Source organism: Carettochelys insculpta, chromosome 7 (genome assembly GCF_033958435.1).
Source record: "Carettochelys insculpta isolate YL-2023 chromosome 7, ASM3395843v1, whole genome shotgun sequence".
Lineage (NCBI taxonomy): Eukaryota > Metazoa > Chordata > Testudines > Carettochelyidae > Carettochelys > Carettochelys insculpta.
This window is the reverse complement of record NC_134143.1, coordinates 5,537,061-5,675,831: the sequence shown is the minus strand read 5'-3', so window position 1 is coordinate 5,675,831 and position 138,771 is coordinate 5,537,061. Positions and strand designations below refer to the sequence as shown.

Genomic DNA, 138,771 nt, shown 5'->3' with positions numbered 1-138,771 from the left:
ACAAATGGCCAAGAAAAGTGGTGCGGATTCTCTCCCCTGCTCTCAGTGTCTTTAGACCAGCCTGGCTGCTTTTCCTGGAGCGCTGCTTGAATCACACACAAATTAAAGGGCCCATCAGAAAGGTGAGCGGGTGAGATTCTCTGGCCTGTCATATCCCGGAGGTCACTCTAGAGGAACCAATGCTGCTTTAAAATAAATGAAGGGAAAAGCCAGAGTTCCCTCAGACACATTAGGTCCCCACAATCAAAACAATAGAAAAATTGGGTGGGAAAAACCCCTGTTTTAAAGCCCTTTTATCAGGAAAAAGTTTGGGGTTAGAAATACCTGGCAGCTCTGTGAAATGGGCAGCAGGCTTTTAATCCTAGAAAGCAGGTCTCTGTTCCCGCCCCAGCTCCCAAGCACAGAACCAGGCACTCAGGACTCTCCTGGGGATTTCCAACCAAACAGCTGTCCATTCCCATATTCCCTGCTGGTTTCAAGCAGAGACGTACACTGGTGGGGAGGAACTGGTGCCGTTTAGACAGCCTGCTCCAGGGTCACCGCCTGCCTCCCTGCCCACGGGGCCGGTCACAATGGGGTTTGGGACAAGTTGGGAAAAAGCGCATTTCCAGACAACAATCAAACCGCCCTTCGTTGCAGAGCTGATCTGAGCCCCCTCACTGGTGAGAACTGTCTCCCTTTCTGACACCACCATTCCCTTTCTAGGCGCAGAGAACCAAACTGGTTTCCAGGACACACATACACCCAAACAACTCAGAAGAGTTAAGAAAAGCCAGCCTGTGGCGTGGTGTTTGCCCAGTGCAAGCGGGGAGCCATGGGAGACCAGGTTAGGGAATTTCAGAGGGGCTGAAGCAGCAGGTGTACGGACAGGGGGATCAGAGCGCCATGTGAGGGTGGCTGTGCTGTGCTGACGACAGAATGCAACGCAGAGCGAAGGAGAGGGGTGAGGCGGGTGGCCCTGTGTGGCGGGGGAAGCAGTGCCTTGCCACAGGGGACTGAAAGGCTGGTGTGCAGCAGGACAGACAGCTGTCATGGCATGACGTGCACCAGCTGTCCCTGTGCCCATCACGTAAGCTGCATAGCACAGGGGTTCCTGTTGCTGGAAGTCCCCGTCAGGAGTTATTCTGCAGCCAGTGCTGGATGGGAGGGGAGCTGCCACTTCCCCAGGCCCCATCCTGACTAGCTTATCGGAAACCAATGCTTGAAAGAGCCACCAGCAAAGCTCCCTCCCGCCTGACACATCAGGCAACCTGTCCACCTGGCAGCACCAAGCTCCATGATACAATGGGAAAGACACTCCCCTGCGTCACACCCTATGATCAGCGAGATCCCTGGGCTCCAAATGGCAGGGTGCAACCGGCAGCCCTTGGGAGCATCTGAATCGGGCCTCAGCTCCCCGCACCATCACCACCACCAGCATCCGCACACTCCCCCAGAGCCACCGTGCCCCCATCGGTCTCGCCCGGGCCACTATGCACTCGGCCCAGCCATGGCAGCACGTCCGCACAGGCTGCTTGCAACCCCCGGGGCGGCTGTGGTACGGAGGGAGCTGCCCCCAGCCGTCTGACCTGGTACGGTATCGGTGCATGTCACGGGCCATGGAGACCAGCCCTGCTCACGTGAGGGGCTCCCTGGAGTGCAGGGGGCAGATGGACGGTGGTGTGCAGGAGCCCTGCTCAGGAGGAGGCAGAGTCTGCAGAATTGCTCCTTCTCCAGGAGATCCCCTTATAGGGACCGGGGGGGTAGTTACCCAGGCCTCCGGGGGCACCTAGCACACAGCACAGCTAGCCCAGGATCCGGGAGCAGCGTGGCCAGCACCCAGGTGCCCCGGCCGGACAGCAGTGGCAGACAAGAGACGTGCTGAGTGTACGGGAGAGCTGGTGACTGGGGGGAAGTGTCAGACACAGCTGCCTCCTGAGCTCCGGTCCTGTCCCCTGCACTGGGCTCTCTGCTCTCACTCCCACCCGTCTCACTCAGCTGCAGTGGAGTCACTCCGGATTCATACCCAGAGCCACACCAGAGTCGCTGTCTTACTGCCACCCGCAGCCTCCTGCGACAGGCTACCCTGGCCTACAGCGCCCCTCCCGGCTCAGCTCCGCTCAGCGCCCTCTCCCGCCTGGCACTGCCCTTCTGCCCCAGCACCGAGCACCCTGGGGCCGGGAAGCTGATCTGCTCTGGAGAAGGGACGTGCCCAGGGGATCGCCAGCTCTTCCTTGTGGTTAGCTGGGCTGGAGGACAGCAGGAACGTGGCAGCCTGGCGCCACTATCACTGCTGCTGCTGGGCCCAGCCAGCTCCGGAGGCGCCAATGCAGACAGAGAGACAGCAGCTGCAGCCCGGTGCTGAGTGCCAGGTCCTTTGGGAGCTGCGCTGGAGGCAGAGAGGAGACCCCCCCCGAGCGAGCTCCCCCAGACACAGGGAAGGGTGGCCTGCTCAATGCCACCGCCCACAGCCACGCCGAGCGCCCCTCCTTGTGCCGTCTGGGGCAGGAGCTGGCTCACGCAGGGAGCTTTGTGGTTAATCTCATCTCACACACAGCCCCTGCGCCCTGATCCCAGAACCCATCTCTTAGGGGATTTACATACATTACTGGCTATCACCGGGGCGCATGAGGTGCCGGGACTCAGCCGCTGCCAGCGCCAAGAGAGTGACGGGCGGGGAGAGTTCAGCGGGGCGGGAGAGGCTGGGAGCAGGTGCCGCCTGAGGAAGCAGGAGAGAGTAACTCGCACCCACCGTTTGCTTTAAATCTGCTCCTCTTGCTGCATTCCTCAGACACAGAGCCCGTCTTTGGGCCTCCCAGTGCGGCTGGGTCAACAGCCTTCTGCTCTGCCTTCATCCCAGCCTCCCTACCAGAGCATCTCACCCACCACAGTGGACTGGGCCTCACCACCACTGCCCTCCTTAGGCAGGAGCGTGCCCTCTCCCCATTTTACGGAGAGGAGACTGAGGCCAGGGCAGACCAAGCAACCTGCCCAAGTCACAGAGCAACACTGTAGCAGATCTGGGCATTGAACCAACGCAGGTCACCTCCCTCACCCCTAGAAACCCCTTTCCTACCCCCACCGCCTGCCTCTTTTCATCAGCCCTCACCTCCAACCCCTCCCCCCGCTTTTGGGTGACACAGCTGTATGGGGGGGCGATCCTGCCCTCTTGGAGGATGGGCCAAGCTGTTCCTTCTCTAACGCCTCCATGCCTCTGTTCTGGCAGCCTCCTGCAGAGGCACCGGGAGTCCCACCTGTGCCAGGGCAGAGGCCGCTGGCCGGTAGATGGGGGAAGCCAGGCAGAGGTGAATGGCCACCGCCAGCTGGCTCTGGGGCGCACTCTGAAGCGCAGGTTCAGCCCAGCTGCCTCGGGCGCGGTCACGCAGGGAGGCCATCTGCAGCGTCAGCGCTCGCTCTCGCACTCAAGCCCTCTCTAGAGCCCAGGCACCTGGTGTCTAAGCCCCAGGAACGCCTGGGAGGAGAGATCCGGGGCCGCCCAAGAGCCAGGAATGGGTTCTGGCTCCAGCTTGTGCTGACCCCAAAGGGGCAGCCAAACGCTACAGGGAAGTTGCTCCTTGAGCTCTGCTAACGCCCGCGTCTGGGTCTCCTTCCAGATGGGCCCAGGGCTGGAGACTGGGGGGTTTCTCCATCTGCCGATCCAAGAGCGATCCCCAGTCCCAGGAGCTGATGCTCTGCTGTGGAGCCACTAACAGGAAGGGGCTTGATGCTCCCAGCTCCCAGCCTCCCTGGCCGACTGCACTTCTCGTTGCTATTCTGCTGGGGCTGGGACACAGCCATTGCCCCAGAACCGGGCTGTCCCCTTCCCGAGAGCGGCTCCGCAGCACAGCATCGGCTCCGGGGACCAGGGACTGCTCTCGGGTCAGCAAATGGAGACACACACACACCCCCTCCCCGGTCACCAGCCCCTGGTCCATCTGGAAGGAGACCCAGGCGTGGGCCTCAGCAGAGCTCAAGGAGCAACTTTCCCGTAGTGTTTTGCTACCCCTTTGGGGTGGGCGAGGGTATTGCGCCCGACCAAGAGCCTGGTCCACAACTTACAGCAAAGCAACAAGTCACTCACTCGTCCCCCAGGTGCCCAGGGCAGGGCACGGGGGCGAGCGACATAAAAGGAAGCAGAGCCCAGCAGGGCAGCCCGGGTTGAGCAGCAGATCCGCTGTGACTGGTGCTTGGGAGCCTGCCCGGAGCGAGTTTGGTAACTCCCAGTCCAGACCCACGTGGACAGATGTGCACCTTCGACAAACCCGCTCGCCCAGCTGGCCCCGGAAGAGAGGCCAAGAACAGAAGGAGTCAGACACCAGGGAGCATGAGTGGAGTAGCCTGCGCTGCATTCCTTTCTCAGGACCCCCAGGGACCCCTGCTCTGGAGCCAGCAGAGAATAAACTGGCACTGGCAGACACTGAGCTGTGTGGGTCAGGGACCAGCTGTGAACGTACAGCGCCCTGCAGAATGAGACCCAGTGAGCTGCAGCCTTTCACCAGACTCTGAAATCTGCCCCAACTTTCTTCGTACCATTGGGAAGGGTTCAGCCTACTCCGACATCTCCATCGCTAGGAAAGCAGCAGGCGATGCAGAGGCATTGTAGCAATCTGCCAGGGGCAGAGCCATCCAGATGCCGAGTTACTGTACGTGGAAGCCGAGCGAGAAAGGCAGAACTTTTCCTTGGACTTTTCTCTCCAGCTGCACCTGCAGCAACAGCACAAAAGGAGGAGGAGAACAGACCATGGGGCCCATCAGCAGAAGCGCAGGCACAGTGCACGGGTGCAGAGATGTGACTGGCCAGGCAAGCATCTCCAGGGCTGTCCCCATACGTGGGTCCCTGTGTGTTGGCATGCGTTAGTGCCTGGTGTCTGGACTGTGCTGGATTATAGCATAGAGTAACTAAGCTACAATTTAGGACCTCACAGCATGAGGGGCCTCTAAAAAAGAAAAACACGTCCCCCCTTCAAACGGCATCAGAATTGGCTGATGGCAAAAGAATTATGGAAAAAAGATTCTCTGAATACGGACTTTTTCATTCAAATAGGACAGAGACGCACGCTAGCCTCACCCTTCGCTAAGTGTTCATTTGTGACAGGTACGGGAGAAAACACCAACAATCGCAATTGTACAAGTAGTATTTCTCCAAGCAAGGCAGCCTCCTAAGTCTCCTGCCCGCCCTCTCCTAAGGCAGCATTTTGTGGGCCGTCTGCTTCTGGTAAAATTCTGATGGGGCCTTTGTAACTCAAGGAAGGAAGCTCACTGGCAGTAAAGCTGAGGGAAACGTGAGGTTGGAGACGGCGTTGTCGTGAGGGTCCTGCCAAGCTCACGCTTGTGTGGACCCCTCCGATGAGGCCCGTCGGCTGGTGATAGGCAGGAGGCCACCATCTTTCATTTGCAGTCAGCGCACTCAGCTGCATCGCGCCTTCGGTCGTGTTCTTCTTCATTGGCTCAAGTGTTCGTGTGTTTTCTTCTCTCGATCTGTGCTCAGCTCTGGCTCAGGATTAACTCCAGGTTAGTGTTTGGCCTGTGACGTTGAAGCACAGATAGAAGGTGGGCCCCGATATCTCAAGACACATTCCCCCCGGCTCAGCCCCACAGAGTGAAAACCTCACGAGAGCAGCTCCAGAGGCATCTGAAACGCGGGCAGCAGAAACAAGAGGCTCCCTCCGAGGTCGTCATCAGACTTGAAGCTGGAACTCTCGGGCAGGTTGGAGCCAGCTGGACCTCTGCCTGTCCTCTCCCCAAACGTGGGGGAGTCAAGAGTCAGAGTCCCGCCTTTGGCCCATCCCTGTGTTTCTGGGCATAGGGGCAGATGCCAGCCCTGCCCTGCCCTGCTAAACGCTGCATGAAGCCAGGCCAAGCCTGGAGCTCCCTCTCCAAGCATGACAGCTACCGCCCCTGCCCGTCTCAGCCTGACACAGCTCACTCGGCACCGAGCTACCGCCGCACCCTCCAAAGCAGGCCAAGCACCAGGCTGTGAGGCAGGATCCTTGGGCTCCCTGCGGGCCCAGACCAACAGCGCCTGTTGCGCCCGTGTAGAGCAAGGGCGCCACTCTGTGGCGGGATGCGAGAATTTCACTTTCACGCACTTCCCGGCAGCTGGGTGGGGGTGACCAGGTTCCCCACCCCCACCCGTGTCCACCAACGCACATTCCTGCTGGTCCTGCAGTGAGAAGCATCTGCCCCTTGCCACGGGCCGAGTGCCCAGCGAATAAGATCTCCTGACACTCTCCTTCAGCCCTGGCTTGCCAGCGCGTCAGTGACTCCGCCGCACACTGGAAAGCCACTCCAGTTCCTTCACTTGTCGCCTCTTAGCCCCGAGTCCAAACAGCCGCGTGGGGCCCCGCGCCCCGGCACCCAACGGCTGAACTGCCACCGCCTTACCGGGCTGACGCTGCCACCCTCAGCAGAGCCCCTCAAAGCACCCCAACCACTCGACTGACCGACCTCTGCTGCCAGATGTCATTGCTAATGCCTCTTTCGCCGCAGACCCAGGACGCAGCTGGCAGCTGTTAACGGCCATGCTGTGCTCCGCCACCACCAGCTCCACCAAACAGCCACCTCCAGCACCTGGCCTGTGGCCTCTCTACGTGCACAGATGCTGCAGGAGGAGCCAGGAGCGTCTTCTGCACAGTGCTTGGGAGATGGCAGGCCGTACCCTGGCAGCTGTACAACTGCTCCCAGGGCAACATGGTAACCCGGCACGTGCCCCGGGGGGTGAAAGGTTACCTGGAAGCAAGAGACAGCAGCCGCCTAGCTATGCAGCTAAGCAGGACCCAGCTGCTGCTCCGGGAGTGATGAGGAATGCCCTGGCAGTCGAACAGCTCCTGTCAGAGGTGACAGGCAATAACTACCTCACTGTGCAGCCACTTCGGGAGGGACAGGTAATCATCACTGTACAAACACACCAGCACTCCAGAGGAGTCAGGCGATCACTGCACAGCCACTCCCCAGGTGGCAGGTGACAGTCTGACAGCTGCACAGCCACTCCAGGGGTGACAGGTAATCATCACGGAGCTGTACAGCCACTCCAGGAGGGACAGGTAATCATCGCAGTACAAGTACACAGCCACTGCAGAAGTGACAGGCAGGGGTGCGACAGCTTTACAGCTGCCCCTTGTGTGCAGGGCAAAACCAGTAGCTGGAAAGTGACCAACAATGACTGACAGCTGTACAGCCATTCCCAGAAGGACAGGCTTGTTTCAGCCCTAGTGGGACCCCAACGGCCTGTGACGTGCCCAGAGGTAAGAGGCGGGCCTGGCACTCTTAGCACAGCGCACCTACTGTGGTACAGCCTTCCCAGGGTTACAGGCGCAGCTGGGCTCAGGTTATACTGTGAGTCAGCAGCTGCAGCCTCCAGCCCTTGCAGCACAATGGCAGTGGTTTTCTTCCCAGAGATTGCAAAGAAAATCTTGCCAGAGACCTGAGTGTGGATCAACCCAGGGATGGCAGCAGACAGCCTGAATTCAGATCGGAGGGAGGTGTGAATTTCCCCCAGCCACCTCAACAGGATGTTGGCTCTGGGACCTGATGATGGGTGTTTACAATGACAACGATGATGATTTCAATGCTGCTGTTTTAAGCTTATTCCACAGCCCCAGTCTGCACCTGATATCCACTCCAGTTCTACTAACTTCAGCTGCCCTTTGTGAGCCATCAGAACTGCCAGCTGGCCCCCGGACAACATTGGCAGTGCCATCCTTCATCGCCAAGATCAATGCTTCTGGAGTGCTGAAGCCTGGAAATTACCCGTCCCCACAAACCACTTGTCGTGACCCTCAACTCCCATGACCCTCTGCAATCAGTTCCTGATTTCATGGAGGAAATTGCTCCATTTCCTCCATGCTGTGAAGCAGGAGCCCTGGTGAACCCAGGCATCTGGCTGGACAATCCAGCAAGCCGCCTATACAGTAGGCAGAGCCCAGGCAATGGTGTAACAGTGGCCCTGCCCTTCCAAGAAGGGCAGGTGTGGGTCACCCCGAGCCAGCTGTGAATGCTGCTGCTGAGCTGGGGCTAGAGGCCACGATCAAACAGCTGCGCTACCCGTCCTGGTGCAGATCGAGAGAATCAGCCCCTCTGGTGCCCACAAACACGCCCTGCACCCTTGACCAAAGGGAATCCCTCTCACATCTGTGCATGAGGACCCCGTCCAAAACACGCCCCAGGAAAGCCCCCTGCTGATAAGCAGGAACTCCCTGCCCATGAGCCATAAGCATCCTCCTCCTCACCCTGCACAAGCCGCTCCAGGGAGCCCGGCCCTGAGGGACCTGTGTGGCTGGAGGACACCACAGGAATCCCACACAAACACGCAACCCAGGTGTGATCTACACACGTGCCATGGGGCCAAGTCAGGGACAGCTCCCGCCAGCACACATGGATCATGCACATGAGGGTCAGAAGCCATCAAAAGCCAACATTTGCTCATGTGCACAATGGGACTGCCCTGTGCTGACCCCTGCCCCTCTGACGATCGCTCTCCCCCAGCCCGCCAGCCTCCCTCGCACCAGCTATGCGGAAGTTTGAGCGCCTGTTGTCAATTTCACGCCTGAACGCACCACTAAAAATTTACTCTGGTCCTGGATTTTCACGTGAGCCACCCAATCAGGAAGCCAAAACGATGTCACGTGACTCACGGAACTCATCACGCACACAGCTCAGGTTCTGAAGATTCACAAACGAACACTCGCCGAAGGGACCCACCGGCTGGAGTGACTAGGAAGGTCTGTGCGAATTTCACCGTCTTTGCCCAGGCAATCCACACGCACACATCCAGTAAATGATCCAGCAGAGATTGTGGACCCAGCAGGGACCCAGGAGCTGCCCAGGATAAATCTTCGCTGCTGATGTCAAACACCACCACCGAGATTCTAGGAAATTTTTCTGTTCCCCCCTCGCCCCTGCCTCCCACCCCCCAACACACACACTGACAGCAGGCAACGCGGACGCACAGCGCTGATGGCCCCAGCCAATGAGAATGGGCCAGAAATGCTGGCGCAAACACACTCAGAACTAGGGATGCTGGGAGAGAGGTGGCTTTCTAGGGTCCAGGTATAAAATCGTCCCATGGCTTCCACAGCTAGTACCACCCAAGCCCTACACAAGTGACTGGAGGTGTGCGAGAGGCCAGCACAGGTCCCTGGACTCTGGCCAGGCCCTGCACTGCTGCAGACCCAATCTGGCAGTGGGCCGCAATCCTCAGAAGCCAACACTCCTGGTGTTACTCTGCTTGCGCTGAAGCCTGTGGGTGCTTTCCTACTCCACAGAGCCGCAGCCGGCTCAGACCAGCCCCCACTGCTCTCCTAAAAGCCACATCTCGGCACTTGTGCAGCACCACACGAGTGCACGCGTGCTTTCCCGGCCCTGAGGAGCCATGCCGGCCGCACGAGGGGAGGGGGTAAATGGCAGGCAGGGTTAATATTATAAGAGAACCTGTAACCAGCTGATGGCTCTGTTGCCTGAAGGACCCAAGTGATGCTCAATGCTACCCTTGCAATCTCGCCATAGACGCCTGTGATGGAGTCGGGGATACGTGTCTGTGTGGGCTTACAGAGGGTGGGGGGCTCCTGCTGAGGGTAACCTGGCGACCAAGTGACACCTCTGGGCTGCAGACAAAGGGGAGGTGGAGCCTGAGGAGTTTGAATTGGAACTGGGAGTTGGGAAGCAGGGAGTCTGGACTGGGAGGGAGACAGAGACAAAGGAGGGGGCCCCTCGGGGCCTCCTCTCCCCAGCATGGATTGGACTGGCTGTCTCTGCCAGCTGCACTGACTCCTCTGTAAGACGCTGTGTCCTGTCGGCTAATAAACCCGCTGTTCTCCTGCTGAGTGAGAGTCACTCCTGCCCGCAGACGGGGTGCAGAGCCTGGGGACCCCTGAACCCCATCACAACACCCCAGCCAAACTTGGGGCTCCCTTGCATGCAGCACCAGGCTGGCACAGAGTAAGATGCAGTCTGCCCTGGCTGAAGTCTCAGTGGATGTCAGCCCTGTCTGGAGGCCCAGAGTTCCCATGATTCGCCCGGGGTCATACAGGGCCCCCAGATCCCTTAACCACAAGCTCTCCCTTCCCTGGGTGGGCAGGGGGAGAACCACATGTCCCAGCTGAAGCTTCTGCAGGAGCTAGAAATGCCTTGAGCAGCCTGGTGGTGAGCACCAGCCACGTCTGGCTGTGAGACTGCTGCAGAGTCAGGATCCAGCCTTGTCAGAGGGCTACGTGTGCCCTGGACAGGGCTGCGTTCGGGGCTGGCCTCATCAGTCCTAAACACAGCCACTTGGATGGAGGCTGGCCTGTGCCTGTCACAGCAGCAGCCAGGTGTGCACGCCTGTGGGGACCGGGTGCGTACAGCAGTCATCGTGACGGGGGGAGGTACTGACCCTTTTGATCGGACTGCAGAGTGAGGTCTGGCTGCACCTCCTCTCAGGGGCTGGCAGGCACTGCACACTGCAGGCACTAAACCAGCACAGAGGGTACCAGGGGCAGGAGCTCTGGGTTATAGTCCCAACTCGCAGCCTTACCTTCCACGACTCACTTCATTTCCCCTTGCGCTTAGCCTCTTTAAACTGCCGCCTCTCCCTGCCTGGCCTCTCCCCACCCAGTGTTTGCATGGCACCCAGCACCAGCGGCTCCTCGACTGCAATTGAATTAATAATCGAAATCACTGGGATTGCTTTGTACTCCGCTGCAGGGGCTGAGCACGCACGCAGAGCAATGTCCTCACCGCGCCCCCGCTGTGTTACACACACAGCTGAAAGTGGCACACAGGGACAATGGCACGGTCCTGGCCCCACTGGCCAAAGCCCTGGGTCCTGCAAAACGCAGGAGTCATTAGCTATCCCCAGCTTGCCCTGCACAAGCTGCTCTGGGGAGCTCAGAACCATGGAGTCCCTCTGAGCTCAAACTGGTTCAATTGTGGGGCTTGCCAGTTTTTCCCAGAGCACCTAAACGAACAGCTCAGCACTGCCAGCTAAGCCATCAGGAGTCTGGTGAGCAGCACAGAAGCGCTAAGGCTGACTACTCCTTAGCTCGCACGACTCCATGCTACGCCCCAGCTGCAGGCAGCAGGCTCGGGTCCTAGGCAGGGGGATCAGGGGACTCCACACACTGACCCCCACCTCTGCAGCTCCCACTGGCCAGGAACGTGGGCCAATAAGAGCTGAAGGGGTGGTGCCTGCAGGTGAGGACTGTGGACAGAGTTCTCCACCGAGGAGTCAGACCCACTGGCTGCTTCCAGGGCACAGCACGGAGCAAGGACAGGCGGGAGCCTGCCTTGGTTCCATTACTCCACTCACAAGGAGCCGCCAGGGTAAGCCCATGCCCCCACCCCTACCTCTTGTCCTCAGCCCTGAAACCCCCCTGCACCCCAATCCTCTCATCCTTGGCCCAGCCCTGAGCCCACACGTCTTGCTGGACCCCACCCCCATCCCAACCTGCCACCCCCTCCTGCAATCCAAATCCCCCCTCCCAAACCCTGAACCCCTCATTTCTGCCCTCTCTTGCCCCCTGCCCCAGCCAGTGAAAACATGGGGGGAGGGCAGCAAGCCCCCCAGAGAAGGGGAATGGAGTGAGCAGAGGACCATGAGCTGAAGTCTGCAGCAGGGACAGGCCTGCTGAGGGCTGCATGGGAAGAGACCTACCAGCTCCCCAGACCTAACCCTCTGGGACGTTGCCGTCGGGGGCGGGTTTTACAACAGATAAAGAACAGGCTCCTGCCTGGACAAGGGCTCAGCCGCAGGGGGGTTAAGGCTTGAAGCTCCACACCAGGCCATATTTCCCCTGTTCCTGCCTCTCCTTGTCCACAGATGTCCAGTCGCTCACCCCTCACTCAGGGCAGAGGGGCTCTACATGGACCCAGAGACGGAAGAGATCAGCCGCTGTGGCAGCCTGGCTCCTCAGCTGACCCCACGGGCACCCACTCACCTTTGCCCCCTTGTGGCTGCATCCCCCCCTCCACCCCAATCGATCCAGAGGACCCAGGTTCAAGTACTGTGGTGGCCCAGCCAGGTGGTGGTTTTCACTATGGAGTGAGGAGCTTCCCCAGGCAACGAGTGCAGGTAGGGATGAGGCTTTGGGGGATTAGACACTGGAGTGGGACCATCCAAACAGCCATTCACCCACTTTCAACAGGGGCCCCACAAGATCCTGTGGCCTTTCCCAAGAAAGGAATGGGATTGAGTGAGACTCCACCCAGGCCAGGCTCTTTAAGGAGTGGAGGGGTGGGCTTGCAGGCTCCCTCGTCGCTAGCCGCAGACTCTGGCCAGGGGACAGAAACCTCTGGCAGCTGCCTGGCGCTGAAGGACAAGGCTTGTTGAGCATGGGTGAGTGATCCCAGCCGCTCCTGTCATCACAGCTGCATGAATCCTTTTTCTCCCAATGCAAGGCTCACTGCCTTGCTGTATCACCCCATTACATTGCTAATATCTTATTGTGCTTTAAGATTTTCAAACTTGCTGGGAAACGTTCACAGATAATTTTTTTTTTTTGCCTGCAGTCACAGCGCCTAATGCCCAGTCATTGCGTGCCATATGTGTTTATATGCACTGCAATTTTCCACTTGATTACATTTTACCACAAACAGTTTCAGTCACTCTGCAAACACAGCGGCAACGCATCCATAAAGTTCAGAGCTGCCCGAAGAGCACCAGCAGCCCAGACCGACAGAGCTATGACAGGGCCTCACCAGCCACCAAAGCAGTGGCAAGCTGAGCCAGCCGAGAGCCAGACACCTCCAACATCACAACCCAGGACCTCTCCAGCCTCCCTGGCCCCTCAATGGAGCACGCCAACTTACTCAGCATGCCCAGCAGGCCCCAGAAACACCTGGCTGCCTGAAACGCAGCAGGACACCTGGAAGAGGTGGAAAGACCTGAGGCAACTATCCACAAGACAGAGACTCCTGAGTACCAGGACCTGAGTACTCTGTGAGAAGGTTGTAGCAGGGGGATGGATTAGATGACCTCCTGAGGTCCCTCCCAGCCCTATGAGTCTATGATTTTGGATCAGGCCCTCTGTCTCTTCTGCTCTGAAACAATCTGTGTCACCAGCCAGGTAGAGGTGGTGAGTTGGATCATCCAGACTAACAAACTGTCCCCACTCCATGGCCAGAGCACTCTCTAGAGAGACGCCGTGGGAATTTCTCTTTCCTTCTTGCACCCGTTGCCCCTGGAGAGCAGACCATGTAGCAGAGGGTTTCCAGCTACTAGGGAGATCTGCACAGACATTACAGCTGGGGGAGAACTGTAATGAATAACTTATTTGCCAAAGTATGCCGCTTCAACGATCTGAAGCCAGTCACAAATCTGACTTAAGTTGACCAAAAAAATTATTGCAGGCTCTGTTCATGGGGGAGACTTCAGCATCTTTCCCAGCCCAACCAGAGGAGCAGGTGGTGATGCTACCACAGCCAGCCTCATAACCCTTATCCAAGTCACTAGGGCACTCAGCTGGAACTGTGCTTGAACCCAGGTTTCCCCCATCCTAAAAGTTATAGGAGAGGCATCCCCAATACAGAATGGCATCCCCATACAGAATGGGAAAGGACTGCCTAGGAATGACTACAGCAGAAAGGGATCTAGGGGTTATAGTGTACCACAAGCTAAATATGAGTCAACAGTGTGATGCTGTTGCAAAAAAAAGCAAACATGATTCTGGGATGCATTAACAGGTGTGTTGTGAACAAGACACGAGAAGTCATTCTCCCGCTCTACTCTGCACTCGTTAGGCCTCAGCTGGAGTATTGTGTCCAGTTCTGGGCACCGCAGTTCAGGAAGGATGTGGAGAAATTGGAGAGGGTCCAGAGGAGAGCAACGAGAATGATCAAAGGTCTAGAGAACATGACCTATGAAGAAAGGCTGAAAGAATTGGAATTGTTTAGTTTGGAAAAGAGAAGATTGAGGGGGGACATGATAGCAGTTTTCAGGTATCTAAAAGGGTGTCATAAGGCAGAGGGAGGGAACTTGTTCTTCCTGGCCTCCGAGGATAGAACAAGAGGCAGTGGACTTCAATTGCAGCAGGGGAGGTTCAGGTTGGACATTAGGAAAAAGTTCCTAACTGTCAGGGGGATCAAACACTGGAACGAATCGCCAAGGGAGGTGGTAGAATCTCCATCACTGGAGATATTTAAGAAGAGGTTAGATAGATGGCTTTCAGCGATGGTCTAGAAAGTGCTTGGTCCTGCCATGAGGGCAGGGGGCTGGACTCGATGGCCTCTCGAGGTCCCTTCCAGTCCTACTCTTCTATGATTCTATGAATACCTTCTCCAGGAATTTCTCTCTTTAAAAATGCCTGGACACAAAACACTCCGAGTCAAATGCAGCTTTGTGTCTGACCTGAAATGCACATTCTCATTCATCTACAACCCTGAAGGAGTTCGTATTCAATTCAACCCAAAATAACTGACCTTTTTTTTTTTTTTTTTTTAAAAAAAGAACTACTGAAGAATTAAAAAAGTGAGTTACCCTCTGTGAGATACATCATGTACCTTTATAGGTCCTCTTCTCCATACAGTCTAGGTTATATGGGCTCTGTGCTTAGCGAGAGGAAAACCCAAGGGTCCCAAGCCAAGCTCAGGGGAGCTTACATCAGAGCTGAGCTCCTTCCTTCCTGGCTGAGCTCCTTCTAGGTTTCCATTACTAGGTCGGAGCTCTTGGGAGGCAATTGCGAGTGGGGACCCCAGTTTCAAGCAGCGAGATTGAGCTGTGCAGGCAGGTTGCAGGGCTTGTTATTCACCCTGTTGGCAGACCTGGGCATTAGACAGCCCGTAAGAGAGGGCTGTGTGCCCAAGGCTCATTATTCTGAAACTAGAGTGGGGTTTGGCTCCAGCTCAGCTCACCGCAGATCTTTAGGGAGTTTGCCTTGGCCACGCAACCTACAGGGGTCACTTGCCATGACAGGGTGTGGCATCAGACAGGCATACACTCAGTCGGGTTCTGCTCTCACACGGGTGCAAACGAGGAATAACTTCACTAACATCGCTGGAGATTCCTGATGTCAAACCCGCGTAAAGTAGGAACACAGGTGAAAGCCACAGGGGATTTGGCCGTATTTGGACTTCTGCCCCCTCCCCCTGCCCCAGCACGAGGAAGCATTTGCAAATGTGACTAGGGATTTCCAACGTCTCAGTTTCGGTTATTGGGCTCCCAGAATGCTGCAAAACCCCTGCTGAAACACCCCGCCCTTGGAAAGGCCCTCAAGCTGGCCTCCCAGTCACCAGCAACTTTGATCACAGCAGCTCGGCAGCTAATTTTACCATTTCACATTAATGGCTTCCAGCGGGCTCAGTCACCATTTGCATGAGCTGCTGGGAGAGAAAGCAATTCCCTTTTCTAAAAGGATGGGAACAAAACGGGCTTTGCAAACAAGAGCCCAATGAACAGGTGGAGTTAAACTCCTCTGAGGTTGGAGGGAGAGGAGAAATACTGCAAAGAATGTGCAAAGAACCTGTTTGAATGCTTGAAGTGGAAAAGCCGTTGCACAGGGGCAGTTCCACTCTCTTGCCCTCAGAAGCCTGGTTCCAGTGCTACGAAAAGTCGTCACGGCTGGGACCGCCTAGGCTGCAGGGGATGGCTATGCCGTCTTTGGTGCTTTGTCATGCCCTTCGCTCTCCACAGAGCATTGCAGAACCACCTTCCTGGATCTTGCTGTTGATCTCATCCGCCCAGTCTGCTGGGGCCAACGCTGCATGCTGGGACGGGCAATTCCCTATCTCACCGCAGGTTTCAGACCTGCCGGCTGCCCTCACCTAGCTTAGCCCGCCTGTCGAAGCGGTTTATCGGGGTGTGGCTGCTGCATGCTACTACTTCTTGGAGCCACAGGTGAGAGCTGGGTGCCAGGTGGGGACCAAAGGTGCACAAACTGCCCCGAAGAGACACGACAAGTCCCCACACCAGAGGTGCTGCCCCTCCCTGGACACCCCATACACCCCTGCAATGCACTGGTTAACACACACACCACCACTGGCCTCTACTGGCTGCAGTGAGAACGGCTCACCTGTGCACCATCGGCCCTGTACTGCAAGCAGAACACGGGGATCGTCCTTAGGTAGTGGCTTTGCAGAAGGTGGGCAGACTAACCACTGCCAGCGCCACGACATGCTAAATGGCTGCGGAGGTTGGGGGGGGATGGCAGTTTAGAGGAGCCATAAAAATCTATCGTTGTCCAAAGTGTGTTACAACGCCCTGGAGCCAGCCGAGCTGACCCGCCCCCAGGCACTGAGAACATTTTGGAAGCCGGCTTGTCTCAGTATCCGCATCGGTCCCTTCGGCAGGGACCAGCACTGGATAAATGCTGCCAAGGACACTGGACAATTTCACCTCTTCTCCATTTGGCAAGAGTTCCTTACTCTGCTTTCTTGGCTCTGACAGTTCGACCACCCGTGCGCAGCTCAGAGCGCCTCAGGCTTCCCCTAGAGAATGCAGCCCCACTCAACAATGCGCAGGGGGCCCAGCGGAACGGCTCCATGCAGCTAGAGGAACACACCTCAAGCGAGGCAGCTTCAGAGCCGGGAGGAGTGCTCAGGTCTCCCGACCGCTCGGCCTGTCCCGTAGCTACAAGGCCAGCCACCCTCCTCAGCCAGACGGGCAGTAAGGGTATGCGTGCTCTGTGCTCTCACCAGCTGGGCCCTGCCAGGGCAGGGGCATTTGCCTGCCCTCAGCCAAAGGCCAGCCACTGCAGCTCTGCCAAGCGTGTGCAAGCCTCTTTACATTCTGCTGTGCAGGCTCTCAGGCACAAAATCAATACCCTCGTTAAGGGAACAGTGCAAAACAATGGAAGGGCCATCTCCTCTACAGGCTCTTTTGCTGCTGCTGCCTTTGGAGGTCAGGGGCATGCCTGCCACAGGCTGGATGGGAGGTACACCCATCTGTCTACCAACAGGGCTGCCCAGGAGCTCTGCCTTCAGACTCGCCAGCCGGGTCTCACTGCATCCTCAGGAGACGCAATTTGTCTTCCGTGCCAACAGGCGAGGGACATAGGGCGGGGTTCTCAGTCACTGTTCCTAGTAGCTGGCGTGGGGCTGAACCAGCGCTGGTCTGGGGCATCCCCAGGGCACCGCAGAAAGCAAAACGGTGTTCTCCTCTCTGAATCTGTTGTGAGCCATGAGGCTACTGGAGAAGCCACTTTTCAGGTGGCCAAAGATCTTGCACATTTCACAAGACAAGGGCTGTCATCTGCCACGTGAAAATGGGCAATGACGGTGCACCAGCATGAACTCCTCCTGGAGTGCTGTCAGACAGAGGTTCTTTTCTTCAGCCCGGAAGTTTAGCAAAAACAAGGAGTCCCATGGCACCTTAGAGCCTAACCCATTTATTGGGGCCTAACCTTCTACGGGCTGGGCCCAGGCCGGGCTCCCCTAGAAAGCTTAAGCCCAAATAAATTGGTTAGTCGTTAAAGGGCTCCTGTGTTCCTCACTGTTGGATTGAACCATCCCCTCTGACACAGCAGCGTGGTTGAGAGGTGGCTGCATTCCAGTGCTGGGGAGCGTACTCCCTACCTCCGTCTGCTCTCCCACGCCTCTGATCATGCTGGGCTCTCCTGTCACTGCCATCCTCTCTTCTGGGAATTTGCATTCCTACCGCTGCCCGTAGTCTGGGCCTGCTGACCTCCCCAGATGCTACTCTGGGAGGGGGTAAGACAGGATGCTGCTGGGTGGAAGAGGTCCCATCTGAAGCCTTTGCTGAGGCTGACCTAGGGCAAGTGGTCAGGTGAAGAAGTCGCTCTTGGAGCAGAGCAGCCCCAGGGTCATGCTGAGGCACATTACGGAGCGGAGACGGCCCTGCCAGCAGCAGAACACTTCTCAGCCACTGGCTGGGGTGGAGAGACATGGCCTGACCAGCTGAGAAGGGAACGAGCACACTGAGGCTGGCTCAGTCTCTGAAGGCCGTATTTACAGCACTCTCTCTGCAAGGCACTCCTGGCTGTGGGAACAGGTAGGACATGCAGGATAGAGAGGCAGCCTTCCTCCTGTACATGGCACAAGGAAGCCTGGGGGAGTGATTCAGGGACAGCCCAAACCTCTGGCCAGCTGCTGTCCTCACAGGTGCACGAAATAGGCCAGAGGCAGACAGTCTATAGCTAGGTGGTGAGATGCAGGAGAGCTGGAGGCTGGACAGGAGCCATAAGAGGACCAGGTTTTTGAAGCCAGAAAGGACAGATCTGACCACCTATGCTAACCTCCCCAGACACCTCGGCCCTTTCCTCTTGCCCCCGCCTCCTCCCTGGGCTCCATCTTCTCTGCCGTCCAGCCACCTGGTTGGATGCTGCCACTTCCTCCTCCTCCTGTTTCTGCCCATCCAACTCTGCAGTGAAGCTGAGATTCAAGAGATGACGTGTTGAAGGTGCAGAGAAACAGCAGATCCATCATGGCGAACAGTAGCCACCATGATGCCCGGCCTGGCTGGCGTCCCGCTGCCCATTTCCCAGCTGGCAGTGACAAGGGTCCCCAGTTTGCAGCAGTGCCGTTCTGGCAGAACCGGCTGGGCTGATTGGCAAGAGAACAGGAGAGTGTCAGAGAGGTGCTTGCAGACATTTCTTGGCTGCCTCAAGGAAATAAAGGCCATCGCTGAGCCTGTCAAAATGATTAATAGCTTACAAAGCATGGCGGGGCGGCAGGAGGGAAAGAACGGGAGGAAAGCGAGGAAAACAGATGGGCCAGGGAGATGGGAAGAAGAGGAGATTTAAATAAATATAATCATACCTGTGTTCTTGGCAAAAAGATGGAAACAACCAACTCAAGGTGCTTGGAGTCATATGCCCAGAGAGATGGGGAGAGGGGAAAGCCAGAAGATGAGTGGCCAGGAGGTGGGACCCTTCAGCACCAGAATCACAACCACAAGACCCAGGCCTGGGCCCAAGCCTAGGGAACCCTCACAAGCCCTGGGCCTGGAGAGTTACCCCAGGACGCCAGTTCTGCGTACGGCATCATTCGAAGACAGGCTCACCCGTGCCAGGCCCCAGTGGGCTGTGGCTGTGGCCTCGCGAGTGGCAGGCCCTAGGAGAGCCCCACAGTGCCAGTTGTGCGTGAGTAGGCCTAGGAACGCTGACCTCCAAGCACTGCTTCGCAGGCAGAGGCTGTCACATCCCAGGCCCTCAGCTCTGCTCACTATACCAGGTTGAGCATTTGCTCAGCATTTGCACCTGGCAATCCTGCCAGAAAGTTTATGAGAGTTCTGCTAACACACTGCTGCAAGCGACTTCCTGCTGCCCCCACGCAAACATAAGGGAGGCCACAGCCGGTCCAAACACAGGAACAGGTATGTGGGCTGAGCAATTCTCAAGGGGAATGCAGAGAGCCAGTGAGCTCACGGAGGAGGTTTGGGGTTGATTTGTCTCACTTGGAGGTCCTTTGGAGAAGACAGCCATACCTGCAGCGAGCGTAGTCTGCATTTGATGCTAGTTTGGCACTTGGCCTTAAAGTACATAAGCTGATGCTTTTAGCGCTAGAGGTTCCTGGTTCAAGCCCCTGTTGAACAAGATCCCGGTCATTACACAGATGAAAACTCTGGAGTTCATTGAGGCAACTGGCGGTCCCAGCCCAGACTGTTCTACGGACAAGACTGCCGAAAAAGTCAGACAAGATGGGGGGTTGGAGCAGGGGCAGTGATGGGGGAGAAATTCAGACTCTTCTGTACTTTCCAAACACTCCAGAACGGCTCACCAAAGTAACTCAGGCTCCCCCCCACACACACACATTTCCTTAAGCATGAGGCACCTGAAGCAGGAAGGGGAAGTGGGGAAGCAGACAAAAGCGGGTGTCTGCAAGAGAGCGAGTCACCAGACTGAGCACTGGCGATTGCAGCTCACTGCTTTGTTTGGTTGTTCAGCACTTACTGGAAAGCCCACTTGGTGATAAGCTCAGCTGATCACAACCAGCCAACCAACCAAGCCAACGCCAGAAGAGCAGGGTTCCGACTCCTGCAAACCCTGCCTAGAGTCAGGCTCAAGCAACGGACTTTAAGGCTGTTGAGCATGAGAACGCCTTGCTCCCGTGTAAGGAAGGGTGCAATGGATTCCAGCTTTTGGGTGCTGATTTCACGGGAGGCATTTGTGATAGGCGGAACTGCTAAGCCGGTGTATTCCAAGGGTGTCCATTAGGCTGTAGCTGTGCACAGCCAGCCAGCTGGGCTCTAGCATTTTGGGAACACTGGCGCTGCCAGACTGGGTCAGGCCTTTGGTCCCACTAACCCAGAGCAGTCAGATTCCAAGGGACCACCGAGATCACCTCATCTGACTTCCTGCACTAACACCAGCCAAAGAACTTTCCCCACAAGATTTCCTTTTGTGTCTGACAATAGATGCCAACCAGATGCCGGAGAGGAAGGTACAGGAAAGTCTGCAGTAGGTGGTTAAGAGAATAGCCTCCCTCCAAGAAGTTCCTTCCTGACCCTGAGCTGCTTTCTGCCCTGAAGCAGGAGGGTTTATACTAAAGCTGGTTAAGATTATTTTAAGTTTCACCAGCTCAGTGAAAAAAATGGGTTGAAAGTTGGAATCTTCATCGTTCCCTCCGATCGGATTGACTCCTGTTTATCACCCTTCCCGAACTCTTTTCGGTGGGGAGGGCAGGTGCAGAGAGCTCTTGCTGTTTTAGACTTTTGTAAATGGTCATTTCTTATTCTAAATCCACAGTCAGCACGAAAACTGCTGATGGATAGTGCAAGAGGGTAATTAGGGCTTAGTGATTAAATAAGTGATTTCGTGCGTGAATTCATCTGGAGACGAAAGTTGAAGGAAGTGGTATGAAACGAGCCAGTGAAAGAATGTGGTAATGGAAACAGATAATTCTTCTGAAGTAAGGCATAAACATTGTCAAGAGTTGTTAAGTAGCAAGACAGAACAGATTCCTGCTTACCTCAAAGTGAGCAGAAAATCGGTTTCTTCAGCCTCTTTCAAGATCAATTGAGCCACTGAATGAAACTTTGCTTGTTGGAATGGAAGAGCAGAGTATCGTATCCTAGCTGCTGCAGATACCCATCAAAGAACGAAGAAAACATATACATGGCAAAGGAGTTTTAGTCACTTAACTTTTCATTTCGCGCTCTGAGCAAAGTTCTCGGTGCAGCTATCCAACCTGGCTGATGTCCGAGCTCGCCACACGACTCACACCTGGCTGAGAAAGATGTAAACCTAAAGCAACCATAGCACAAGAAGGGCAAGAATGTTTCACAGCCACCACCAACTTTATTATTTGAGTTCCAATTGTGCCTCGGGACCCTAACAGAGATCCCATTGTGCAGACAGCAAGTGAGAGACCACACTTCATGCAGGGGATAAGTCTAAACAGACCGGCCAAGCGGAGGGCTAAGAGATGCAATGCGAGAGTAGAATGGGATGGTCTGCAGACATCAGGGAAGTGCCACGATTTTTGGCAACTTTTTTCCACATCAGTGGGTTGGTTTGCTTTTGTAGGAAGTTAGCTGAAACAGACTTAAGAGACTCTGGACTGACAGGGAGAGAATGGAAGCGTGGAAGGCAGGAGCGGGCAGGGACCGGGAGCAAACACCCGGTCAGTCAGAAGAGGGAGGGAATGTCCTGGATGACCAGCAGTGGCATCAGCAGCCCCTGCCATGCCGTACTCACTCCTTCCTGGCCTGATGGCTAAATTTCTGGGGAACCGTTTCTTCCTTCCCCCAGTGCTCCTGCTTTAGACGAGGGGTGGGGAGGCCTCCAAACAGACTGACTCAATTTGAAAGAGGACAGGTGGTCCAGCGTCCCACTGATGCTTGATGGAACACTCTGGCAGACTAGAAATAGCAGTTTCAGACTTCAAATCAGGGGAAAGTTTCTAACTGCAGTGTAATGAGCCCCCAGAACAACTCTCCCAGGTTTTAAATCCATACGGGATCTCTTTCTAAACCATATTTTCTAGCTCAACCTTAAGATATGGCCCAGTGCAGGAATCATGGGCGAGATCCCATGGTCTATGTCATTCAGGAGGTCAAAAAATAACTAGAACCATCCTTAAATTTCATAGACGTCTGACTTTTGTCACTACCTTTGTACTCAGCTGCCATGCACTGTTTCCAGTGAGCACTTCATTCAAAGCATGACCTATGCTTTCCATGAGGAGCTCTCCGTAAAGAAACTACATTCACAAAAGCAGTCATCGGTGGTTTCAGAAGGTTTCACAGATTATTTCACAGGTTGTTGATATTGCAAATGCTGCAGTCTCTGCAGAAATCTGGTTTCATCTAATTAAAGAAGACGCAAAGTTCAGAAGCCAGAGAGACTACAGAAGCTTTATTAGTCAAGAGGCGAAAGGTCAGAATATCCAGAACCAACAGAAAAGTTGAGAGGTGGTATAGAGAAAGAAATACTGATGTCTTCCCTTTTAGCATCCCCCTGGGGTTTTCTTCTAGACTGACCTGCCACATGCCACCGGTCTTCCCTGAATTAATTTGTCTGAACAAGAGCATCTCTTGGGGGGCGGGGGCAGCGGGATCCAATTTTAAACCTCTCCAGCTACACACAATTGATCACAACAAGAGATCCAACTCTCCACCCCAAATCTTTGTGTAACAGTTCATTGCTCCTAAGTCCAGGGAACATAGGGCAGATGATCTCAGAACTGTTCTTTTTTGCCTTTAAAACCTACACTTCGGTCCTGAGCTAAGTATCAGCATGACCCCTTTTTCAGAATATTCAGATTGACTTAACAATAACGTGTGCTGTATGATCAAACGGGCTATGGCTCGTTCATGTGCCTGTCATGCATCAATCAACCACCTCCTTGTTTTCATATGCTGAAAAACTGTCAGGAAAGGAGTCTGAGCAGCACTTGCTCTGCCCATCCTAATCTTACATTTGTCAATCAAGATCCCTCTGGCCCTTCCCTGCCTTGCAAACCTTTGGCTGTGGGCTACGTGATCCACACCCTTATTGCTGCAGGTTTGCAGCAGAGCCCTAAGAACTTTGCCCAGCTTGCTGATTGGGGCAGGGCGAGAGATCAGTGGCAGGCTATCTCCCATACAGAGCGGTCAGCTCGGAAGCACTGATCAAAGGGAAAGATTTCATACACCACAGTTCCCAGCGCTTTTTGACCATGCAGAATTTGGCCTCTGGTCCTCTTCCGAGCCCCGCAACGCTACTCCTGAGTTGGGCACAGGAGGTGCTGCAGAGCAACACCGGTGCTCTGAGATGCATGCCTGAAGGCTGCTTTGCCATCAGATGCCTGGCATTGTGGTAGCCAAATTGGCGGCTTCCATTGTTTGTGGGATTTTCCTCCCTTCTCACACTCTCCTAACAAAGATTCTGATTAATGATCGCTCATTCCTAATTGTCAGATTTCTTTTCCTTCATCCTGTGTCTAATCACCAGTGACAGAAGCCATTACGCAAATGAGAGCAGACGACTTCCCACAACTGTTCTCGTTGGTAAAAGCCTTGTAATTTAAAGCTCTGATTTGTAGAGGAAAGCTGCGTTTCCCCAAGGCGTGCGGGCATCTGTTCCACTTACACTCCCAGAGCCTCCACTTCCGCTCCCTCCCCCGCCCATTAATCCTCTTCCCGCAACAAATATTTGACTTGCAAGGCAGTAATTAGAACTTACTTCGCATGTGCTCGCCACAACGAGAGCATCTGAGGACTTCTCCTCCTCCTTCCTCAACTTGCTCATCTCAGAGCAGATCAATGAACCATGGAGGCAGAGACCCCTCAACCCCACCGAGGGCATCTGCTCGCTTCCCTTGAACCTCCCCAGACACTGTGGTGGTAGGAGCCAAGATCTCCAAATGGAGGGAGATGAGCTCCTACTGCCACCACGCACCTCCCTAGGAAACGAGGGGAAGGAGGCAGAGACATAGCACTATAAAGATGAAGACTACAGGGCAACCCCATGGAAGGTAAGCAGCATTTCCTGCCTCGTGTGATAGCTTATGAGAGTTATAAATGGCTCAGGGCAACACACAAGCTGCAAAACACAAGGCTGCAGCAATGGGAGCTAGGAAAGCTGCATGATCATGGACTGCACACCCTGTTGCGAAAGTTGTTGCCTGACTTGATGCCTCCTCTTGCAGGCAGCCCCAGGGCAGCTCATCTTACTGCTACTGGCTTCAATCTGACACTTCTTCTAGAGGACAGAGTTCAGCCAGGATAGCACATGCAACCTGGAACCTGCTAGCCAAAAGGAGGCCTCTTCCCCCTGAGGAGAATCTGGCTTCCTAAGATCTCGCGGGGCAGGGTGGGAAAGCAAAGAAAAGGAAAGGGGAGCTAGGCAAGAGAAACAGCACCCAGAGAAGAGATCGGAGGATGTCAATTAAACACACTAGCATCAGAGCTCAGGCACACTCACTGCATGAGTCACTTCACCTTTGTGCCTCAGTTTTCCCATTGGAAAAAATGGACTCATCCCTCCCTCCCGGGTCTGTTGCAAAGTGTGTTTGCAACGTGCTTTGTGATCAGTAGATGTAAGCAGCCACCGAAGGGTGGCTGGACACTTCCCTCCCAAAGGTTTGTTCCTCAGAAGGCGCACACAGCACAGACGCTCGACAGGCTAGGAACAGCCACGAGAGCTGCCTTCTCCCAAGCCCATAAGCTGACCAGACTGCGCTACACCTCCTCACACCACTTACCCACTGCCCATCTCTCTGCCACCCCTCCTCTTCCCCATATGTGCTGTTCGCGCTCAGGGCTCGTGGGACCTCTGAATTAGAGGAGTCGGGCTCCCATCGCCATTCTGCTATTTGTTTTATAGTCAAACACAAAACTCCAATCGGACCTCCAGGTGAGGCTCTTGACACCCAGCCCTTCCTATGCTCACTACACCTGCCCGGTGCTTACCTACAGCTCTTGCTCAGCCATGCGAAGTTCCAAAGAGGGCTGAATTCACCTGACGGTTCATAATGAGCTGCCAGGCTTGTACGTACCTCTTTCCTGGACGAGCCATAGACACCAGGCAACACCCACAGGCTCTGATGCACGCCTGAAGCGCACACAGGCAAATACTAACTGGGCCCTTCAGGGGGAGATCTGCTCTCAGCAAGTCAAGCGACGAACAGGCTGACTGCACAGTGGGGATGAGTTGGGACATGCAGCTTTTCACATCTATGCTGTGCCAGCCTGAGTCACAACTACCTGACAGTGACTGGGCAGCCTCTGTGAAAAGTTCTCACGCTTGACACCAAAGGAAAAGACTCTATAGTGAAGGCCATAAATCAAAGGGGACTAATTAACACTCAACAGGGCTCTCAGAGGTGAAGCACTGAGTCAGCTGGGTGGCTGCTGGGGAGGGGCGGGTGTCAGTGTTCCCAGCATCCACTGCTATAACCCCACCACACCTGCTCTGGGGATTAAGGGTGTCCAAGACTAGGGCTCTCAATGAGGCTCCTTTCACCTGCGGTGAATTCATTCAAACAATTTTATGTGGCAGAGTTGTAGCCTCCATCTGCAACCGGCCTGGGGGGAAAGCTCCATGCTGCTTTCTACAGCAGCCTTGACTGGACGCCTCCCTGGGGACATGCTCCTTTAGGGAGCAGCACCTCCACTCCTACACAATAAAAGCCGCACTCCTCTGTTGTTCAACAATGGTTGTATTTAAGAACTACATTTCAGAAGGTACCATGTGTTTCGCGCTCTCTCTCTCTCTCTCTCTCACACACACACACACACACACACACACACACACACACACTTACACACAGCTTCCCGAGACCATGGCAGGGGCAACGAAAATGCAGGCTAGAAAGGGAGAGAAAAAAACAAAGTCCATCAGTGCATTGTAAACTGAGCTTTCAGGCCAGTCAAGTGCAGCAAAAACAGCTCTGACACTTAGGAAGTTAAACCTTTGGCAAGTAAAGAAAAAGAGATCCCGAGAGAAACCATCCTCTCCCATCACGAGCCCCCTGGATTTCACGGCCTGGGCTTTGGAGCTGGTGGTTCCCAACAAGCTGCTTGCAACACTAGCTGAAACTGCTGTTCTCCCAAGAATGGCAAGCAGGTGGGATTTCAACTGAGTGTCTTCCAGACATGCGCATGGACTGCACATACCAACCACTCTTGGGAAGGCTTCACTTTCAGCCCAAGGCACAAGAGGGTCTTTCTTTCCTACTCCAAGGCTGAACCAGACGTGTATCCACCTGCGGGACCTTCTTTCTGCTCTTGACAGCGCTCATCTCCTGCTGCCCTCTCTGACCGTGGTTGCAAATTGGTACTCAGGGACACAGGGGTGTTTGGTAACAAGACTCCCGCTTTGCCCCATAGCACCCCTCTTGGTATCAGAGCCACAAACAGCAGCAGTCAACAGAGACACTGAAGCGCCATCCAGATACCGTCTCACAACTCAGTTCTGCTGAGTCTTTCTTCTACCGCTGCACAAGAGGAGTTTACAGTGAATGGTACAAAACTCACCCCAGCACAAGATGAGATGTGGCATGCCGTGGATAGAATTCTGTTTCCGAGCCACACCAAACACAACAGCAGAGGGATCACCCTTCCCTGGTCAGCAGAGTACATTAGATGGGATCCAAGCCAGCTTCTCCAATCCTGATGATCGGTTACAACCGTGTTCAGCACCCACAGGAAGAGCAGAGAGGTGCACAGGAAGGCTCAGCAGGGAAAGGACGAGGGCAGCTTGCTCGTTTTTCAGGGTGACTGCCAGGACTCTACAAGGAAGCTCCGCTGCTCCCTTACCCTCGCTTCTCCTTCTGCAAACTGCTGTGCCAAGCATTAGAGCACAGAGGAGTCAAACAAAGAGCACAGATATGAAACAGTCCCCCCACAGGGACTGCGAAAGGAAGGGAGTGGAGCAACACAACAGCTTTCCAACACAGCACACAGAGTTTGTCAGTGAAGGGCACTTTTTGCGTTTTGGCCAGGATGCTGGGATCCCTGGTGGAGAAGGGGGAAGCTGTGTGTGTCTGATTTGAACTGGGCATTTAGCAGTTTCAGGGCCCCAGGAAATCAATATTAACATAGCTTCTTTGTGGGAGACTTAGTGAGTGCCCCGGTATTTCTGCCCCTCTCACCAAGTTCCAGCCACTTCTAGACACGCTGCAGCTTTCGAGAAAAGAGGGAGACCTTCGTGCTGCAAATAGCACTTCCGCGAACAGGAGAGAGGAGGTTCCCTGTGACCCACTGGACAGAAGCCGGACTCAAAGAGCCGCATTCTGTGCATGCCCACGCGCACACACACACATACATGCACACACACAGAGGACTCAACTTGAGCACCCTGCTCGGTACCAAGCTCCCAACACCCTGAGCACAGCATCTTGCTTGGTTGCAAACCATCTCTCCAGTTTCTCCTCCAATAAGTCATCCTCTGCTCATTCCCGCGGTCCTACAGTGCCAGGACCCAGCAAGAACAAGGCCTCTAGCACAACAGGATCACAGAACCTAAGGCTTCCTGCTTGCCAGCCTGAGTGTCCCAGATTTCAGGGGGACTGCATCCACTGCCAGCAACATCAGAGAAACCCAGCCACGGGGCTTGAGCAAACAAGACCACTCTTGGCTCCCTTCCAAACCGTTCTTTCAACACTTGACGTTAAAACCCAAAGAAGAAAAGCAGTCGCGTGCCAGACGTCACACTCCTCGTCTTAGCAGCCAAGGGAAAAAACACACTCATTGGAAGCTGGGTTCTTGCTCACTAAGAGCAGGTTCTTTCTTGGGAGAGTCAGCTGGATGTCAGTGAGGGAAGGGGGAAGGAGGCAGGCTAATGGTTTTTCAGTTCCAGTAGTTCCCTTAATTGTTGTGGAGCAGGACAGGGGTGGGCCAGCAGCCCATCAGTATTAAGTGCTGCGTGCAATACTAGCCTCAGTGTCTTCCATTACTCGGCAACGAAGCAGCTCCACCATGGGTCACGCAGGTGGCCAGGGACTAGTCATACCGACCCTTAATCATCATGTTCAACAGTGGACCCACCTGTTCAAGGCAAAAAACACATTGTTAGCCACAGCAAGGACGTGGCAGCAGGGCAGCACAGCCTGCAGCCTCACCACCTCAGGCTGGTATCGCCTCAGCACGCTCACAAGCTAAACTGGGCCGGGCCAGGCCGCAGGAGAGGATCTCAGAGAAACACAGATCAGGCATAAGTGGAGCAGGTCATTCTGTCCAATTAGTAGCGAACCAATCCCCAGGTCTGGCGCCCATGGATCACGGTACCGCACTTATTGTTACTAGACACGTCTTAGCATCCGCCATAGGAGTTAACCGCAGCATCCTGGCCAGTAATGACAAGTTTCCTACATAAAATCCCACCTGCAGACACAGTTTTGTTCACTTCCTAGTCTGATCTTACCCCACGCTGAACAAGGGCTGCTTTATTTTGGACTGACGAAGGAGCATTTCTGCTGTACCGCCAGTAAAGTACTCTTGGGTCACTTACAATAACAAGCTTTATAGAAAGGGAAGACAACGCTTGTGCCTCAGTCCTAAGCTTTGGCCTGAAATTGTGGCCACTCCCAATTCCTCAACAAGAGAGAGATGGCTTGATCGATACCTGTTCAGTCCACTCCCTCTGGCGCAGCTGCATTGGCTGCTGTCGGCAGACAGGACAGTGGGCTGGATGGACCTTTGGTCTGACCTAGTGTGGCTGGTCTTTTGTTCATGTTCCCTGTGAGCAGCTGGAGAAGAAAGCGCTCAGCATGGGTTAGTAATGAAACGCTTCTCTCCTTGGATCGTCCTCAGAGCAAGCAAATCTGGTGAAGAACGTGCTGACATTCTACAGAGAGTGGAGTGTTCTTGCACTGAAGTCAGTGGTCCAGGACCTGTGCCTGGAAGAGTTTATTGCCATGAAGACGTCTATATTCACCACCACACGGAGACAATAGCTCTTCAGACCAGACTCTGGTTCCCTGTTGAATCCACTGGGTCATGAAATACCAGCTGGCATAAATCCTACCTGAACTCCAATGGGGAGAGAGGGGAGCAAAATGGTATTCAAAACGTGGCGGTTCCAAGGTCAAATCTCTCTCGGCCTAGCAGCAGGAGAAATAACAAATGTGCGTGTCCCACTGGAAAATGGATTACGTAGCATTTGTTTACCACTCTGACTGCTCCTGAAGGATTACAGCTTAATGCTGTTACCAGGCCCTCTGACCGGCATGCATTTCTGCCAGGGCCCACAACCAAAGAGAGCAAGCTATGGACAACAGAGACCATTTCCCAACGTTTGCACTATGCCACATGCTGGACGATGTGATGTCGTTGGGGTACGTATGCACGTGTGCGGCTCACAGAGGGTGTGGGGGCTCCTGCTGAGAGTAACCTAGGTAACCAGGTGACACCTCTGTACTGCAGACAAAGGAAGAGGTGGTGCCTGACGGTTCTGAATTGGAACTGGGAGTTGGAAAGCGGTTAGTGGTGATGGGGGGAGGCAGGCGGGGAGAGAGAGAGAGAGAGAGGAGGGGGCAAGGCCCCAGCTTGGGGGCCCCCCGGGACATCCTCTCCGCAAAAGAGATTAGACTGGCTGTCTCTGATTGCTGTACTGACACCTCCTATGACACTGTGTCCTGTTGGCTAATAAATCTGCTGTTCTCCTGCTGAGTCAGAGTCACTCCTGCCCACAGATGGGGTGCAGAGCTTGGGAACCCCTGAACCCCACTACACTGGTGGCAGAAGTGGGAGGCACTGAACCATCTGGCAGTAAGTGACTGCGGGGCAAGAGGAAGAAGGGGGACCAGTGAGATCCAGGTGCGCTGAAGGGCAGCAAGGTGCAGTTCCCCAATGTGGAGGGGCCTGTGGCGGAACCCAAGAGAGTGTGGCTGTGGTCCTCGAGAGGGGGTGTCACACCTGAACAAGGGTAACTCCTGGGAGTCTGTTGGAATCAGTCCCAGAAGGCGGAGGGGCTTACAGCCTAACCCCCGGCAACGAGTGACCCACGAGGAGGCTGACACACTGAAGGGGTTCTTCCCAAGAGAGTGTGGCTGTGGTCCTCGAGAGGGGGTGTCACACCTGAACAAGGGTAACTCCTGGGAGTCCGCTGGAATTGGTCCCAGCAGGCAGAGGGGCCTACGGCCTAACCCCCGGGAATGAGTGACCCACGAGGGCGCTGACACAGTGAAGGCATTCTTCCAGGAATCATGGGGTGCAGCAGGCATTGGCCCATGAGTCTGTAACTCCACTCAGCAACTCCTCTATGAAGCAGCAGCACCTGGAAACTGAACTGAGATTAAAGGAGCTGGACAAGGCAGCAGGAATGCGCTAGGGCAGAGTTGAGGGCTCAGAAAACTCCTGCAGGGGTGTGCCAAGATGGGGGCAGGGGGCATGGAGCTCTGAACCGAGTGGCCTGCCACAGTTCAAGGAGGGAAGGAGTGATTCCAACCCATCGTCTACTAGTGGCCAGGATAGGCCTGCAAAGAGTTTTCCAGGCCTTGGCCGAGGAAGGTGCCTGTGTGTCTGTGCAGGAAAGCAGCTTGTCCACTGGGAATGGCAAGTTGTCTGCGAGAGAATCTGGCTCACCTTCTGGGCATGTGTCTGAGATCAGCCAGGGGATCTAGAACAGACGGAATGTCTCTGGGATGGGCAGTGGCATCCCTCATAAGGACGCTGCTCCTTGGCGCAAGGAAGGTGCTTCTACTTTTGGAGAAACTAGTTCTTTGCCTGAGCCGAGGGTGGCTCAAAATGGTGGAAAGATCCCAGAGTTGGATCTGAGTGCAGCTGAAGCCCAGAAGGAACTGGTTGTGGCTCAAGGGGGCAAGGCCCCTGTAAAGCCAAATGGAGGTCAACTGTTGTTTGAGGGAACTCCTGAGGAATGGACTCCCCTTGGAAGTTTCCCTGAGCAGTCTGTGGTAACCGCAGGGCATGATGAATGAGAGTGATCAGGAAAGTGCTTGTCTATAGAAGGCAGCAGTTAGTTTGGGGGAGAAGTTTGTCTCAGTTCCTGATGGCCAGGAGCTGGTTGCGTGTGAAACCACTGGCTGTGCTCTGGCAGGGTGTGGAGCAGACAGTGTAAAGGTTTCTCAGGAATTGGAAGTTGGTCCAGGCTACAAGGGAATGTGAGCGGCCCTGTGATAACCAAGTGACTGTGTGTGACCAGCATACTGGGAAGGCAGTCTTATTCCAGGCTGATGATGTCAGTGGACAGAATGGGTCTCAGGTTCAAAGGAAAGATTGTGTGGCTAAATGTGTGGAGCGGAACAGCTGCACAGTCAGTCAATCTCTGTAGGATACAGGAGAGGGACAACAATTCCCCATCTCCAGATGCTGGAAACACTAGTGTTCCTGTAACGGACTCCGCTATTGACTCCATGGGGAGGGCAGAAGCCGGCAGTGGAAGGACAAAGGAGCTGTGGGCCAGTAAGGGGTAAACAGGGATTCCTTCATGTGGATTCTGCATCTGGGATTCACAAAGCAACTTTCAGAAAGCAACAAGAAGTCTTGTGGCACCTTACAGACTAACAGATATTTCGCAGCTTACAAAAGCAGCTTCTCTGCCCTGGGTGTTAATATCTCCCCATTAGACTCTGACAAAGGCTCACATCCCCTGTCTGATCTGACTTGTTTTTATCTCTTTTGATAAGTGCTGTTGATACAGGGCCATTTCCACCTTGCTGAATAGACCTTGTCAGCTCTGGCCCTCCCTCTTACTGGGACCCTGCTCTTTAAATGCCCCTCTGAAACCACCCCACCTTCTGATGAAGCAGGTCTTTGCCACAAAAGCTTATGCTCCAAAACATCTGTTCGTGTATAAGGTGCCACAGGACTCATTGTTGTTCTTGAAGCTACAGCCTAACGTGGCCACCTCTCTCACACTTTTCAGAAAGCAGTTTAGTATGCAAATTTCCAGACTGGCTGGGAGAGGGAAGTCTTCCTGAGGATCAGCAATGGCCCAGCTCTTGTCAGAAGGGAGGGCATAGCCAGAGAGATCAGATTTCCACCCCACGGGGCCAGGGGAAGATTAAAACTTGATGGTGCAAAGAAAGGCCTCAGCCATTTAGCCCCGAAATTCCAGATTCTCAAGGATGTTCCGCAAAGGTTGTGGTCTACGAAAGAGCAACGTAAATGTACAGTTGCAATGGGTTTGTTCTTGTTACTCATGCTGACTGCTGTAACCAATGGGGAGTTGCTACCAAAAGCTGTACAATTGTACCATGTACTGAATGTTTGGAATGAACCATGTGACGTGTTGACACTGACCTATAAGCATGAATTGCGTGTTGAAGGAGTCTGTGATTCTGAAATGTCACCGCTGTTCCCTGTAACTAGTCTTGCAACTGCTCACATGAGAAGAAACGTGCCAAACCTATTTTGTGGTGTGGAAGGGGAAACTGAGGCACACAACCATTTTGGTGGTCTGGCTAAATGCCAAGGGTGGAAAGCGTTTGTACCTTCATTTACTGGACTGTAACTGAATTCCAAACATGTGCTGGAGCAGCTGTATGGACTAGTGGGCAGACGGGGCAGGGCCCAGACCAGAAATGAACTCTTTGATCTGCTGGTGCTGGAGAACGTGGCTGAGGGACCAGAGGCTGAAGCAGGGAGACCAACCAACCCGAAGGAACCAACGGAACTTGCCTGGCTGCACCTCATGAAAGGGGCCAATGCCAAGGTCCTGACGTGGAGCCTCCCGCCAGCAGAATTATGACATGGAGGTGGAACACATCAAGGGGGGCGCCAAGGGTGCAGCCGATGCCCTATCACACCGGGAGGGCCCCAAACTTCCCCAGGTCACTGGCTGAGTGACCCTGCTCAGTTTGGTCTGGCGGGGGAGAGATGTGATGTAGCGGGAGATACGTGTGTATGTGTGGGGCTCACTGAGGGTGTGGTGTGGGGCTCCTGCTGAGAGTAACCTAGGTGACATCTCTGTACTGCAGACAAAGGAGGAGGTGGATCCTGAGGGTTTTGAATTGGAACTGGGAGTTGGAAAGCAGTTAGTCGGGGAGAGGGAGAGAGAGAGACACATAGACAAAGGAGGGGGCAAGGCCCCAGCTTGGGTGCCCCCCTTGAAGCCTCCTCTCACCAGAATGGATCGGACTGGCTGTCTCTAATTGCTGTACTGACTCCTCTGTATGACGCTGTGCCCCCGTTGGCTAATAAACCCGCTGTTCTCCTGCTGAGTGAGCGTCACTCCTGCTTGCGGATGGGGTGCAGAGATTGGGAACCCCTGAACCCCATTACAGACTCATCAGCTCCATCCCACAATTTGAGGTTCTCAACCCTTTATCAGGGTAGAAGAGGAAGAACTGACACAAGTGCTCTGTCACCGATTCCCATTAACGTCGTAGAGAGAGTTTGCTGGGATCCAGAGTTCTGCAGTTCACACCTGGGACATTTCAAGGGTGGCGGCAGCAGCAGCTCACTTATTGACTTTACCTCTTGTGGGTCTCCCAGGGCCTCTCCCAGCATCTTCTCAATGTTCCTCATTATCGCCACTTTCTGATGAGCCTTTAAGGGATACTCAATTCTCTTTGGGGTGGGCGCACCCTGAAAGTAAAGCAAGAACACCTCCTTTTGTCCTTCCTGAAATGCCTCACCCTTACTACACTTAGTAGACAATGCCACTAACACCCGAACAGCCAGGGTGTTCAAGTCCAAGACCCCCATAACCTGGGAAGAAACCAGCTTTTTCTAGTGACAAGTCCTTTGAACAGGTCAGAAGAATACTTGCCAGGGATGAGCCAGTCCAGGCACACTTAATCCTGCCTCTGCACCGGGGTGGACCAGAGAACCCCTTAAGGTTCACTCCAGCTATATATGTCTATGGTTGACATACTAAAGTTCTGGTCCATGCTTGGCAAAGTCTGGCCTCCTGTCTTCATGTGGGGGTGCCACAGTGACTATGGGAATTCTACTGCAGGTGGGACATGTGCTTACCTTGTACCAGAAGTTCACAGTGATGGTAGTTCCCCCATTCAGCAGAGACTCAATGTGATGCCACCTACATGGAAACCATATAAAATGGGAGAGTTACTCTTGAAAGAAAAAGCTACACAGACATAAGTGTTGGATGCAGGCCAGAGTGCAGGACAGGCACCTTGGCAAGTCACTTAAATCACCAGCACAACCCTTGCACAACTCCACCTAGTTATTTAAACATGTATTTCTGCAGCAGATCTTGCGGTAGCCTCTCACACATTTATAGCTTTATCCTCAACATTCAGAGGCGGCAGATATTACCACCACCGTTTCATATATGGGAACTGAAGCATGCAGTGTTCAAGATCTCACTACAAGTCTGTAGCTTAGCCAGAAAGAGAAGCTGAGATGCTCTGAATCCCACAGTAATGCCTCAATTCACAGGTGGGGAACCTTCTTCGGGTCAGGGGCCAGTGACCCATAGACTTCAGGGTCTGGCTCCCCACCCCTGCTTTTACTGAAAGACCATTCCTTCTGTCTAACTCTCTGCATCTGCTGGTCACTCTCCCACCCATTTCTCCCAGGTCACTGGAGCCTCCTTACCAGTACATAGGGATGTAGAGCACATCACCCGGGCCTACCACTGTCTCATAGCCAACCACGTTCTGGAAACTGGGAAACTTCTCATAGTCAGGGTTGTCAAAGTCCACCTAGCAGATCAAGACAGACAAGGATGTAGCACTGACAGCCAGAGACAGGGAATTCAGGCTTTCGCTCTGCTCAGACAGCAGTCTTGCCTGCAGGTTCTCCCAGCACATCCATCCCATGCAGCAGTTACATTCCTACACATTGCCCCAGACCCAGGTGCAAAGTCTGATTCCACACTCGCAGCCCAAGGCGTGTCTGCATTGAGTAGCTCTCCTGGAATGTATGCCTTGATAAATCATCAGGAGAAAGGAGGGAAAGGTACACTCGAGGAAACAACGTCCTGCTCCTTGCCTTCAGGAGGCATTGCTTATGGCTCAAAGACAAACTTGTCTGCTTTGTTCCAAACAAACTCTGCTGGTCCAGAAGAGTTATGTTTTGTGGCTGATGAGTGCACCACTCAAACACCCAAAGAACAAGGAACACTTGATATTCACCTACAGCAACTCAAGGTAGCTGCCAACAGTTAGCTTCATCACACCAGAAGAGGGGGAAACTGAGGCACAGAGACTGATGTGCCCCCCCAGTGTTAAAGCTTGTCAGCACCAGCCACTAAACCATATTGCCTCCCAGTGACACTAAAGAAGTCTAATTCATAGCTCTGATGCACAGTCAAGCCCCATCTTACAAGCCCACATGCTGACACTGAAGGTAACTACCAGTGTGAGTGATCTAATGGCTCAGCATCAGGACAGGCCCTGGTGAGCTGTACTGATACTGGCATATCCCCCAGGGATCTAATTATTTTCATGTACTAGCCTTTTTGGTGTCTAGCAGGAAAAGGGTCCAGTTTACTATCGATCTTATTCTCACCTGGCTCTGCCTGTCACATGGATGGTGCACAGGATAAGGGTAGAGGCATTCAAACTGATCTGGAGGGAACAGGATACACCGCTTGTAACCCTTAATCTGAGCAAAGAAGTTCTGCTGCTCGTCATAGTGAGCTGGAGTCACATTCCCTGTACAAAAAAGAGAGACTGATGTACTCCGATGTGTACCTAAAAGCTGGGGCAAAGAACCAAGTTAATGGTCTCACTGGGGAAACAAACTGCTGCACAGGTCTATAGAACTATATGGAGTGAGGGATCTTAGAACACTTCACAGGCGTTAGGGCAGGGCGAGCAGCTACTAGAGGTAAAGTTGCAGAACAGTTTTCATTTTAACGCCCATTCTCAGTTGCTCCCAACTCTCACTTTTCAGGATGGTTTTTCTCCAGCTTGCTTTAAGAAAACCCAACAACTCACAAAGCTTGATGACTGGAGGAAGTAAGATGAAAACATGGCCTAGAAACAGCCCTCTCTAAAGAGAGCATTGAGAGGTTTACTTTGGGGGAAAAAAATATAGTGATACATTTGCAAGTTTTGCTCACAAGTTTCTTTACACTCCCACGAGATGTCAAGTGACACTTCCTGCATCTTAGGACTTTGTGACATGACTTCACCTCCCCTTTTTCCAACAGTGACAGTTAGCAAGACTGATGCTTTTGGCGAGGTGTCAGAGCTAACAAGCCCTTAATCCAAGTCTGAACACCATTTTAAGCTACTGCTTCCATAAATTCAGGTATCACTGCATTGGTTTACCTTCCAAATGCAAAAGAAAATGTACCTTAGTGACCACAATGGCTAGACAAAAGAAATGAAGTGCAGCTTCTGAACCACAAGATGACAACCTCCAGAAACCTATTCCATTTCACCACCACAAACTGGCCCAGTCTGACCCCTTGGTGACAGACTGTCCTGATGAGAATTGGAACGCATCTAAGATATGACCCTTTGAAAAGGGCCAGTGGAGTACTTTTAAGAAGTTACAGAATTATACAACTATAGAAGGCTACGCTGCGCATGGAGGAATGGCTTACAGCACTGCTCTTGAACAAGCCATCAATTTCTGAGGAATTTAAGACTGTACCCCAGCAAATACCAATGTGATGGTGAGCCGGATTACACTGTATCCAGTGGGTCTCAGAACTTGTACAGATCATCCTCAAAACATTAGGGAAAGGTAGTACCAGCCTTCTACTAAAAAGCTCTGTATAAAAGAAATGATGAGTATACTTTCTCGTACCTAAGTCTACATATCAGTCCCTACGTTAACTTGGGAGTCCGCTTTATGCTAATACTTTAAGGGTTATCTACTTCCCAGTTCCCCGGTGCCGGATGTAATTTTGCCATATCAGATTTCTCTCTCGTACAAGAGACAGCTCCTCCCTGCAACACGCTGCCCTTTTACGTTATACTGGAGCACCTGTTCTGTACTGACACAGGAAAGAGTGTCTCTTAGTGAGTTCTTAGTAAACATCTTGCACTTCATCTGGGCTTTCTTTGGTGGTCTCCCATTCAAGTACTCAAAGCGCCTAACCCTGCTTAGCTTGTAAAAATCTTAACATTTGTTCTTCTTGGTCCTACTGCAGGTCCCTACTTGCAATTAATCTGAAGACATCAGAGTAAGTTAGAACACCTTGTACCGAGTGCCAAACCCAGAGAGCATGAAGTGGTCGAGTAGGACACGGGGACCAGTTTTCTCCCTTACAGATGTACAGAAAGGTCTCAGAGTACGCGAGGGCTCCATTCCACGTGCCCTCACGTAAACCAGGATTTTGCCTAAGTGGGGTCCGGATTTTTCCCTGGCAGAACACAAGTTCTGCAGCCGGGGAAGCAGCAGAAAGTTAAGTCCTGGGGTGGGTGGGTGGCAGTTGGGGAGGGTTAAGCCTAGTGATGGGTTGGGACCATGGAGGGGGGTGGGTTAGGGCTGCAGGGGGGTGATGGGTGGAGTTGAGCTGAAGCTGTGCTCGGGTGGTGAGCTGGGCTGCGGCGGGTTGAACTGGAATCAGAGCCATGGGCAGGTGGTGAGCTGACAGGTGGGTTGAACTAGAGCCACATGGGGGGCAGCCAGGGGTCTTGAACCAGAGCCAGGTATGAGTTGTGAGCCAGCAGGGGGTTGAATTGGAACTGTGCAGGGCGGGTGGCTTAAACCAGAGTCGCACACAGGCAGTTAAAACTGGGGCAGGAGCTGGAGCCATGCGTGAGGGGCAGTAAGCCAGAGCCAGGTGTGGGCGTGTGGGGTGAGCTGGAGCTATGTGTGGGTGGTGAGCCAGTAGGGGGTTTGAACCGGGGCCAGGGAGGTTGAACCAGAGCCATGCCTGAGTGGTGGTGAGCTAGAGCCGGGGGTGGGGGGGTGAACAGGAGCTATGTGCAGGTGGTGGGCAGAGCTGGGGCTGTGTGGAGCTGAGGGGTTTGAGCCAGGGCAGGGGGAGCAAGTTAAGCACAATTGGAAATCGTGGTACAGGGTTTACTTTAGAAATTGGGCTCAGCTGTGTAAGAGCAGGGTTGCATACTCTGACACCTTATAGTATGACGGGGTGGCTGTGGCAGCTCTTTGTTCAAAACACACTCCACAGCTGTTGGCAGTATCAGAATTGGCACTACTGGAAGTACTGAGACATCTCCCACTAACCACACACAGAAGCACACCTGGAGAGAGGGTCAGGAGAGTAATAAATTAAAAAATGCATGTTCCAGGAGTCCCCTAAAAAGTGCTCCCTGCTGCGTCAGAGATATTCTGCAGACAAGCGGTAAATTCACCTGAAAGCGACCCTTCCTCCCAGAGCTGAAATACACCAGAAATGTCCAAATCACCCTTCTGCCCTTCAGAATCACCACTGGTTGCTTACCTTCCATGCCGATCAGCAGCAAGTTTGAAGTCAGCTGCCCCCAGCCACGTTTCCCCTGCTGCTTGTTAATCCAATTCCAGTTAAAGCCCAGGAAATCCACCACAATCTTCCTTCCAACTGTGTCATTCAGAGTCTGCTGCAGATACAACCTGTATTTCCCAGCGGAAAATTGAGTGTTAAGCATCCCTATGGATACACAGGCATCTTCTTATCCACCCTTCGTAGGATGTATTGCCCTGCCTTACTTCTTCATATGCATATACATTTCCCATACTATCTGAGACAGGTAGAGTTCACGTATGTGAAGAAGAGACCCATAGCACAAGTTAATCTCAGGATCTGCCAGGAAAAATACATGTCCCACTCAGCTCTGTTTGCAAAAGAGGAAGACTTAGTTCTTTTAGAAAGTCTACTCTACTATCAACCAGAGTGGCATGAAAAACTACAAGAAAGGTAGGCGGCTGTGAAAAGGAAAAGTTCCAAAAACTCAAGGGGGTCAAACTTCACTTGCAGAATTTTCCACCATAGGAGAAAATTTGGTCTTATTTAGCTCAAACAGTAATCTATGTAATAAGGACCTGGGGCTAAGTGGGGCTTTGGGAAAATCCAAAATGAATTCTGAGAATGCAGAGGATTGGCTGGAAGTAACACCAACCAGCAAGTACAGCAGGCAAGTGGCTTAAACCCAACCTAAAAAACAAATCAACAACTGGACAGTCAAGCAACAACCATTAATATCCTCCAAATTACCTCTTCTGCTTTAAGTCTCTAATCACCAGAAGCCTCTCTGATTCAGAGTTTCTGCTGCTAGAATGTGTGCGAGGCAATACAGCACATTACTCTCTCAGCAGGGCAGGCACCAAGGTGCCTTTGGTTGTAGAGGCCCAAATTATCAGAGCCTGAGTCACTGCAATCTCAGCAGTGCAGGTATTAGACTCCTGGTATCCAAAGCTGCTCAAGTTCTGTGGCAGGTGTTTTCCTTTCAGCTGGTATGTGAGAACCTAAGGAGGAACCGAAAGGCCCTGGGAATTGATAATGGGACAGACAGCCATTGGGAAGCATACAGACTCACGGCCGAGTGGTTAAGGCGTTGGACTAGAAATCCAATAGGGTTTCCCTGCGCAGGTTCAAATCGTGCTCACAGTGAGGCCTGTGTTTCAGCTCAGGTGAGGTGGCTGAGTGGTGAAGGAAATAGACTGCTAATCCATTTTCAGGGGAGGGATAGCTCAGTGCTTTGAGCATTGACCTGCTAAACCCAGACTTCTGAGTTTAATCCCTGAAGAGGCCATTTAGGGATTGGGGCAAATAGATGGCAGGGATGGTGCTTGGTCCTGCCAAGAGGGCAGGGGACTGGACTAGATGACGTCCAGAGGTCCCTTCCAGCTCTAGGAGAGGTGTACCTCCAGTTGTATATCTGCTTCACATGTAGCCAAGGTTAACAGAATCCAGAAATTAACATCAACTGGTTTGTGGCCTGTTGAAAGCAGTTAGCAGATAAAGCTAGTTACTAGTGGATAAGCATCCAGATAAATATTGCCAACTCAACTGCAATTAATTTGCACCATTGCTAGCAGTCTCAGAAGAGAGACCACTCAATGTACAGGAGAGACAGAATGGCATTCCCACCTGCCCAAGTCAGAGCAGGCATACGTTGGTGGGGCAGCATGGGAAAAGTTGGCATGTGACTTTTCTAGAGATCATGGCCTTTAGTCTTCAGTGCTGCCATGCAAAGCACCTGTCACCAGCACTGCCCTCCCACCAAAGAGCAAGAAAAGTCCAATCAGGCAAAACGTTTAAAAAGTTGGTAATATATGTAGTAGACATCTTCGAAACACTGAACATGTGGATGACCAACCCAGGAGACCCAAGGAAAGCAACCTCCCTCCTCAAACAGTGTCCGAGGAGGAGAAATTGTAGTGAAGATGGAAAAAACCCAGGCCCAAGTGCTCTCTGAAATCCTTTAGTGCCTAACTCTCACCCAATCAAACCTGTACAACTGGAGAGCCTTCCCAGCATCACCTACCTCTCACCACTACCTTGCTGCTGAATTTCCTGGAGCCGCTCCACAAACTCACTAAACTTCATCTCTTCCCTGTTTGACTTGGGTTTGAAGTTCTTGAAATTGGCCATTTTCTTCTCATCATAGTACAAAAACTTGTATGTGTTGGCACTATACACTGAGAAGTCCCCACTGCCAATGTTCTCCTGGAGATAGTCCAGGTCCCACTTCAAGGCAGGATACACCAAGTTTGTATCTGTCAGGACCACTGGTTCCTAGGTAGCAAAACAAAGCATATTAGTTTGAGGACTTCTCTCCGAGTTTCTCCAGAAGTAACTATCATGCCACACAGTTTTCCTTCTGAGGAAGTAGCAAGAGGAGGAGAAATCAGGCAGTAGGGTCTGGGAAGGACAAAGGAAGTCCCAGATAAACAGATGTCTAAAACAGAAGAAAAACTGGCAGCTAGTCACCACTTTCTGTGAGAAGCTCACAAAGGAATGCAAAATGCCACTGATCAACTCTATAAACCAGCCACAGAAGTATCTTGGGGAAGGATACAAAAACTACTTTAATTAGTCATATCACCTGATCATTTTAGTGCTCCAGTATTCTTCACTAGACAGCACCTAGTGCTAGTAAAATACACCCACATGGTGTGACAGGGTAGGAATACTCCCCATGCCTTATAGTGGTCTAAGGTTTGATACCCGGACTGGTGGATCTAAAGCAGAGTGCTCTGCCTGAGCACATAGGCAGAAATATTTACATTGATCTTTCCCACGGCTTTGGTAAGTTAAGCAGTGGTGAGATCTCAAAGGAATCAAACTCTGTCTCCTCCTCCAACGGAAGGATCATGCTAATGCAAAAGGGAGAGCAGAGAACATCCTATTTCCTAGAAGACAGACTCAGGTGACTCTGAACCTTCCCTCCAGAGAAATTCCATCTGTCTCCCCTATACTATAAGCTGTTACTTGAAGACACCCCCAGCCTACTCCACATTTCTTTACACACATGCTCCCAAGCTCCCTAAACACCACTATATTTTTTACAGGCTAGTCTACAGCAGATATGCTATACTGGCACAGCTGCTCTGCGGTAGGGCATCTAGTGAAGATGACTTCCTGTTGCCATAACTTCTTCTCTGCAAGAAGCCATACCTATGCTACTGGGATATCCTTTTCACCAACATAGTGCTATCCACACCAGCACACAACAGTACAGATTGGGGGGTTACCTTTCCACACCCTGAGTGACCCAAGTTATTTCAACCTACGCTGAAGCGTAGACATGCTCTGAAACTGGTACGTCTCCTTCCCTTCTTAAGGATGTGCATCCATGAAATCAGAAGTGCCTCACTCATGTCACACTAACTGCCATTTGCTTTGGCCCATGACAGCGAGTAGAAGATCAGTCCCTACAGTTTTGTCTCCAAGTTGGTGACAAAACATAAACTGGACATCAAAGTCGAGAGCAAAGAACGCTCCCTGAAGCTTCCGCAACTGAAGGAGAGCAGCAACTGACAGAAAGGCTCACTGTAAACAAAAGGGGAACCAAACGTCATTAATTTTACACAACCCAAACTGAGAAAAAAGGGAAACAGCCAGTGGGAGGAGTAAATGAAAACTGAATTACTTTTAATATTAATGTTGCTCAGCACAACACAAGAGTGAAAGCACAGTTTACAGGCTATGATCTTCATCTGACAAAGCAGGTCTTTGCCCACGGAAGCTTATGCTCCAAATTATCTGTTAGTTTATAAGGTGCCACAGGACTTCTTGTTGTTTTTGAGGATATGAGCTTGCACACGGCAATGACTCAAGTGGCTTCTCTTGGGAGAGTATCCAATTCTCTCTCCTTCAGAAAGCTTTCCCCATACCTAACCTACACTTCCTTTCTCATATTCTCTCCTTTAGCCCCAGTTCTATAGCATAAGCCACCTTCAGAAATTTCTCTTCTTTACCAGGTGCTCACCGCCTCTGGAGACTTCCTCCTGTGAGCCCTTTAGCCACAGCACATAGGTCCCTGCACTGCTAAACCCATCCAGAGGGAGACAGTGGGTGCTTACACCTGCTTACCAGGAACCCGCAGTATACATGGTCTCCCCCACACAAACACACACTCCTAGTCTGATACATAACAGCCTCCCATCACACCCTAGGGCCTTTTCCCCACACAACCTCAGCACGACCTAGTGCCTTGTCCCCCAGTGACATGATCTGTGGCATTCTGTACCTCAAAGCACATCTGCTGAACGTTCGCATGCTACTGGGTCATATACACTATCATGTACATGAGTTCATGAAGTCGCTGTGTGTGAAACTTGTGAAGTGTCTTGTGAAACTGGGAAGACCCACAACCAGCCTTTCAGATACAGCAGTGGGAATAGCTGATGGCCCACTGAAGGGAATCCACTTGCCCAACAATCATCTCCCAGACTTTCTGGCTGGTGGTGGACTCTGGTGTGGAGCCAGAGATAGGGAGTTGAGGGTGCAGACTGGCCCCGGGAGAGAGGACTCCCCCAAGCCCCCTCTCACCACAGCAACTTTGTCCCAGGTGAGAGGTACCACTCCACAGCTGCTGCAGCTCCAGCAAGCATGACCAAAGGAGGAGCACCTGTCACCCAGCCAGGGCAGGTCCAGTTTAGGCTGTGGTAGCACCGTGCTGGGGCTGGTGAGGAGAGGCAACACTCTGCATGGCCACCCTGAGCAGGAGGGAATTTACTCAAGCACCCCCTTGAACAAATCACACAGTTCACTCCTCTGGCTGGCAGAGAGTCCCCAGCCTGTGTACAACAGCATGTGTCCGGGCAGGACACTGCTTCAATCAGATCCTGTTTAATTTATAGAACTCAGACTGCAAATTTATTTTATTTTTACGTAATCAACACTGATCTTGCTACGTGCTCCTTCTAATCATATAAACCTAACATAAGAGCTAGAAATCACCAAACGAAATCAACAGGCATCAGATCTAAAACAATTAGAAAGGTCAATGTGAAAATCTTTGTGAAGGGATGTTGTGAAGGCCAAGACTATAAAAACTAGATAAAACCCTGGATGACAGGTCCATCTATGGCTATTAGTCAGGTGTGTCTACCATCTGTCAGAAGCTGGTGACAGGGGATGGATCACTTGATGACCCCTATTCTGTTCATTCCCACTGGGGCATCTGGCATTAGCCACTGTTGACAAATATGACACTGGGCTAGATGGACCCTTGGTCTGACCCAGTATAGCCGTTCTTAAGTTAATCTATTTCACAGTCTACCTAAAACAGTGTGTTTTGACTAAAGTACTTGTTAAATCTCAGCTCAGTTTACAAAAAAAGAGCGTGTACCCACTCCATGCTAAAGGAAGGGCAAACTGGGTAACAAACTTACACTTGCCAGGCTTCTGACCAAAGCAACACAGCTCAGTTCTGAGGTGCAAGGCTGAGGAGCTGAGGGAACTGGGTGAAGCCTCTCTGTCACTGCTTCACGAGTGGCTGCGAGAAACATTCCTGTAACTGAGCTAGGTGCGTGCCTGCCTGTAGCTGTCTGTGCAAGTGCAGCATCTGTCACAGGTGTGTACCTTGACACGGCACGAGGGACGTCCCCGACAGGGGGGACAAGGGCTGAGCGGTCCCGAAGTCTAAGCTGATCCTCAGGAACCCATCAACCCTCTCAACTTGCCACCCACTGCCCTTTCCACACCAGTGTACCGTACCGTACCGTACCGTACCGTACCCCGCCCCGCCCCGCCACCCACCTGATCCCAATCATCCGCCAAGCGTCAACGCCGCGTTTTGAGACCTCCCCCCTTCCAGTGCCTCGCCCCTTCCCGCAGCCCCCGCCCCAACAAGAGCCCTGTCCCTTCCCTGAGGTCCCCCAGGGCCCCACCCTTCAGACAGGCACCTATCCCCCCCCCCCCCCCGCCTCCCTCCTCACCCCTTCCCCAAGTTCCCCAGGCCCCGCTCTTTGTCCAACAGCCATCAGTCTCCGCCCAGTGCCCCACCCCTCCCCGAGTCCCCCCCCCCGCCCAGTGCCCCGCCCCTCTCTTCTCCCGTCCCCCCGCCCAGTGCCCCACCCCTCCCCAAGTCCCCCGCGCCCAGTGCCCCGCCCCTCTCTTCTCCCCTGCCCCCCCGTCCAGTGCCCCGCCCCTCCCTTCTCCTGTCCCCCGCGCCCAGTGCCCCGCCCCTCTCTTCTCCCCTGCTCCCCCGCCCAGTGCCCCGCCCCTCCCCGAGTCCCCGCCGCCCAGTGCCCCGCCCCTCCCCGAGTCTGCCCCGCCCCTCCTTTCTCCCCTTCCTCCCCGTCCAGTGCTCCCCCCTCTCCCCTTCCCCCCCGCCCAGTGCCCCGCCCCTCCCCGAGTCCCCCCCCGCCCAGTGCCCCGCCCCTCCCCTCTCCCCCCGCCCAGTGCCCCGCCCCTACCCCCGCCCCTGCACCTCGTTCTCGATGAGCTCCTCGGCGCGGGGGTCGCTGTGGCTCAGGCGGGGGATGGGCCGCGTGCGGAACGTGTAGCGGCGGAACTGCGACTCGCTCCAGCCGGGCCCCGCGGCCTCCTCCGGGGCCCCGCCGGCCTCCGCGGACGACGAGGAGGAGGCCGCCGCCATCGCCGCCTACCCCGGGAACGGCACCCGGAAGCGGAAGCGCCCGCCCGCCCGCGCGACGCTGGAACAAGCGGGAGAGCCATAGAGACGAGCGCGCGAGGGGCGCCAACGAAAAGGCAGCGGGAGGGAGCGGCGCCCCCAGCCGCCCGGGAGGGGGGCATCACCCTGCAGAGAGCCTCCAGCGCCCCCAGCGGTGGCGAATGAGATCGCGGCCGGGAAAGGGCTGGGACCGGCTTGCGCTCCGCGGTGCAGGGCGCCCGGCGCCGGGCAGCTCCCCTGGGTCCCCGCGGGAGCAGAGGCAGGAGATGGGGGCGGCGCCCGCGGGGGGGGCCTGTGTCCTCCTGCTCCCCTCCCGCTGCCCTCCAGTTCAGCACGCACGGGGCTCAGCGCCGGGCCGGCCGGTTCTGGCCCCGGGGTCCGTGGCTCGCAGTCTGGCCAGCTGTGCGCCTCCTTCGGGGGGCAGCCGGCTCAGGGCGGGTCCGCAGGAAGGAGCGGACCAGCAGACGGATTGCAGCATGAGCCCTGGTGCATCGGACGAAGGGTGGAGGGGGGGTGCTGTGCCCGGGAGAGCTGATGCTCCAATGTCTCCGTTGGGCCATCAGGTGCCACCGGACTTCTCGCTGTTTGGTCGGTGTCTGTTTGCTGAGTGAGGTCGGAAGATGCACATTTTGCAAGCAGTGACGTTTGCGGTTAGCTTGGATGTGTTCCAGGCGCAAGTTCTTCTGAGCAAGTTCGGTCTCTGGCACACGCTTTTATAGCTGAGACCGCCTATTGTTTTGTGTGGCACATAGCTTTCTGCCCCGTCCTGGGAAGAGCAATGCATACGCCTAGTGTCACTCTTGTGTGCAATCCTTGTCACAATTCCCTGTATAGTTCAGCAAAGGTACCCATCCTTAGGCTTCTGGCTCTCCCGCCATCTCCCCGCTTGCACGGAAACCTGCATCTCTCACCCTCTCCTGACCAGGATGTGTTGCTGTATAACTGCTTATGATAACTGGTAGTACTGCTGTTGTAGAATTGCAACTAGTTGGTACATAGTGGCTACGTCTACACGTGAAGCCAACATCGAAATAGCTTATTTCGATGAATAACGTCTACACGTCCTCCAGGGCTGGCAACGTCGATGTTCAACTTCGACGTTGCGCGGCACCACATCGAAATAGACGCTGTGAGGGAACGTCTACACGCCAAAGTAGCACACATCGAAATAAGGGTGCCAGGCACAGCTGCAGACAGGGTCACAGGGCGGACTCAACAGCAAGCCGCTCCCTTAAAGGGCCCCTCCCAGACACAGTTGCACTAAACAACACAAGATACACAGAGCCGACAACTGGTTGCAGACCCTGTGCCTGCAGCATGGATCCCCAGCTGCCGCAGCAGCAGCCAGAAGCCCTGGGCTAAGGGCTGCTGCCCACGGTGACCATAGAGCCCCGCAGGGGCTGGAGAGAGAGCATCTCTCAACCCCCCAGCTGATGGCCGCCATGGAGGACCCGGCAATTTCGACGTTGCAGGACGCGGATCGTCTACATGGTCCCTACTTCGACGTTGAACGTCGAAGTAGGGCGCTATTCCAATCCCCTCATGAGGTTAGCGACTTCGACGTCTCGCCGCCTAAGGTCGAAGTTAACTTCGAAATAGCGCCCGACGCATGTAGCCACGACAGGCGCTATTTCGAAGTTAGTGCCGCTACTTTGAAGTAGCGTGCACGTGTAGACACAGCTAGTATGTCACATAAGAGCTCCATGGAAAGATTTAGATTAGCTAAGCAGGGTTATCCTTTATAAAAGCATGTGTCCTCTGTGTCTCTTACAGATATTGGTCAACCCAAACACCCCACCTACCTACCCACCCACCCACACCAATAAGGTGTACATGCGGGTCAGACAGCTCTGTGCTAATGGTCCATTAAGGACATTCAGCTCACAACACATCATGGAATATGTGCACCCCACCCAGCAAGCCTTTCCCCTGGATACTCAGAAAGAATATGGGCATCTGCTGCTCCTGTGAGTCATCAGCGCATGCAAGGGCATGTGATCAGGTCTGCTGACAGGAGGGGGCAAGGAGGTAATTGCCCCCAGACCTGGCATTTCAAAGCATACTGATGGAATAACCACCAGTTTGGGGTGAATCTGCCCCATTTCTCAGCTGTCTGTCTCTAAGTTCCCTCTAAGCTGTGCAGCTGCTGCCTATTAAGCGCTCTGCAGGGGCTCAGAACTGCAGCAGGGTGAGATGCCTCTTCCTCAGCACAGACTTGCCCTGGTCAGGGGAGAGGTGCCTCTCTCTGCCAGCACCAACACAGACTACCACAGCCATTGGAGAGGCACCTCTCCTCACTAGCCCCAGCATGGACCTGCCCAGGCCAACCCGCCCTAACCCTCCCCTGGACCGACCAGCCTCTGGCATGGACTGCTGCAACCCGGAAAGAGGTGCCTTTTACCTGGCTCTGAGCTGCTACAGTGATAGAGGGCTGGTGGGGGAGTCCTGACTCCCCAGAGCAACCTGCACCCCATACCCCTTTTTCCCAGCTGCTCCCTAGAGCCCACACCCCCACCCAGACTCCTCACCCCCACACACACCTTCTGCACGAGCCTTGAACCCCCTCCCACACCCCAAAACCCTCTGCCCCACTCCCGCCACACACCGGTCACGTACAGAATGAATTGTGTCACGTGCACCAATATGGCCATGACGCATCACAACATCAGCCATGTGACAGCCCAGTTATAAATTACCACGCAGGTCTTCCTATACAAGCTTACTTTATTCTTAAGGTAAAAATACTGCAGAAAAAACATGTTAAAAGCAAAACAATAAAAGAACCTGTATGCACGCTTACCAAAGATCTCCCGCAGCCTGACCTGGACTCTGGCATGAGCAGCCTTTTGCTACACTACCCAAGGGGTTTCATACAATCAGAAGACTGGGGTTGGAAGAGACCTCAGACGGCCATCTGGTCCAGGGGTGAGCGAACTTTTTAGGTTGGGTCCCACTTTTCATCCCTGCAATTACCAGCCCCCACCTCCCAGCCAATCTGTCTAATGCAATCCAAACTGACAGGTATTCTGGTTATGTTCATAGGGGAAGAAAAAAAAATCCCTCGGCCTCTCCTCGTAGGTCATGTGCTCCGGCCCCTTAATCATTTTTGTTGCCCTTCGCTGAACCTGCTGCAGTCACATGACAGTCTCTTGAAGAGTCCCTGTTATCCCCAGGGAGCATGGTTGCGTTTCTCCCAAGAATGGCATCCAGCTATTTGTCGTATCGACATGTCTTGGGAGGTGACCCAGATCACCCATTGGCTTCTCTCACTTTGTGATAGTTCTTCCTGAGCTCCTTTATTTTGACCCAGCATTGCTGCGTGTTCCAGACGTAACCATTCTCGATCATGCCCTGCAAAATTGTCTCATAACTGTCCGTATTTTGCTTGCTGATCGCCTGTCTGCTCACCACTGATTCTTCACCTCACACAGAAGTGAGATCCAGGATCTCGTTGTGGCTCTATGCTGGAGCTCTTTTGCGACCGTGAGAAAGCAGATCAGAAGAACCCCAACCCTGCGAAGTCATGATGGCTAGATCGATGCGATGGCTGGATTCAAAAGATAGCTCCTGAGGTGCGCTGTCCACACTGGTCAGAAAGAGAATGAATTCAAATTCCTGGGCTTCCTGTTACCGACTTCCTGTGTACCTGGAGAGCAGCAGAGGTGAAAGCATCCAGAACGGACACCTGTGGGGCATTGTGGGATACCTGTGAGATACCTCAGGAAGGCAATAAAATCAATTTAAAGTAATGCTGTTTGCACACTCGCATGAATTCGACCTTTAAATTTGTACTTGGCGTTACACCCCCTCAGCAGGTTGATGCAAGAAAGCCAACCTTAGCACCCCTTAAAATTGACCCAGTGGTATTTGCCGTGAAGACAGTCACATTGTGCCTTAAATCGACTTTCTGCTGCAGCGTAGACATAGCCTAAGCCAGGCATCCAGCCACCTCTGAGGATCTAAGCCTTAGTGTTTTCAAAAATAGGGCACAGGGTTTGATCCTGCTCACACTAAAGTCAATAGCAAAACTTCAGCTGACTTCACTGATGCAGGATTGAGCCCTAAATTATTAATTGCTCTAAATAATTTAGGTCCAAAATCTAAAGATACAACTCCTAACTTCCAATGAGATACATGGAATCTAGCAGCCTAAATACCCTTCTAGATCTGTGCCAAACTGACTTAGTGACTTTACTGCATGCTTGTTTGCTAACTAGGGAGGACTGTGCAGGGCTCAGGCACCAACACCTAAATAACAGGTCATTTTTAAAAACCCACATAGCTTTAAATTTCAACATCCTGCTTGACCCCAGCCACATACTTGCATTGTATTTCAGATACCTCAACACAGTTTATCACCATCTTCATTAAATTAGTAGGTTTATAATTAATGTTGTTATTAGAACAAATGCATTTAATGACAAATTATCTGTGATAGGTTTTGATCTGCAAAGGTTTATAATGTAGATCATTATAGAGACATTACCATTATGACCAATGTGAATAACTGAAAGAAAATGAGTACAACTACTACGAGTTTACATAATGAAGTAAACTGTAGAATCCATTAATGTTAATATTGATCTTAACTACAATAATAAATAGCCTACATTTCTAAAATAACAGCAGCCAATTAACATACTGTTTCAGCTGTTCATATTTTCCTGGAGCTACTAAGACAATTACATTTCTATATTAACTTTAATAATATTGATACTCATACATAAAAGGCAATTTGCATAATGGAGCCAACTGCAGAACTGATCTTATTTACTATTGATCCTAGTTTTCCATAAGATGCTGGCCTGTATTCGAAAGATGTCAGTAATAAATTCTCATTAACACATTTCAGATGATGACATCCAGAGTTAAATATCATATCTATGTCCTTTTTATGCATTAGCTTTTAAGTCAATATTATAATAACAATAGCTGATTAAATGATATTTTAAATGTGAGGTTTTGCTTTCTGAGAGGTTTTTGCTGGGTAGGCGCTAGCTGAGGCAAGAGTCAGTATGTTGCATCCTTGAATGGGAGAAAGGGCAAATTTCCCCTCAGAAGCAAAAGTGTTGACACATAATTTCTTTCTCTTTGCTATACACATCAAATAAGAAGCTAAGTCAGGTTTATGGTAGACGGTTTCCCAGCATTGCAATGTCAGTTACATGTTTGATTTTTGTTTTTCAATATTGTTATGTAGCCCTAGCCCTTACACAGGCATAAAAGTGCTCTTGCTGGGATAACCTCTTTCAGCGTTTCCCAATTGTATTTGGCCACAGAACCCTTTTAAGCTTGAAATAATTTTATGGAACCCCATTCCCAGGCTCTACCCTGTCGGCCCTCAAACCCATCTCCAGGCTTTACCTATCTCAGCCTCCAAATCTGCCCCCATCCTGCAAACCCCCTCCCCCGCCCATCCTCAGGGTTATCGCCTCTCAGCCCCAAACCTGCTCCCCCATCCCCAGGATTAGCCCACCTCAGCCCCAAACCAGACCCTGGGACTACCCCATGCATGGCGCTGGCTGGGGAGCCTGTGGCAGGCGGACACGTGTGCCCAGTGGAAGGAAGGCTGGCATGGAGGTGTTCCGCTGGTGGGAGTGAGCTGAACCACACCCACCTGAGGGGTGCAGCTGCTTGGGTAGCGGGGCAGGTGAGGGGCTCTCTGTGGCTCCCTGCCCTGCCACTGCTGAAATAATGGAACTAAATTCAGTTGGTTTAACAGCCAGATCCCTCCCACTGCCCTGCCGGCCGTTAAACCAATTACATTGAGTTCTACTGTTTCAGCGGCGGCAGAGCAGGGAGCCGCAGAGTCAGCTACTGTAATGGAACTTTCTCGCAGAACCTTATTTTCACTTTGCGGAACCCAGGAGTTCTGCAGAACACCATTTGGGAAACACTGGCTTATTTCATTCACCTGATCCATATAAGCTGTTCCAGCAAAACTGTAATGCAGACTAGGTCAAAGGCATTTCTATCCATTTGTGAGATTCACTCATAAAGAAAAACAATTTTGGCATAAACTGATAACAGATACAGGCAACTACGAACTTTTGGAAGAGGCTGTGATGGAGTGGGGGGAGTGCAGGTGAGACTCAGGCTGGATGTGTGTGTGACAGGCAGAGCAGCTCACAGTGGCTAAGGATGACCCCCTGGGGCTGTAACCTAAGCTGGCAGGTAACACCTCTGACATGAACAAAGAGCAGAGAGGAGCCAAGATGGGTTCTGAATCGGAGGTGGCAGTTAGAAGCTGGGGGGAGAGAGAGTTGGAAGGCAGCCAGCCTGGCAAGTGGGGAAGCTACACCCCAGAGGGGCACCCCTTGGGCTCCTCTCCCCAGGATGCGTTGGAATGACTGTCTCTGCCGGCTGTACTGACACCTCTGTGCTGAGCTGGGCCTCTGTCACCTAATAAACTTCCTGTTCTACCTGCTGAGTGAGAGTCACTCCTGCCTGCAGATGGGGTGCAGTGCATGGGGACCCCTGAACCCCATCACAGAAGCCTATGAAAAATTTAAAACCATAAGACAGTTTTGCCCTACCAATTTCAATAAAAGGGTCTGATCCTGCAGACAAGTATCAGAGCGGTAGTCATGTTAGTATCTTCAAAAACAACAAGAAGTCCTGTGGCATCATGTAGATTAAAAGATATTTTGGAGCATAAACTTTCGTGGGCAAAGACAAAGTGGGTCTTTGCCCATGAAAGCTCACGCTCCAAAATATCTGTTAGTCTATCAGGTGCCATGGGACTTCTTGTTGTTTTTGATCCGGCAGACTTACACATGTAAGCCATTCAACTGAACCATAGGCCTGGTCTAACCAGCAGCAACATGTGAGCACAATCAATAGGTCTGTACCAATGGACAGCTCACTGCAGACTGAAGCTTAAGCTCTTATCAAAACCACAGGTTCCATGCATTCTCGACAAAGTCCCCTACAGGCAAAGTGAATAGGAACAGAGAGAAAGCAGTGCTAGTCTGTGTGCTATCAAAACAAAAAAGCAGTCAAGACTAACTAATTAAAGACTAACAAAATGAGTGTGGAGTGCCACCTAATGAGACTGGTAACATTACTCTATTTTTTTCAAGGTATTTGGGCTTCCTTTCCCCAACAAGATAAAAGGGGGTGAATGTTTGTTTTTTTTCAATTGGAGCTACACATCTCCTAGAACTGGAAGGGACCTCTGGAGGTCATTGAGTCCAGTCCCCTGCCCTCATGGCAGGGCCAGGCCCCCTCCCTGGCATCTATTTGCCCTCCTTGGGGATTGACCTCATAACCAGGGGTTGAGCAGGCCAGTGCTGAAACCACTGAGCTATCCCTCCCCTCTTGCATACTGCTGGTCTGAACAAAGTGGATGACAGAATAAGAAAGCAGAGAAGGCCTTACAAATAGCCAGTTAAGTGTGAGCTGGAGAGGGTACTAAATGAGGACTGCAAAAACAAGAAACCTCCTGTAATGCTTTAGGGTTGCCAGGTGTCCGATATTCAACCAGACAGTCTGGTATTTGGGTTCTCTGTCCAGTTTAAAACAGCAAAGAACACCAAACACGTAAATGTCTGGTAATTTAATTACAAATTCTCAGCCAATGGAGGGGCTCTCCAGCTGAGCCCTGGTGCACCTCCAGCGCCCAGGTCCAGCAAAGGCCCCACATCCCACGCCCCCAGGAGGCCAGGGACTCTCACCTGTGGCAGACAAGCCTTTCGTGCCATGCCGCTTTTGTTCACCTCAATCTTCACCTTCTGCAGTGCCTGGGCCACGTACAGCAACTTGTTGGCTGGGGGGAAGAGACATGAGTGTGGGGCAGTGACATCACCCATTCCCAGCTCCTGGCACACAGCAGCTGGGACACCACTTCTGCCCAGCCTAGAGTTCTGCAGGGTAACGGTGCACCAGAGGAAGAACATCCATAATTTCTGTTGTTTTTTAAAATAAATTATTTTACACATTTTTCTATTGCAATCTTGTAAAGAATTGGACAGTTTCACAACGCTGAATAGGATGGAATTTTGTGCATGTTATATAATTTTGCCGAATCAAAGTTAAATGCAGATAAAGTTGATTTCTTTTCATTAATACCTAAATGTTTTCAATCTTATTTGTAAATAGGCTGCAATATTATTTTCTGGTTAAAGGCTATTTATCCATATGATTAATTGATTTTATAAAGCATCTAATGAACCGATTTGCTAGAAATGAAGAAAATACATTTTTTACACACACATACACACGGCTGCTGGTGTCCAGTATTTTTGTGGAGGACATCTGGCAACCTTAAGTGCTATGGCGGAGAGCTGGAGGGACATCTTACAATACTGCAGCATGGATATGAGACAGAATGAAAACACAGAAGAGATGTAAGAAAACCTAGCCACTCCGGTTATGATGATTGGACAAAAAGCAATGAGCTTATATTGCAGCAAGGGAGGTTTAGGCTGGACATTAGGAAAAACTTCCTGTCAGGGTATAAGAATCATAGAATCATAGAACACAAGGACTGGAAGGGATCTCGAGAGGCCAGTTAGTCCAGCCCCCTGCCCCAATGGAAGGACGAAGTACTATCTAAACCATCCCTGATAGACGTCTCTCTAACCTGTTCTTAAATATCTTCAGCGATGGAGATTCCACAACCTCCCTTGGCAACTTATTCCAGTGTTTGACCACCCTGACAGTTAGGAACTTTTTCCTAATGTCCAACCTAAACCTCCCTTGCTGCAGTTTAAGCCCATTGCCTCTTGTTCTATCCTCAGAGGCCAAGAAGAACAAGTTTTCTCCTTCCTCCTTATGACACCCTTTTAGATACCTTAAAACCGCTATCATGTCCCCCCTCAATCTTCTCTTTTCCAAACTAAACAAGCCCAGTTCTTTCAGCCTTTTTTCACAGGTCACATTCTCCAGACCTTTAATCATTCTTGTCGCTCTTTTCTGGACCCTCTCTAGTTTCTCCACATATTTTTCGAACTGCGGTGCCCAGAACTGGACACACTACTCCAGCTGAGGCCTAACCAGCGCAGAGTAGAGCGGAAGAATGACTTCTCGTGTCGTGTTCACAACACACCTGTTAATGCATCCTAGAATCATGTTTGCTTTTTTTGCAACAGCATCATGCTGTTGACTCATATTTAGCTTGTGGTCCACTATAACCCCTAGATCCCTTTCTGCTGTAGTCGTTCCTAGACAGTCTCTGCCCATTCTGTGTGTGTGAAACTGATTGTTCCTTCCCAAGTGGAGCACTTTGCGTTTGTCCTTATTAAACTTCATCCTGTTTACCTCAGACCATTTCTCCAATTTATCCAGATCATTTTCAATTATGACCCTACCCTGCAAAGCAGTTGCAACCCCTCCCAGCTCGGTATCATCTGCAAACTTAATAAGCGTACTTTGTATACCAATATCTAAATCATTGATGAAGACACTGAACAGAACCGGTCCTAACATAGACCCCTGTGGAGCCCCACTTGTTATACTTTTCCAGCAGGATTGAGAACCATTAAGAACTGCTCTCTGGGTGCGGTTATCCAGCCAGTTATGCACCCACCTTATAGTAGCCTCATCTAAATTGTATTTGCCTAGTTTTTTGATAAGAATATCATGTGAGACCGTATCAAATGCTTTACTAAAGTCTAGGTATACCACATTTACCACTTCTCCCCTACCCACAAGGCTATCAGATTAGTTTGGCAAGATTTATTCTCTTCAAACCCATGCTGGCTGTTTCTTATTACGTTACCACCTTCCAAGTGCTTGCAGATGATTTCTTTAATTACCTGCTCCATTATCTTTCCTGGCACTGAAGTTAAGCTGACTGGCCCGTAGTTTCCTGGGTTATTCTTATTCCCCTTTTTATAGATGGGCACTATATTTGCCCTTTTCCAGTCTTCTGGAATCTCCCCTGTCTCCCATGATTTTCCAAAGACAATAGATAAAGGCTCAGATACCTCCTCTATCAGCTCCTTGAGCATTCTCGGGTGCATTTCCTCAGGCCCTGGTGACTTGCAGACATCTAATTTTCCTAAGTGATTTTTAACTTGTTCTTTTTTTATTTCAACTTCTAACCCTACCCCTTTCCCACTAGCATTCACTAAGTTGGGCATTCCTTCATCAGACTTCTCAGTGAAGACCGAAACAAAGAAGTCATTAAGTATCTCTGCCATTTCCAAGTTCCCTGTTACTGTTTCTCTCTCCTCACTGAGCAATGACCCTACCCTGTCCCTGGTCTTCCTCTTGTTTCTAATATATTTATAAAAAGCCTTCTTGTTTCCCTTTATACCTGTAGCTGGTTTGAGCTCATTTTGTGCCTTAGCCTTTCTAATCTTTCTCGTGCATTCTTGTGTTGTTTGCCTATATTCATCCTTTGTAGTTTTTCCTTCTTTCCATTTTTTATACAATCCCTTTTTTATTTTGACATCATGCAAATCTCCTGGTTAAGCCAAGGTGGTCTTTTTCCGTATTTTCTATCTTTCCTACACAGCGGGATAGCTTTCTTTTGGGCCCTTAATAATGTCCCTTTGAAAAACTGCCAACTCTCCTCAGCTGTTTTTCCCCTCAGTTTTGCTTCCCATGGGACCTTACCTACCAGCTCCCTGAGTTTACCAAAATCTGCCCTCCTGAAATCCATTATCTCTATTTTGCTGTTTTCTGTTCTACCTTTCCTTAGGATTGTGAACTCTATGATTTCATGATCACTTTCACCCACGCTGCCTTCCACCTTCAAGTTCTCTACCAATTCCTCCCTATTTGTTAAAATCAAATCTAAAACAGCTTCCCCCCGGTAGCTTTTTCAACTTTTTGGAATAAAAAATTGTCTCCAATACAATCCAAGAACTTACTGGATAGTCTGTGCCCCACTGTATTAGTTTCCCAGCATATATCTGGATAGTTGAAGTCTCCCATCACCACCAAATCTGCGGCCCTGCTTGACTTTGTTAGTTGTTTAACAAAAGCCTCATCCACCTCTTCCACCTGGCTAGGCGGCCTGTAGTAGACGCCTAGCAGGACATCACCCTTGTTTTTTACCCCTCTTAGTCTAACCCAGAGACTCTCAACACGTCCATCTCCTACGTCCATCTCCACCTCAGTCCAAGTGTGCACATTTTTAATATATAAGGCAACACCTCCCCCCTTTCTTCCCTGTCTATCCTTCCTAAGCAGCCTGTATCCTTCAATACCAACATTCCAATCATGTGTATTATCCCACCAAGTTTCTGTGATGCCAACGATGTCATAGTTATATTTATTTATTAGCACTTTCAGTTCTTCCTGCTTATTACCCAGACTTCTTGCATTTGTATACAGGCATCTAAGATATTGATTTGATCTTGCCTCCCTGTTTTGCCCTGACCCTCTTTTTACTCTGACATCGTTGCCCTTGCTGCCTCCCATTTCTGACCCATCGCCCAGGTTTCCATGTTCTCCACTTACCTGTGGGCTTTGCTCCCCTGCCCCCGTCAAACCTAGTTTAAAGCCCTCCTCACTAGGTTAGCCAGTCTGTGTCCAAATATGGTCTTTCCCCTCCTTGAAAGGTGAACACCATCCCTGCCCATCAGTCCTTCCTGGAATAGCATCCTGTGGTCAAGGAAGCTAAAGCCTTCCTGGTGACACCATCTTCGAAGCCAGGCATTCACCTCTAGAATAAATGGACATAAATCAGACATCAGGAACGGTAATGTACAGAAGCCTGTGGGGGAACACCTCAATCTCCCTGGACACTCAGTGGCACATTTAAGGGTGACAGTCCTGAAACAAAGAAATTTCAAAAATCAAATGGAGAGAGAAATCTCTGAGCTGCAATTTATTTGCAAATTTGACTCCATTAACCATGCACTAAACAGAGACTGGGAGTGGCTTGCAGCTTACAAAGGCAGTTTCTGTGCCCTGGGTGTTAATATCTCCCCATTAGACTCTGACAAAGGCTCACATCCCCCTGTCTGATCTGACTTATTTTTTCCTCTTTTGATAAGTACTATTGATACAGGGCCATTTCCACCTTGCTGAATAGACCTTGTCAGCTCTGGCCCTCCCTCTTACTGGGACCCCACTCTTTAAATACCCCTCTGAAACCACCCACCCCACTCATGCATCTGATGAAATGGGTCTTTCCCCACGAAAGCTTATGCTCCAAAATATCTGTGAGTCTATAAGGTGCCACAAGACTTCTTGTTGTTCTCGAAGCTACAGACTAACACGGCGACCTCACTGATACCTGTCAGGGTCGTTAAGTACTGGAATAAATTGCCTAGGGAAGTTGGGAAATTTCCATCATGGTAGACTTCAAAGAGCAGGTTAGACTAACACCTCGTGCTTGGTGCTATGGTTCTTGGTCCTGCCGTGAGGGCAGGGGACCGGATTTGACTACCTCCCAGGGGCCCTTCCAGTTCTAGAATTCTATGATTCCGACGCTGCAGGACTGTGCTGTACCAGGAACGTGGGGGACGTTTTTTGTAGCTTGCATTCTGGAAGAGCTATCCCAAAAGTGGCCTTAATCAAGGCAGGCACAGTGATGAGGGCTGGTCTAGTTTTCCGTATGACCTGCCTGTGAATGTGTGTCTCTTACTGGTGTGATTCTTTCTCTGTCCCATAGCGCTGCCCATACGCTAGCCCGTCCCCTACATCACACAGGATTAGGATTGGAGTTGGGGTTCCCTCCAATTTTTTGCATCCAGACATGTGCGGATGCGCACCACCAGTAGAAACACACGCTGCCAGCTGTGGGTGACTGTGAGTGCTTTGCTAATCAACTGCACAGCACGTGAATCTCTCCTGGACAGCCATCCAAGCTGTCGGCTCAAAGGGACCACTGGTTGTCGTGTGGCATTTGGGAGAGCAGAGGGACATCAGGGTGCCCCAGCTCCTGGAGAGAGACAGGCATCACTGCCAGGCTAAGAGGACAAGGCTGCGAGATGCTTGTCAGCCAGGCATGGCCCAGAAGCACACGAGAGAGCTGCAGTGCAGTGCATCCAACGAGAGCTGGCAGGTCACCCACACCTAACTTCCTCTTCTCCTTGGCCTCTGAGGACAGGACAAGGAGCAAGGGGCTTAAACTGCAGCAAGGGAGGTTTAGGCTGGAGATGAGGAAAAACCTCCTAACTGTCAGGGTGGTTAAAGCCTTTGGTGGGGAAAGAACAGGTTAGGAGCTATCTAAAAAGCCTAAATGTACATAAATCGATGGGCCCGGACCTGATTCATCCTAGGGTTCCGAGGGAGTTGGCATATGTTGTTGACGAGCCCTTGGCCGTTATATTTGAAAAGTCGTGGAGATTGGGAGAGATCCCGGATGACTGGAAAAAGGCAAATGTAGTGCCCATTTTAAAAAAGGGAAGAAAGATGATCCGGGGAACTATAGGCCAGTCAGTCTTACATCAGTCCCTGGAAAAATCATGGAGGGATTCCTCAAGGAAGTCATTTTGAGGCACTTGGAAGAGGGGAGAGTGATCAGGAATATAGCCATAGGCATCCTTCAGTCTGCATAGACTATGGATCGTGCCCTTTATAGTTTCAATTGAGGACTTCATTTACAGCGTCTATTGTGACTATGAAGACCCACACGAGAGTGACAGTCCTTGCTGCATCTCTTGCAGATGTGGTGGGTGTCTGGCAAGTCCTTATTGTGCTTTCTGTGCGCTCGCTTCTCCTCTGCTAGCTGTCTGATCTTCATCTCGCCCTTCTGCAGGCCCTTGTGTAACCCCTGCCTCCATCTGCTGCGGTCGTCTGCTAGTTCTTCCCAGTTGTCCAGCTCGATGTCTACCTCTCTGAGGTCTCTCTTGCAGACATCGTTGTAGCACAACTGGGGGCGACCGGGAGGTCTTTTGCCAGAGGCTAGCTCACCATACAGGATGTCTTTTGGAATCCTTCCGTCATTCATCCTGTGGACGTGGCCAAGCCAGCGGAGCCAACGCTGCCTGAGGAGGGTGTGCATGGCTGGGATTCCATCTTGCTCGAGGACGGCGGTGTTGGTCACTCTGTCCTTCCATGATATTCCAAGGATGCGCCTGAGGCAACGCAAGTGGAAGACGTTCAGCCTCTTTTCCTGGCGGGCATAGAGGGTTCAAGTCTCGCTGCCATAAAGGAGGGTGCTGAGGATGCACGCTCTGTAGACTTGCATTTTGGTGTGAGTGTACAGCTTGTTGTTATTCCACACTCTCTTGCTGAGTCTGGACAGAGTTGTGGCCACTTTTCCGATCCTCCTATTTAGCTCAGTGTCCAACGACAGGGTGTCAGTGATGGTGGACCCAAGGTAAACGAACTCGTGGACGACCTCTAACATATAGTTGTCAATGCTGATTGATGGGGATTCAGCAACATCCTGACCGAGTACGTTTGTCTTCTTTAGGCTGATGGTAAGCCCAAAGTCCTTGCACGCTTTGGAGAACTGATCTAGCCGTTTTTGAAGCTGGTCTTCTGTGTGAGACACTACAGCAGCATCGTCTGCGAACAGCATGTCTCTGATGAGGACTTCCCGCACCTTAGCTTTCAGCCTTGCAAGATTAAACAGTTTCCCATCAGATCTTGTGTGCAGCAAGATGCCCTCTGTTGAAGATCCAAAGGCATGCTTCAGGAGGAGTGCGAAGAAGATCCTGAACAATGTCGGAGCAAGCACACATCCTTGTTTGACGCCGCTCCTGATTCTGAAAGCATCCGATAATGCACCGTCGTATTGGATGGTTCCTCTCATGTCTTCGTGGAATGACTGCATCATCTTGAGTAACTGTGGAGGACAGCCTATCTTGTGGAGCAGTTTCAACAGACCATCCCTGCTGACCAAGTCAAAGGCCTTGGTCAGGTCAATGAAGGCTATGTAGAGTGGCTTCCTCTGCTCCCTGCACTTCTCCTGCAGCTGCCTTAGAGAGAAGACAATGTCAACGGTAGACCTCTCTGCACGGAATCCGCACTGTGATTCGGGGTACACCCTCTCAGCAATCTTCTGGAGTCTGCCAAGGATGACGCGAGCGAACAGTTTACCAGTGACGCTTAGGAGGGAGATTCCATAGTAGTTGTTGCAGTCGCTTCTGTCTCCTTTGTTCTTATACAACGTTACAATGTTAGAATAGTCAGCATGGATTCATGAAGGGCAAGTCATGCCTGACCAATCTGATTAGTTTCTACAATAAGATAACTGGCTCTGTGGATAGGGGAAAATCAGTGGATGTGATTTATCTGGACTTTAGCAAAGCTTTTGATACGGTCTCCCACAATATTCTTGTCAGGAAGTTAAAGGAATGTGGACTGGATAAATGGACAGCAAGATGGATAGAAAGCTGGCTAGAAGGTCGGGCCCAGAGGGTAGTGATCAACGGCTCGATGTTGGGATGGTGGTCACTTTCAAGGTTCGGTTCTGGGTCCTGTTCTGTTCAACATATTTATGAATGACCTGGATGAGGGATTGGATTGCACCCTCAGCAAGTTTGCGGATGACACTAACCTAGGGGGAGAGGTAGATATGCTGGAGGGTAGGGACAGGGTCCAGGGTGACTTAGACAAATTGGAAGACTGGGCTGCAAGAAATCTGATGAGGTTCAACAAGGGCAAGTGCAGAGTCCTGCACTTGGGCCTGAAGAATCCCAAACATTGTTACAGGCTGGGGTCCAACTGGCTCGGTAGTAGTTCTGCAGAAAAGGACGTGGGAGTTGTAGTGGACGAGAAGCTGGACATGAGTCAACAGTGTGCCGTTGTAGCCAAGAGAGCTAATGGCCTATTAGGTTGCATCAAGAGGAGCGTTACCAGTAGATCCAAAGAAGTGATTGTTCCTCTTTATTCAGCTTTGGTGAGGCTGCATCTGGAGTACTGTGTCCAGTTCTGGGCCCCCATTTATAGGAAGGATGCGGACACCCTGGAGAGGGTCCAGTGGAGGGCGACCAAAATAATCAGGGGGCTGGAGCATATGACTTATGAAGAAAGGGTGAGGGAATTGGGACTGTTTAGTCTGCAGAAGAGAAGGCTGAAGGGGGATTTGATAACAGCCTTCAACTTACTGAAGGGAGGCTGCAAAGAGGCTGGAGAGAGGCTGTTCACAGTGGTCCCGGATGGCAGAACACAGAACAATGGTCTCAAGTTGCGGCTGGGAAGGTCCAGGTTGAACATTAGGAAAAACTTTTTCGCTAGGAGGGTGGTGAAGCATTGGAATGGTCTCCCCAGGGAAGTGGTGGGGTCTCCATCCCTGGAGGTGTTTAAGTCTCGCCTCAACAGAACCCTGGCTGGGCTGATCTGATGGGTTCGGTCCTGCCTAGGGCAGGGGGCTGGACTCGATGGCTTTATTAGGTCTCTTCCAGCCCTATTGTTCTCTGAGTCTATGAAATTGCCGGGGCGGCTGTGGGATCCCTGTGGCTGGAGGGATTCCAGAGCAGGTGAGACAGACCCTGTCGGGGGTGGTCCGCTCTGGAGGGTGCTGGGACCCGCCAAGAGGGCCGGGCCCTGCAGTCGGGGCCCTCTCGAGTCCCCTCCAGTCTCGTGCTCTGTGTCCCTGGGTCTGTAGCGCTCCGAGGCCCGCACCGAGCCCCCGGCCTCCGGCCACCCGCTCCCGCACCAGCCGGACCTCACCCCGCGCCCACGTGGCTCGCCCCACCCCCTCTCCAGCCCTCTGGCCCCGCCCCTTCACCTCGCCGCCCCGCCCCTGCGTTCTTCTGACCCGGCCCGGCCGCCGTCCTTGACGCCTGCGCAGTGCGCGTGGAGGGGAGGTGATGGCGGTGGCGCTCCGGGCCCGCTGGTTGCGGGGGGCGGCCCTGCTTCGGGCGGCGGGGAGCCGGGCCGCCCCGCTGGGGGCGCGAGCAGGTCAGCGAGCGAGCGAGCGACGGGCGCCTCAGTCCCCGAGGGGGCCGTGTCCTTGGGGGTCTGCGGTGGGGGGCGGGGCTCTGGGGACCCTGGGCTGTGGGCCTCCGCGGGGCGGGGCGGGGCTTTGAGCACCTCGAGTGGAGGGGCCCTGTGGGGGCGGGGCTCTGGGGGTGCCGGGGGGCGGGGCTTTGGGCACCCCGAGTGGAGGGGCCCTGTGGGGGCGGGGCTGTGGGGGTCCCGGGGAGAGGGGCTTTGGGCACCCCGAGTGGAGGGGCCCTGTGGGGGTGGGGCTCCGGGGGTACCAACGCTGGTTTTTCTAGATCCCTGGATTCTTGTTAGTGATTCAGTAATGGCAGAATTGGGTAAGGAGACGGATCTGTGCCCCTCCCCCCCCACACCTGGTTTCCTGTCTCCGATGCCTTGGTGCAGATAAGTTGCACCCTAACCTGGGGTGAGTGACCCTGTGAAACAGGCCCTTCTTTCACTGTCTGCCATGTTTCCGGGTGTCCTGTTATGTATAGATTGCCAGAGAACTCTGACTTGTGTTTTCTGCCTTCAGCTTCTGGCTTGCCCAAGGAGTTGATGCCTGGACCTTACCCCAAGACCCCAGAGGAACGAGCAGCTGCTGCTAAGAAATACAACATGAGAGTGGAGGACTATGAGCCATATCCAGATGATGGCATGGGGTGAGCTGTATAAGATTACTGGACCCTTGCAGAAAAGCAAAAGCAGATAGCAGCTGGTGTCAGGCTGCAGGGAGGATCTGTTTATTTAATGGTGTATAAAACATAGCTGAAGTTTAATTTCAGCAAAATTAAAACATTTTGGGCTTGTCTACACTACCTCTCTAGTTCGAAGGGAGGATGGTAAGTCAGACGTTGGGAGTTTATTAATGAAGTGCTGTGGTGCATATGTAGCGTTTCATTAAGCAAATCCCGCCCCCCCCAGTGGCAACTCCGAAGTTTAAAACTTTGACGTGCCGGCTCACATGTAGCTGCTACTCGCCCACCGGTTTTTCGAAGTGCCTGGGGTACTTCAAAGTCCCTTTACTCCTCAAAACTTCGAAGTACCGGCGGGTGAGCCGTGACTATAGGCAAGCCAGCACTTAGAAGTTTAACACTTTGGAGTTGCAGCGAGGGGGAATTTGCTTAATGAAGTGCCGCGTATGCACCGCAGCACTTCATTAATAAACTTCCAACACCCTGCTTACCATCCTCCCTTCAAAGTAGGGAGGTAGGGTGGACAAGCCCTTCATGTACTTCTCAACACTCCAAAAAGGTAGTGATCTCTAAAAGGTTAAATAGGAACAAGTCACTGTAGCTGAGTGCATAGCACAGTGAGAGTAGAGGATAGTGTGGAGAATGAAATGTTAGGAAGGATGGTTACCTAGTCAGTGGACTGGGGCTCTGAAGATCTCGGTTTAATTCCAGGCTTTGCCACAGACTGTGGCCTAAAGCAAGTCATTCTCCATGCCTTAGTTCCCAGTCTGTGAAATGGGGATACTATGCCCTTTCTTGCAGGGGTCTTGCTTGGTTAAATTAACATTTGTGGGGTGCTCAGTTATTATGACACTAGGGGCACACATACCTGGAGTATGTCATTAATGGCGATCCAACTGTAAAAATGCCTTTTAAGTGAAATGCTTTCAGAGGCATTTACATGTTGGGGGAGGGATGGCTTGAGGTAGTCACAAGGAGAGAGGAAGAGAAACTGGTCGTATTCCAGTAGCACTTGCAGTTCATTTATATAAAGACAAAATAACTAAACAAAACAAAGGAAGAAGCTACACCAAATAAGCAAAGACATCAGTGTGAAGGCAATCAATGCCATGTGAGTTAAGGTGTGGTTTTTAAAATGTATTTACAATAGTTTCAAAAGCTACTGTAGGTAGGTACCTTTCTCTTAGTCCATTTTAGTAGATTTTCCGAATGCTCTGCACCATGCCGCACAGTAGATGTAACTAATTTTGTTTCTTATTTGTATGTTTCCAATAGGTATGGTGATTATCCCAAACTTCCTGAGAAATCTAATTGTGAGAGAGACCCCTGGTATCAATGGGACTATCCAGGTCTAAGACAAAACTGGGGAGAGACGGTAGGCATTGTGGATCTTCTTGCTTCTGACTTTCTATTTCAGTGCTGTTTCTACTCAGGATTAAGATTCAGCTAGAATATTTATGGAATGCTTCACAACCTCACTCCTTTGTGTCTGAAAGAAATCTAGGTAAATTACTATTCTGCCCCCTCCTTGCTCCCAAAAATAGGCCAAATATATTTTGCAGGATTCATGCAGGTGAGAGAAGGCCTCTACTGTCTTAAGGCTTCATGCGTGCTTACCACAAGGAATGCTGAAGTATCTTCCTTAGTAAGAAGAAAGGCTGAGTCAGCCACGCTGGGATTTGAACATGTATCTGTGAGCCTAATGGCTTCTGATCTGATATCTGTGCCACTAAACTATCCTTTCTGCTTGATCACAGAGATTCGAGTCCCCTTAGTCCAGTGAGTACAGCCACTGCTGTCTCTGGTTCTGGTTCTGAGGTGGTTTAGTTGTACTCAGAGTACTACATGGGATATTTTCAGGGGGGATAAGGCAAAACACCACGTTTATTGGTACTGCATATATAACAATCACTGCTTTATCATATGCTTACGATATGTTACTCTCATGCACTCACACACAAGCACACTCCATCTTGTTGTTACCAACTAGTTGCTCCTCCTGACTTCACTGATCAGGTGAGTTTAGATGGGGTAGGGGTGGAGCTGGGTTTCTGCCGGCCCAAATTGATGTTGACAAGACCAGATCAGGGTCCCCCTGCAAGACACCTTAGATTTATAGTGGCCTGCCTGCCTGCCTCATGCAAATCTACACCAGTCATCTCATTCATATGCAAAACCTTTGCACTTGTGGCTGTCAGTCATCCCTGTGCCGCCTTCTGGGCGCTGCCTCAACGCTGCCCATTCATCTTCAAAGGTAGCCTTTTGAATCTGTTTCCAAAAGAAGGTGCTTGCTTTTGACTCCCAATGTCCTCAATATGTCTAATATTCCCTGCTTGACAGGTCTCTACTGTCCTGGGACCTGGTCTTACGCCCCTCTCCAAATGTTGCAGCTGTTCAGAAGTGCTTGCCTTCTGTGAGACTCTCAGATCTCATTCATTCAATAGGGCAATCAATTAAGTGAAAGGGGAGAGATCTATTACCAAAGACGTAATACAGAATTCTGTGTATTTCTAGAAAAAGACTTAATACAAAGTTAATAAGAAAATGATGCAGGGATTAAAAGGTTTCTGTGTAAAAAGACTCAATGTAAGGTTATAACCAAATGGTATAGAAAATTAATAGAAGGTTATAAGAAGATCATACAGAGGTTTATTTACAGTTTTTTTTCAGTAGTGGTAAGTACTAAGTGCCCTTTTCGTAGAAACTGTTTGGAAGTTCCTTTCTGACACTAAAAAAGTAGATTTACCAAGAGTCAATTCCAAATGATGAATAACTCTTTCTGGTAACAGAATGTGGGGTTTCTGTAAGTGATTGAAACAGAACCATGATTATTTCATTTGGTTGGTGACATGAGCTGTCCCTTAACAATAGAAGTAAAGAGAAAATAAGCTTTTGTGTGTACATTGGGGATTCCAAAGTGCCTGGTTGAAACAATTGACTATAATGGAGGGAAGAGCAAAAACTCAAGCTAATGTTTGGTCCTTGTAGCAATGCTACATCTTGAGTTTATGGTGAGTTGTTAAAACTGCCATCTTTACTTGTCAAAGAGGGTTTGGAATGGTGAGAATCTGGCTCCCCTGGCGTTAGCTGAAACAGCTATGCGGTCAGGCCCATTGTCAGCCACCATCTGAAGGAATGAACTGCAAAAGTAAAGACAGGAATGTGATCAAAAACATTGAGTTGTCTGCATTCTGGTTGTGTTCTGCCTACCTGCTCATGTGTAAGATGCTTGACTTCTAGTTTCTGGGTTAAAGTCCCTATGAATGAGAAGCTTAAATGTGATTCTGTTCAAACAAGTATATTCAACCTGTGGAGGTGATAGGGCGAGAGGCAATTTGATAGCAGCCTTCAACTTCCTGAAGTGGAGCTCTAAAGAGAATGGAGCCAGCCTATTCTCAGTAGTGACAGATGGTAGAACAAGGAACAATGAGGGTAGTCTAGGTTGGATATTAGGACAAACTGTTTCACTGTGAGAGTGGTGAAGCACTGGAATTTGTTACATAGAGAGGTGGTGGAATCTCCATCCCTAGAGGTTTTAAAGTCCTGGCTGGGAGGATTTAGTTGGGGTTGGTCCTGCTTTGGCTATGGGCTGGACTGGACGATCTCCTGAGGTCTCTTCCAGCCCTTAGGTTCTACGATTCTATAAATTCCATCCTTGTGATTTTGTTTTTGGTGTTCTAATTCCACTCATTGTGGGATTCTCAGTTGCTAGAAACTCTCCACAAACTATTGTGTTAATTCCTGCTGTGTCTTTTGAGAGGCAGCATGACAACAAAAGAGGTTCTGAGATGCAGTTATAATGGTTGTAGGTGGACAAATGTGGGTTCCTGGTGTTTTTTAAAAATAAACAAACATGAAGTACAGGTTTGACCTCCCTGGTTGAGCACCCTTGGAATCTGAGTGGTCCTGAACCAGGAGAAGTGAGAGCTCCCCTGCTGGCTTGCTGGGCTCTGCTCCCTCCTGCGGCTACTTGGCCCTGGCCCCTGCTCCATGCCCCAGCTTGGGACCTCCCACTTTCCCAACTGGCCCAGGGCTGAGCACCAGCTCTCTTGCCAGCCTGGTGCCATCCACTTTCCCAGATGGCCAGAGCCCAGGCTGCTGCTCAACTGGCTTGCCCACCCTCCCTCCCAGCCACCGAGGCACACTGGTCCCACAACATCCATGGTCCTGAGAGAGTCCCAGATTTCAGAGGTACAACCTGTTATGTTATGCAGTTGTGTGAGGTGAAAGCTTGTTCTGCCCTGGCCCTCCATGACCTTACACAAGTTACTCTGTAGAACGGGGTTAAAACTTCCCTTCTGGTAGCATTGTGATGCCTAATGTCTGCAAAGTGCCTCAAGTTTCTGAGCTGAAGAGCCAGAGATAGCAGAGTGCTACTGGAATAATCTAACTCAGCTTCTTTCTGTATTCTTTAGCTGCACTGGCACTTTGACATGTTTCTCCGGACCCGTGTTGACACATCCCCCACTGCGGTATCCTGGAATACAATGCGCAGACACTTTTTCCTCTTTCTTGGTTTCATGCTGGTTATGTTTTATCTGGGAGAAAAGTACCCATCCTACATGCCTGTGGTAAGTAATGAAGTGGGGCACAGGGAAGAGATCTCCAAAGAATTATTACTGCATGCTGCTGCCCGATGCCCAGAGCAGTGTCCTATTGCAGTGAACCCCCCACTGCGCCAGTGGTGTGGCTTTGGATTAGTCACTCAGGCCTGGGTCCTCACACATTTTTAGGCACACAACTCCTGTGGAAGTCAATGAGAATTAGCTGCTAAAATACCCTTTGAGGCCATTGGCCGTAGCACCTCAGTGCCATAGTGTCCCAGCTGTTATAGTGGGAGAACATTTGCTACATACTGGTGCTGAGTATTGCACAGTGAATTGAAGACACAGAACATTGTGAGCGTGAAATATTTGCCTGCAGATTTTTGAAGTTACTTGTTTGAATGTGCTGAGTTTTCCACTTCACGGCTGTGTTCCTCCCCAGGGACCGAAGCAGTATCCGTACAATAACCTGTACTTGGAGCGAGGGGGTGATCCCAGCCAAGAGCCCCCAGAGGTGAAGAACTATGAAATCTGAAAGACGCACGGAAAGATAGCTCCTCTCCTGGGACACTTAGTGGGGGTCCTCCATAGTGTTCACCACAACATGCACTAACCACTTGTTTCCTTAGACAGTTACTCTTAATGAAATATATTGTGAAAACTCTGGTGGTGGATTTTTTTTTCTTTGAAGAAGTTATAGTGGTTCTACCATTGTCTCTGAGCAGGGGCAGAATTCCCTTGTGTATGGGATGGTACTTCGGGAAGAAGTATGGAACTGTTGAGCCTTATGAATCTGTATAACATGCACCCTGGAATTCTTGATTTTTTTTTATTTGTATAGGCAACAGTGCCAGCTACCACGGTTGTCCTGGCAGTTGCTGGAGGAGAAAGTAAAACAGAATTCTACTATGTGTTCAAAGATACACAGCTCCTTTGGGTTATTCAACTCTGCAGTGCCACCATCCATACTATGAAAAGATCAGTAACTGGTTTAAAAAAAACATAGGAATAAATGATCGATTCCCTCCCCGCCCCCCCCCCACACACACACAGTGGGGAGAAGTAAACGGAGGGGTCCTCCCCGGGACATGTGTTAATCTATGACTCTGTTGATCATCTGGAAAAGGCGTGAAACAATGAGTGGGCAACATTTGTAGGCAATATTGAATGATTCAAGATGGGTGAGGCCAAAGCAAACTGTGAATACAGGGATAACCTTAAACTGAGTTCTGGGACAGCATGATGGCGGATGAAGTTGAGTATTGATAAGTTTTCCAGTGTGTGTTACTTTATATTTAATTCCAACTCAATATATAAAATTAATAGTCTAAATTAGCTGTTGCCATTCAAGAAGGGGGATCATTTTGGATAGTTCTCTGAATGTTTTGCTCAGGAGCAGTCAAAAAAAATCTTACAAAGTTAAGAGCTGTTAGCAAGGGGCTAGTTAAGACAGAAAATATAGCACCATTATTTAAATTCATAGTATTCCTACACCTTAAATACTGCATAAAGTTCTGGTTGTCCTATCTCAAGATATATATCATGGAAAATGTACAGAGAAGGACAGTGAAAATGGAGTCTGGAACAGCTTCCACAGGAAGAGGTATTTAGAAAGACTGGGCCTATTTATCTTAGAAGAGAGGTGACAGGGATGTCAAGAAGTTCATGGAATGATGAATGGGAAGTGGGGTGGAGGGTGGAGAGGAGAATATAAGGAAGTGTTATTTCATCCTTTACATAACACAGGAACCCAGATTTTCCCAATTGTATTAATAGGCAGCAGGTTTAAAACAAATACAGCGAAATACTTCTTCACCCAACATATAATCAACATGTGGAACTCATTGCCAGGGCATGTTATATGAAGGCCAAAAGCATAACTAAGTTAAAAAAAAATAGTAGATAAGCTCAGAGAGGCTGGGTTAGCTAACACCTAATAGCCAGGATGGTCTGTCCATGTCCTCATGTGCCAAATGTCCCTTAGCCTCTGACCGCGAGGAGTGGACAGTGGGCTGAACTGCTCATAGTTGCCATGCTCTGTTCATTCACTCCAAAGTGTCTGGCAGAGGCCACTGTTGGCAGAAAGGCTAGTGGCCTAGAGCAATGGTTCTCGACTGATTAATTCAATTAGCAACGCATTGCATGGTCTACATCTAAGGCTGCATGTTCCTGTGGGTGACGTGGACTGCAGCTGTGTGCTGCCTATGCCACAGTTGGAGACTCAAGAACGAGATAGAACGTTGCTCTGACCTAATGTGGACGTTGTTAGTTTGGAGTGTGGACCGCCTTCATTCCTTACATCCAGAAATAAATGGCTTCACTCCTTATTGATATGCTGCCACCTGACCGGAATAAGGGGATTTCGAAATATGCAGGGTCGTTTCAAAAAGGACCCCCGTGTAGCCACACCGAGCTGCGGGCGTTCGAAAGCGGCGCTTTCGAAGTGCCGCGGCCGGAAGAGTCCAAATGCTAATGAGGCACTGAATATTCACTTCAGTGCCTCATTAGTAATATTCAAAATGGCCATTAGCATGGCTATTTCAAAGATTCTTGGCTGTGTAGACACAGCCAAAATGTTAAATAAAATAACTGTTAAGAAGGAAAAGTTATAAGAACTAAAAATCAAATAGCCAGGAAAGAAGGATTCTCTCAAAGATAGGGGTTTACTTTCGAAAAGCGGCATCTACACTGGCTTTCTTCTTTCGAAAGAAGCTCGTTTGAAATTAGAATGTGCAAATGAGGGACCAAATATGCAAATTTACACCTCCTTTGCATACCACTTTTGAAAGAGGAAGGCAAGTGTAGACACACCCTTACAGTTTGAAAGGGTTACACTGAATGTTAGTGAGGGTGATCTGGGCTTTGCATCTCAACCCAAAGGCTGTCGCCACACTTGGCCAAAGCTTCTAAATGGCCATGAAATTGAATATTCAGTGCCTCGGTAGCATTACGACAGTTCTGGCCACAGCGCTTCGAAAGCGCCGCTTTCCAAAGCTTGCAGCTCGGCGCAGCTACATGGGGGTCCTTTTCAAAAGGACCCTGCGCTTTTCGAAATCCCCTTATTCCCCTCTGCTGAGAGGAGTAAGGGGATTTCAAAAGGTGTAGCGTTGAATATTGAATATTCAGCACCTCATTAGTAATCTTCAAAATGGCTAGTTGCATGGCCATTTCAAAGTTTTGGCCAAGTGTGGCCACAGCCAAAGAGTCTGAAGTGTAAACGTTGTATTCCGTCATCTCAGGGTTTTGGCACAGGCTTTGAGGCTGTAATCTGTTACTGCATCACCCAAAGAGCTTTTTCCCAGGAGAATTGCCTGTCCCTGTATTTTCATGGGCCCCTTCTGCTCTGGTAATGAGTTTTTGCATGATCATAGAGTCCAGCTGCAATATCACAAAAAGCTAATTTTAATGGATTAAGAAAAACCAAAGGCTTAACAGAATGACAGCATTTGCCTGATCTGTGGCTCAGAGCTATGTCTTGTCCTGCTCATGGGTACGGGGGAATGGCACCGAAAACCTCCATTTGCTCCAATACAGGAAATGGGGAAGTGATAATAACAAAACTCAACACAGGTTTGCTTCTGGACTTGGGCTCCAAGGTGCCTTATACCCCACTTTCTTAATTAAAGTATTACCTTGCTGTTTAAAAATAAACACAACCCCCCAAAAGCCACAGTAAATGTGAAGTCAGTGATTTGCCAGCCTGGCTTGCCGCAATGGTGCTGAGGTATCAGCTCTTCTGTGGCGTTAGGATCAGACGTAAATGATCACCACTGGGGTGAGCGTTACTAATCAGATGAATAATGGTGTCAGCGTGAGCAGAGGTGATGGGCTGTGGTCCCTAACAGGGATGCTGCAGTAGGGCTCCTGGACCCCCTGTTGCTAGGTGAGGTAGAAGAACTTCCCTACTTGAAGGCTTGCAGCCTGTGGGGACTGCAGCTGCGGTGAAACGGGGCCTATGCTCTGTTACCAAAGCCAAGTCCAAGGTTCCCCTTGGAGCTGAGCGGAGTCCGTGAACCCGGAGCAGAAGTGGCTGAGGCCCTGCTTGTGGCTGCGGTGCACCGGGGCGAGGACCGGTGCAGATGGGGGGTGAGTCTCTCGCTGGAGGCCGGGGTTGGGGGGGTCTTTGAGGAAGCGCCTAGCGGGACCCTGGGGTGCCTGGGCCAGCTGAAACCGCCTGGCAGAGCCAGCCCGGGGCCCGCCGCCGCCAGCAGGGGAGAGGCGGACTCCAGCCGGCAGCAGGGCTACGAGGCGTTGCGGGAGGGGAGCGGGGACACGCTGTGGGCGGGGCTACACTGCTCGGGGGGCGGGGCCAGACTGACAGGCCGGAGAGGCTGCGCGGGCGGAGCTCTTGGGGCTGCTGGCGGCCGCCGTAGCGCAGGGCGCCCGGGCTGCATAGTCACGGTAGGGACCGTACGGGAGCCGGTGAGGGCCGCCCCGCGTGTCCCTGGGCCGCCCCGGCGTGTGTGACAGCCCCCCCCCCCCAGCAGCCCGGGAGCCCCGCCGCGGGCAGCGAGAGGCGGCGCCGGGGAGTGGTCCCGGGGTCCCGTGCCTGTCCCCGAGCCGCGGGGAGCTCCGGAGGGGGCTGGGCGGAGGGCTTCGCTGCCAAGCGCCGACCGAGGGCCCTGGTGTGAAAACATCGCCCGCGTCGGTCCCGCCGGCGCTGGGCTGTGGGACCGGCCGTGCCGCCGGTGTCGCCAGGCGCTCGCCCACGCCCAGCTCCAGCGCGGGCTGCAGGGGTGCGATTCCCGGCGGGCAGTGACTGCACCCGGGTAGGTCTGCGTGGACCCTTACTGGGGCGCGCGGAGGCTTCCCCGGTGTGCCGGGTGGTGCAGCGGGAGCGGCGCCGGGTGCGCGCAGAGGGAGCGCCAGGAAACTCTGATTTCTGGCCGTCTACCGGGAAGTTAAAAAAAAAAAAAAGAAGCTTAAAAGCAAATCCAGGAGAACGAAGTGAATAACTGGGGGAAAGAGAAGCCCTAAGTGTCACCTAGTAGGTGGGGTATGGGACTGGCGCTCAGGAGAGCTGGGCTTAATTCCCAGCTCTTCCCTCGGTGCCTCGCTTCCCCTTCTGTAACCTGGAGCCGGTGGTACTTAACCTCCTCCGTGCAGCCCCCGAGATCTGAGATGAAATTTCCCATTTAAGAGGAAAGCGGTGTGTGTCCTCGGTGGGCGGTGTGAGATTTGGTGGGACAGGTCTATAGGACCCGGAGAAGTGGGTCTGCCCCATGAAAGCTCATCGCCTAATAAATTATTTTGTTAGTCTTTAAAGTGCTACATGACTGCTGGTTTGGTTTGTTTTTGTAGGCAGGAGTTCCACTTTAGCAATGCTGGGATTATAAAAGCAGGAGTTGTTTATTGAAGTGGGATTGGGAATGTTGTCAGGCCAGTTGTGTGTTCTGGTTGCTGTTACTACACTCGGTTATAGCTATTTATAATACCAGTAGTAGCTGGGTACCTGGGTACCCTTCAGCAATGTCTGTATGGTCCACCAACCATGGAGGAGACGAGCAAATGTTTTAATTTTGGCAGCTGGGTATTTTATTACAAAGTATTTTCACTTTCCTCTTGTCCCTGAGGGAAGGGATTCATCTAATCTGCTAGGCCTCGCTTCCCCCAATGCTAAACTACTGTTTCCTTTTAAAGATACTTTGCTACAGATTGTGCCGAGGAGAGGCTTCTAAGGGTGCTGAGACTCTGACCATCAATAGCAGCTGAGATTTGAAGCTACCTGAAGTCTGTCAACTGCTCCCCTCCTGCAAATAGTGTAGGAATTGGTGTGATTAGTTAAAGAGCTGTTGAGAGAACAGAAGCCTGAGCCATCTCCCTAACCTAAGGTGTCACTTCTAGGTAGAACACCAGATGGTGCACTCTCCCTGTGAATTCTGCTCAGTTTCACAGCTGCCAGGCTCCTCCTAAAGCTGCCAGAAGAGGTAGCTCAAAGACTGTGCCAGTACTTTGATGAGTGTTTTGGATACAGCATGCAGAAACGCCACGGAACTCTGAAGGCTCTTGGTTACTGACTATCCCTGACCTTTTCTAGCAATGTAAGGCTCAGAGTTGCGTTTTTGCCTTCAAGCCTGAGACAGTAGATTGGTGCCCTGAAAACTAATTCCTGTTGCAGAACAAGACATCGCTGTCCCCAAAAGTCCCCCTCCTCAGAGAATGAGCTGGTAACTCAGCCAAAGTAAAATAGAAGGTGCTTGGAGAGCCTGTGAAATTGTGCCCCCTTGACTGAATTGCTCTGATCCACCGTACTGAGTGTGGCTTTGCTAGGCTGACTCCGAACGTGATCGCGTAATTCCTCTGCTGGCCTGAGAACCAAGTTGCCCTGCTCTGAATTGGCTGCCTCTTCAGTAAGTGTGGACCAGGGCCTGTTTCTTAGTATCGCTCACAGCTGGCTAGTCTTTATGATGCACTCTCCTGTGTTGTTATTTACATGAATGTATCATCTGGGGGTTCAGTGGTGGCTTCATTTTGCTCTGGGTGTATACACAGAGCGGCCCTGGCCCCCAGGAGTTGATATCTAAGTATATTACATGAGATAACAAGTGGCTATAGACAGATGGGGGACTCAAGGAAGTTATGTAAACACTGACCCTCACCCTGGGTTGTGTGTTTTTCAGGCATCATGACCAAGCACCATTCTGAGGAGGGTTGTGAAGGTGGATAAGGCATTTGTTTTGAGGGTGTTTATGCATCAAACCTCCTAAGAATGTGAGGCAGCAGGAGGGAAAGCGCAAAGGGAAGCATAGGGGAAATCTAATAAGTGGGCAGTGCATTCTGGGGCTGGGGACTGGTCTCAGAGGAGCACCAGCCGCTCAGTCGTGAATGAAGGCTGATAGGAATGTCCAGTATGTTCGCCACTTGCCATGTGTGGCGACTAGGACACTGTTGTGGTGTCATAAAAGGGTGTCATAAAGGGTGAGGGAGGGAACTTGTTCTTCCTTGCCTCTGAGGATAGAACAAGAGACAATGGACTTAAATTGCAGCCGGGGAGGTTCAGGTTGGACATTAGGAAAAAGTTCCTCACTGTGAGGGTGATCAAACACTGGAACAAATTGCCAGGGGAGGTGGTAGAATCTCCATCACTGGAGATATTTAAGAAGAGATTAGAGAGATGGCTTTCAGGGATGGTCTAGAAAGTGCTTGGTCCTGCCGTGGGGGCAGGGGGCTGGACTCGATGGCCTCTTGAGTTCCCTTCCAGTGCTACTCTTCTATGATTCTATGGGAGTGGCCAACCTGTGACTCATGAGCCGCACACAGCTCCTGAGAGCCACACGCAGGGAGTGCCGTCCGTGTGTTCTACACACGCACCCCACTGCCTGGTGGGAGAAGCATGCAGTAACCCCAGCGGCTCTGGTGAATCACCAGCACTGAATTAGAAGTGGGGGGGTGGTCTGGGAGTACAGGGCTCTGGGGGAGGTAAAGGACATTTATTTAGATATAATATGTCTCCTATAGGGAAAGACAACTGATCTTTGAATTCCTACTGGACACCGCTGTCATAGGGAGAGTAGGGTTGAAGGGGAAGGGCCTTGAGAGTGAATGTCAGCAGTTTCTGTTTGCTGCCCTGCAAAAAGGGGCAGCCAGTGAAGGAGTTACGGAGGGGAGTGACCTAGGGCAATGATCCTTGCAGCAGCGTTGCCAACATAGGGCCAGGCTAACCAGTGCACTCTTCGGGGTGCTTCATCCTGCTGAGAGCAGAGAGTTTGGGATATGGACTGTCCGCCTCTTGGGCGTGGTCTCTCAGGGCAGGATGCAAGACCTTCCCCTGCCATACTCTGTGGCGCATATATCTTCCTGGCCAGATTCAAGCCAGGAACTTCCTTTACAGTTGATTTGTGCATCACTGCTCTAATTTAGATTGTAAGCCCATCCTAGCAGGGGCCTCCTTTGTGTTTGCCTGTTAAATGCCAGGCCACAAGAACCGATACAGGAACTGGGGGGACCTTGGAAACTTACCCACGTGCCACTCACCCCAGCTGCTTCCCTGGTTGTGGACGTTGGCCCTTGTCTTCTCTCTCTCCTGGTCATTGCTGCCCCCTTCCTCACCTTCCCAATGATCTTGTTCAAAGGAAAGAGGCATCCTGGCTGCCTTGGGTGGTTGTGTTTGGTAGTGGGGCTGGCGCTCCTTTGCTAGGCTGGAGACTGGGAGGCCCATGCGAACAGAACACTCCTGTATTGATTGCACCGAGGAAGCAGGAGCCAGCAAAGAGCCAGGAAAGGGGGCACGATCTCTGACATCAGTGTGGCCCCTGTGTTGGTATCTCTGCCTCCTGTTAGTGGCTGCTGTTTCCTTCACCCTCCTGTGCCAGAGGTAGGAGAAACTGAGCTGTCGGTTTACCTGCCTGTGGCTAGTACAGGGAGCTGACTATGAGAGCTGTTCCAGAGCCATGCCAGAGAGGAGCGTCTGGCAGAGAGCCTTACAGAGCCCAGAAGGGAAAGGGGCAGGACATGTGCTTCAGGGCATGAGAACAAACAAATTAACATATCCGCTTTGCCTGCTGCTGCTGGGTGGGGTCTTTCTACCCCAAGGCCTCTGCTCAGATCCCCTGGGCCTCTCAGAAATTAGAGTCATCTTAGCATGAGCTTGTCGGTAGATAAAATGAGCTTCACTAGATTCCACAGCAGATTACGCTAACAGCACTGAAGCAATTCTCTTCAAGCAGCCTGCTCTGTAATGGAGGGGAAGGAGTGTGGGGAGGTTCCTACTCCGTGGTGGGGAAGAGGGATGAGAAGGGTTCCAGACATGGGCTTGCTAGCTCCAAGTACTAGGAGGAGCCACCAAACTGACTGACTGATGTCTGTGTGCCGAGGCAGTGGCCCTGGTTACGCTCAGGGCAAACTAAGACTGGAAGCAGTTTCAAATCCAATGTTCCATACACTTTGACTGTCCAGGGGGCCTGGACCCCCGCCATCTGAGAAAGCGTTCTCTGTCATGGAAGGAGCCAGGAAGAACTATTCCGATCCTAGCTTGGCTAGGACAAACGTACAAATGCAGATGCTTCCTCTGTTTGGCCTGTGCTAATGAGTGCTACTGTGTCTGTTAAATAGAAATGTGCAATGGAGAAAAGATTGTAGAGGTCAAAGGCTCAGTCCTTACTGTGTCCCAATAGCACTGCAGTCAGTTTGGAATATTACTGTCTTACGTGTTTCACACTAGAGTCTAGTGCCATTTCTGAGGAAGCTTTATTCCCATTTTGCAAGCAGAGCCAACTCCTGTACTGAAATGCTGAGTGACTTGGCTGGGGTCGCTGCAGGAGTCATTGTCAGAGTGGGAACAGAACTCTGCGCTTCATGATTTTGAATCACTTGAGCATTTATTCACCTGTTCACACCTCCAGATCAACTGCTGGTAGTAAGCCTCACCCTTGCTGACTGAGCTAACCTTGTTATCCCCACCCTTGCTCTGGCTTATTGATACCTGGCCCTGCAGATTTCCGAGACCAGCATCTGATGAAGTGAGTCTGTGCTCACGAAAGCTCATGCTCAAAACTTTTCTGTTAGTCTATCAGGTGCCACAGGACCCTTCGTTGCTGCTTGAGCATTTATGTTCACCGTTAACAAACGAGCAGGATTCCAAGAGGCTTTCCCTTGGGGCCTTTGAATGGTAGGAGAGGGTGAATAACCTGCGTTAGCTAAATCAGCGAAGGTAGTAGTGTACTTTGTTCTGTTACACCACCTCTTTTCTGCGTTTTGAATTCTCCCTGCTCATTTTCACTGTGTGCTCACAGCCGTGGGAGTAGCTTAGTGTGGCTGTCTTTCTCTCGCCAAATGACACCACACCCAGGCTGAAGATTTAAAGACGTAACATAGACCCCTTTCCTATATCTGAGGGACCTCCATAATGATAGAAAGGGAAAGTTCAACCCCCAAAGTAAGAGTCACATCCTGGAACCTAGGGTTGATTTGGGTATTGTAAGGAATTTGCAAACACCCCACCTTGGCCCTGTTAAACTCAGCTCGCCTATCAGAATTTATTGCATCCTTTTGCAGGTAGGCAAGGAGACCTTTGTGGCCTGGTTGGTGAGTGTCCATGCTGATATTGTACGTGTGTGTTAACCCCCATGTAACTCTCTTCTAGAGTCCAGAAAAATGAAGCTAAAGGAAATTGAGCGAACAGCTGTTCAGGTGTGGAGCCCACCAAGCAACCACCCCATCTACCTAGCGACAGGTACAGCTGCCCCTAGCCAGGGGATTCACTTAATGAAGAGTGAGCCACACAGGTGGTGTAATCATCCACTATGTGCACAGAAGCAGAGCCTCTCAAATTCTTTCTGGAGCTGATTAAGGTGATACTGGGAAGATGAATATCAGGTTCTGTTTTTCTGAAAAGCATCTCGTGACTTTGACCGCCCAGTTTGAGATGTTGAAGGAGACTGCTTATTGGGGGTGAATTCTCAGCCCTTTCTGATCTAACATCTGAACAAGCCCATGTTACGTGTAGAACACCTTGACACTGGCCACTGTTGGAAAGCCAAGTACTGAGCTAGATGGACCATTGGTCTGACCCAGTATGGCTATATAAATTTAGACAGCTGTCCACTTTTTAAAAATGTAGTGCTACATATTTTAAAATGAGTTTGCTGTGACTAAATAAATGTTTCCAGTTATTCAGCATGATAGAGTGTTAAAAATCAGGTGCTTGCTTTTCACCAAGTATTTCTACTCACTTCACTCACTTTGGACCCTGAACCACAAACTAACCTTCCTTTCAATGTTGTCAGTTTCATTTCTGGGTCTTCTGACATTGTAGTGTTAGGAACCCAAAAGCAATCAAGTGAACGATTAATATTCGTAATGGAATTTCTGTTTGGGTTATTCAGCCCCCAAGCCTTAGGTTTCATTTGAACACTTACAAATGTCCCTTTAATAGCTGATTTGAAGAGTTTTCAAATTCCTGAGATTAGCAGTGGTGCAGGCTGGTGTGAAGGAGAAGCTGGTAACTTGATCAAAACAAAAAGCAGTCAAGTAGCACTTTAAAGACTAGCAAAATAGTTTATTGGGTGAGCTTTCGTGGGACAGACCCACTTCTGTCCCACGAAAGCTCACCCAATAAACTATTTTGCTAGCCTTTAAAGCGCTACTTGACTGCTTTTTGTTTTGACAGTGTATAGACGAGCACGGCTTCCTCTCTGTTATTGGTAACTTGATGTTACTAAGCAAACTGTCTTTCCAGTCTAGGGCAGTTCTTGGCTCCCATCTTGTCTTTTTGCCGACTTCCTTACACAAACTTTCTTCAGTTCTGGCAGTCAGGGACTCTTTCTTCACTACAGACCCAAGTATGTCCAGGCAACTGGCTTAAATTCAGTTGATTATAAGTATGCTTCCAGTTTGCAGTCTAGACTGATCCTTGGGTTTTGTAGCCAGACTACATCCATAGTCAGCCCGAGAGCACTGGCTGCAGTTCTTCTACTTCGTGAGCTACACAGTTTCATAGTTTGGACCACTTTTTGATAGTGTGACAGTGTCTAGGGCCCTGCTGAATTCACGGTCGTAGATTTTAAGAGTTATAAATTTCATTATGTCAGCTATTTAAATCTGAGAAGTCACAGTGTTGTAGTTGTAATTGTCGGGGTCCTGACTCCTAAAGAAGTTTGGGGGCCTCAAGGTTATTGTAGGTGGGGGTTGTAGTACTGCTGCCTTTAGTTCTGCTCCGTCAGCATTAAACATGTGGAGTATGGTGACTGCTGGTCAAGAGCCCAGCTCTAAAGGCGGAGCCACTGTCTTCAGCAGCAGCACTGAGGTAAGGGTGGCATGGTGTATTATTGCCTCCCTTACTTCATCGCTGTTGCCTGCAGAGCTGGGCCCCCTGTCAGCAGCTGCCACTCTCTGTCCACCCAGCTCTAAGGGAAGAAGTGCAGCAGACAGGGTGACACAGTGTAGTATTGCCACCGTTCTTTATGCACCACTGCTGATGGGGCGCTGCCTTCAGATCTGGGTGCCCAGCAACAGCCGCTGCTCTCCAGCTGACCAGATCTGAAAGCAGCGCAGAAGTAAGGGTCGCAACACTGCAACACCTCTGCAATATTCTTGTGGCCCCCTTCAACTTCCTTTTGGCTCAGGGTGCCTGGTTGAGAGCCACTGGTCTCCCCTATGAAATCTGTACAGTATAAGTAAAAGACCAAATTTTACATGGCGAGACCAGATTTCATGGTTTGTGATGTGTTTTTTCATGCCTGTAAATTTGGTAAGGCCCCAGTAATGGCATAACATCCCTGTACTTGCATGGGAAGGCTACTTTAGGAAATACTCAGTGTATTTTTAGCTGCTTTGATTTCATTGTAGCAGCTGGAAATGAGGAGAAGAACCAGCGTGTTGCGAGCAGCCAGTTCTCCATGGACCATCAGCAAGTGTTTGATACACCCCAGTTAAGAAACCTCTGCAGATTAGGTCTGGAAGGTCTGACCAAGGCTTTATGAACACGATTAAGTTCCAGTGTACCGTACATATTGGAGCCATGATTGTAAGCAGAGTCCTTGAAATAATTGCATTTATATTGAAGACAGAGCCTTTGTGGGCAGTAGGGAGCAGGCATGGGGGTTTTATTTCCATTGTGTGTTCAAAGGGAAAGACACATTTAATCACAGTTCTGAGGATCAGAGCTTCTTGAGGAAGAGCTGCTCTTTTTAAAGGCTGTGTGTGAACATGAAGTTCCCTGTGCTGTTCATGCAGGCAGAATGGTACCACAGGGCCGTGGTCATGCTGACCATCTTTAAAGAGGTCATTTGCTGGGCAAAAGCCTTGTTCTTTTGGTACCTGAGCCCATGGAGAGCTCTCACCCGTGTCCCCTCTCTCCCTGCCTTTGCCTAGGAACATCTGCTCAGCAGCTGGACGCCTCCTTCAGTACAAATGCCACCCTGGAGATCTTTGAGATTGACTTCAGGGACCCATCCCTGGACATGAAGTGTAGAGGAATCCTTCCTACTTCCAACAGGTACTGGAACTTCTTGCTAATGTGCTGGTACAGTAGCTGGACTTGAGTAATGACCGATGTGTGATGGGGTATTTAAGTCTCCAGCGTGAGGCTGATCACGTTAGCAGGGCCTGGAAAGAGCCCCGCCTGGCATCCATCCTCCAACGTGTGAGCATTGCACAGCTTGGCAAAGCAGAAACAGCTAGGCAGCTCCTCTCTTCAGATGGAGGACCCTGGTACATCCACACTGATCAGTGGGGAGTCCCGGGGGCACCCTTGGGTGGGTGAGCGAGTGGTGGCTATTGGTCCACATATGAAATCAGGCCAGGAGCTAGAGCAGTGAAACTGGTTATGAATGGGCTGATGGGAAACCTGTTCACCAAACAATGTGTTCGTAGGAGACAGAACCCTGGGGTTTGAGGCCATTTACACCACAGAGCTACAGCAGTGCAGATGCCCAGGGGAGATGTACCCCACTGCTATAGAGCAGGGCTCGTGGTGGTGCAGCATATCCTGGTTTCCTCCCAGGATGTGTCACACTGGTGCAAGCCCCATTTTGACAAACGACGGCATTGTAACCTGACCTTTTGTATAATACAGGCCAGAAAATTTCACCCATTGATTGTCACATCTGGTCAGGGCAGCGTATTTGCACTGGGCAGTTAGGAGTCGGTGTAGCTACCTCTGTGCAAACCTCCCTAATGTAGACAATCTGTTACTAGGCTGACCTTTGAGTTCTGTATCTTCAAAGCTGTGGAGGGGAGGCACATCTCTTTGGCATGAGATCCCCTGGCCCTTTGAAATGGAGCATGGTAGCTTAGCTCTTGGGATGTTTGATGGGTGTGAGCTGGGAGTGGCATCCCCTGGTACTGGGATTCTTAGCAAAGCGTGCACTCAGGTTCACGTGAAATGACTCACACCAGGTGCTGTTGTTGCTCTGCTCTGCCCTGACTTCACTCTGGCCAGGTTTCTCTTCTCTTCTTAGGTTTCACAAGCTGATCTGGGGCAGCTTTGGAAACAGGCCCTCTGATTGCTCCGGGGTGATCGTAGGTGGAGGGGATAATGGAGTGCTCACGCTCTTCAGTGCCTCCCAGATTCTGACGTCGGGGGCAGAGCCTGTGATCGGACGGAGGGAGAAGCACACGGGCCCTGTTCGAGCTCTTGACATCAATCCTATACAGGTGCACAGCCAGTGAAATATTACAGCACAATGCTGTGTGCTGCCGCGACTGTGGGTAGCCAGCCTGTCTTCCCCTCTGTCCCGAGGGCTTAACTCTAAAGTGGACAACTTACAAACTGGAGAGAAGAAGGGGCTGCTTGTAAAGACACTCGCCTGGGCCTAACGAGATTCGGGTGTAGTGCCATAGACTCTGTGTGTGTGACTTTGGACAAGTCACTTCATTTCTCTGTGCCTCAGTCACCCCTCTGTAAAACAGCTGTTAATACCCCCTGTCTTTGCCTTGTGTGGTTAGATAGCTGGTTCTTTGGGGCGGGGCGCTCTTCATACGTGTTTGTGCAGCCCCTAGCACAGTGAGGCTTTGATCGTGATGCTGTTGTGAGACAAATATCATCATAGCCTGAACGTGTGTGCCGGGGGGGGATGGCCACTGAGTCCCAGGTGCCGACTGAGGGCTGGTCGCAGCCCTTGTGGAGGCTCTGCACCTTCCAAGGCCGTGCCTCGAGCACTTTCAGCTTTCTACCACTGGGGTTAGTCAGACCAGGAAACTGAGCCGTTTTGCCCTTTGGCGGGGTGTGCCAGGGAAGTCAGGCTGCATGTGTGCTGAGCTCACTAGACAAAAAGAACAGAGGTGACCTGCAATATTACGAAGGTTTCTGAGCCAAGCTGAGAACCAATCCTGGGCAAATTGGATTAAAACCAGGCCATTTACAGCTCAGGCTGGAACTTGCATCTCAATAAGGGAAACCAAACCAGCCACAAAAGTCCCTCTGCCAGCCCCACTGGCCAGCCAGAAGCTACACAAACAAACTCACAGATTCGCCAGCTGCTCCTAGTGCTCAAACCAGCAACCCTCCTTGCTCAGGTGAGGGGCTGTGAAAGCCTATTTCACCAAAGCTACACACTCTTCCAGGCCCCAAAGGGACCAGCCACATCCCCAGGTCAGTATATACTTAGATCTCACCTGAAACAGCACGTTGTGCCCAGCCTTTAGCAGCTCAAATCTAAAGGTTTGTTAAGAAAGAAAGAGAGAAAGAGGGAACAAGGACCAGGGTGAGAAAAATAGTTGAAGTGAGACATTACCTATATCAGGTAAAGCTATTGGTGCAGGTACAGTGATGTTATAAGCTGGTTTTCTTGAGCCTCGGTGAAAATACATCCCGTGAGGGATGGGCCCCCACTTCACACAGGCTTAGTTCATGAGGACTGAAGATAAAATGGTCACTGCCAGGCCCATCTTTATTGCTTGCTATGTGGAGGGAAAAACTCTTCTTCATATAGTCCGTGGTGCTCAGGTTGTCTGGTGTGGCACTCTGCCATCGGTCGCTGTGTAAGCCGGCATGTCCCAGTCCATTTCCGTAAAATGTAGAATTCATGTCTGGGTTTCTGTTCCTTTGTTCAGCCCATGTCACCTGACTGGGGAGGTGATCACACCTTCCATTGTGAATCTCAGCACTAAAACGTTTCTAATACAGATACAGAGCCAATATCTATAACTTCACACACGAACAAGGCACAGATACACAAGTAACATAAACAGAATCGGGACGTTACCAGCTTTCATTAGACACCTCACGTGGCCCACCTCGCACAAGATTTGGTGCAAACCTAATACAGTGATCACAGAAATGATTTTAAAAATCCAGCAACATCACATGACCCACAGTCAGAGAGGGGCAGGACTAAAAGGAGCCCGGGACCATAGGATTCTTCTCTGTTCCTCAACATTCCCCCTTGCAGACCTAGTGGAGTACGGGTTTTATCTGTGTGCACGCGCGCGCACACCAAACACACACACACACACACGTACGTTGCCACTCTGCACTACAAAACAAAACACACACACACACACACGTACGTACGTTGCCACTCTGCACTACAAAACAAAACACACACACACACACGTACGTACGTTGCCACTCTGCACTACAAAACAGCTGCATTTCCCACCTTGCAGATGAGTTTGTTTCAGAGCCTGTGTTTGTCATCTGCCAGCACAAGTCTGCTCAGTATTGTGGGATCCATTGGTCAGCAGGTGGCACGGATGTGTAAAATAGTTGCAGCATTCTCCTGCCTAACTCCAGTCCCCGCAGTGCCCTTGGGATTCCCTCTCCCTCCCCTTTCTGCTGTGGGCAAGTTCTCCAGAGGACAGTGGCATTCTAGGCCATACCTATGATGTATGATCCCATGTGGCTGACACGTCCTACAGTTGTGTAGTAACAGAGAGGGAGCCGGGCTAGTCTATCAACTATCAAAACAAAAAAGTAGTCCAGTAGCACTTTAAAGACTAACAAAATAATTTATTAGGTGACAAGCTTTTGTGGGACACACCCACTTCTTCAGCCCATAGCCAGACCAGAACAGACTCATACCAGAACAGAGTTCTCTGTGTCTTAAATATTGAGTCTGTTCTGGTCTGGCTGTGGTCTGAAGAAGTGGGTCTGTCCCACGAAAGCTCACCCAATAAATTATTTTGCTAGTCTTTAAAGTGCTGCTTGGCTGCTTTTTCTTTTTCCTACCATTGTGGTTTTTTATTGTGGTTAGTCTAGAGAAGTTTGTCGTCATCCCCAGGGATACCAACAGCCAAGAGATAACGGTGTGTTTGCTTTCCTCACAGTGTAATCTCCTAGCCTCTGGGGCCAACAATTCTGAAATTTACATCTGGGACTTGAATAACTTCAGTGTGCCCATGGCACCCAGGGCTAAATCTCAGGTAAAGGGGCTTCTCTTCTGTGGCAGTTCTGCATCTCTGAACAGAGACTGGAGGGAGCGGGGGCTGACCCCACTCCAGTACAACTTGTTGCGGGGGCATGGGACTTACTCTGCTAGTCACTGGAGCAATAGCTGAAAACCTAGCGTCAAGCCTCTCTTCCAGGAGCTGGTGGAGGTTATCCACATGGCATGGGGGAGGTTGCACAGGGTTCGCAGGTGCGCTGCTGGGATGGGTAAATCCACTGTGGAGACTTGGCCCAAGGTGCATTTGAACTAGGTAACCAACCAGGGCATAACATCTAGCTGGGGCCATCGGGCTGTCCCTAACACATGCATCAGGCCTTTCCGGAGAAATGAGGGATCTGCTGGGCATCTTGTGAGTGGCAAGAGGCTTTAATTACTGTAATACCATGATTGGCAAATGAGCAATCGGTGGGGCAGAGTTTGTCTGTCGTGCCTGGATGGTGCCTCCTGGCTTTAAAGGGGAAGCAGCCCTTCCGGTTGTGATTTATAAGCACGTTCCCTCTTGTGAGCAGTGCAGTCAGCTGTCATTCACTCAACGAAAAGAGAGCTTAGCCTCTCCTTGGGCAGAATGCCCTCCTTGCTCGCCTCTGACCCCACGACGGTCTGAGGGGAGTTAGCCTTGATTCGACGCTCTCCTGAGATGCTGCAACAGGTCCTCTCTCTTGTGTTCTCACTGAGATCTGTAGTCGGCAGCCTAATCCCCCCTATACCTCAGGCTGCTGAGCCATCCAGCCTGTCCGACTGCATCGCTTCATGCTGGCATTAATGGTTCATGACACACATGTCCAGGGCAGACTGTGGCTTGGAATCCAGTGTGTCCTTCCCAAACTACATGGCCTTCTCCTAGGGGATGTTCTCAGCCAGAAGGGTGTTTTCTGCAGCGTATTCTCCTAAAGGCTTCCCTGGCCCTAGCTGGTTGCCATCCATTCTACTTGTTCAGCAGCTTAGTCGGTGATTGTGACGAGAATCTGTCGCTTCTCTAGGAATGCACTGAAGCCTCAGTGCATGCTAAGACAAGCCAGGGGTGGGGACCCAGTGCTGATGTTTCCCCGCGTGGGTATAACAAATCCATAGCCTCTCTTACTCCGTCAGCCTCAAGAAGACGTCAGCGCAGTGTCCTGGAATCGTCAGGTCCAGCACATCCTATCCTCCGCTCACCCCAGCGGAAAGGCCGTTGTGTGGGACCTCAGGAAGAATGAGCCCATCATTAAAGTCAGCGACCACAGCAACAGAGTGAGTGGGGGCAGGGCTGTGGGCTGGCCTCTCCGAGGTGTCTGCAGCCCACCAGTGCGTAGGGGCTGAGAGGCACCTGCATGGCACCCTGGGGGAATGTCCCAGAGCAAGAGGCCATCTGTGCAAATGACGCAGTACGCACACTGGGCCTCTGATCTGCAAGAGAGTCTGGCCAGGGTATTCTTACATCCTGGGGAGTCTGTGCCACTACAGTGACCCACAGGGTCCTGTCTTTTGTCCATCTTAGCACTCTGAGAAGAGAGGCCAAAGGTCAAAGGGACTGTGGGAACTGCCTCCCTGCTGGCTCCCTAGCTTGCCCCTTCTGAGTCAGTTCTGGGAGAAAGGCATGTGTGGGGGCTGGGCGGAGGGGCGGGTTGATACTGTTGCTGTGCTGTCTGTGGGGTGAGCCCAGGGCAGCACTATCCTGGGCTATGAATTGGCATCTTCCCCCAGTACCAGGTTCACATTACAGCAGCGATGGAAGAAGATAAAGGCACTAATCTGTCTGAGAGCAGAGAAGGGCAGACAAGCGTCTGGTGTAGCAGCAATGGGACATCTGGAGACACGTGTGTCTCTGAGGAGGGGAGAGCCAGATTCTTGTGAGTCTGGGCTAGGAGTCAGGTGAACATGTGACCTTTCAAGGTAGATGTTTTCAAGGGCAAAACTGGAACTTGGCCAGGAGTTGTGTTCAGGTTGGAGGGGAGACCCAGCTGCAGCTGGGCCGGGGAGCCAGGCGCTGGGTTTTCTTGTCAGTTTCACAGTTCCAGCCCAGTCCTGAAATGGATGAGACAGCTAGCAGCCCCCACAGACCCTGCATCGCCCTAACTACACAACAGAAGTGCTGTGCCTCTGGCGGAGGTGGCGTTATGTCAGGGTAGTAGGGCACTTACATGGCTGGAGCAAGGCTGTGGGGTGCACAGTGGTGCACTTAGATTGAGGTAAGCCACCTCATTTCGACGTAACTGCATCATGCAGACCAGGCCCTCGTAGCCACCAGGCAGCACGGAGGTGTTGTCAGCCTGTGCTGTTGTCTGCCTAGATGCACTGCTCGGGAATGGCCTGGCACCCAGAAGTCGCTACCCAGTTGGTGCTTTCCTCGGAGAGCGACCACATGCCAGTGATCCAGTTATGGGACCTACGCTTTGCTACCTCTCCATTGAGCCAGCTGGAGGGCCACAGCAGGTAGGAGCTGGTGTGTTGCTCTGAGACCGTCTGGCTTTTGAATTGAGGAGCAAGGATGCATGAGTTTCAGTCTAGCCTGAGCGAGGCAGAGAGGCGATCTAGCAATGCTGCTCCTGTGCGAAGCTGTCCACATTACGCTGCTGCAGCGTAACTGGGGGTGGGACCTTCTTGCTTTCATGGAGTCGAGTGTGTTGTCTCTGATGTGTTTCAGGGGAGTCTTGTCTATCTCCTGGTGCCAGGCCGACCCTGAGCTCCTACTCAGCAGTGCCAAAGATAACCGGATCTTGTGCTGGAACCCCTGCATTGGTGAGGTGTGTGCAGGTTTGACTCCCTGGCGGGAGGCACGTGCCTCCTGCCTGGCTTGTATTTGAAGGCTGTGCCAAGTGTTTTTTCTTGGTTTATTTCTCCATTTTGTTCCTCTTTCTCTCCTGGGGTGTCTCCTTCCCTTGACAGCAGGTACTAGTATATTACAGTGGTGGGTCAGAAGCACAATCAGTATTTCTGCACTTGTGCGTGTTGTCCAGATGCTCACGTGCCTCAGTAGCGTGGGTAAAAATAACAGTGTGTACAGTAAGGCGCACCTTCAGCTGGTAGAGTGGAGTGTCCTATACCTTATCCCCTAGGTATATGCAGTATGTGGGCTCTCTGTGTACCCAAGCCCTGCCTCCTAACACTGTCACTGCAGTGTGGTGTCCCTCTCCTGGCTGCCGGAGGGTTTTGTTGTGGTGTGTAGCTGCAGGTGTGCTGCCTACGGGATATAAGCCACCCGAAGACTACTCCTAGCTTTAGAAAGCAGAGCGAAACTCGCTGTACGTACGCGTTGCAAATCAGTTTCACTCTGCAGCCAAAACCCGGCTGCTTTACTGCACTTCAGCCTCTGGAGCCTCCTGCTGTTGGAGGGCCACACTTGGTTTTTTGCAATATTGCAGCTACGGCCTGTGCTGGCAGGTAGACTTCCAAGAACTCGTCAGGGCACGTTATGCATGGTGAGAAGTCAGTAGTTTGTGGCAAACAGGTGGATTGGGGGAAAACGAGTGACTCTCTCTCTTAATAGCCTTCCTCCTCCCCTTCTGTTAGGTGGTTTATGAGCTGCCCACTCAGAGCCAGTGGTGCTTTGATGTCCAGTGGTGCCCTCGGAATCCATCAGTCTTCTCCGCTGCCTCTTTTGATGGGTGGATCAACGTTTACTCAGTTATGGGAGGGAACCTAGCAGCTCAGCAGAAGACTCAGGCTGACAAGGTAGAGCCTCAAGGAATGGAGAATGGGCGAACTGGGAGGGCGGGTTGGCGCGTGGGTTCGGGGAGCTCTAGGAAAGCATAGCCAAGGTAGTGCATTGTTTCACTTTGGTCACAGGGAGCACGGCCGAGCAGGGATCTCCTGTCCACAAAGTGTTTGTGAAAGCCAAAGAGTAGTGGGGAGCTAGGGGGCTTCTGGGCTGACCAGCTAACATCCAGCCACAGCCTCCAGGATTCTGGGCCTACGCTGCTGATAGAGAGAAATGTGACTCAGTAGCTTTTAATCAGTTTTATTAAAGTTACATGACACAAAAGTAGAATGAAGCAAAGGTATCACTAAAGTAAGCTACTACTGAAGCAGACTACAAATAAGATACGTTCACCAAGTATTTGTATTGAATTGGAAATAAATTCTAAAATCCCTTATCAGATCAATACAGCAGATAATCAGTCCTTATTGATGCTGAGAGGAGATCTGGGGTGGTGGGCTGCCCGTTTGGTTCTAAACCCCCAACTGAGGAATTTTACCGAGGCCAACCTAATCTATAACTTGGAGCAGATTAAACAGTTTGATATTAAAGCCAGATTGTCATCTCATGCCAGGAGCACAGCCACTGAGCCAATTACAAAGTGTCCTCCTTAGACTCCGTCTCCGCCTTTCCCCAGCAGAAATAGTACAATACAGGCTGTAGCAGAATACACTGAGCAGCTACAGTTGGCCAACGCTTGTGTGCAAGTAGCTCAAAGTTTCTTAGGGCGCTCCAGTGACAGGACCCGCTTTAATTAGCATCTTGATGATGCTGTGTGGAATTGTTGAGACATGAAGTTTCTGGCGCTTTCCCTGTGTGGACATCAAGGGTGCTTATATGAGTGCTTGCGCAATCAACTACCTTAAAATTAGAAACTAAAGCAATCAGAGTTAAAACACAGATCAAAATAGAAAAAGGGAAAATAAACTTGGTCCTCAAGTTGGGTCATGCATATCAACGTTTAGTTCTGGGGAAGGACCTGCTTAAGCTAACGGCTTGTAAAAAATCGTCAATGTTCACATGCCACTGAGGCTGCGTATCCGTCATAGCTCAGCGTTGACTTCATGACAACTTAATGTCGTTGTCTCTCCCAAACAAGGCAATCTGTGTGTTTAGCAGTGGGGTGGGAAGCAAGGAGCTTCTCTTTGGAAGGTCACGTGTTAGTAGAGAGAAGTAACTTCTCCAAATGAAACTCACTGAACACCTGAAGCCAGTTAAAGTTGGTATAAGGGCTGTACACCCTGGAGGCACCACCCCAGGGAACATGCTGTGTGTTGTTTCTTTCCCAAGGAGAAAACCGACCTTACGGCTGGCCTGGGCTGGGCTGGGCTGGACTGAATGAGCTCGTTGCCTGGAATATCGATGTAATGTGTTTTATTTTGCACCTCTGATCTCAGATCTCCTCCTCCTTTGACACCTTGGAGCCCTTTGGTTCAGGACAGACTCTTCCTCCTCTTCGGGTGCCAGAGGAGGCGGCTCAGACCACACTGATCCCGCCTCTGAGAAAACCCCCCAAGTGGATTCGCAGGCCTGTGGGGGCCTCGTTTGCAGTAAGTGTGTGGAGTGAGTGGCCTTGCCTGACAAGGAGAGGTTACGCCCCTCCTCCTAACCCCCAGACGGGAGCTGGTTCCCGTGTTGTGGGTTTCATGATGCTGACTGTTTCGATGCTCCTTGGTGTTTAGACCCCATGTCACCAACTGCTCTCTCTTGAGCAGCAGCGGGGGCTTGCTGTGAAGTACCGGTTTGACTCCCATGTCCTTCCTGTTGGAGAATTAAACTAGTCCAGTCTGAGTGCTGTAGGCAAGATCTGTGCTCACTCCTGCTCTTTCTACCAGTCAATATGTGTCCTCCTTCTCCTTCTCCTAGTCCCTCTCCTCCCTCATGTCCTTGTTCTCTCCCTGTCCTCTTTCTCCAGCCCCACTTTGCTCTGCTCTGCTGGGTGCCATTTCAGGTTGGTGGTGTAGCTGTTTAGCTGCAGGTGGGAACGAGCCAGCATTGTGTTACATGCTGTGTGGTCAGTTCACACACTGCACTTGAGGTATGCAATGTAAGTGTAAGTTACTAGGCCAGAGACACAGGCGTGCTTGCCAGGAGTGGGTGACCTCAGAATAAACTTGTGCCAGTAGGGGCATTGTGTCTGTGATCACTGTGCTTGGCTTCCTGTCCCCCTAGAGTCTTAACATTGGGGAAAGGCCTCAAAGGCTATTTTCACTGCATTGAGCGTGAAACGGTAGCGACATGTGCTGAACCTCTGTGAGCCTGATACAGAATTGCTGACTTCTCTTAATTGGAGGCCGCTGCGTATCCACTCGTCCGATGAGGGTTATTGCAGTTGGCCCCTCTGTTGCAGAGAGGAGTCAGTCTGTACAGCATCTGTCCTCTGGGCTGTTGGTGTTGGCAATGAGCTGCAGACACCTGCACCCCCAGAGAGACCACTGAGAATTGCAGCTCCTGGGACAGGGGCTTGGGGCGTTGATGCTGCAGGTCCCAGGTTTGGTCGCTGCAGCTGACTACAACATGAGCATGTGTTCAGCTGTCCTCTGCCTGGGTGCCTCACAGTTGCCCTGCCCAGCACCTTGGTGTCTCCTGAGTGCTGGTTTTAACTTTAACCCATTTGGACGCTTCCCTTTTCCCTCTCTTCTTCTCAGTTTGGGGGGAAGTTGATCACTTTTGGGCTCACCAAGGCCCCAGCACCGCAAAGGCAGCAGAGTCCCCCGCGCCAGGTGTTCATCAGCCAAGTTGTTACAGAGACAGAGTTCCTGGCCCGATCCAGAGACCTGCAGAGTGCCCTGCAGTCGGGAAACCTCGTGGACTATTGCCAGCACAAGATCCGGGCGGCCCAGCTGCCGTTTGAAGAGAGCATCTGGAGCTTCCTGAAGGTAGGACAGGACTGGTGACCTCATTCCATCACCTGCGTGTTACTGGCACGTGCCCATCACTCGTGCCTGGCCTCGTGTGTGCCCAGCTCTTCCCAGGACTGACCAGTGGTTAAGCCAGAAACGTGCCCCATAACGGTGCGCTTGGGGAGAGCCCTGGCACGCAGGATAAACGCACAGGCCAGAGGCCTGTTCTCCTTTCCATAGGGCCGGTGTTGGCATCAGACTGTGGTGGGCTCTAGGCCGGGATAAGCATACAGCAGTCCCAGGCAGATGCTCAGCCTCCTCTAGGCCTTTAGTGCGTTCAGTGGAGCGCCTTCCTTCGGTCCCCCAATGGGCCGAGATCAGCCCGGAGGAGTCCAGGCGGCAGTGATATCAGCAGGGTCACTTGCTTATGCCTCTAGCCCCCTTGGCATGCAGACCACCCAGAAGAAGATAGGGACAAAGCCCTCAGTCTTCCATGACGGACTTGACAGTCCCTTCAGCCAGTTGGTTTGAGCTCCTGCCTCACATTCAGCTGTGGCCCAGGCAGCCTGGCTGCTCTCTCCAGGTTCAGCCCAAGTGAGGTGCTCTAGCCAAGAGTGATTTGCTTTCCAGCCAGTGTCCGAGAGAACCAGATCTACTGCTGTCAGCTTGGGCATGGCTGAGCTAAACCCTCTGTCCGCACCAGCGTTTCCTGTAAGCTGAGCGCTAGGGCAGCCGCTGGGAGAGATTCACAGTGCCACAGCTGGGCTTGGGGTCTCTGTGGGTGGTGCACGTTCGCACGTGCCTCAGGGGGCTTAAAATTATTCCACACATGGACGGAAAAGATGAGAGGGGACATTGGCCCACACTCGGCACTCCCGCAACATCACTGGGGCGTTTGCCATCCAGCAGCTGAGGGCTGGAATCTGATCCCTTCTGCAGAGAGAATGGTGCCTTCCTCCACAAGGAGTCTCACCAGTGCAGATGAGGCTGGCTGGGAGAGTAAGGTCCTACGCAGCATCAGTTAGCTTGTGTGAAGCTGGCCCTGAGTAAACTGCTTGGTTTTTAGCCCCCACCTTACACTGGGCCATCACCTTTGAATCCCACCCAATGTCTCGGCCATTTGGACCGAAACAGCCCGGTGCTCCTTTTACGCTGGTCGTCCCCAGACTCCAGCTGGTGAAAGCTGGCTGATCAATCACTGGGCCAAGCCAATGGCCTCTAGGAAACAATGCTGCCTCCTGCGGTTTGCAAGCAGTCCGTGTTGTGTGAGAGCAGCCCTGAGCAGACACAGTATTTACTGCTCATATAGGATTCTCCATGCCTAGGTCTGAGAGCTTTACAGAAGTAATTCCGGATCGTCAATCCCATTTTACACTTGGAGAGACTGAGGCACGCAGAGAAGTGACTTGCCCAGGGTCACATAGTGACACAGCTCTCCTGACTCCCACCCCAGTGCTCTAGCCTGTAGGCCTCTCTTATTCCATAACTGTGGTGCTTTCAAGTACTCTTCCATAGTGCTGCAGCGTCCAGGAGAGAGCATGCAGTGTGGGAATCGGTACGGCAGTGTAGCTGGTGAAGTGGGGGTGCGTTGAAGGAAGCAGCCCCCCTCTGGTTAATGAGTGCAACAAGCAGATTGTATTGGATTGCTGGGGGAGATGTGGCCAGCAATGTCTCAACCTTCATCCGCCAAGGGCAGTTTATTCTGGCCCAGCGCCCAGGGAGAGGCCAGTATGGCCCAGCACTGATCATCTGTAAACTGAGCACTGCGCGTGGCACTGCCAGCAGCAGCTGGGTGCTGCCTCTGTGCAGGTGCCTATTTTATGCATCTCTTTGTCTCCAATCCCCTCCGGGGCCCAGGCAAACGCAGAGCCAGACTCCAGATCTAAGCTCCTGAGGCTACTGGGCTATCGCAGAGAGGAGCTGCAGAAGAAGGTGAGTGCCTCCTTACCAAGTAACACCTTTACTTAACAGAGGGCCCTTTGGGGCAGTGGCTGGTGGCATGCAGGTCCCTTGTTGGAGACGGGTCAGGGGACCGGTGAAGAACAGAGAGTGCAGGGAAGAGGTCTTGGCTGCACTGTGATTTGTTAAGCAGTTTCCCCCCGAAGGTTTCACTTGGGGTGTAGCTTGAATGTCTTTGTGCTGGTCCTGCCGACTGGGATGTGCGTGGCTGATTTGCCCTCTAGCTCTCCCAGTGCTCTTTGTTCCTGACCTCCGGCTCACCTGGCAGCTCCTCCGGCACATCTGGCTGTGGCCTGCAGGATGCTCTGGCAGCTCTTTGAGGTTGGATGCGGCGTAATGGTGTGGCAGGTCTGAGATGGGCATGTGGGAGCTGCCCTGAGACCGCCACTTCTGACCTAAGCTGAGACTTGAGCTCTGGTCTTCAGAGGTGAAAGGTTAATACATTTAGTCCCCACAGCTGCTGGCTGGGAGCAACAGGAAGGGCAGAGTCAGATCGTGTTCCTCCTTCCTTCTAATCGCTGCTGAGCATTCGGCCCCTGCCCTGCCCTGCCCTGCCCTGCCCTGGGTAGCTTTACACGGTCCCAGCCCCGCCTCAGATCTTCCCTCATCTCATGTGCTCCCCCAGGCGCCTGCTTTGGGTTGGGTTCACCAGGAGCCTCTGGAGATTTCAGGAGCTGAGTGCAAACAAAGACCCCGCTCAAAGGAAAGTCCTGGTGCAGCTGTAACTGGTGCGTCACTGCCGTGCGGTTCTGTCCAACCTTTCTCTGCAGGCAGCACCTGTTCTTAGCACCCCGCTAATGCTCCGAGTTACGAGCAAGCCAGGGGAGCCCTGACAATAGGGGGAACGTGGGTGCGGTGGTGAGTAACAGGGCGACAGAGCTGGATGCCCTTGACGGCCGCAGCAGAGAATGCTGCGTTTATGCCTCAGGGCAGAGGAGCCTGCGCGAGCAGAGAGGGGCGGCAGTGATGCAGGTTTGGGTGCGTTGATACAGAGGGCGGTTTTGAACCGGCTTGGCAAAGCCAGTGGAGTTGTTCGGCTTGGCTGCTCTGTTGTCCTTGCATTCTGCTTTGGGTCAGAGCCTTGACACCGCGACTGCGTTTCCTCACAGATTACATCCTATGTGGGGAGCAGCGTCCCCGAGAAGCAGCCCCTTCCCGAGGCAGATGGCTTGGCTCAGGCTACGCAGCCCATTCAGGTAGGCCCAGGTCCCCTTGCTGGCCATCGGGAGCGAACAAAGGAGGACAGATTCCAGCGATCTCTGGGGCTCAGTGCAGGGCGCTGGGGGTGAGGATCTGGGGCCCTGTGCAGGACCCCTGGCTTGCGGCTCTGTGGCTGAGTTGCGCAGGAGAGTGGACTGCTCTAGGCGCTCAGGGCCAGGGAGGCTAACATGCAGGCTGCTGACTACCCTACAGCAGGCCTTGTTTGAGCAGCGCTCTGTTCTGCATGCGAGGGTTAACCTTACCCCAAGTAAACTCCATGGCTCTGCACCTTCGGGCAGCTGGCCTCCTGCCATTGCTTCACCATCGAAGCCCAGCAGCAGGAGGCACGAAGGAGGAGGCCTGAAGCTTCCATGCTGAAGTTAGCAGCGGAGAGAGAATCCCAGCCAGGCAGAACCACCACAGACCCCCCTCACCCAGCTCTGTGATCTGTTGAAACTGCCTGAGTGAGGCTCACATCAATGTATGTTCTCCCTGCTCTGTCGGCCCAGGGCTCGAGACACTCCCTGACCGAAGTGGGTGCTGCTTCCTCCTCTTCGGGGTTCTTTGACAGCCTCCTCCCTCAGGACACGAGCCCGTTGGTGATCCCGGTCACAACAGGTACCACATGGCCTGAGTTAAGTGCGGGGAGCCTCTGCCCTAAAGAGGTACAGCCCGGCCCTTTGAGGCTCTTTGTAGTGTGCCCTCACCTAGGGCCTCTCCCTCTGCCTGTGGAATTGATCACAGGGCAGCTCACGGAGGACAGAAGTCCAGTCCTACCCATGAGTGAGTCCCTGGAGGTGCGGCGCAGTTATGACAGAGCTGCCTTTCTCCTGGGGTCCGTGGTTCACTGCAGCCAGGCTGGGGTCCGGCCCCTGCATGAACTGTTCAGGTGCTCAGCCAGCCTTTCCCACCCACCCTACCTGCAGACACTGACGGGCTGATCAGCCAGGCGCTGCTGGTGGGGAACTTTGCCGGCGCCGTGGAGCTGTGCATGTGTTCGGACCGCTTTGCTGACGCCATCATTCTGGCTGTTGCCGGTGGGGAGAAGCTGCTGAGGGAGACCCAGAGGCGGTACTTCGCCAAACGGAAAACTGAGATTTCTCAGGTGAGTGTCCAGGCAGAGATGCAGGGCAGGGGCAGGAGAGAGCAGACTGAGGTGTACGGAGCCCGAGCAGACTTGGTTGCTGGCATGTACGCGGGGGGCCGGGATGAAATGCCAAACAGGAGGTTCTGTCCAGCTAATTTCCATCGCTGTCTAGGTATTTACAGTGCACTCAGAATCTACTACGTGTTTTAGAGCGTTTGTCCATGTGATCCAGAACTCCTCCTGAGCGGTCAGAGCTAGGACCACCAAATCGGGTATGCAGCTTCCTCCCACCCTAACTTAGAGCAGCATAATGGCTTGGCTGTGCCAGAGAAACAGAATGGGATTGCTTCTCATAAAACCAAACAGAAAAGAGACACTTACTTACGAGATCAAGTACACTCCTCAGAACTGATATACCTGAGCAAATGCTGGGAGAGCCTGAACTGCGATGAGCCCGGAACAGGATTGCTTCTCAATAAACCCTACAGAAAAGAGAAAACAGAGAACTTGGGGGCAGCGTCCCTTTCTTTGGCTTAATAGCACTGAAATCCTGGTTCTCTATAAAAGTTATTCTAGTTGTATGACTAAAATTTAATCTTAGCAGATTACAGTCTTTGGCATATGTAGGGTCTTCATTCTAGAGCAGCTGTACCGCTGGGGCTGTGTAAACCAGCCCTTGCTCGTCTGTATGGTACTGCACCCAGCATTTGTGGAAGCAAGTGGTGCGGTTCTCTCAGTGGTGGGTAACTCAAAGGTCTTTTTACTCCTCTTATATTTCCATATTTTATTCTCTCTGCCTCAAGAGCCAGGAAGATTTGCTGGGGCGCAGACTCTGTCCCCCAGCATGATTGTTAAGCAGTCTCCTCCCCAGCTTGTTCAGCCTGATGGCTTTGCTTACCTCCTGTGTAAATGTACTAAATGTAGTGCCTGCAGCCAAGCTGGTCAGACAGGTAGACACACATTGGCCTGTCGAGGGCAGCCTGAGCACGTTCCAGAACTCTGCACGCATCACACAAGGGTTTTGCAGGACCAGCTTGTGTCGGTGTCTCAGTTTGCGTACGATACCGCACAGGGTACCTCTGCCGGCAGTGTACTGAGGGCAGTGAGTGCTCAGGTCTGATGTAAGTGACAGTGTGTGTGTGGTGGGGGGGGGCTTCTGCCAGCTGCCACGGAAGGTGCCCCTAGGCTCACGCTGATAAGCTAAGTGCGAGGTAGATCTCTGCAGACCCCAGGGCTGCAGCTGAGGTTTGAGCCTGGGGACTGACAGGCCGTTTACTTCTCTTGCAGCTTCTTTCCTCCATCGTGCAGCAGAAGTGGAGTGAAGTGGTTTGCTCGTGTGCCCTGCAGAGCTGGAAGGAGGCCCTCGCCGTCTTGTTGACGTACTCCAAGCAAGAGGAATATGCCCAACTGTGTGGTAGGTGGGCTGCCCACAGAGACGGGTGCATGGAGCTTGGGCGGAGGTGGGCCCGGGGTGTTCCAGGCAAGACAGACGAGACCATGAGCTATGTGGGAGGTAAAGCAGGAGGGGAGACTCGGTGGAAGTGGGCGCAGGAGCAGTAAGGCAGGGCGGAGTCTCATGGTGAGCACAGGGAGGTGCCAGTGTCTCCTTCAGCCTGCGTCCGTGGCTTGGAAAGGACTGTGGGCAGCGAGGGCAGTGCCTCCAGGCCCTGGCCCCAGGAAAGTGTTGTGCCCATACAGAGCTCCTCTGGGAAGAGGCTGGGGCTCCTCAGAGCGGGCAGGCGGGGGGCACCCCCTTGCAAGTGGTTCGTCCTGTTGCTCCCCGTCCTCGCACAGTGGCAAGTCTGGAAGCAGCTCCGCGGTTTTCCTCCCAGGGCTGCTCAGGGCTAGGACTGGCCTGGCCACTGCAGCTGGCCAGGAGGGAGCTGAAGGTTGAGGAAGGAACCAGCCAGGGCCCCGTGTGCTGTGCAGTTAGAGCTTTATCCCCTGGGACGGTCCGAACAGAGCTGGATGAAACGCTGGGGCTGGTGGGGGCTGGCCGCTCTCCCTAGCGCGGGGTGGGGGCTGTACTGGTTCTGCCCACCCGGAGCTCCTGGGAGTCAGTAGGTCCTGGCTGACGTTGGAGGGAGGCAGCCGTCATCAGTAGCTGCCTGCTATTGCTTGGGGTGCCTGTCCCTCAGGAGAGGGTGCAGCTTCCCTCCTCCCCCCTTTGCCACGTGCACCTCCCCGGGCCCTTAGCCACTCCTGCCGGTTTCGCTACGCCCCGTGCTCTCAGCAATGGATTTTCTGGTGCCACCAGCCTCTGCCCCATGGCCCCTCAGCTCTCTGCGTGTGGCTGCAGCTGGACCAGGGCAGAAGCAGCGGATCGATGGAACCTCCCCTTTCCACCCTCCCTTTAGATACGCTGGGGGCCCGGCTGGAGTCAGCCGGTGAGGGGGCACTGTCCGAGGACGCCTGCCTGTGTTATGTCTCCTCTGGCAACGTGGAGAGGCTGGCAAAGTGCTGGGCCAGAACCCACCAGACCTCCTCACCCCTAGCTCTGCAGGTACCAGCTCTGGGATGGGGCATCAAACCTCCCTCACCACAGCTTGTCTGCGGGATCCCAAAGTCACAGACTGGAGCCTGAGCGCCAGCTTCCCCGGCCCTGAAACTCCCAGCTAGAGCAGAGGGCTCTCGTGCTGGCCCAGGTGCTGGGCTTCCAGCTAAAGGGGCTTTGGTTTAACATGTAAGGGTTGGTCTGCTGGCGCAAGGGGGCCTTGACTGGGGTGTGTTCAGCAGCAGGGCAAGCTGCTGTGCAGTGGGCCTGGTGGTGATCCTTCTGCCCAGCAGCTTAGATGTCGCCTACCAGCACGGTCTCTCAGCACCTCTCAGCGCAGGCCTCTCAACCCTCCCTCCCCCGGGGGCAGTGCTTCCTCATTTCCTGCGGGTGGCGGGAGCCCTGGACTGCGGTGACTGAGCTGGGAATGGAGCCCAGTCCCTGGTTGTCTTTGGGCCAAGCAGCGAGTAACCCAGGTTACCGCTCGGCCTGTAACCCCATGCCCAGGCAACGTGTCCTCAGTGCTTCCGCTGGCTCTGAGCCAGAGATGCCCCTCAAGTGACAGGAGGGGCCAGCTGACAAGCACCACAGCCAGCTCTGCTGCTGAGCCCTGTTGCCCTTCCCCACCCGGCGTTTAACCCTGCCCCTCTGAGGGGGTTCTTCAGTCTCATGGAGGCTCCCTGAGGAAAGCCCATCATGGAGACACAGGCAGGTGCTGTTGGGTTGCTTAGCAGGAGCCCAGCCCAGCCAGCTTCCCCTCCCTGGTCTGGTTCGCCCGGCTCGGTGGAGGAAAGCTCAGCAGTGAGCTGACCTGCTCTGAGTCCGTTCAGTGAAACCCGCCTTCTGCCCCCAGGGCCGACTCCTGGCCCTCAGCCCCCTGGCGGGGGGGGAACACCTCCCCTGGGGCCGACTCCTGGCCCTCAGCCCCCCGGCGGGGGGGGAACACCTCCCCTGGGGCCGACTCCTGGCCCTCAGCCCCCCGGCGGGGGGGAGCACCTCCCCTGGGGCCGACTCCTGGCCCTCAGCCCCCCGGCGGGGGGGAGCACCTCCCCTGGGGCCGACTCCTGTGCGGGGGAGGGCACGTGAGCATGTCTTGTGTCTTCGTCCTGCCCTGTCAGGACCTGTTGGAGATGGTGATGGTGCTGAGCAAGACTGTTGAGGTGCTCCGAGGCTCCAGTGGGCCGGGACCGGGCCCTGTCTTGGCTGAGCTGATCACCCAGTACGCCAGCCTCTTGGCATCGCAGGGGTGTCTGGCAGGAGCAATGAGCTACCTACCCCACGGCTCTGAGCAGGTAGGCGCACGGCGGGCAGGCAGAAGACGCCCAAGAGAGGTGGAAGTTGGGGGGTAGAGAGACAACAGGAAGCTGGAGAGTCCCATCTTCCCCTTGGCCGAGGTGCTCTCTGTTCTCCTGGGGGTCTCACGGAGGCCAGGGAGGAGGGGGAAGGTCCATGCTACTGTGTGCGGGTCCTGGCGGCAGCTGACCAAAAAGCCGTCCAGTGACCTGCACTGGACGAGGGAAGACAGGTGGGGGCCCAAGAGCAGGACGCTCTGGAGGTGGGGGAGCGTTGGCCTGGCTGCAGAGAGCTCTCCAGGCGAAGGTCGGGTGCCAGCTTGCAGCTGGGTCCCAGGCTGGTTGCTGAGTGATTTCCAGCCCTCCCCAGCTCCGGCAGGGCTTCATTGAGCCGTGTGTTCGCAGCTCCTGGTCCAGCAGCTGCGAGACCGTCTCTTCCACGCCCAAGGGGCGAGCACGGGCGCTCAGGAGCCACGTCCTTTCCCCTACGCCCACGTCCACGTCAGGCCAGCGAGCCGCCCGCCCGCAGCAGCCAAGAGCAGCCTGGCTCCAGGGGGGCCCGGGCGTCTGGAGGGGGTAAGTCGCAAAGCCTAGTGCCCAGGGCCAGGGCAGAGCAGCGCTGAAGGGAGGGGATGAGGACAATGCCTGGCTGTGGGCTGTCCACACGGGGCTGCCGGGGAGACTCAGCACCGCTGAGGGCACACAGATGAGCACAGAACAGAGCCCAGCTTCCCTCCCTCCCTCCTGGTGCATGGCTCCCCCCCAGACCTACCCAGCGTGCACTGGGGTACCCCTTCTCTTCATCCAGCCCCAGCTGAGACACCTCCTCTCCAGCCTTGGCCTTGGAGCGGCAGCCCAAGTCGCTGTGTAGAGCTGGGGCTGCCGGGGGCACCAGCCTTACAGCAGCCAGGGCCTCCGGAGCCAGCTCCTCGCCAGAGCCCAGCCTGCAGGGAGGGAGTCAGCGTCCCCGCCCCTGCCCAGGGGATCGGGGCCCTGCCCGGGGCTCTGGGGGTTACTGTGGCCCTGCCCGGGGCTCTGGGGTTACCCCGGCCCCTCCCAAGGGCTGACGGCCTGAGGAAGGAGCTGTAGCAGAGGAGAGGACAAGGCTGGGATACACCCTACAGCTGGCTGTCCGGAGGGAGAGGGAGGCAGCCATGCCCTGAGCTCGCCTGGCCAGTGACCCCCACGCTGGGCCGCCAGTGCTGGGCCCTTGGTGAGCCAGGGAGGCTAGCGGTTGGACACTGTTGCCAGGACAGCGGTGGTAGTGCCTGCAGGGGCCACAGCCCTCGCGGTGCTGGGGCTCCCTGCAGCAACTCTGACTCTCTTTGCAGCCCATGGAGCAGCCACCCTTCACCCCTCCGGTGTCCGGTCAGCCCTCGGTGCCACTGCCCAACCCGCCTCAGCTGGTGCTGCCCCAGCCCGGCATGGGCCCTCCTCCCAGCACCTACGCCAGAGCAGGAGCCCAGCCCCACTACTTCCAGAATGCCCCCAGCTTGTCCCCGGCCACAGCTCTGGGGCCAGGTGAGTGTGTGCCAGGGATGCGGCTCAACCGGCTGCGTCGAGTGGGGCAGGGAGCGCGCCTTGGGCTCGCGTCCGACTCAGCTGGCTGCCGGCCCCCTGCTCGGTCGGGCCATGGGGCTTTCCACACGCCCAGGGAGCAGCATACGCAGCTCCCACATGCTGCTGGCCCCGGGGACCTGATGCAGCGTGGCCGTCTGCACCGGCTCGGCCGGGAGCCGAGCGTGGGGCGGGCAGGTGGCAGGAAGACTTGCCAAAGGGGAAGGCAGGCGTGAGACGCACTCCTGGGGAGAGGGGCGGCTGGCTGATGCTGTTCTCCTTGGCTTCAGCAGTGTCCCAGCCTGCGCCCTTCCTGCCCGGAGCCAGGCCCACTGGAATAGCTGCCTTCCCCAGCCAGCCTGGGACCGTCGCATCCCACAGTGTTCCACCTCCGGGACCGGCCTTCTTCCGCCCAGCCTCAGTCCCTGCGCAGCATCCTGGGGCGGGCCGGCCCCCCCTGCTTTTCCCAGCCATGTCTTTCAGCGGCCCCCCAGGCCTGGGCTACCCTCAGGGTGGGCCTGGAGCTCCGAGCGTCCCTCCCCCTCCCACAGGTGAGTGCTGGGGGTGGCTTCTCCCAGGCCCATCCAAGGTGGGGTCCAGGCTCACGGTGTCCCTAAAGAAGGGGAGGTGGTGCTCTCTGCCTGGCTGAGAGCTCACATCACTAGGGCTGCAGCTGCTGGCAGCCAAGGCCCCGGGTTCAGCAGCTCCGTGAGGCCCCTCTGCCATCCCACCCTGCTCCCCACCTCCGGGAGGAGCTGGCCTGGCTTGGTGCCAGGGCATGCGAGGAGAACGGGTGGTCTGTACAGAAGGGCTGCTGACACGGGGCCACCCCTCACTCGGGGCCTGGTGGAGGCTCGCCCAGATGCCTGCTCAGCTCCTCCGGGTGTGTGCAACGTGCTGGGCCTGCTCCCCAGGAGGAGACCCCAGCTCGCCTGGGTGTGGTACAGAGCCGCCTCCTGCTGCCCCAGTGCTCTCCACTGGGCCCCTGCACCTCCTGCAGGGGGTCTGCTGCTGGCGCTCCCCCCCGGTCGCTGGTTTGAGCCCAGCTCCGCTGGGGAGTGATGGGACGTCGTCGTAGGGCTGGTGGACAGGGGCTGGGTCGCAGCCCAGAGGGGCTGTGGAGATCCCCTCGGATGGTCTCTTCGGGACGGGCAAGGGCTGCAGTGTTTGGGCCTGGATCGTCCCTCAGGCTGGGCTGGAGCCAGGAGTGTGTCTCCAGAAGCCACCGATCCGGCCCAGAGCCGGGTGCCCTGGATTCCCCGGCCTGGCAGCCACTCGCAGCCGAAAGGCTGCGCTCAGCTGGGTGGATCAGGCCCAGGCCTGATGACGGACACGCTGCAGGCTCAGCCCCTCCTGAGCCACAGGGTGAAACAGTCCCAGGGGCTCTTGGGATGTTACTGCTCAGCTGATTCTGACACCAAGAGCTGCCTGGGTTTTCAGGTGCCTCCCCCCTGCCAGCCGTACAAAGAGCTGCCCCGGCCTGGGCGGTGGCCCCACCCCTGCAGGGAGAGTGGAGGTATTTCATGCCCATGCTCTGCCTCGCATGCCTGGCCCTGGGCCTGGGCAGGAGCCTCAGTGTGAGCACCGTAGCTGGGCACCGGCTCACGGCTGGAGGGGCGCAGCTGGGAGTGGCCACCTGTGGCGGGGGAGACGATGCTGCAGTAGGAGTCTGGGAAAGTGAAGCAGGGCTCTTGGCCTCCAGCCACTGTGCACCCTCCACCAGCGCTGGCCTCACTTTCACCTCCACACCCTGTGGCGGCACCTCTCCCTGCCGGCCCAGCGCCTGCCTGCCAGGCTGCCCTGGGGCAGCAGGTTGCTGCCCAGGAGGCGTAGCTCAGGGCTGCTAGGGAGGCATGGCTGAGGAATTTGAAGGCCCAGGTGGTTTCCCCGCCTCCAGCTGCAGGCAGGAGTGAGGGCTGGGCTGCAGGTGGTGACAGTGGGGGGCAGGGCTGGGTCCCGGGCACTGTCACTGGGTGCAATTTGCAGTGGGGCAGCAGCGTCCCTGGGCAGCCCTTTACGCTGCTCTCTGCTGGGTGGTGCAGTCGTGGGGCTGGGCCAATGCTCGGAGCCTAGTGACCCCAGGCGCCGTCCGCGCAGGCTCCGGCGCTCCATGTGAGGCTTTGCCTGCCCCGCTGTTGGCCTCTCGTGCGACAGCAGGAGAGTGTTTGGGGCACAAAAGGTCTCTGGTGACTGTGCCTTCGGCAGGGGCACAGCAGCCCTGGGGCTCCCTGTCGGAGGAAGTTGAGATCTGCTGACTGACGGCCGGGAACTGGGGCTGAAGCCGAGGGTGCTCGGCGCTGGCAGGGCACAGGGTTCGCTCCTGCTGGAGGAGAGCACAGCCCACGTACAAATACGCTTTGCCGAGAGCGCGTGCCTGACGGCTGGGGTCGGTGCTCCATTGCCTTCCCTTCCCCGTCAGCTCTGCCCGAGCTGCTGCGCAAGGCCGGCTGTCACGCTTCGCTCGGTGAGCCCCGCTCGCTGGCCTAGGGCTGTGTGCCCGAACGCCACGCAGTTCATGTGGAGGAGAGATCGCCATCACTCTCCCAGCTCCTCGAGCTCAGGGGCAGGGCTATGAGATTGCGGGAGGGGCAGCTCATGGTAATGGAGAGCCCTGGAGCCCGTCCTGGGCTGGATTCATCTTCCCAAGGCTGCGGGAGGTAAGGGGGGGGGGTCAGGGTGCACCCAGAAGAGCCTGAGGCACTTGCTAATCTGCTGAGTTGATGCCTGAGGCTGACTGTAGGTCGCCCAGAGTGAAGTGAAGGGCCAGCGGGTAAAGAAGAGCTCACGCGAGGGTCTGAGGCCTTGGAGCACTGCTAGATTGTGCTAGTCTGAAGTGGCCTCGTGGGCCCTGCAGCATTTCAAGGCCTGGTTTCCTGGGATTTCTCGGAGCTGGCAATAATTGCGGACTTAATTAAGCTCCTGAGCCGAACTCTGCCAAGAGCAGTGAGGGAAACCGTCCGGGAGGGTTGGCTGCAGAAGTATTCCAGTAATTAAAATCCCTAAGTGCCTCTGCATCTTTGGCAAGAGATGGAGTCGCCTCCCGTGAGCAGCTGGGGGTCGGGGACCTGCTACAGTCACTCTTTGGCTGTGCCCACGCCGGCTCTCGTGCTAGCAATCCAGAGCTGCTAGTGGAGTCTGGGGGTGTGGTGCTGGGGGCACTCTGGGAGCAGATTGTCCCGGGAAGTCACCATTGCAGGGGAGGGTGGGTGAACTGTCCCAAGGCTGGTCCCGAGTCTGATGGCAACAGGAGAGCAGCTCCCGCACCCACCTGCAGCTGCGTCTGTGCTGTTACCGCATGGCATTCCTTCCTTCTGGGGCGATGAGACACCCAGTCCCCACAGCAGGGAGCTGGCGTCCTGCTACCGCAGCAGGCCAGGCTCTGGGGACTTGTCTCTGCACCTGGGAGCACTTGGACCCTGCCATGTCGGCTCGGTCTCAGCGGTAGAAGGCTGCAGCCAGGGCGGAGATTTGGAAGCTGCAGACAGCTGGCATGCTGCTTATGCGCCACCAGAGATCCAGGGCATGGGAAAATTCCCCAGCCCAAGTGTGAGCCTCAGTGCCTGTAGCCAGGACAGCGCCGAGGGGCGGGGGTGGTCGCAGACTGCGGTCTGTGCACCCAGAATCCTTCTGTGTAAGGTTCTGCACCCCAGACGGTGGGGTCGGCCGAGGAGAGGGGTCTCGGCCTGGCCCTTCCACTTAGAGCAGCAAGAGGTGCAGACCCTCTGCCTCGGAGCACTCGCCTGGGTCTCATGCCTGTGTGTTCCTATGTGCCCCCCAGGTCAGGAGCCTTGGAAGGATCCTGCCGCTCTCAGGGGAGGCCTTCAGAAAAAAAAGGTGAGCACTGGCCAAGACCTCCGGCAGCCTGGGTAGCTCCGGGGGATGCGCAGTGAGCGACTGACCCCCCACCGTGCCCCTGCCTGGCCAGTGGGAAGGAGAGACCCTGGCTGGCCTGAGCTCATGCAGCGAGTAGCCAGTGCCACTCGCATTGGCCATTAGCCACCGGGCCGGCTGCCCCCACCTGGTTCCCAGGACAAGTGTTTGGCAGCGTGCGTTTCCCAGCCCGAGCAGCTCGAACCTCTCCCTGCTGTGAGCACCGCTGGGCTGCTGCAGCGGGCTGAGAACAGCGGCTGCTAGCAGTGTCTCCTGGCTTCGGAGACAGGTGCCGTGGCAAAACCCAGTCCAAGCCCCCGCCCACTGCACGGCAGTCAGAGAAGCCAGGCTAGAGTCCTGCCCATGGGGCCGTGCCCCCATGCCAGCCCTGCACTGCAGTAACAGTGAGCTCCCAGTTGCCAGTGCTGCCTCCCAGGGCTTGGGGAGGTGTGAGCTTAGCTGCCTAACACAGTGTCCACCGCTGCCCCTGCCGGCAGGGGCAATCAGCAGCCCCAGGGCACCCTTCCCTGCCCCCTTGTGTGCTGAGCAGGCTGGGTATTTCCCCGCTGCGTGGCTGGGAACCTGCTCCCGGCTGTGCTCGCTCCTGCAGGATTAGCCTCTGGCGAAAGCCATCTCCTTTTGATCTTGCCTCACTGGAGCAAATCTGTCCTGGCTTCCCGGGGCAGGGTGAAGTGTTTGCAGAGATTCTCCCTCTGCCCCGGGTCTCAGCATTCATGCCACGGCCGAGCTGAGCCGAGCCGGGCTGGCTTCCTAGGCAGTGGCGGTGTCTGCTGCAGCCTGGCGGTTTGGCTGAGGGATGTCAGAGGGCCTCAGCAGTCCTGCACGACCGCCAGACGTGAGGCCCCTGGGCCGCCTTGGCACTGCTCTGCAGGCTCCCAGGCTGCCCCCGCTGCTTTTCTCTCTCTGGTAGGTGCCAGAGACGTTCGCCCCTCTGGCGCCAATCACGGCTCCAGTCATGAGTGTCTCTGCAGAGCCATGGGCCCCGCTTCCTCAGCCTGCCAGAGGCCAGCAGCCTGGCCAGGCCCCACCGGGAGCTCCCAAAGAGGGCAGCATGCAGGTAACTCCCCGGGGGTGTCGCTGATGCCCCAGTCTCCTGGCAGTAGCAAGCTGGCCGGTAAGAGCATTGTTTGGTGTCCCTGGGGCTTGATCTGTCTTTTCCCCAGCATAGCATGGGCAGGACCCCAGGGCTGCCCCTCCCATCTGGGAGGTGATGGCCACGCTCACTTAGGCTGGAGTGCCTGGTGGGGCAGGGCTGGGGAGGCGGGAGCGCGCCGCTTGTGTAAGCACGTCAGGAGGACATCAGGACATCCAGCCCAGCAGCCTGTCTCCGGACGCTGGCCGATGGCGGGTGCCCCCAAGGGAGTGAACAGAGCAGGGGATCTACTGATCCAACCCCGTCACCCCTTTCCAGCCTCTGGAGACAGGCTAGGACCACCAGTCCCACCATCCTGGCTAGTAGCCATTGGTGGCCCTGACCGCCGCATTTGTCTAGCTCCTCTTTGAACCTTGTTGTGGCCTTGGCCTTCACAAGATCCTCCGGGGAGGCGAGCCACAGGCTGTCTGCATACGTGGAAAAAATACCTCCTGCTCTTTTGAAACCAGCTGCTGTTAGGGGACCCCTTGTTCTTTCGTGATGAGAATGACTAAAGAGCACGTCCTTAGATACTTTCTCTGCACCAGTCGCGATTTTATGGACCTCAGTCACCGCCCCCCAGCCCTTGCCTTAGTCGTCTCTGTTCCAAGCTGACAAGTCCAGTCCTACTTACTAATCTCTCCTCGTACGGAAGCCGCTGTGTCCGTCGAATCGTTTTTGTTGCCCCTTTCTGAACCTTTTCCAGCACCAAGATCTCTCTTCTGGGCTGAGGTGACCCCGTCTGCCCCCAGCGCTCAATCTGGGGGCATCCCAGGGCTTTATACAGAGGCAGTACGATACTTTCTGTCTTGCTGTGTGCCCCTTTTTCAATGAGTCCCAACGTTCGTCCCAACGACCCCCACCGCACCCGGAATAGATTTTCAGGGGACGAGCCGTGAGAACTCCCAGATCTTTCTTGAGTGGTGACCATGACACACCCATTTCCTGTTCCTAACACCCGACTTTTCCCAATGACTGGAGTTCCCTCGCCAGGAGACATTTCCTCAGGTGAGAGGGTACCATGGCATCACCTGGACTAGGGGCTCCTTTCCCTTTGCTCCAGCTGAATGTTCTCCTTCCCTGAGACTTCCACCCTCCTCCACAGTACCGCGGCTGCCTGACTGGAGGTGGGACGGTGTCCCAGACAGTCGTCTCTGTGTACTGCTCTGCCTTCCTTAGCTCCTCACTTCAGCTCCTCTGGTCTCCGAAGCCTGTACGTGGTTTCTGAGAGCCAGGAGCTCCTTGCACCAAGCGTACGTCTATGCCACCTGTCCAGAGGGCAGGTAACCAGAGAGGCTGCGTCGGATGCAGAGCCCTGGCTAGGCCCCACTCTCTGCTTCTGGCTTCTGCCGGCGTTCTCTTCTTGCTCCTGCACCTCACGCCTTTGCCCCGTTTCATTTTTATCACGGGCTTTTTGGCTTTCATTGTATCAAGCCCCTGCTCCCGCTCGCTTAGAGGAGGTTGCTTGCAGCTGGTGCGCGGCCTGTGCAGGCTTTCAGGGCACAAGCTGTAAGTGCAGCCGGGTGTTCCCCACAGTGGCAGGGCAGGGGTCTGGAGAGCGAGAGCCCCGCTCTAATGGCCGCTTTCCGTTTGGTCTGGTTCCCCAGCTACCCACAGAGAGGATCGAGAGGAAGGAGCTGCCCCCGGAGCACCAGGGGCTGAAGACCACCTTTGAAGGGCTGGTGCAGCGCTGTACGGCTGTTGCCACTGACCCCGTAAGTCACCCCTGCAGCGATTTTTTTCCTCCAGGGTTAACCGGGCAGCTGAAGCACGGGGCCAGGAGCTGCTCGCTGCCTTCCCAGCCTCGCCCTCTCCAGGTGCGCTGCTTGTCTCTCCCCAGGCCCGAGGCCTGTCTCCTTTCCTGCAGAGTGGATCCTTCTGCCCCTGCCAGGGCCTGCCTCCCCACGGCGCTCTCAAAGGGCCGGGGCTGCGAGGAGTCATCAGGAGAGCAAGGCCAGCGCAGGACGTTGCTGGGAGGCTGCTGCAGCCTTGCAGTTAGGCCAGCTGGGGCGTCTCCTGAGCAGGCTCTGGGGGAAGAGGGGTGGGGCCTGGGCTGTGTCCCGGCAGTGGGTGGAAAGTGGGGGGCTACCATGGGTCGGTGCAGGTGCAGTGAGGGCTGTGCGTTTCCAGGGGCGCTGCTGCAGCATGTTTGGTCCACGCTTGGACCTTTGGGAGCATAGAGCCCTGCGGAGAGGTGGGGCAGAGCCCTGCTGAGGGTTTCTCTTCCCTTCAGAAAACCAAAAGGAAGCTGGAGGAGGCGGGGCAGCGGCTGGAGTGCTTGTACGAGAAGCTCCGGGAGCAGGCCGTAAGTGTGCCCCTCCGCGCTCCCTGGGAGCCCACGCCCAGGCCCACAGTCAAACCCGGGCTGGCTGCGCGGCTGGGCCACGGCCCTCTAGAGATCCCCCACCCCTTGCTGAGCCCCCCAGCAGTGCGATCTCCGACCCGCAGGAGGTGCAGGAGCCCCCCAGCAGGGGCACGGGGCCAGGTGCAGCCGGGACAGCAGGAGAGAACCCTGGCGCCCTCTCCTCTCGGGCAGGGGCAGCAGCTGGGTTTTCACCTCCGCCTTTTCTCAGGCTGGGGTTGGGGAGCAGGAAGCTCCGGAGAGGGGCAGCCCGAGCATCCGTGGGCCTGGGCAGCCCTTCGTCTCCTCCGGCTGGAGGAGGCCGCTTGGCGGCGGGCGGCCGAGCAAGAGCGTGACACGGCCGTGGTCCTTCCCCACAGCTCTCCCCTCACATCCTGGTGGGGCTGCAGGAGATCGCTCGCTGCGTGGAGGCGCGCAGCTACCAGCAGGGCCTGCAGCTCCACAGCCAGCTGGTCGGCGGCAGCAGCTTCAGCGAGGTGTCCGGCTTCATGCCCATCCTGAAGGTGCTCCTGACCGTCGCCAGCAGACTGCCCGTCTAGCGCCAGGGCTGGCGCGGTGGAGCCCTGGGCCGCGGCCCCGGAGCAGTGGGGGGAGCTGGGCTGGCCCCAGGCCGCTGCAGAGCTGCCCTCCCCACAAGGCCAGCAGAGACTGCTCAGGGGGCGCTGGTATCCTGCCCGACCAGCTGTGCGGCTGCTTCTCCCCACCCCGCCCCAGCGAGGGGGAGGCTCCCCACCAGCTGCCTTTCAGGCTGGCACCTGCCCGTGGCTCACGCTGCTGGGCGTGCGACGCCCCCCCAGCTCCTGCCAGCTGAGCTCTGTGCGCTGCAGCCCCCTGCCCCAGGCCCAGGGCTCAGAAGGACACCTGCCGGCCTCTTCCTTCTCTGCAGCAGCCCATGCCAGGCTTACCTTGCCCACAACACCCGAGTGCCCGACCTCACCCCCAGCCCTTCCAATGTGCTCTGGTTCCCAGCTCCCTCGCAGGAGCTCCCAGCTGTTCTGCTGGCTCCCCCCCGGTACCTGGGGCACACAGCGTTCTCCAGCCACCCCAGGCATGCGCCCTGAGCCGTCAGCGCTGAGCAACAGCCCTCCGAGCTGGCCAGGGGGTCGAGACTCTCTGGTAGACCCAGTGGCAGGTGTGCCAGTCCCCTGGCCAGCTCTGAACACTTCACCCCAGAGGGGCAACAGGTCCTGCCCATCCACATGGGGCTGCGCTGCCCTTCATCCTGCAGGGCACCAGCCCGGCCAAGGGTGGCCCCCGCTGCAGGGAAGGGCTGGCTGAGCCAGGCCTGGCATCGTGCGGCGCTGGCTCTCATGAACCTGAGCAGCGATGGAGCCGGTGGCAGCGTGTGGAGGGCAGGGGATAGTTCAAGGCATGTGTCACACGGCTCATCCGTCTGCTGGTGCCGCCTCCCCTTTGTGTGAGCTTCCGGGCTCTTAGATGCTCCGCCATCCTGCCCAGGGCTTCCCCCGGCTGGCTCCAGAGCGCCCCACTGGAGGGCTGCTGCTGTGCTGGGGGTCCCTCCCTTTCTCTGTCAGCACGAAGTGCCTCAATAAAGCTGCTTTGGGGGAACTGGCACCTCGTTGCTTGGCTCTGGGCGTCCCTCCCACGCTTATGGTGAGAGGTCCCGTCAGGGCCCCGCTGCAGACCAGATGCTGCCCTGTCACTCTGTGCCTCAGCGTTTTCTGGGGCTGGCTGGGAGCCCAGGCTGCCTCGGTTACCAGCCGCGCTGAGCTGTGGCGCGGGCAGCGCCCGTCCCCGGAGAGCTCTGCTCCAGCGTTCAGCCTGCGGCCGCACTGGGGCCGGCACGGCTTTGGGGCAGAGTCGAGGGGAGCAGCCCCTGGTGTCCTGCTGTGCACGGCCAGGGGTCAGTCGGGCAGCCCTGCTTCCCCCAGTGGAGCCAAGAGCCCCACTCCAAAGAGTGGGGGTGGGAACCCCCGCCTGTGTCCCAGGTGAGGGCCTGGGCCTGGGCCTGGGCAGGGGGGGCAGCCAGGATGGGCCCAGGAGGGGTTTGCCAGGTCCTTTCATAGCGCTCGTGTCCAGGCTGGAGTCCCACCACCGCCAGTCTCACCAGGCCTCCCCAGTGTAGCTTCCCTGCATTTTGAGATTGAGGCCTGGGGCCGCCTTCTGGGCTGGTCCCACGCCCTTGTGCCAAACAAGGCTGAACTGTGCTGGGTCAGGTGCGCCAGAATCATAGACTCCTGGGGCTGGCAGGGACCTCAGGAGCTCAGCTACTCCAGCCCCCTGCCCAAAGCAGGATCAACCCCAACTAAACCATCCCAGCCAGGACCTTGTCCAGCCGGGATTTGAAAACCTCTAGGGATGGGGACTCCACCACCTCTCTGGGCAACACATTCCAGTGCTTCACCACCCCCCCACCCATACACCCCTGCAGAATCCCCCTCGGCCTGCCGGCAGCAGCAGGGGGCTGCTCTCTCTTCCCAGCCCCAAAGGAGCTGCCGTTCGCCACAGCCCAGGCAGCTTGTCCCAGCAGGAGGATGTGCTGCCTGCGGTGCTGCTGGAGCTCTCGTCAGTGGCAGCGCCAGGTGGTGCGTTGCCACCCCTGAAAAGGCTGCGGCGCGTCCCCCCGTTGTCCCCAGCTGAGCCCACCGCAGCAGCTGTCCCTGCGCTCTTACCCCGGGCAGCCCGGAGGGAGGGACCCACCGGGAGGAGCGCTCAGCTGCGTTGTGAGGTTAGAGTCTCGGGCACCGAGGAGGCTGGCAGTGCAACGCTGGGGCACCCGGCCCTGGGACTGGGCAGCATCCGTCTTATGCTTTCACAGCTGAGCACCCAGCAATCTGGCTTCAGAGCAAGGCTGCCTGCAGTGTGCTGGGGCCCCAGCTGCAGCCGCTGAGGGTAAGGGGAGTGAGGGCAGCTGAATACTCCACCCCAGCTGTGGCCCTGGCCATACCAGCTGCCTCTCCCGCCTTGGGAACTAGAGTTCAGACGTTGCTCCTGAACAGCAGAGCCGGAAAAGTGTCTGTACAGTGGAGACTGCTCCTCCTGCAAAGCTGGTCCCGGTCCCAGTCCCCGGGCGCGTAGAAGGGTTCACAGAAGGGCAAGGCCTGGAACCCAGGGAGGCTCACACCAGGGCTGCACCCCACCCCTCTGCGCCTCCCTGGGGCCCTAGCCGGAGCCGAAAGAGGGAAAGAGCAGGAGTCGTTTGCAACCTGCATTTCCTTTGGTAAGGTGCCTGGGGCTGGTGTGAGCCACGCCCTGTGCCCCCGGCACTAGAGAAAAGCCCTGCCTGGGGCAGAGGGCAGGGATTGGCACCCAGGAGATCAGTGTCATTCCTCACTCTGCCACCAGTGGCCCTGGTGCCCCTGGGCAAGTTACTTAGTCCCTCTGTCAGCACGTGCCTGAGCCAGCCGGAAAAGAGCTTTTTCCCAGCCTTTAGCTGGCTGAGCAGGACCCTGCAGAGCAGGCCCCTGTCCCTGAGGGTACGCAGAGTCCCCTGGGCACCCAGGCTCTGGCTCCTCCTTCCGTGCAAGTAGCAGGGCAGCTGCCACCTTGGCTCAGACGCCCTAGGGCAAGGGAACACAAAGTATGAAATGCCAATACCAGATGCTGGGGCTTGCCCAGCTGGGAAGAGGGATGCTCCAGGCTTCTCCAGCCAGCCCCGGGAGCCAGGGTGGGGCACCCCCCCAGCCCACAGCCAAACTTGCTGAGCAGTTTGACTTACGGGGCTACATCCACGGCCTTCCCTGGGGAGGCTGTGCCACAGCCCAGGGCTCTCGGCGGCCAGGATTCCCCCCGATGTTAATCTTGCTTTGTGTCCTTTCTACCCGGGGATCCTAGTGTAATGGCCGAGGCTCTTCCAACTCACCCTCCCGCCCAGGCGCCCCGAGCTAACCCCCTGAGCCTCTTGCCGAGACTATCCAAGCAAACCCCTCTCACCAGGGTGCTCCCCACTAACCCTTTCCTCTAAGCTCCCCAAACTAACCCTCCCATCAAGGCGCTCTGAATGAACCCCTCCCGCCAAGGAGCTCTGAACAAAGCCGACCAGCTAGGCTCTCTAAACTAACCCCTCCTGCCAGGCCCTCCAAACTCACCTCTCCCTCCAACAAAGCAAAGCAGCAGAAATGTAGCACTTTAAGGACTAACAAAATGATTTATTCAGTGACGAGCTTCCCTGAGACAGACCCACCTCATCAGATCAACCTCATTTGCAATACAGACGGACACATACGTACAGAGGACCTAATGGCAATCAAAACTGACAACTCAAATAGGATTGAAGGAAGGGGGTGAGGGGCGGGGGTGGGGATGTTAATTGCCCCGTCAGCAAAGGAAGGGTAGCAGCCCTTGTAATGGGTGAGGTGCCTTGATGTCTCTGTTTGTACCACGCTAGGGTGTCACATTTGAATATGAACTCTAGCTCACAAATCTCTCGCTCTAATCTGTTGTTAAATTCTCTGTGATGCAGGAAAGAGAGTCTCAGGTCTTTAACAGAATGGACCACTGCACTGAAGTGTTCACTGACCGGCTTATGTGTATTGAGTTTCTTGATGTCTGCTCTGTGGCCATTTATGCTTTGGTGAAGGTTTTGCGCAGTCTGTCCAATGTACGTAGGGGCAAGACATTGTTGGCACATAATAGCAGATAAAATGTTGCTGGAAGTGCATGAGAATGTGCCTTTGGTCTTGTAACTAACATGCGTAGGTCCAGTGATGGTATCCCCAGAATAAATATGTAGACAAAATTGGCAGCGGGATTTGTTGCAAGGAAAAGTTCCAGGATTCGTATTACTGCGGTGTAGCCTGGGATTGCTGGTGAGAATCTTTCTGAGGTCAGGAGGTTGTCTAGAGGAGAGGGCAGGCCTGTCGCCTAGGGCCTTCTGGAGTGTAGCATCCCAATCCAGAGCACGCTGTAGATTTTTAACGACGTGTTGCAGGGGTTTGAGTTGTGGGCTGCAGGTGATGACAAGTGGTGTTGTTGATCTTCTGGGGCCCATCTTGAAGTAGCTGGTTTGTGGGTATTCGTCTGGCCCTGTCAATTTTTTTTGACTTCTCCTGGTGGGTAATTCAGTTTTATGAATATTTGGTAGAGATCTTGCAGATTTTGGTCTCTGTCGTTAGGATCAGAGCAGATGCGATTGTGTCTAAGGGCTTGACTGTAAACGATGGATCGTGTGGTGTGAGCTGGATGGAAGCTGGAGGCACGTAGGTAAGTGTAGCAGTCAGTGGTTTTCTGGTAGAGGGGGATGTTGATGTGGCCATTGGTGATTTGTACTGTGGTGTCCAGGAAATGTATTTCTCATGTGGAATAGTCAAGGCTGAGATTGATGGTAGGATGCAGGTTGTTAAAATCTCTGTGGAATTCTTCCAGAGTCTCTTTACTGTGGGTCCAAATGATAAAGGTGTCATCACTGTAGCATAAGTAAATGAGGGGTAACAGGACGAGAGCTGAGGGATTGTTGTTCTAAGTCAGCCATAAAAATGTTAGCACAGTGTGGGGCCATGCGGGTGCCCGTAGGAGTGCCGCTAATCTGGAGCTATAAATTGTCCCCAAATCAGAAATGCTTGTGGGTGAGAACAAAGTTACGTAGGTCAGCCACCAGACTTGCTGTGGTAACATCCGGGATGGTATTCCTGATCGTTTGTACTTCACCTTCATGTGCAATATTGGTGTAGAGAATCTCTACATCCATGGTGGCAAGGATGGAATTGTCAGGAAGGTTTCCAATGTTTTGTAATTTCCTCAGGAAGATGGTGGTATCTCGGAGACAGCTGGGAGTGCTGGTGGTGTAGGTTTTGAGGAGGGAGTCTACATAGCTGGACAGTCCGGTAGTGAAGGTGCCAATATCTGAAATGCTAGAGCGTCCGGCGTCTCCAGGTTCGTGGATTTTAGGCAGTAAATAGCATAATCCAGGTCGGGGCTCAGATGGTGAGTCTGAGTGAATTTGGTCTCGAGTAGAGGCAGGGAGTTCCTTAAGTAGATGGTGTAGTTTCTTTTGGAATTCCAAAGTGGGATCCGTGGAGAGAGGTCTGTAAAATGTGGTGTTGGAGAGTTGTCTGCCTGCCTCCTGTTCATAGTCTGACTTATTCATGATGACAACAGCACCCCCTTTGTCAGCTGGTTTGATTATAATGTCCAAGTTATTTTTGAGACGCTGGACAGCACAGCATCAGAGAGGTGGCCGGGTTAGTCTGTAGCTTTGAGAACAACAAGAAGTCCCGTGGCATCTTATAGACTAACACATTTTGGAGCATCAGCTTTCGTGAGCAAAGACCTGCTTCATCAGATGCATGAGTGGGGGGGGGGTGTTCCATGGGGTATTTAAAGAGTGGGGTCCCAGTAAGAGGGATGGCCAGAGCTGACAAGGTCTATTCAGCAAGGTGGAAATGGCCCAGTATCAACAATACTTATCAAAAGAGCAAAAAACAAGTCAGGTCTAACAGGGGGATGTGAGCCTTTGTCAGAGTCTAATGGGGAGATATTGGCACTTAGGGCAGAGAAGCTGCTTTTGTAAGTTGCCAGCCACTCCCAGTCTCTGTTTAATCCATGGTTAATGGAGTCAAATTTGCAAATAAATTGCAGCTCAGAGATTTCTCTCTCCATCTGATTTTTGAAATTTCAGCAGCTGGACTTCTTGTTCTGGACAGCACAGTGTTCGGCACGGTTGAGATTGTGTCTCATTTGGTGGTGTCTGCATGTAATTTCAGTCTGTGCATGGTTGCGGAAGCATTGTGTATAGAAATCTAGACTGTCGCTACGTCTGTCAGGGGCAGTCCACAGCTAACCCCTCCAACAGGGCACTCTGAACTAACCCTCCTGACAAGGCTCTGCCAGCTGGGGGCAGTTCTTAGCTCCTCGCACTAATAATCTAGCACCTGGCCCTTCCCTGCTGGCACGCCCAGGGCTTGTACCTCACTCTTCCTGTTGACAGATGGGAAAAGGCGGCAACTAGCCATTAAGTGACTTATTGTTAATGGTGCTCAATCCTGCTGGAAAAGCATAACAAGTGGGGTTCCGCAGGGGTCTGTTTTGGGACCAGTTCTGTTCAATATCGTCATTAATGATTTGGATATTGGCATAGAAAGTACGCTTATTAAGTTTGCAGATGATACCAAGCTGGGAGGGGTTGCAACTACCTTGGAGGATAGGGTCATAATTCAGAATGATCTAGATAAATTGGAGAAATGGTCTGAAGTAAACAGGATGAAGTTTAATAAAGATAAATGTAAGGTGTTGCCACTGGGCAGCACAGCCTCTAACAATCTTCCCCATGGCCCGGGGGGTTGGCAGAGGCCATGTGTTTGCACCAACCTGTCTGCACGTTTCCACTCGTGGCCCTTGCTCGGTGGCCTGTTGGACAGTGTCCGCACACAGGTTGTGCGTGTTTCACGCCAAAAGCCGGACGCCTGCCTTCCCAAGGAGCGGGGCCCACGTGTGAGCCCCAAAGGCCTGGAACGTGCTAATCCTGCCGTAGCGCAGCCTGTGTCTGCCAGCGAGGCTTGTGTGTGTGCGCCCAGCGGAGGTGGCAGGGGCGAGATTGTTAGGCAGTATTTGTTTGTAAAGCCACTTGCTTGCAGGATAATACTTGCACTAACTTCTATTGAGGGAGCAGTGTGAGTCCTTGCAAAGTCCTTTCCCAAAGTGTCTTTGAAGCCAAGAACCCATTGAAAGGAAGAAAAGCCTGGAGAGGGGATTAGTTTGTTCAGCAGCTGTGAATTTCAGTGGGAGGCTGATGAACTCCAAAGTCTTTGTTGAAATTTTTTGTAAGCAGCCCGGCTGGAGCGAGAGACCCACACAGAGGCCGCGGCCTAAGACAAGAAGGAATCCGCCCGGCGGGGAGTTGAAAACGCACCACAAGGACTTTTCCCAAACACTTTCGGAAAAGGTGTTGTGTGGAGGCCGCGAGGATTAGCATGTGAAATGGGGTTTCCATTGACCGCAGGCGAGGGGCTGGCTGGGCGCGTTATTAGCCCCGGGTTCCCGTCTGTGCCGGCCCGCTCACAGCCTGGGCGGGGAAGGCAGATGTTTGTGTGTCAGCTGGGCAGAGGTGGCCACCTGGGAAGCCGAATGTAAATATTTCTCCTCGCTGGAATGCGCCTTCATTAGCGCGCAGTGAAGCCAGGGAAACTTCCAATCCTGCGGCACAATGGGCCGCAGCCCTGCCCGGGGGCTCCTGGGGCCCAGCTCGCCCCGGCCTGCTGCGGGGGTCAGTGCCCTGTGCAGCTGCCAGCATGGAAGGTGCGGGTGGCGGGACCGGACCCCCAGTTGTGGTGCTCCCAGCGGGCTGCTGGCCTGGCCTCGGCAGGGCGGGAGCACCGCACTGCCAGCGGGGTGGGGGGATCTCTGCTGAATGGCTGGCACTGGCAGCTCTGATTGTGCGAGGAATAATGGGGCCCATGAAAGAGGGGCCTGGTCCCCACAGCTAAGGCCTTGGCGCATTCCAAGGCAGAGGGGGGCGGCCCCCCAGGGCCCTGAACGAAGCGAGAGTCCTGGCCGGGCGAGCAGCCCTCTGGGTCTTGCAGCCCCCCTGCCAGCCACTCGGACTCCACCGCCACCTCCGGAGGCAACGGTGCAGCACAACAGCGAGCACGGGGCCGGGGCAGAGTGCAAACAGCTCTTAGCTTGCAGCTCCTGTGCCTTCCCCACCCTCCGGGTCCGAGAGCCGGAGCCATGCGGTCGGCACAGCTCATTTCAGCCCAGCCGCCTGTCCACTCCAGCCCCAGGCTCGCTGCAGGCCACAGGTGCGCTGCTGGGGCCCTCTTCAAGGCGGGTTCGGCGGCAGAGGTGCAGGCAGGGCCCCTGCCCACGAAGGAGGGGTGTGGGAGAAGTCTGTGGCTGAGCCAGGAGCCCTCTGCCTTGTGGCACCAGCTCTGGGGCTGTGCTGATGAGGGCTGCAGCATCCCAGGCCGCCTGGGTACGCCGTGGCCGCAGGCCCACCTAGGTGGCTTTGCCCCATGGGCAGAGCCAGGACCTGCCAGCTGGTTCCCCCTGCCCCAGAGACCATGCTGGCCCGGGGGCCAAGGGAGGGCTGCAGCCATGTGATCTCTTCCCAGCTGAGTGGGAGACGGGCAGCGTGAGCTGCTGGGCGGTGACAGCTGGGGCCAGCCCAGTCGCCCCTGGGTCGGGCGCTGCTCATCGCTGCCCTGCAGGTGCAGCCTCGGCAGCAAGGTCCCAGACGGCACAGCCTGGCCCTGTGCATTGACGCCACAGCTGGCCTGGGAGCACCCTGGCTGGCTGAGCGCTCAGGCTGGGCCGAGCCGACGTAGCGGCTGCTGTTGGGCTAACGAGCGGGGCTGCTGATCAGGGAGCTGCACTGCGCCCTCCCCTGGTGCAGACAGGGCTGCTGCCCCCAGCGGGGGCCATGGCTGGTCTGCCCTATGCCACCAGGGACCACTTCCTGGCCGGGGGTAAGCTCTGCCCAGGGCCAGCCTGCAGCCCGCACTGGGCAGCCATAGGAGCAAAGGAGACAGCCAGGAGCCCACCTGACGGGAGGGCCTGGCTTCAATCCCTTGGTAGTTGCCCTCCCACAAGCCATGTCACCAGCCCTGGACACTAAGCCCCCCCACCACCCGCCCCCGCCCCACACACACACCAAGTGGAGGACCCTGGTCTGGGCCAGAGGGCCAAGGGCAAGGCAGCGAGGAAGTGTCTCGACTCCCGGAGAGCTGCCCAATGGCTCCCACGTGTGAAATGAGTTGTCAGGCCTCAGTCCAGCTCCAGGCTATCCCCGTGGCTGGCCTCGTGACAAGAGTGGTCACGGCCTGTGTGGGCCATGGAGTTTTCTCACCCTCTCCAGCCAGGGCTGCAGCAGTACAGCCAAAGCCGGCCTGCTCAAGTGTCGGGGGGAGGGTTTGATTCCCCGGGCTAGGTTGCGTGTGTTTCCCACCAGCCTGGAGTAACGAGAGCTGGGTGCCTCCGTTTCCCTAAGCACAGCATCCGTATGTGGTAGCGAGGGGAGTTTCCGTGTGATGGGTTCTCACACCCACCTAACGGCCTCCAGGCTCTTTGTGACCTCCACAGCCAGGTGACCCCTCTGCTCCCTGGGAAACAGGACAGAGGCGGGAGGAGGGGCCTGGCTGGTTAGAATTGGAGCTGGGCAGTTGGGTGGGGCAGGCTGGTCTGGCTGGAGAGGGAGGAAGGGGACCAGGGCCCGCCTCGGGGACCCCTCTGGGCCCCTCTCCCCAAGGTGGATGGTACTGACAGCTTCTGGTTCCTGTGCTGACCAGTCTGTTCTACGCTGCGTCCCTGTCTCTGAATAAACCTTCTGCTCTCCCTGCTGAGTGAGAGGTGCCTGCCTGGGGGTGGGGAGCAGGGCCTGGGGACCCCACCTTCTGTGACATCAGGTTATCCCCTCCCTGCTGACTGAGAGGTGCCTGCCTGCGGGTGGGGAGCAGGGCCTGGGGACCCCACCTTCTGTGACATCAGGTTATCCCCTCCTGCTGAGTGAGAGACGCCTGCCTGCGGGTGGGGAGCAGGGCCTGGGGACCCCACCTTCTGTGACATCAGGTTATCCCCTCCCTGCTGAGTGAGAGATGCCTGCCTGCGGGTGGCGGGGGGGCTGGGGACCCCACCTTCTGTGACATCAGGTTATCCCCTTCCTGCTGAGTGAGAGACGCCTGCCTGCGGGTGGGGGGGGGCTGGGGACCCCACCTTCTGTGACATCAGGTTATCCCCTCCCTGCTGAGTGAGAGACGCCTGCCTGCGGGTGGGGGGGGCTGGGGACCCCACCTTCTGTGACATCAGGTTATCCCCTCCCTGCTGAGTGAGAGATGCCTGCCTGCGGGTGGCGGGGGGGCTGGGGACCCCACCTTCTGTGACATCAGGTTATCCCCTTCCTGCTGAGTGAGAGACGCCTGCCTGCGGGTGGGGGGGGGCTGGGGACCCCACCTTCTGTGACATCAGGTTATCCCCTCCCTGCTGAGTGAGAGACGCCTGCCTGCGGGTGGGGGGGGCTGGGGACCCCACCTTCTGTGACATCAGGTTATCCCCTCCCTGCTGAGTGAGAGATGCCTGCCTGCAGGTGGGGGGGCAGGGCCTGGGGACCCCACCTTCTGTGACATCAGGTTATCCCCTCCCTGCTGAGTGAGAGATGCCTGCCTGCAGGTGGGGGGGCAGGGCCTGGGGACCCCACCTTCTGTGACATCAGGTTATGCCCTGTGCAGGGCCAGGCCGGGGACTTCGCTCTCCAGCGCTGCAATCACCCAGTGCTCGGGCCACAAACGATCCCAGCCACTTAGTCTCAGCCGCCTTCTGCAAGCACTCGGCTACTGCTTTATTGCATTGACTCTCGGTTTACACACAGTGGCTATAGGAGTGGGTGCCGGCCAGTCATGCGCCCAGTTCAGGCTCCATGCGATCTCACGGGTCCGGTGCCCCTGGGTGGGGGGGGTGGAAGCATTCCCTCACGGTGCCAGGGCACTGACCGCCCATGTCCTGCGGCTGCCAGCCCAGCTCACCCCTGGCGAGGAGCGGAGCCGCGGCCGCCAGGTCTCGACGCTGTGTACAATCAGTGTCAAGGCAAATAGTGCTGTACACATCCGTCACTGTGCAATAAATTAAACATCAAAGTGCTCAGCTGTCCTATTTACACCCCTGCCACGCGGCCCGAGGGGTCTGAGCCTGGGGCAGGGCAGCTGGGGAGTGGGCCCGTGTCTGCTCAGCCCCCCGTGGAGAGCCTGGGGAAGGAGCAGGCGGGAGGACACGCCATCGGAGCGGGGGGGACCCCGTGTCCTGGCCAGGCAGCCGCAGTGTGAGCGTGAGCGCACAAGTCACGGGGTGCTGGCTGGCCGCCGTCAGGCAGCGACTGATCAGGCAGGTGCCATGGCCCCAGCTTGCCAGGCCTGGGCACTGTGAGCCGCGGCTCGGTGCGGGACGGGGCAGAGCCGAGGCTGGCACTCTCTCGCCAGAGGGCTGCTCGCCAGCCTGTGTGCAGCCCAGTGTGGCCCAGGGCGGGCTGTGTGGTGCTGGTGGGCACTGCCTGGCCAGCCGCAGGGCCCCAGGTCCCGGCCCTGCCTGGGGCCTGCGGTGTCCAAAACCGCCGGCTCTAGCCTCGGAGCCAGGGGCGCGTCCGACCAGCTTGGGCGCCAGGCTCCCCGCGCCCAGTCCAAACCCAGGCCAGACCCACAGTGTCTGCCTGCAGCGGGGGCACACTGCGGCGTTGTTGGATCACCCTGCCCTGCAGCAGGCCACAGGCAGTGGCCCAGGTCCCAGCCGGCTTTGTCGACGCTGGGCATGTTTGGGCCACCGCGGCCCTTCCCAGTGCAGACAAGGCCCTGCGGGCAGCTCAGCACCCGGAGCAGAGGCATCCTCCCGGCTGCGCTTGGGACCCCACCGGCACCGGGCGGGACAGCGGCCGGGGGAGGGCCTCAGGGTCTCCGCTGCAGCTTGCGGGTGGCCCCCCCGCCCTGGCCCCGGCGCTCCTTGCGGACGCAGAAGTACTTGGTGACCCGCTTGCGGCACTGCTCACAGCGCACGGCGCAGCACCAGTGGAACTTGCAGTTGCAGCTGGAGACCATCTCGGCCCGTCTCTCCTCCACGGCCAGGCCGCAGTCCCCGCACAGCCGCCGGCAGCTCCGCTTCTCCCAGCGGCTCAGCGCCTGGCCCCGCTTCAGGCACTCCCGGCCCTCGGTGCCCAGCAGCCCCAGCGTCTTGTTCTCCAGGCAGTAGTCGGGGGAGTCCTCCAGGTGGACCAGCTCCTTCTTGGAGATGGAGCTGAAGGTCTCGGCGATGGCCCCCCGGCTGGCTGCGCTGTTGCCGGCCCCCTGCAGCAGATCCACCTTCAGGGCCTTGTGGTACTTCTCCTTCAGGTAGGAGCCCACCTCCCGGAACTCGGGCAGCTGCAGCCAGCAGGTCTGGGTGGTGCAGCTGCCCGACACCCCATGGCACTTGCAGGTCCGCTTCATGGTCCCCTTCACCGCCTGCGAGACAGACAGAGGGGCCAGCCTGTCAGCCGGATGCCGCGCTGCTGGGGCATCACCCCCTCCCCGAGCCACCTCCCCCAGTGCCAGCTGCCAGCAGCGCGCTGCAGGGCCGGGCGCTGCCCGGGTAAACGCGAGGCGCAACACCCTGCCTGATGCGCCCACAGACCCCTGTGTGTCCTCCCAGCATCCGAAAGCAGTGGGGGGGGGTGCTGGGGTGGGGTAGGGGTGCTGGGGTGTGTGTGTGTACCATGTGCGGGGGGGGTGCCGGGTGCGGGGGTTGCCGGGTGCAGGTTGTGGCTGTGGCAGGGGCGGGGGCTGCTGCCCATGGTGGTGCAGTCCAGCCCTTGCTGCAGCCGGCGGCTGGTGCTGGCCTGGGCTGGGTTCCCTCCAGCTCCAGCGAGTGGGTTCTGCAGCACCCCGAGGCCCCAGCCAGGCTTACGCGCCCCCACCCTGCCCCTCTCGCCCAGGCTGGGCTCCGGTACGTGACTGTCCCGGCGGAGGCCCAGGGGACGTGGCTCCGACATGGCGCTTGTGCTCCCCGCAAGGAGCCGCCCCTCCTGCTTCCCCCCACCCCAGCACAGCTCCAGAACAGGGAGCTCGCAGTGCCCGCAGCACCCTGGGCCCAGCCCCTCAGAGCGCCGAGTGAGCACGGGGCTGTGCCCAGGCTGCCAAAGCGCCAGGATCAGGCTCCCAGCAGCGCCCTTCGCCCCAGCCTGCAGCGCTGCCTGCGCCTTGATCCCAGGGACACCAGTTGCTGAACTGGCCTGGCTGGAGCGCAGCCTGACGGAAAGCACGTCGCTCGCCGCAGTTTAACCAGCCAGGGACAAGTCACTTCCCAGCCCCCCCGGTGTGGACACAGGTGAGTGGGGGGGGTCACACCCCTGTTCATGGGGGAGGTGGCCCGGTGTGGACACAGGCGAGTGGGGGGGGTCACACCCCTGTTTGTGGGGGAAGTGGCCTGGTGTGGACACAGGCGAGTGGGGGGGGGTCACACCCCTGTTTGTGGGGGAGGTGGCCCGGTGTGGACACAGGCGAGTGGGGGGGGTCACACCCCTGTTTGTGGGGGAAGTGGCCTGGTGTGGACACAGGCGAGTGGGGGGGGGGTCACACCCCTGTTAGCAGGGGGAGGGGCAGCTGCCAAGTGGCACCATCCCCCCCCGCCAACACCTTTCGGAGGCACATCTGCCATTGACATTATGAAGGGCAACCCCCCCAGCTCCCCTCATCCGTCGCGACGTAGCAGCACCTGACGGGTCCCTGACAGGCACAGGCCGACGGTGACCTGCCGGCCGCCTGGGGGAGCTCTGCCAATGACCACAGCGGGGCGGGATCTCACCCATGGGTTCTCCCATGTCAAACAAGGCCTGTGCAGGGAGAGAGCTGCCAGGAGCTGGGAGGTGCCTAGGGACAGCTGGTGGTACCAGCACCTCCAGCCTCACCCGACTTCAGTCACGAGGCTCCAGCCCTGGGGCATTGCTGGGACAGTGGGTTTCCCCCCACTTGGGCAAGGGTGAAAAGGGGACCCTGAAGCTCTTCCATTTCGTCTGCAAGCTCCAGGCTGCAGTAATTGGTCTTCAACCCAGCTCATCACTCCCAGAGCATCTCAGCTATGAACTAAGCCCGGAAGGATGGCTGGCCTGGCCTAACAGAGGAGGTGCTCCAAAGACATTAGAGGGCAGCCGACTCCACCTGCTGCCAGCCTGCACCAGGAACTTTGTGACTGATGTGGCTCAGTGGTTGCTTTAACAATTTACTCTCGCCCTAGTCCTTCTTCCCTTTTGTTAACAAAGCTTTAGATGTCAGCTTCTAAAGGACTGGCCCAGCATGCGCTTTGGGTAAGATCTGAGTATTTATTGACCTGGGAATGTGGCTGGTCCTTGGGGACGGGAAGAACCGGTGTGGATTTGGTGAGAGTCACCTACATAACCTCTCATCTGCGTAACGATACTGGGTGCGACATAAGTGGAGCTGGGGCGTCCGAGGGAATTGCTTGTGTGACTACTTGCCGGCCAAAGAGGCAGCAAAGATGCTCTGTGTGACGGGTTTGGTGCCTTTTAGGGAGGACCCCCCCCCCAGTCTAGGGCTGTAAGTTGCCCTGTTTGAAGCAATTTGCCCTTGTTTGGCCCTCCCAGCTGTGGCCGGAGACGCCTCCTAAATTACAGGATCATGAGCAGAACTGGAGCCTCAGCTTTTCACACCTGCCTCGTCCTGGCACGTGCCACGTCCGCCTCCCAGAACAGCCCCAGCAGCAGGGTCCTGGCACCCAGCGCCTCTACCCCTGGAACAGCCCCAGCCACAGGTGGCCAGCAATCACTGGCCAGGCTGGACTCCGCCGGCGTGAGGCCCTGGGTGGCCTGGAGATGCACTGGCCCTCAGCACAGGTGCAGGGACCATGGCATCCCAGCGAGGAGCAGCCCTGCCCGGGCACCCCGGCACCTGCCGCCCAGCGGGGGCTCACCTTCCGGCCAGCTTCGTTGTTGTGCAGGTTCATGGCCGCTCGGGCGTCCTGTCCCGTCTCTAGCGCATCCACAAACTGCTTGGAAATGGCCTCCCCAAAGCCCACGTTGTCGCTGCAGCCGCCCCACAGCCAGCCTTGTCCCCCTGTGGGGAGACACGAGGGGGCAGTGCCGAGAGTCCCTGCAGCAGCCCCTGCCAGCCCTGGGCCCTTGGCAAAAGGCTGCTGCCAGGGGAGGGGAACAGCAGGTTGCCACCCCCAGGGTGCACCCAGCCTGGACACTCGCCCTGAGCCCCGCCCCCGCTGCCATTTTCACCCGGTTTGGCCCCCCGGCTCCGGAGGGAGCTGAGCGCTTGCCCGGGAGAGCGGCCGGGGCCCAGGAGGGAGAGAGCAAAGCCCTGCAAACAGCCTCGCAGCGGAGTCTGCCTGCTAGCTCCCAGCAGGTGGCCAGGTGGGAGGTGACGTTTTCCAACCCCTCTCTGGAGCAGAGGGGTCTCACGTCCCCTGGGGAACGCTGCCCAAACACCCAACTGTCGGCCCTGCATGGACACAGGCCCCGGGCCCCCCCAGGACACAGCGTCACGCGCGCCAGGGCAGAGCCGGGCTTTAATGCAGCCTCAAAACGCACAGCTGCTCTTCCTGGTTAAGTGCCTGACTTTCTCATGGGAATACACCCCCCTTGGGAGCCCTGTGTGTCAGCCCCTTCTCCTGTGCCGTGGCTGCCCCCACCGGCGCACCAGGGCTTCTCAGGGAAGCAGCCACCCCCTGGTTGCGCCTGGAGAGGGGTGAGCACTGGGGGGTGGGGAGCACGGGGTGATCCAAGGCCCAGCTGGTGGGGAGCTGCCAGTGGAGATCGGCAGCAGGCCCAGGGCCTCAGGAGACCCCTCACCAGGACGGCTGGCTGGAGATGGCGCCAGGGATGGGCCTGGGGCTGTGGCAGGCCCTGGAGAGGGCACCGGGGCAGAGAGGCGGCCCTGAAGGGAAGCAGGGGGCCCTGGGAGAAGCCGAAGCCCCGGAGACTGGGGAAAAGGTGGTGTTAGTGAGGGTGGTTGCAAGTGGCCCAGGCACACAGCCGCCCCTGGCTGCTGACTGCGGGGCTCCTGGGCGGGGACCCAGAACAGAGAGTCCAGTCCCTCCTCTCTCCTCCCTGCGGTAACTCTGGGCCCCTGGCGTGCTCACAGGGGAAGCCCAAGTGAGTGGGCATCCCTGAGAGCGTGGCCGGCTCGGGGCCCCATGCACCGCACGCTGCACTGCCGCAGCTGCCTGGCGTGGAAGGGGAGGTGCCCAGGCTGGCGTGATCAGCTGGCCTGCGGGCAATGCAGCACCACGAGACGCGTCGGGCGGGCAGGGTCTTAGCAACCGGAAAGGGCTCCCCACAGCCGGGGCACTGCTGGGACACCCAGCACAGAGACAGGCATCTCTCACCTCAATGCGGACTGGCTCATAGGCCGTCCACTCCCCAGCTCCGCCCATGCTCCGAGCCTCCCAGACCCTCGGGGGTTATCTGTGGCAGCTTCCCACGGTTCCTCCATGGAGCATCGGCACCCCAGGGAAAAGCCTGGCTTCTACCGCGACTCCCTCCCTGGGCCCCTCTCCTGCCGGCTTTTCCAAGTGCGCTTCCATAATAGCACTGCAAAGTCGGAAACAACCGCCCCGGCAATGCACCCGGAGGTGGGGGTCCATGTGGATCCCGGGGGCTGTGCCCAACCTCGTGGAGGGCAGGGAGCTAGACCCCCAGCTCAGAACCTTTTCCATGGAAGAGGTTGAGTTTGTGGAGCAAAAAAAATCAAAAACTGAAATATTTTATTCTGAAATGCTACTGCGTTGCCTCATGGGAGCTGTTATTTAGGGGCGTCCGGCGCCCATTCTTCTCTGCAGCCTGGGCTCCCTGGTGGGACTACATCGCCTATGGCACCAGGCGCACCCCCCCTGCACCCCGGGCGGGGAACCGAGGTATCATGGTCGTCACACAGCATCATGGGAGACAAGGTTTATGGCTCCATAGAGAAGCATGGGGGCCATAATGCTTCCAGACTACAGCTCCCAGGTGGGGTGGTGCCACCTGGACTGCACATATTGTGGTTTTCTGATGAAACCTGAAAGGTTGGTTTCAGTTCGGGCATTCTGGCTTTCCAAGGGTCAGTTCAAGTTGCCCATGGAGAGCAGAAAACTCCCACCTGCCACGAACTTGATGCTCCGTCAAAGCACATTCTCAGTGCCAAGTTTTAAGAACAATAATATTTCTGCTCCGCACATGACACCCTGCCCGGCTCTGACCCTGACTCGCTGAGGCACCGTGAGGAGAGAAGCAGGTGCTGACGTATGGGCGGAGGGGGAATTAACCCAGGCTTGGCCCGTGCTACGAATTCAGAGCTAGCTCCTGGCTTGGTGCCGTTGACTCCCAGAGCGCTGCCGGGCGCCCAGGCCGGGGCTGTGTCGCAGGCAGGCTCTGGCAGCCCCCTCCGGCGCGCGCACGGCAGCCGAGCCGCGTCTCACCCAGCTGGCCGTTGCGGGAGTCGTCACAGCCGCAGTTGTCGAAGTCGCCGAGGCTGCAGTTGCGTGTCAGCGTGTACATGACGCCCGCCGAGCTGATGGCGTGGACAAAGGCCGCCTCCCGGTTCGCTGTTGGGCAGAAGCGCAGGGGCCTGGCTCTGGGCTCCCGGGACCACTGCCAGCACCTGCCTTGGGCGGCTGGGCCGGGTCAATGGGGGACCGGCCACCTCCTGCCAGGGGCTTGCTTTGGTGCAGCACCTCCCGGGGCAGAACCGCCCCAGCCCCGAGCATCTGCTCACCCCAGCCCCGTCCTGGGCCAGCTGGGGACCCAGGAGGCGAGGTCTGCCCTGCCCTCATGCTGCTGGGCGGGCGGCATCTGGTCCACGTCCCAGAGCTGCCAGCCGGGGCAGGCTGTGCCGAGTGGGAAGGGAGGGCTGCTGGGAAGAAGCGAGGCTCCCCCGAGAAGCAGGCCAGGGCTGAGCTGCGCCCGAGCCGTCCTTACCGCTGCGCAGCCCGCTGTGGCTAGAGAGCTGCAGCGCCCGCTCGGGGCAGTTCCAACGGTCCCACGCAAACTGGAACCGGCATTCCTCGATGCCGCTCTGAGCCCCGGCCGCCACGCTGCTGGAGTAGATGAGATACGCCTGCCCGGGAGGGCAGCCAGTCACCCAGGGCCCCCAGCCTCCAGCCCTCCATGGCCTGGCCAGCTGCTGGGGGCAGGGATCCAACCCAGCCCAGCCCAGCACCGTGCCATTGCCCTGCTGGCCATTCGCCCGGAGCCCTGCCCAGCTCAGCAGCACCTTGGGCCAGCACAGCCCTGCCCGGCGCCCTGGGTGCGAGAGGAGATGCCCTGAGCCCTGCCGGGGCACGGTGGGGCGCTGAGTGTGTGCAGCGCAGGGCGCTCTGGGGGAGGAGCTGAGCGGCAGGCCGGGCCCAGAGGACCGGCCAGGATGGTCCCTGGACTGCTTCCCAGCGCCGGGAAAGGGAGCGAGGGCAGCTGCCTCTCCCAGCTCCCCAGCACAGCAGCAAGAGGCGCAGCCACGCTGGCTCTGCTCTGACAGCCGCGGAGTCTCAGCCGGCGTCCAGGATCCGGAGCGGCTGTCTGCCAGCAAAGGGTCTTCCCGCAGGGTCTGGCTGCCCGCGCTGGAGGCCCAGGAGTGGCAGAGCTCAGGCCAGCAGCCCCCGGCTTTGCCAACCTCAGGCTCAGGGCTTGACAGTCCTGCGTTAGCCATTGCTGAAACCCGGGCTCTGAGCTGCGGCGCTCTGGTGCATGAGGCGGTCACAAGTCCACGGCCCTGCCCTGGCCTGACCCATCCTCTCCCTAGCCCTGGGGGACGCTCAGCTGCCCTGAGGACACGGGAGGTCAGCCTGGGGGACCCTTTGGGCAGATTCCTATAGCATGAGCCCAGCTGTGACTGACTGCTTGGCAATAGGGCTTAAGGCCCAGGTCCCAACTTGACACAGGCTCGGAGCCTGGGTCTCAGCCCTGCTCAGCACGGTCTGTGTGCGGCTGGAAGGGGCTAAGCCTTGAACCCTGGGCTAACGTGGCAGTGTAGACGTACCTATCAAGACAGCCTGACATCATGTGCAGCCATTAGTGCCATGTGGCCTAGTGGATAGAGCACCGCACAGGGACTCGGACAGCCTGGCTCCTATTCCCACCAGAGGCTATGTAAGCTGCACCAAGCCACACCCCCGCCCCGTGCCTCGGTTTCCCTCCGTGTGAAATGGGGGATCATGATACCGACCTCCTTTGTAACGTGCTTCGAGATCTGCAGACGAAAAGAGCTGGGTATTATTGTAACTTGTGACGTGCCACGGGGGGGGGGGACTCACGCTGCCGCCAGCCGGAGCGTGGCAGAGCTGCCAATCAGCACGCTGCCAGCCTCCGCCTGTGGGACCCGACGGGCACAGCGCCGCTCAGGCGGTGGCCAAGCCTGACTCTGCCTCGTCGTGACAGCCGTGCAAGGGCGTGGGAACGCCTCCTGCGTGCAGGGCTTGGGTTTGGCCTGTCTGCGCCTGCTTGGCTCACAGGTCTGGACTAAAGGAATTACCTTCCCCACGTGGCTCCCAGGGCCATCCTCCGACCCTCGTGCACCCAGCGACGCCCTCGCGGTATGCCACTGCGAGGCCCGGGGCCAGCGGGCTCTCACTCCTGTGTCCCCAGGACCCCAGCCTTAGGGGCCAGCATGCAAAGCCCTTCCCCCAGGCCACAGCCCCGCTCTCTGCTTCTTGGCCTGCTGAAGACAAGGGGAGCAAAGCCGAGCTCCTAACTCCCACGTGGCGCAGCCAGAGCTGGGCACCTCCATGCCCTGGCAGAGCTGAGCCTAAGAGACTGGCTGCCCCAGGCTTTGCCTGCCGTCCCTTAGCTCTCTTGCAACACTAAGCAAACGGGCCCGTCTCCACTGCAAGGTGCTGGGGGTCTGGGGGAACAGGCAGGCAGCCTGGGTCCCAAAGGAGATCGAAGCACCAGTGTCAGTGGCATGGCTCTGGGATCTGCCCCCAGGACGGTCGCCAGTGCACTCGCTGGCAGGCTGGAGGCCAGCGACGGGCACTGGACAAGCAGCCTCGTCTCGTCCCGCCCCAGGGTCAGTCCGGCGGCCTGTGCCCACCCGGGGGAGGCTGGAGACAGAGGAAAGGCAGGAGGTGCCCAGAGCTGGTGGGATCCGAAGCGCAGATCAAAGGGATTTCTCTTACCTTCGGGCCGGTCATCAGGAAATTATTCACTGACCTGGAAGAGAGAGAACAGGCCGTCAGCGCCCAGCCAGCCCTGGGAATGCCTGGAATTCTGCAGCACCCTCCCCCTGGGGCAGAGCCCCTTCCCCTCCTCAGAGCCCCGCATCAGGAAAGTACCTGCTCCCCGCCAGCCCTTCCTGCAGCAGTAGCTGCCCCCTGTTCCCCAGCCATTGCCTAGGGCAGGGGGCCGTTCCCCCTCCCCTCAGCCCTCCTGCCACCCTCTCTCTTTCTTACACAGGCAGATTTTGCCCAGCCAGCGGCTTCCACTTGCAAGTGTTTGGACAGCTGGGTCCTGTGGAATGACCAAGCCTGGCTCCTGGGACCTGCCGGCCAGCCCCACTGCCCCAGCCACTGGCCTCATCTGCACCAGCACCACCGAGGCTAACCAGAAGGTACGTCCCATCCAGCTCAGCGAGCGGCCAGGCCGGAAGGCCTGCGCCCGGAGCCCTGCCACACCTAAGCCGACCCCAGAGGCAGCAGTTGCAGTGCTGCCAGCTTGCGTATTTTGTTCTGAGTCTCATGCTATTTGGTGGTCGCCTTAAAGCCCGAGCTTCTGGAGGCACGTGACTGTGAGACTCCCTGCTCTCATCGGGTGACAGCGGGAAGGTTCTAGCCCTTGCAGATGCAGACAAGAGTTTGCAAACAACGGCTCAGAGGCCAGACGCAAACCAAAAGAAGCTCCGATTTTCTTTACGCGCATCTCTCTGTGTCTTGGGCTAGTGGCTCACCATTTTTTGACTGCTGGGATCAGGGCTCCCACTTCCAGCTGGGCTGGGAACCAGACGTGATGAAAGCCCAAAGAAAAGCTGCTCTCCCAGCTCAGGTGGAGGGCGAAAGACTCTGCAGCCCCGACCTGGCTTTTATCTGCTGCTCCCAGATTTGAGACAGGTATGGGTCGAAGGAGGTTCAAGGAGCTCCTGTCTGGCTGTTCCAAAGGGAACCAACAGGCTTTTAAAGCTCCTCCATCATTGCTCTGTCTCTACTACACCCACTCTTCCAGCCTGACCTGATCTCTCTCTGTATTGTTACTCTTTGTTTATAGCACCTTGGGCACCAGCCAGGAACAGGTCCCCATTGAGCTGGGAGCTGTATGTACCCATCCCAAGAGACAGGTGCTACCACAAAGCGCTTGCGGTCCAGGCAGACGGAGCGGAGCAGAAACAGACAATTCCTGCCGCAGAGATGCAGGCAGAACCAGGAAGAGAAGCCAGGCAGGACAGAGTCAGAGGCCACAGGGACCCACCAGATGATCCAGTTTGACAGCCTCTATCTCACAGGCCACCCAGCTACCACACGCTAAACCTGACAACCAAAGTGAGACCAAAGCTAACAGCAGGCACAGAAAATTTAAACACATTAAATACTCTTCCGGGAAGGCTGCAGCATAACCCTGCTTTACTTCTCAGAATCCAGAGCGATAACACACAAGAACCCCAAACCAGAGAGAGACAAAGCAGGCTGCTCCAAAAAACAGAGCACGCACCCCACCACGTCTTATTCTGATCCCAGGCTTTCCAGAGCCCATTCGCCTGAAAGCAGAACCACGAACCTCCCACTCCCCCACTTCTGGAATTTAAAGAGGAAGATCACAATTTTTACATAGTTTTCAATATACCGTAACTAGCTCTGCAACAGCAGCCCCTGTGGTATAGTTGGTCCCTGGAGTGAGGGAGTGGGTGGCACAGGTGCGAGCAGGCTCTCCAGGCCACCCTTGGGTGGTGCTGAATAACGGGGATGCCCGCAGAGCGATGGGGTCTGCTTCTCTTCTCCCTGAGCCGGGCAAACCAGGCCAGCGGCTCAGCTGGCATCAAGCTGCGCAGTACCGGGAAAGATCAGGGACTGGTTATGTGGTGGCTCCAGCTGAGGGTCTGTGGGAGGGAGAAATGGGCCTGGCCCACAGCCTAACCTCAGTGCATACTGGGCACAGCCTAAGACGGAGACAGGGTGTGGCACAGGGTTCACCGCCCAACCTACCACACTGCCCTTGTTCCTGCAGTGGGAGGATGGACCCCAAGCGCTCCGGCAAAGGGAGGTGGGGAAGGAGGCACCAGAGCCTGCAGTGAGGAGTGGGGACACTGAGGCACAGAAGGGCCCAGCCCAGGCCCGGCCCGGCCCTGCTAAGGGGGTGGGGCTGGTTGGCCTCTCCCGCTGGAGGGCAGCGGCAGCACTTTGGGGACCAGCCCCCGTGAGCCCCCAGCGGTTCCCCGGGACACGCCGGAGGCGATCAGAGCGCGGCGGGTGGGGGCCAGGCCCAGCGGCACATGGAGGAGGCCGAGGCGTCGGGCGGGCGGGATTCCCTGCCGGGGCTCCCGGGCCTGCTCGCTGGGAGACGGGCCCATCCCCGGCTGGGGACCCGCACGCAGGGCGCCAGGGGTGGCGGAGCCCTCCCGGCAGGGCTGGGCCGGGCCGGCTCCGAGGCGCTTCGGCAGACGTCCCAGCAGCCCGGGCTGCAACCAGGGCTCGGCCCATCCCGCCAGGGCACCGCAGAGCACCGCGCCGCGCCGCGCTGAGCTCGGCGGCAGGGGCCGGGCAGGGCTGGGGCGCGGCTGGGCCGGGCTGGGGCAGGGCAGCCACCCGGACACCCCACGGAGCCCGCAGCCAGCCCGGCCCGGCCCAGCGCGCTGCACTCGGGGCGGGGACACCCCTTAGGCTCCCAGAGACGCACTGCAAGCAGTAGCAGGGCAGGTCTCAGCAGCAGCGGCCCCGAACGGACACCCCGTCCCCACTGCACTGCCTTTCCTGGCCCAGCACCAGGGCTGGGCTTGGCTTGGGCCGCTCCCTCCCCCTGCCCACGGCCGGCAGCAACCTGGGTGTCCGCCGGCCCGGCCAGCGCCGAGCACAGTCCTGGCGAGGGAGGGGGCGAGCCCCGGGCTCTGTGGAGGGCTGAGCTGAGCCCGGCAGCTGGCCCACGGAGAAGGGGCCTGGGGAACACCTGGGCTCTGTGGTGGGCCGAGCTGAGCCCGGCAGCTGGCCCACAGAGAAGGGGCCTGGGGAACACCTGGGCTCTGTGGTGGGCTGGGACGCACAGACCCAAGAGGGCTCCAGGGCGAGACCGTCCTCACACCAGCCCTAATGTAGACAGGGCTCCGCACCGGTAGCTCATGGCTATTTCAGCCCTGCCCCGCTCCCTCGGGAGCCCCAAGCGCAGCAGGAGGCCAGTTCTTTGCCCCGCTGTGGGGATGGAAGGGTGGCTGGCTGAGCAGCTGGCTAGCCCCGGGGGCCAGACACCAACAGCTGTGGAGCCGAGTCCCACCCAAGGCTGGTTTCAGTTAGAGGGGGCCTGGCCCAGGGGACTCAGCTCATCTGCCCAGGCTGGAGCACCGCTCAGCCACAGTCACCCCCGGCAGCCCCCGTGTGGACCCCGTCGAGCAGCCCCAGCCGGAGCACAGCGGGGTCCCTCCAGCCCTTCCCCTCCCACCCCTCAAGCCTGGCCTGGCGCAGGAGAAGGCGGGATTGCAGGGCCAGGCCCGGGGGTGACACAGCCCTGCCCGGGGGAACAAGGCTGGGCCTGGGGGTGACAGCCCTGCCCCGGGGTGCTGGCTCTGCAGAGGACTAGTTGCTGGGACGTGACTAGGGCACCGCTGCTCTCCCTGCTGCCCAGGGGGTGCCCCTGGTTGGGCCCAGGCGCTGGCTGGGAGGAGGGTGGGTGAGGAACGAGGCAGCCCTTGCTCGTGCGAGGAGATGGGCTTTATTCAGCAGCCCCAGGCCAGGCAAGCGGCGGGGGGGGTTAGTGGCCCAGGACCTGTAATTCACCCACAACGCTCAGCCCCGGCAGGCTCCATGGGGGGAGCTGCGTCTCAGACAGCCCAGACGGGCCCATCTGCGACCAGAGCTCCCTCCTGTCCCCAGGCATGCGGCTGTCGGGGAGTTCGCCCTGCACCGTGGGACCGGAGCGCCTAGTCCTGGGGGAGCCCTGGCTGACTGAGGCCAGAAGCCCAGCCTGTGACCCCAGCTCACTCCTTAGGGCTCCCACCCGACTGTTCCCAATGCACTAGGTGCCTCCGGATGTCCTCAGGAGCGGCACTGCTTTGGGTGCAGCCTGGTGAGCCTGAGGAAGGGCTGGAGTTGTCCTCTGGGCTCGGCCAGGATGGGACCTTAGTGAGCTGCCAAGGCAGGAGTTGTGGGGAAGGCAAACGGAACACCCCTTGGGGTGCGCCCTGACCACCTGCCCACGGCCCGTGACTTACCAGGCCTGGCAGAAGCAGAGGAAGGAGGTGAGAAGGGAGACGCACAGATAAGGGTCCATGTGAACCATAATCCAACTGGCGAGGAGGTCCGAAAACGCTGGGTGAGCCAAGCCAACCCCAGGGCGGGATCAGCCTACTGCCCGGCCGGCGCTCCCCGTACAATGAGGAGCTGCATGTCGGCCGTGTCCCCACTTGTAGGGCGGGAGACCAATCCAACGGGAGGGCTCGAGGGGGTGGTGAAATGGAGCTCCACCACTGGAGATTATCTACTTAATTAAAGATTTTTTTCCCTAAGTCCTTCAGCCAATCAGGACGCGAGTGCCAGCGAGAGCCGGAGCTGATCAAAGGAGCACCCCAGGTCCCTCGCAGACGAATGCCCCACGACGGGATAAGAGGGAAAAATAAAAAGACAGAAAGAAAGAGACAAAGCAAATCCCTCAAAATAATCCCTGGATGAGATCTCCACCCGACATCCTCCCACCCCCCCGCCGCCTCTCCGCCCCCACGGCCACTGGCAGGGCCTGGCTCGCAAGCTGGGGCTCCTCCTGCCTGGGAAACCTCATTTGCAACCAGGAGTTGCGTCCATGTGTGTGTGGGAGGGAGAAAACGCTCTCGGGGTCTGGGAGCGGGACCCACTCGATGCCAGGCCAGCACGGGGCACCTTGCGGCTGCGAGCCAGGCTGGGGTGTGGGCACAGCCCCGTCAAGCTAGGAGGAAATGAAGCTGAATCCTGGAGCCAGGCGGCCTTCCTCTTTCAGGGTGACCTGCCCCGAGATCTGCCTGCCCCAGCTCCCCGGGGGAGCATGCGCTCCTCTGGGTGGCACAGGGGGTCCCTTGGGCTCCTGGCAGTCGCCAGTCTCCCCTCCGCCCCGCACAGCCTCCTGCAAAGTCCAGCGTAAGTGGACCTCACGACCTCAGAGCGCAGGCAAGACAGGGCTCCCTTCCCCAGGAACGGCAGCACACCCGGGGCTGGCTGAGCCTCACAGCTCCCTGACAGTAGCTGCTCTGAAACAGCTGCCTGGCCTCCCAGAACGGTGCCCTTGTCCCTGTATGCGAGCGCCCCTGGGCCCAGCACTCCCTGCCGCCACAGACCCAGGCACACCCGTCACTCACACGCGTGGTGACTTCCCTTGCACGACAGCGGCTCTGCCACAGCCTCCTGATTCTGCTTCCATGCGGCTGCAGCAGGGTCCAGTCGTTACAAGCACCTCCCATCTGCTCCTTCTGCCTGTGACCCATGCGCCGTGGGCACTCCTGTGCTGCCACACTGCTGGCACCCAGGGATGGTCCCCTCCCTGAGTCACACAACCAGCTGCACTCTCCCTCCATTCTGTCACCCCCCCGGGGCTCACATCTCCCTGGCGGAGCCCCCTCCAGGGGCCAGAAGTTAGCTCAGCCCCCCCCCCTCCCCCGGCTTAGGCCGTGTGACAAGGGAGGAATTTGTGACCATGGGCACCTGTCTGCAGCAAGCTGGACTGAGGCCTGACAAGCTCATTGCATAGTCGCAGTCACCGGCTGCCCCCCGACTCGCATTGGAACGGGTGCTTGTGAGATAAAGAGCACGGCCACAGCGAGAGAGCCGCAGGCGGCTGCTCACAGAAGGCGGGATGGAAATGGGATTTTGCTAAGTGCCACTTCAGACAGACCGAGCGCTCCCGGCCGGGTCCCGTGATCTCAGACAGAGGCATAAGCCCTGACCGAGGTCACTGGGTAGCAGTCATGCAGTCTCCCTGACCGCAGGGCTGAGGCTGCTGGTGTCTGCAGGGACGGGAGATTCACTCTTCTTTCGGCAGCAGGCTGCTGATCGGGACCCTGCAAAGAGCCGCTCTGGTCCCTCCACCATCCCTGTCCTGCCTCCCATGGGCATGAGGGGCTTGGGCAGCCTTGAGGGGCCCTGCACTCCTGGGGCCTCACATGCAGCGTACCGGAGCTGCCTGGCCCAAACACCCCAATCCTCCTGTCCCCTTCTCCTGCTCCCTGGAGCTCTCCTGCCAGAGCGCTGCCTCTCCAGCAGGTGGAATTCTGCCCTGCCCTGCACACCTGCCTGACACCCGCACTGCAGCTCCCAGCAAATGTCCAGGCACAGCCCAGCTCCCACAAGAGGCTCTGGCTCCCAGCACCGGAGCAAACGCTTAGCACAGTTCAGCCACCGAGCCCGGAGTCAGGGACTGAGCCATAAAGTCACTTGCTCTTTACCTTTATCCCTGGCCAGAGTGGCAAGGTCTCGGTTTTATTGCTGGTCTCTGGATAGCTGGCGTCACTCAGCGCTCTGCCTCCTAGGTCGCGGCAGGAGGGGGAGTCTCAGCTTTCCTTCACGAGAAAAGCAAGTTGCTCACCCTCACAGCCATAAAGAAAAGCCTGAACTCTCGGCCCAAGTGTGCCCCAAAGTCCCGGCACCCAAGCAACACAGAAAACGGCCCCAATGCAGTGGTAGCTCACGTTATCTTATGGTGTTTTAGCCAATACATGGTTGGGGGTGGCGGGGCTGCCATGTGAACGTTGGGTGCTTGAGGGTATCCAGGCTGCATGCAGAGCAGAGCTGCTGGGAGAACTGACTTTTTGGTTCTCTGGCAAACAAACCACCACCACACTCGGGTTGCACAGAACTGAATGGTTTGGATGTGTTTGTTGCCTGCTCCATATACCGTGCCCGTTCCCGCCAGAGGGCACCCTGCACTTAAAAACCCAGCTGGAAGGAAAACGTTAACCAAAAAGTAACATCTAATTGAAAGACTCTGCCAGTTTCTTTCCAAAAACAATGAAACAGTCGCGTTTTCCTCGGACTCTGTCTTCAACCACCAGGACGTGCGAAACCCCAGCGAATTTGCACAACGTTTCTGAATCTGCATTTCCTTCCTTTTGGGAAAAAAAAAATGTTTTGTCCAGGAATGGTGCCCTTGCTCCTGCACAGCAGCGCCTCTCCTCTCTCTCACCGTGGTGTGAAATCAGGAGTCACACCACCGAAAGCAATAGCACAGAATCAGGGGTTCTGCTAATTTTTGCCATCCGTAGAATAAATTTTGTTCTGTGCACCCAGGCATGTGCGGATGGGCACCACCAGGAGAAACACACGCTGCCGGCTGTGGGCTCTCTGCTAATCAGCTGGTCGTCACCTGAATCTCTCCTGAGCAGCTGTCCAGGTGCTCGGCTTACAGGGAACCACCAGGAGCGAGAAATCAGGTGCTGGGTTCTATTCCCCAGGGCTCCCCTAGGCCGTGGCTGGAGCTTTACAGGCTCTGTCCAGTCACGTGTTCAGTCAGCCAGCCCCTGCATGCAGTCATCCAAGGCTCCTGGTACCAGAGGCCCATAAGTATTAAACTGAACCGAAGACACTGCCTTTCCAGCAGTTACGTGCCTAAATATCTCTGGCCATCTGGGCTCAAAGCTTTGGAGATACATCACGGCCTAGAAGATCCTGATAAAATGTCCGCAGGGCAGGGCAGGGCAGGAGAGCCAAGCCAAGCTAAGCCTTGAGAAACCACAGGATGAGTCAAGGGCTTGGGAACTGCCCTGGCAAAAGGAGACAGCCCAGACAGGCCTTATGAGGCACAAGGAGCTGGGAGAGCTGCGCAGGGTTCCCAGAGGCTAGGCAGGCAGGCAGCAGGCAGAGGGGGCCCAGCTTAGCTGCTCTCCACAGGGTGCCTGGGCTGCACTCGGCATGAGGGACCCAATCCCAGGTCAGACGCTGCTCTGCTCGGCCCCTGCTGAAGGATCAAGGAGCCCCCAGCCTGATGTGCCTGGCAGGGGTGGCCGACGGGTAGGAGCAGTTACAGCGGGTCAGACCGGAGCCCTGTCTCCAGCTGGGGCCCATGGCAGAGTGCACAGAAGGTGGCACTGATGGGGTGTTATGTGCCTTTCTCTAGCTCCCAGGCAAGCAGAGGGGGAAGAGCTACATCCCTGGCCGCTCTGGTAACAGCCAGGAGAGGACCTGCCCTCCAGGAGTTTACATGGCTCTTTTGGGCCCACCTGAGCTCTTGGCCCAGTCTGGCCCCCTCAAAAGGGCCTGAAATGGAGGTAAATCATAGAATCATTGAACAGTAGAGTTGGAAGAGACCTAAAAAAGCCATCGAGTCCAGCCCCCTGCTCTAAGCAGGACCAAACCCATCAGATCAGCCCAGCCAGGGCTTTGTCAAGGCAAGACTTAAACACCTCCAGGGATGGAGACCCCACTACTTCCCTGGGGAGACCATTCCAATGCTTCACCACCCTCCTAGTGAAAAAGGTTTTCCTGATGTTCAACCTGGACCTTCCCAGCCGCAACTTGAGACCAATTGTTCCGTGTTCTGCCATCCGGGACCACTGTGAACGGCCTCTCTCCAGCCTCTTTGCAGCCTCCCTTCAGTAAGTTGAAGGCTGTTATCAAGTCCCCCCTCAGTCTTCTCTTCTGCAGACTAAACAGTCCCAGTTCCCTCAACCTTCCGTCATAAGCCATATGCTCCAGCCGCCTAATTATTTTGGTCGCCCTCCGCTGGACCCTCTGTGATGGGGTTCAGGGGTTCCCCTGCACTGCACCCCATCCGCTGGCAGGAGAGACTCTCACTCAGCAGGTACAACAGCAGGTTTATTAGGCAACAGATGTCCAGTTTCTCACAGAAGCAACAGCATAGCAGCCAGAGACAGTCCTTCCAACCTGTCCTGGGGGGAAGACCCCGAGGGGTGCCCCTCTGGGGTGTAGCTTTCCCCTCCTCAGGCTGGCTCCTTCCAGCTCTCCCTTCTCCTCGCCTCTAACTGCCGCCCCCGATTCAAAAACCCCAGCTCAGCTCCTCCCTGCTCTTTGTTTAGGCAGAGGTGTTACCTGCCAGTTGTAGCCCCAGGGTCATCCTTAGCCACTGGGAGCTGCTGTTTGCCTCGGACATCCAGCCTGACTCACACATGCACCCCCCCCCACTCCATCACATCTCTCCCCCCTTCCAGACCGCACTGAGCGGGGTCACTTAGCCAGTGACCTGGGGAAGTTCGGGGCCCTCCCTGCGTGACAGGGCATCGGCTATGGTGTTGTTGTTCCCCTTGACGTGGACCACCTCCATGTCGTAGTCCTGCAGGAGCAGACTCCACCGCAGGAGCTTGGCGTTGGCCCCTTTCATGTGATGCAGCCAGGTCAGGGGTGAGTGATCGGTGTACACGGTGAAACGCCGTCCAAACAGGTACGGCTGCAGCTTCCCCAGCGCCCACACCATGGCCAGACATTCCTTCTCTATGGCCGCGTAGCTCTGCTCCCGGGGCAGCAGCTTCTTACTCAGGTACACGATGGGGTGTTTCTCCCCTTTGTCAGTCACCTGCATTAGCACCGCCCCCAGCCCCACGTCCGAGGCATCGGTGAACACCAGGAAGGGCTTGTTGAAGTCTGGATTTGCCAGCACTGGGGCCCTGACCAGAGCCTCCTTCAGCGCGCAGAGGGCCTCTTGGCACTGCTTGGTCCAAACCACCTTGTCAGGCTTTCCCTTTTTACACAGCTCCGTGAGGGGGGCTGCGATGGAGCTAAAGTGGGGCACAAACCTCCGGTAGTACCCCGCCATCCCAATGAAGGCCTGGACCTGCTTCTTAGTCTGGGGTGTTGGCCAATCTCTGACAGCCTCCACTTTAGCTGGCTCTGGCTTTAAGCAGCCGCTGCCCACCTTGTGGCCCAGGTAGGTCACCTCAGCCATTCCCACCTTGCACTTCCCTGCCTTGATAGTCAGACCAGCCTTCTGGAGTCGGTCCAGCACCTGCTTGACCTGGGACACATGGTCCTCCCACGTCTGGCTGAAGATGCAAATGTCGTCCATGTAAGCCAGGGCAAAGCTCTCCATTCCCTTCAGTAGCTGGTCCACCAGACGCTGGAAGGTAGCGGGTGCCCCCTTGAGGCCGAAGGGCAGGACCAAGAACTCGTAGAGCCCCACAGGAGTGATGAAAGCCGACTTCAGCCGGGCATCTTGGTCTAATGGCACTTGCCAGTACCCCTTGGTGAGGTCTATGGTGGTGAGGTAACGGGCTCCCCCCAGCTTGTCTAAAAGGTCATCAGGCCTGGGCATGGGGTAGGCGTCCGAGACAGTGATGGCGTTAAGCTTGCGATAGTCCACACAAAACCGAACAGACCCATCTTTTTTAGGGACTAACACCACGGGAGAGGCCCAGGGGCTGGACGAGGGTTGGATCACCCCCAGAGCCAGCATGTCTTCAACCTCCCGCTCTATGTCCTGAGCCGTCCTCCCTGTGGCTCTGAATGGCACACACTTGATAGGGCCGTGGGTGCCTGTCTCTATTCGGTGGACAGCCAGGTCAGTGCGTCCGGGTCTGTCCGAGAACAGCTGTTGATGCGAATGCAGCACCTCCTTGATCTCCGTCTGCTGGGCAGGGGTCAGCTGGTCTGAGAGGGGAATAGACTCCAGCAAGGAGCCGGCTCCAGTCCTTGTGAGTAAATCCACCAAGGGATCTTCCCCCTGCCCCTCCCAGTGTCTGCACACGGCCAGCACCAAGTTCTGCCTGTCCCAGTAAGGTTTCATCATGTTCACATGATAGACCCGGTGGCGGTGGGCCCGGTTCGACAGTTCCACCACATAATTCACGTCATTTAGCTGTTTGACGACCTTGAAGGGCCCATCCCAGGCCGCTTGCAGCTTGTTCCGCCGCACAGGTATAAGGACCATCACTTGATCCCCGGTGGCATAGGCTCGGGCCCTGGCGTTACGGTCATACCAGACCTTTTGCTTCCTTTGGGCCATGGAGAGGTTCTCCCTGGCCAGGCCCATGAGCTCGGTGAGTTTTTCCCGGAAGGTCAGTACATACTGTACCACTGACTCCCCTTCAGGGGAGGCCGTCCCCTCCCACTCTTCTCTGAGTAAGTCCAAGGGTCCCCGTACCCTCCTTCCATACAGCAGCTCAAACGGGGAGAACCCCGTGGATTCCTGGGGCACCTCCCTGTATGCAAACAGCAGGTGGGGTAAGTACTTGTCCCAGTCATGGGGGTATTGATTCATGAAGGTTCTCAGCATCTGCTTCAGAGTCCCATTGAACCTCTCCA

The 138,771-nt window shown here is 55.1% G+C and overlaps 4 protein-coding genes across 9 annotated transcripts; 2 read left to right on the top strand and 2 right to left on the bottom strand.

Annotated features, from left to right (window-relative positions):
* Nucleotides 1-25,472: 25,472 nt before the first annotated feature.
* HIF1AN (hypoxia inducible factor 1 subunit alpha inhibitor) lies at nt 25,473-44,697 on the bottom strand. Of its 2 annotated transcripts, XM_074999789.1 has the most exons (8): nt 44,485-44,696; nt 40,090-40,340; nt 38,067-38,215; nt 35,210-35,355; nt 34,295-34,401; nt 33,710-33,773; nt 33,209-33,319; nt 25,473-27,817 (listed from the first exon to the last, which is right to left on the bottom strand). In XM_074999789.1, the coding sequence occupies exons 1-8, from the start codon at nt 44,650-44,652 to the stop codon at nt 27,773-27,775; spliced, it is 1,041 nt and encodes a 346-aa protein (XP_074855890.1). In that variant the 5' UTR covers nt 44,653-44,696; the 3' UTR covers nt 25,473-27,772. The 2 variants fall into 2 exon arrangements, with proteins under 2 accessions (XP_074855890.1, XP_074855891.1); XM_074999790.1 differs by lacking the exon at nt 33,209-33,319 and having other exon boundaries at nt 44,485-44,697.
* A 16,615-nt stretch (nt 44,698-61,312) lies between these two features.
* Nucleotides 61,313-67,372, top strand: NDUFB8 (NADH:ubiquinone oxidoreductase subunit B8). The gene is made up of 5 exons (XM_074999456.1): nt 61,313-61,443; nt 62,003-62,129; nt 63,438-63,537; nt 66,578-66,733; nt 67,149-67,372. The coding sequence occupies exons 1-5, from the start codon at nt 61,353-61,355 to the stop codon at nt 67,239-67,241; spliced, it is 567 nt and encodes a 188-aa protein (XP_074855557.1). The 5' UTR covers nt 61,313-61,352; the 3' UTR covers nt 67,242-67,372.
* A 3,682-nt stretch (nt 67,373-71,054) lies between these two features.
* On the top strand, nt 71,055-109,404 carry SEC31B (SEC31 homolog B, COPII coat complex component). Of its 5 annotated transcripts, none has more exons than XM_074999784.1 (26): nt 71,055-71,107; nt 76,788-76,877; nt 79,517-79,640; nt 80,605-80,800; nt 83,414-83,509; nt 84,625-84,765; nt 85,805-85,947; nt 86,159-86,258; nt 87,025-87,186; nt 88,609-88,761; nt 89,860-90,090; nt 91,912-91,986; nt 93,123-93,209; nt 93,723-93,831; nt 94,140-94,318; nt 95,588-95,714; nt 96,658-96,803; nt 97,913-98,086; nt 98,492-98,662; nt 99,418-99,607; nt 99,934-100,194; nt 103,422-103,477; nt 104,445-104,591; nt 106,274-106,381; nt 106,900-106,971; nt 107,388-109,403. In XM_074999784.1, exons 2-26 carry the CDS (start codon nt 76,799-76,801, stop codon nt 107,565-107,567), a joined length of 3,507 nt encoding a protein of 1,168 aa, XP_074855885.1. In that variant the 5' UTR covers nt 71,055-71,107; nt 76,788-76,798; the 3' UTR covers nt 107,568-109,403. The 5 variants fall into 5 exon arrangements, with proteins under 5 accessions (XP_074855885.1, XP_074855888.1, XP_074855884.1 ...); XM_074999787.1 differs by lacking the exon at nt 71,055-71,107 and adding an exon at nt 71,170-71,475 and having other exon boundaries at nt 99,937-100,194; XM_074999783.1 differs by lacking the exon at nt 71,055-71,107 and adding an exon at nt 71,170-71,475.
* A 9,944-nt stretch (nt 109,405-119,348) lies between these two features.
* On the bottom strand, nt 119,349-127,581 carry WNT8B (Wnt family member 8B). Its single transcript, XM_074999446.1, has 5 exons — nt 127,546-127,581; nt 125,354-125,492; nt 124,855-124,980; nt 122,362-122,504; nt 119,349-119,900 (listed from the first exon to the last, which is right to left on the bottom strand). The coding sequence occupies exons 1-5, from the start codon at nt 127,558-127,560 to the stop codon at nt 119,349-119,351; spliced, it is 975 nt and encodes a 324-aa protein (XP_074855547.1). The 5' UTR covers nt 127,561-127,581.
* Between the last annotated feature and the right edge of the window lie 11,190 nt (nt 127,582-138,771).

What these genes read in the sequence shown, in the direction of transcription:
- HIF1AN (XM_074999789.1), bottom strand. Translation starts at nt 44,652, where the DNA reads ATGGCGGCGGCCTCCTCCTCGTCGTCCGCGGAGGCCGGCGGGGCCCCG. An exon ending in CAGCAAGGTAGTGGTGAGAG is followed by an intron (nt 38,216 to 40,089) that starts GTAGGTGATGCT and finishes TGGGAAATACAG; the next exon opens with GTTGTATCTGCAGCAGACTC. An exon ending in CTCTACATCCCTATGTACTG is followed by an intron (nt 33,774 to 34,294) that starts GTAAGGAGGCTC and finishes GTTTCCATGTAG; the next exon opens with GTGGCATCACATTGAGTCTC.
- NDUFB8 (XM_074999456.1), top strand. Translation starts at nt 61,353, where the DNA reads ATGGCGGTGGCGCTCCGGGCCCGCTGGTTGCGGGGGGCGGCCCTGCTT. An exon ending in TATCCAGATGATGGCATGGG is followed by an intron (nt 62,130 to 63,437) that starts GTGAGCTGTATA and finishes TGTTTCCAATAG; the next exon opens with GTATGGTGATTATCCCAAAC. An exon ending in ACCCATCCTACATGCCTGTG is followed by an intron (nt 66,734 to 67,148) that starts GTAAGTAATGAA and finishes GTTCCTCCCCAG; the next exon opens with GGACCGAAGCAGTATCCGTA.
- SEC31B (XM_074999784.1), top strand. Translation starts at nt 76,799, where the DNA reads ATGAAGCTAAAGGAAATTGAGCGAACAGCTGTTCAGGTGTGGAGCCCA. An exon ending in ATCCTTCCTACTTCCAACAG is followed by an intron (nt 79,641 to 80,604) that starts GTACTGGAACTT and finishes TTCTCTTCTTAG; the next exon opens with GTTTCACAAGCTGATCTGGG. An exon ending in GCATCTGGAGCTTCCTGAAG is followed by an intron (nt 90,091 to 91,911) that starts GTAGGACAGGAC and finishes TCCGGGGCCCAG; the next exon opens with GCAAACGCAGAGCCAGACTC.
- WNT8B (XM_074999446.1), bottom strand. An exon ending in CCACAGCGGGCTGCGCAGCG is followed by an intron (nt 124,981 to 125,353) that starts GTAAGGACGGCT and finishes TCTGCCCAACAG; the next exon opens with CGAACCGGGAGGCGGCCTTT. An exon ending in CTCCCGCAACGGCCAGCTGG is followed by an intron (nt 122,505 to 124,854) that starts GTGAGACGCGGC and finishes GTCTCCCCACAG; the next exon opens with GGGGACAAGGCTGGCTGTGG.